At 44.0% G+C, this 143,493-nt stretch overlaps 3 protein-coding genes and 2 non-coding genes across 8 annotated transcripts; 4 read left to right on the top strand and 1 right to left on the bottom strand.

Annotated features, from left to right (window-relative positions):
* Positions 1-7,485: 7,485 nt before the first annotated feature.
* On the top strand, positions 7,486-18,679 carry SLC25A38 (solute carrier family 25 member 38). Of its 4 annotated transcripts, none has more exons than XM_030551215.1 (8): positions 7,486-7,736; positions 8,378-8,454; positions 11,385-11,506; positions 12,319-12,403; positions 13,020-13,199; positions 14,126-14,294; positions 15,031-15,197; positions 17,450-18,674. In XM_030551215.1, exons 2-8 carry the CDS (start codon positions 8,386-8,388, stop codon positions 17,570-17,572), a joined length of 915 nt encoding a protein of 304 aa, XP_030407075.1. In that variant the 5' UTR covers positions 7,486-7,736; positions 8,378-8,385; the 3' UTR covers positions 17,573-18,674. The 4 variants fall into 4 exon arrangements, with proteins under 4 accessions (XP_030407075.1, XP_030407076.1, XP_030407073.1 ...); XM_030551216.1 differs by lacking the exon at positions 7,486-7,736 and adding an exon at positions 7,782-8,005 and having other exon boundaries at positions 17,450-18,679; XM_030551213.1 differs by lacking the exons at positions 7,486-7,736; positions 8,378-8,454 and adding an exon at positions 8,493-9,001 and having other exon boundaries at positions 17,450-18,679.
* A 4,142-nt stretch (positions 18,680-22,821) lies between these two features.
* RPSA (ribosomal protein SA) lies at positions 22,822-35,357 on the top strand. The gene is made up of 7 exons (XM_030551212.1): positions 22,822-22,926; positions 24,938-25,106; positions 31,006-31,124; positions 32,705-32,950; positions 33,977-34,105; positions 34,324-34,507; positions 35,210-35,357. The coding sequence occupies exons 1-7, from the start codon at positions 22,852-22,854 to the stop codon at positions 35,302-35,304; spliced, it is 1,017 nt and encodes a 338-aa protein (XP_030407072.1). The 5' UTR covers positions 22,822-22,851; the 3' UTR covers positions 35,305-35,357.
* Positions 30,767-30,926, top strand: LOC115647308. The gene has a single exon (XR_003999265.1). It is a non-coding gene; the product is annotated as a small nucleolar RNA SNORA62/SNORA6 family (small nucleolar RNA).
* LOC115647307 lies at positions 33,143-33,302 on the top strand. Its single transcript, XR_003999264.1, has one exon. It is a non-coding gene; the product is annotated as a small nucleolar RNA SNORA62/SNORA6 family (small nucleolar RNA).
* A 22,298-nt stretch (positions 35,358-57,655) lies between the features above and the next one.
* On the bottom strand, positions 57,656-122,426 carry TMC2 (transmembrane channel like 2). Its single transcript, XM_030549347.1, has 20 exons — positions 122,381-122,426; positions 122,041-122,088; positions 116,332-116,656; positions 114,123-114,278; positions 112,394-112,484; positions 111,281-111,362; positions 111,038-111,144; positions 104,837-104,935; positions 97,366-97,508; positions 96,040-96,187; positions 92,050-92,238; positions 89,942-90,121; positions 88,454-88,606; positions 84,510-84,638; positions 76,325-76,392; positions 75,090-75,329; positions 72,065-72,190; positions 67,888-67,966; positions 66,604-66,724; positions 57,656-57,955 (listed from the first exon to the last, which is right to left on the bottom strand). Exons 1-20 carry the CDS (start codon positions 122,424-122,426, stop codon positions 57,723-57,725), a joined length of 2,763 nt encoding a protein of 920 aa, XP_030405207.1. The 3' UTR covers positions 57,656-57,722.
* Positions 122,427-143,493: the final 21,067 nt, after the last annotated feature.

Genomic DNA, 143,493 nt, shown 5'->3' with positions numbered 1-143,493 from the left:
ATCAGTATCCGCCGTCGAGTGGCCAGGGCACTTAACAATAGCCAGGGCAGAGGGAAGTAAAACTGCATACAGGAGAACAGTGATATAGGGGCCGTTTTTAATAGGGGTACTGGCAGAGTTAAGGAAACCCCGAGCTTGCCAGAAGGTGCCAAAGTCAGGTACAACCCCAAAAGCATAGCAGGAGTCAATGTAAATGGTGGCGGAGCTTCCCTCTGCCAAAAAGCAGGCACAGGTGAGGGCAATTAATTCAGCAACTTGCGCTGAGTTTACAGAAGGTAAAGGCGCAGCTTCTAGGGTTTCAGAGAGTGACACTACAATGTATCCTGCAAGGAGACGACCTTGGTTGTCTCAAAAACAGGAACCATCAGTAAACAAAACAAGGTCAGAGTTAGGGAGAGGGACATCAAAAAGGTCAGAGCGCAGGACGGTGATAGCAGAGACAATTGCAAGGCAGTCGTGAGGATCACCGTCATTAGACAAGGGAAGGAGAGTGGCAGGATTTAACTGAGAACAGCGCTTTATGGTGATATATGAAGCTGACAGCAGTAGAAGTTCATACCTGGTAAGGCGAGCGGAGGAGAGGTGGCTTATATTGCATTGTAACAGCAGAGTTTCCACAGAGTGAGGGACCATGAGACTAAGAGGGGAGCGAAGGACAAAGGATTCAGACATTTCGACTAGGTGTGCTGCAGCAGCCACAGCATGCAGACAGGGGGGTAGGCCTTGGGTGACAGGGTCTAAAGTGGCAGAGAAATAAGCCACTGGGCGGGCGGTTCTTTCCTCCATGCACCTGAGTGAGAACTCCAAGTGCACATCCAGATTGTTCATGGCAGAAAAGGGTAAAAGGCTTAGAATAGTCTGGCAGCTCTAAAGCGGGGGCAGAAGCCAAACCTTGTTTGAGGGAAACAAAGGCAGAGTCTGCTTCAGGTGGCCATGGCATGGGATTAGGCACAGAGAGTCGAGTGAGTTCCTGGAGAGGTTTTGCAAGGGAGGCATATTGGGGAATCCATTGCCTGCAAAATCCAGCCATGGCCCAAAATTTTCAGACCTGGCGTGGGGAGCAGGGTCGGGGGGAAAACTAAGGATTGCCTGGAGGCGGGTGGGAGAAAGCGTACGGGAACCCTGGGAGAGGAGAAAACCAAGGTATGTGACAGAGGCTTGACAGAGCTGTAGTTTAGAGCGAGAAGCCTTGTGACCTTTGTTTGCTAGGGCAGTAAGGAGCACTAAAGAATCAGTTTTTGAGGCAGATAATGAGGGGGAACAGAGGAGTAGATCATCTACATATTGGAGTGGACCCTGATGGGAAAACAAGGTCAGCTAGGTCTCAGGCTAATGCCTGGGAAAAGTAAGATGGACTTTCCATATACCCCTGAGGGAGCATGGTCCATGTATATTGCTGTCCCTTGTAGGAAAATGCAAAGAGGTACTGGGAGTCAGGGTGAACCAGAACAGAAAAGAAAGCCGAACGCAAATCAACAACAGTAAAATGAGTTGCAGCTGGTGGGACAGAAGCCAGGATCGTTGCTGGGTTTGGGACAACAGGAAAAGCAGGTCTGACAATACGATTAATGGCTCGAAGGTCCTGAACAAATCGCCATGATTTGCCATCAGCTTTTCGAACTGGGAGGATAGGGGTGTTACAGTGACTGGAACAGGGAACAATAATGCCTTGCTCCTGCAGGGCAGTTATGACCGGAGCAATGCCAGCCTCTGCCTCAGGGTTTAAAGGGTACTGAGATAGGCGAGGCAGGGGTTTGGAAGAGTCAACAGCAATGCAGACGGGGTCAGTATTTAAGCGGCCCACCTTAGAGGGATGGGTTAGCCACAGAGAGGATGAGACCTGTGAAATTAGGTGTTCAAGGGACGGGACCAGTGGGCAACAAGGGACCGGAGTGGAAAGGGACGTTTCAGACAGCAGGGAGGCTACAGAATCACTCAGGGAGGACTGGGGAATTTGTAAATAGACCCCATCCGGGGAAGAGTATATAGTGCAGCCAAGCTTACATAACAGATCCCGATCCAAAAGGTTTACCGGAGTGGAATCAGAGAGAAGGAAGGCATGATCTGCAGGAAGGGGACCAACCTGGACCGGTAGAGGCTTTGAAAGGGGATAAGGGGTTGGGACTCCCGTAATGCCCACAGCGGACATAGTTCTTCCGGAGCAGGGAACAGCAGGCAGGTCGGTAATATGAACTGCAGAGAGCAAAGCTCCCATATCAACAAGGAAAAGGAGAGAAAGATCATTGATAGTTAACACACACACACTCACCCGTGGGAGTGAGAGGTAGTAAAGGAGCTAAAATTTCCTGTGGTTCCCCGGTGTCCCATCATTGCTGTGGGGCAAAGTAAGGCTGGGGACTGATTGGCTGTGCTGGCAGGGGGTCTAACTGGTTATTCACAGAGTTACCAGGCCGGCTCGGACATTCATTCTTCCAATGTCCCGGCTGTTTACAGTAATTACAAATATCCCCATAACCTGAAAATCCAGTTCCCTGGCCCCTCGCACGACCATGTCCCCATCCCTGGTATTTTCCCCGTCCCGGTACTGTTTGCCCTGCCCTGAATAATGCTGTATTTGCAAGGCCATTAACTGTTGAACTGATTGTTCTTCCTTTCCTTATAAAGTACGTTGGCAGTGCTCTGCCACTGTTTGCAATTTGTCCATGGTTTCGGTCTCCCACCCAACACTTATTCATTTTAGCATATTGCCAATAGCAGGCAGGAGGCCATTACCAGATGATCCAGACGGGTCTGAACTGGAGATCTCTGGGAATTGTTCCTGAGCTGGGGGCATGGGTGGCCGTCTATTGATTCGACGCAAGGCTGCCAGGCCAATTAATGTGTCTTCTTCATCCTCGTCCCCGGAATTTAGCAAGGGGTTTTCTTCATCTTTTCCCACCCGGAGACAGGAGTATGAAGGGGGGTTTGCTCAGAGAACCGAGTAAAGGGGAGTGCTCGGTCTAGTGGTGGGAGAGGAGGTTTCCAATAAAGCTTTTAACTTATCCAATAAAGCTGCCACGGTCATCTACAAAACGGTCAGGAATCACACGGCCCCAGTGAAGACGGTTGCCATCTCGGTGGAACCTCCAAATTGTCAAAGTTAGAATCAGGACTCACAATTCGTCAGACCACTCTGTTTTATTAGCACAGCGCTCTGCCAATAACACCCAGATAATGTGAGTGGCTATACAAGACCCAGACAGTCTTATTTATACAGATAAAAGAGCGGGAATTAGACAAAGGGACAAAGAAAGCAAAACAGTAAAATTCACCTGGGGAACAGCATGCATATCCTACTTCCTTACTAACTCTTATCGATCTAAGGCTAATACTTCACCAATTGCCCTTAAACGGTGCAATTGTTCTATGTTAATGTCTGTATTCCTGACACCTGGATTGCAGCATTCCAACAATTTTGCTTAAAGGTACAGACAGCATTTCTTTAATCCTTTCTATTTTCACAATATAATTCATTCTACTTTCACATGGTGTATAGCCTGAAAATGTGCCCTAAGTAAACCCAGAAGGCTCAAAAACCAGGAGAAAAAACAAAAGCCCCCAAATGTATATATTTTAAAAATCTCATTATTTTTAAACCAAACTCATGATTTTTGAGGGCATGATTCATAGTTATTGAATGCTTGTGGTTGGCAATACTGATCTTTTTATTAAACTGCTTTTTATACAGCATAAGGTCAAAGTTAGAAGGCTGAGCTCCAGCTAGGAAGATCTGGGAGGACAGGCTGAGAACAGACTAGGACAGAGCGCTCTGGCTACGTGGGAAGACACCAGAGCTAAGTATGGTCTGTAATGTGGAGATGGACTTTATTTTGGGACCCTGAGGACTGTTCAGAACTAGTTCTGGTATTAAACTGGTCTCAGGCGGGATGGTGGTGATACAGTAAATAATTGTTTCAGTTCTCAACTAGCTCTAGCAGGGGGAACCGCTATCCACATTAGAGCCAGTGTGCTGCTCTTAAGGGTCCCTTGTGAGGGGAAAGCAGAAGATAGGTGCTACACAATTGTCTCTGGCCACAAGGGCACACTCAGGAGGCAGCTGACCCTTCGTTTTAAATAACTTTTACATGATACCATTTCATTGTCTCCCCTGGTGTGCTTGTGTGGGGAGGGAGGAATTAACTTGATTAGTCTCATTAGGTTGAGCTGACAAACAGATATTCAGCTTTATTCGTCCCTCCCCCCCCCAAGTAGTCCCATAATACATTCAGTGCTAAATTCTGTCCCAAAACCTGTAAGATCAGGCCCTCTGTTCTCAGTTTACTCAGGAAGCCCAGCTGAAATCAATGGGACTGAAGGCGGGTAAATAGCAGCAAAACTTGGTCTTCAGTCACCATGGTTAGGAAAGATTGTCTGGTCGTTAAGGTACCATACTGGAGATTGGTCACAAGCTCCCAATATCACCTTGAACAAGAACTTAATCTCTTCATGCTTCAGTTCCCCATCTGTAATATGGGTGTGATAGTACTTCATCTCTTCTATCCTTGATCTGTCTTTCCTGTTCAGATTATAAAATATTCAGGGCAGGGACTATCTCAGTATGTATTTGTACACAGCATAACGCAATGAGCTGGGACTTACAGGCACTACTGTCATAAATAAATTATTTCCTCATCTCAAAACATTGTTCTAAAGTTCAATTTTACCGAGTTTACACTTGTAGGAGTCAGAAAGAAATCTCTGATGAGCTGTTTTATTGGAGATGGAAAAGGAGATGACAAGATTTTGTTTTGCATGACCCAGCAGAAGACTCTCTAATGATTAAAACAATGAAGGAAGTCTTTGCAGATATGGCATGGAGTGGCATATTAGGGATTTATTTACTGATATAAATGTGCAGGCTATCTGAGTAAATAGTGCTTCAGAGGTGGCCTGCAAAGGAAACTGTTTGGTCTTCTGCACTTAGCTTGTTTATGAAGTATAAGTGCAGCCTGAAAAATTTCTATATTCAGCTTGTTTTTTACATTAGGAATCCAGATCCTGTCTCCACTGGAAGACTCTGAAGGGTGAAATTCATCTTCTGCAGAAGGCCACATAAGACCTAAGAAGCACATCAGGCCTAAGCTAAACAGGTTTTGTACAAATTTAACTATTTTTGATTAGAGATGTGACTGTGTGTGTGTGTGTGTGTGTGTGTGTGTGTGTGTGTGTGTGTGTGTGTGTGTGTGTGTGTGTGTGTGTAAACTGAATTTGTTAAATTGGTACAAAAATTGTGTGTAGCCCAAGCCCCAAGGGGAGAGGATCCAGGTTGGGGTGACAAGTCACTTACTCTGGAAAGCCATAACTGGCAGGAACTGGCATCATTTTTCTTGCATCCTCACTCAGACCTTCTGCCCAGCCCCGAGGCTGCATCCAACAATTGGGTGACCTGATTATTAACTCTGATCTCTGTGGGGGACTATTTCAACCTAGAAAAGCTATATACCAGGGGTCCCCAACGCGGTGCCTGCGGGCATGCCCGCATCCTGGCTGGCAGTGGAGCTGCCAACAAGCAATGTCATCAAGAGGCGTCACCGCCGAAATGCCGCAGAAATTTGGCTGCATTTTGGCGGGTGCTCCACCGCCACCACGGTCCTTCGTCTCAAGCCCGCCAGATGAAAAGGTTGGGGACCACTGTTATATACCATGCTCCTGAATTGATTGATCAAAAAAACCCTAAACAAATTAAAAAAAAACCTCATTTCCTATTCAATAGCAGTTAAGTCACATTCTACAAATTATATATATAGTCTCTTTAGGATGTTCCTTTTAATTAGTTAGCTTTATTATAGTACTTTCAGAAACTATTTTCTATCATGTTTTGATTTTATTTTCTGTATTATTTCTTATCAAGCACTTTTGTTACAAAATCAAAGAAAATCAGCTCTTTGAGATTTGTATATTTTCCTTCACTTAAAAATAAAATCAAACAACACCTTTCAATAAGTTCTTGTGACATTGTTTGTTTCTTTACCAGCCTTCTAAAGAGCATCTCCTCTTTGTTGTGTTTGTAGAAGTACAGACTTCTTCTTAAAAAACAATTAAAACTTCACTATATAAAACCCAAATAAATCTACAGTTTAGCCTGCTTATCTTCCTACTGCCTTGGAACAACTTATGTAAAGGGAAAATTTCTTCCTAACCCTCAGTGGTAGGAGGTTGATTTATGTCTTGAATCTGGAGGTTTGAGCAAGTTTAACATAGATTTGTTTTCTCTCTCACACACACACACACACACACACACACCTCTATCCAAAAGACGTTATCCCTGATATTCCTTATTTTGTTCCATCATTCTGATTTCTTATGTTAAAGATCAGTGGGGTAGCCGTGTTAGTCACAAAGTTAGTCTGACAAAGTGGGTATTCACCCACAAAAGCTTATGTTCCAATACGTCTGTTAGTCTATAAGGTGCCACAGGACTCTTTGTCCCTATGTTAAAGATGTGACTGAAGCTTCCTTTTGTAGCTAATGTAAAATACTCACATTTCTACAGTGCCTCAACCCCCTTTTCCTCATTAGGTTCTGCACAGAGTTTGCAGAAGCTGTTGCTTAGAAATTTTTCAACTTGTTGGTGTCACTAAGCATAACCCTACGTAACTCGGGAGGGTGGAAGGCCACAAGAGTATGGAGCCTTCCTGGTTTTGGGCCTCAGCAGACAAGAGTCCCTCCATGTTTGAACTTTAATCGACCTAAAAGGCCAGGTGTAACAGCCGTTATCAGTTGCAACAGTTCTAACTGGTCTAAAGCAGAAATAATGAGGCCTGTGCACCTTTAGCAGAAGGACAAGATAACTTGCAGAAGGAAAACTTACTAACGAGCTGCTGCAGCCAAGATTACTTAATGCACCTGCGCTTACGTAATTGCTACAGGGGGAGGAAGGAGGAGGAAGACAAAGAAGTGTGTGTGAGAAAAGAATGCTGCAGCCCGACAGAAGAGGGAGGGGAAACGGGGGATTGCTAGTCAGTGAGAAAAGTTCTCATGGATATAAAGGAACAGACTGCTTGTTTTAGGTGTGCTTGATCTGACTCAATCTCCCTGTACCGCTTTGAGATCTCAAATAAACTTGGTTTGCTTCTCCACCCTGGTGTGTTTATTGGCGCGGCACACCAGGCGACGGACCCCCCCGCTGTTGCTTGGCCTCAGGCAGTTATCTGCCGGCAACAAACTGAAAATTTATCGCAGCAAAAACTGGGGTTGTCTTAAAAACGATTTTTTCCCCAGGAAAATGTAATGTTCAGTTGATTTTTTTTTTTTAGTGTTATGGCAAATTTTGAAACAAAATTAAAACATTTTCTTTTGTTTTGTTAAATTGATTTTTTTTGTCATACTTACTGCAGTACCCAGCATTAACCGGCTGATGTCATCCGAGTGCTGTAGCAGGAGTCACTCCGGCATGGAGCGTGAAACAGGCTTTATCACGCCGGAAGCTGACCGGTTGCCAATACGCAGCTCCGGCTCAGGGATCTTACGTTGATTCAGAGGAGGCTGACATGACAGAGTTGTTATAACGACACTCTCCTGTATGCACCCACACAAGGAAGAGCAAAGTGAGCAACCTGGAAGCACACTGGGGAAAAAGACTAGTAATTTGGTGTTTCCTTGAAAGCAGAGTGCAAACTGTCTGAAGGCTAGCAGCCTGTATGCGGACTACTAACGAAAGCCCAGCCACTACCGTGTTAGGTGTTGTGGAAATGCATATGTAATATCACACAAACGAGGATTCCTGGAGTTTAAAGGTGACTATAGTCATTTGTTTTGTTTTAAAATATGACCTCGGGAAGGCCAGGTAAAGATTGAGAAGGAGCACTTGAGGAGATAAGCGTTTGGGTACCCCTCTGTGGGAAGTATTCTAAAACAAGAAGGATTTACAAGAATTTCAGTACAAAGACTTAAAAAGGCAGACACCTCATGGGGGTGAAACTGCTTAATGAGGGAGGAAATAACCAGATGGGAAAGAAACTGCAAGAGCAGAAAAGGCAGAGAAATCAAGGAACTTTGTGCGTGGGTGTGTGCTAAGTATTCATTTAAATATTAACGAAGAGAGTAAAATAATTCCCATTTTTTCAGGGTAGTTTCTATTTTTCTGGCAAATCCGAAGTGCTTTGTTTTCTTGTGTTGTTCCTGAATTGCAGATGTGCCTTTTTTCTTTAAAAAAAAAATGATAATCACCAAATGTGAATTGAGTTTGGAATTAAGTGGCTCCTCCCAGATGTGAAGAGGATTTACCAAAAATTATGATCACTTAAACGCTCACAACCCTTGTTTGCCTGCTGGCCTCTGTTCAGACCCAGTTCTTTCTTATCTCCAGGAAGGAGAGGGTGGGGGAAACATCTATTTAACTACTTATAAAACATCATCCCCTTATTTCTATGTCCAGCTTCTTAAATGATCCAGAAAACCAGGCCTTCGCTGCTCCAGTCTCAAGATGTAGGAGAGAAGATGGAAACACTAATGGTAATGAAATGGAAAAGGGTGATGGGTGTGGTTTTGTTTGAATGCCACAATCCCTGGAATAGAAAATCTGGAGAAGGGAAGGAACGACAGTGATGTCCTGTCATCCTGAAAAACTCCAGTGTATAATTTGTCCCTTTAAGAGTCAGCTTTGCATGCTTGTGTTGGGTATTGCAGGATTTATCTTACCGGAAGCTAAGCGAGTTCATGTAGATAAATCCAGTCTTTTCAGTTCAGAAGAGATCACATGGGGGTTGTTAAATGGTAGGGCTGCAGTTCGGTATTACAGGTTGAATGGCTTACAGTGGGGAACAGTGCTGAGTGTTTACTGTGTGTAGAGGGTATGCAATATGCAGTGTGATATGTGCAAGGCTGCACCATGACTGGAGCCAGAGAACTTGTGTGTCACATGGTGGAGTGCAGTTGGTGTGCCTGGTACTGGGATGCAATAGGAGAACTGCATGGCATACAGAACGGGGCAGTGCAGAGCAGTAGAGGTTGTATAGCAATGAGTTACAATACCACGGGGACTATATGGTATATAACGGGGGTAAGTCCAATGAAATGTCTTGCTGAGGCTGCATGGCACATGGGGAGGCTTTGAAGCATGCTGACAACGTATTGGGGATTGCAAGGTATAGCATGGATGGGAATGCAGAGTAGGGGAAGGGTGTGCTGTTAATCGAATGTCAGTGTATGGGGAGGATTGTGTGGTACTGCATGATGCACAGGACAGTGCACTAGGAGATCGGGGAGGCTGCACGGTACAGGCTGGAGGGTAACGCAGCACACACAGACGGGTGCGGGGGTGGTGACTGGTGCCAGTGCAGTGCATTGTGGGATTGCAGGAGCAGAGGAGTATGCGGGAGGTTTAAGGATTGTCGCAGCGTGTATGGGGGGGGGTGCGGGGCGCTACAGGCTGCTCTGAGCCGCAGGACAGAACGCAGCCCGGCCCGGAGCGAGCCTGGTATGTCGTAGCGGCCGCCTCTCCCGCTCAGAGCGGGAGGGAAAGAGTTAACAGAACTCTGGGTCCCTCCCCTCCCCTGATTGGCTGGAGCTCTCCTACCGTGATTGGCTGGCTTCAGAGGGGTGCCTCTGACATCACTGCCTTTGCGGGCCGCTGCCGTAAATGTCCGGGCAGGCCCGCAAGTAGCAATGAGGAGAGTGTTTAGTGTGGCGGCGGGCGGAGCCTACGAAATTACCGATGCCCCAGGCCTGCGATCCCAGCCCTTCTCCCAAGCTCAGCAGGGCAGGGCGGGGCCGGGACGTGGATGGGGGACCCCAGACCCCTGCTGTGACCTTCTGTCAGGCCCAGCCGGGCGTGTTCCTGTCCTGGCTAAGCGGAGTGGGTGGCTCAGTACTTAGAGGGGAGAATCCCTCTGCTCTTTCCCGGTGCCTTGTGCTGGGCCAGACAGGGTGTTCAGGGAAACCAGGTTCTTAGGCGACCTCCCAAGTGCACGGGGTGCAGCCTTTTGAGTCTTTTTCTTTTCCCCACAAAAGAGCTCGTAGTTACCATAATGCCTTGGCTAGGCCACTGCCAAGACAGAATGGGGGAAAGCTTATTGTTTATGGCCTGTTCTTCGTTTAATACTCTAATGACGATAATGCTTGGGAAGCCTCACATGGGAGTCCGGTGATATCCATTAGTGAGAGAAAGATGCTCCAGACTAAATATTAGAAGCCACTTGGATATAAAAGACTTATTATTACAGCTAAACACATCCAGAGAAGCTGAGAACATGATCACTAGTCAGGAGGTTCTCTGGTGTGTCTGGGCAGTGTTATGTTAGTAGGATGTGTTCTCTGACGTGGCTCTTGTGCGGAGGGCACAGGAGCTCTTTGTCTCTTGGGAATCATATGAGGTGGTTTTATTTAAAGTAAGCCTGTGGCTTGCTTTGTGGCTTATGTTTAAGTCCTCTTTGGATCAGGAAAGAACCTACCTTAGGAGCAAGATTTGGAGCTGAAGGAGTGGAGTGAGGAGAAAGAGAGGAAAATTAATTAACTCTGCATTTCCACAGTGTCTCGATCTTCTGCTGAGAAGACATTATACTCTGCTTTGAGCACATCCCAACACCCTCCAAGTAACTCCTCACTTTTTAGCATCTGCTTGGTAGAGCAAGATTTATTTTTGGATTTCTCTAGCCTGCTGTGTATTCTATATTTTGCATTGCAGCTGTGTAGATGCTATGATTGAGGTCTATAAATCATGACTGGTGTGGAGAAAGTAAATAAGAACTAGGGGGTCACCAAATAAAATTAATAGGCAACAGGTTTAAAAACAAATAAAAGGAAGTATTTTTTGTCACACAATGCAGTCAGTCTGTGGAACTCTGCCAGAGGATGTTGTGAAGGCCAAGATTATAACAAAGTTTAAAAAAAAAAAAAAACTAAATAAACGCATGGACAATAGGTCCATCAATGTCCGTTAGCCAGGATGGGCAGGGATGGTGTCCATAGCCTCTGTTTGTCAGAAGTTGGGAATGAACGACAGGGAATGGATCACTTTGTAATTACCAGTTCATTCCCTCTGGGGCACCTGGCATTGGCCACTGTCAGAGGACAGGACACTGACCTAAATGGACCTTTGGTCTGACCCTTTATGGCCACTCTTATGTTCTTATGCCAATACATGCTTTTATTCTGTTCTGTTGAGGTCCTTATACTGCACTGTACACAACTGTGAAGAGGAAATCCGTGAAGATAAATTAAAAAGCACTTGTAACACCTTTCACACAGTATTTGTGTATACACTTCAGAGAGGTTTTAGGCAACTATTCCTGCACACTGAATTGCTATTGCTCAGTGTTCATCCACCAAATGCTTCTCCCTGCCTTCAGAAATCACCCACAGAACTAGTGAATACTCATCTCCTGTGCTGTTTCCAGTTAAGTCTTCATATAAGACTTTTTTAAAAGCCAGGACTTCTCTTTCAGATGCATCCAGTGCTAAAGGCCTTTATGTGTGGTTCCATCAGTGGGACCTGCTCCACCCTTCTCTTCCAGCCCCTAGATCTGCTTAAAACCCGGCTGCAGACCCTGCAGCCTTCCGTCAATGGGTAAGGGCTTGAAGCTTCTGCTGTCTGGGGTGCGGTGGGGAGGGGAAGTGGGTTGTCTTGTTTTCTTGCTGGCCAGGCCCTGGAGTTGAGGGCAGGATCTCAGTGTTGCTAACAGCTGGGCAGGCAGAGTAGAAAGAAGAGCTTTATGGAATGGGGTATGTATGTGAGAGGGGAGGTACTTTGAAGGAGCCTACAAAGTGAAAGATGGTAGTGAGACCCTATTCTCACGAGAGCTACTGTAGTGATATTCAGCCATAGCACTGGGAGGTGTATAGCTGAGAGCACTGCATACACTCTTGAAGCAGCTGTCCTAGGTAGGCCCATGTGGTTTCACTGATGCCCACCATGCTCTGGAAAATCTTATATGACTGCTACATACCTTTACCCCATGGGGAACTGGTGTGTCAATATCTAACCAACCTCTTCCTCTTGCCTGATATATTCATCCATGACCCTATCCATTGTTAATCTACAGTCGCTCCGGTGCTGATGAACTATGATGTCACTAATAGTAGACTGTGATATCATAGTTGCTTCCATAGTGGTGATGCTAAGTATGCTGTCAAAATCCATAGATAACCCCAGTGGGAGTGATTGTGGCATTGTAAACCATGCATGGAGGCAGCATTGAATGAACAAGGAAGAACAGGCTGAATAGAGAAAGAGCTTCTAAAGGTGCTATAGCTAATATATGGGTATATCTCTGGAGCGCTCTGGGTGGGTGAGGGAGGACTAGAGTAGCGATGTAGGGTTGGTCCTATTGGGTAACAGCTGTAATATATCTATTAATTCCTTTCTTGTTTTCCTTCTAGGTCAGGTCATGTTGGGATGGTAGCTTTGTTCATTAGGGTTGTTCGCACAGAAAGCCTCCTAGGGCTCTGGAAAGGGGTCTCACCAGTAAGTGATTATCTTAACCCTGACTTTTTCTTACCTAGCATGTGTTAGTAAGTATGGTTTAGAATTTTAAAGGTATTTAAATGTTGCTCTGCTCAGTGTTGCAAGGCTGAAGCAACTTAAATGTCTGTCCTATTGTCAAAAGTGACTTAGGCACTTAAGAGCCTAAGTCTCTCACTGAAGGGCAGTGGGTCTAAGGTTCCTAAGTGCCCAAGTCACTTCTGAAACTGGGAGGTATCTGCCTATGTTACTTAGGCCATGCAACGCCTAGGGGAAGACATGTCTAATAAATACCTATACAGATCTTGGCCTATATATCTGTAATGGCTGGTGCACTGGCCTAAGCCTGTTTCAGTTCCTGAATGTGCATGTAGTTGGGGATGGAGTCTTTGGGTGAAATCTTGGCCCCATTGAAGTCAATAGCAAAACTCTGACTTCAGTGGAGTCATGACTTTGCCCTACACCTCTTCTCCTTTTTTTCAGAGTACCAGTTCTTTCTTTTCAGTGGTCCTCCCTGGGGCCTGAAGCTTCCCAGCCAGTTGAATGCTCCCTTTTATTAGTGTTCTGTAGTGTGTTCTCGCTCCCCACTATTTTCTCTCCATTTTTCACTCTTCTGCAGTCCTTTGCAAGATGCATCCCTGGGGTCGGGATTTACTTCAGCACCTTGTACAAGATGAAGCAGTACTTTCTCTCAGACCGCTCCCCCACAGCCCTAGAGTCTGTCTTTCTGGGTGTTAGTTCCCGTATAGTAGCAGCGGTTTGCATGTTGCCCATAACCGTGGTGAAGACAAGATATGAGGTGAGTGTCACAATTTTCCTACTTCTAAAACTTTCTGATGTGTTGTGTTGTGGTTTCATACCTTCTCCTATAGCACAAAAAATTCATCTGTCTTGAGTATCAGGGGCTGAGAAACTGAGATCCTATATGCTGCTTCTATACTGCGTAAGGTGCTTAAATTCTGCAATGATGGGTATGGTTTGAAACCTAGATGGACTGAAAAATTCTCCATGCTCACACACCTGGGGTAAATAACTTCTTTTATATTTTACTTGCTCAGCAAGAAATAATATTTTTATCATCATCATCATGGCAGGAGTGGGGGAGAGTGGCTGTATCTTGGCTATTAACTCTCTTGCAAGGCTGGTCTGTGATATCTAGTAACTGTATGGTGTATATTTATTTTATATGTGTTAGTTCCATTTCATGGATCTGCCATGCAGAAGTTCAAATTCCCTTCCTCATCTTTTGCATCATTGGTGGGGTTGTTGGGAAGGCACCATGTTTAGCTCTGCGAGGAGACTGGGGTTAAATCTTCCAGCCAGTGGAAGTGGATGGAGTGGGAGAAGTAAATTTGCTATAGAAAAAGCAGCTGATAAAATATCAGTGCTAAAGCGTGTGAGAAGCTCTGTTGCTGATAATGTAGCAAGACAGCTGCTCTCTGGCTCTGCTGTGATGTTACTGGAATAGTTCTTATGTCATCTCGTCTTGTGAATATGCTTAAAAATATACTGTAAGTACAATATGTGATAGGCCTTGGGAAAGGAGAAATCTGGCTGGCTGCCCTTGTGGTGGTGTATTGGAAGCATTTAGGAGTCGGAGGTAAGCGTACACCCCTTCATGTGTAGAGAGGTGATTTCACTTCAAGGCTTGCTCGGTAATGATGTCCCAGCACAAGGGACCTTATATCTGACATGTAGGTAACTGTTTTTGTGTGTTCTCTGCAGAGTGGGAAGTATGGCTATGAGAGTGTGTATGGAGCCTTGAGGAATATCTATCGGACAGAAGGGGCCCGGGGCTTGTTCTGTGGTCTGACTGCAACGCTCCTGCGTGATGCACCCTTTTCCGGCATCTATTTGATGTTCTACACCCAGACCAAAAAAGTTATACCTCAGGGTAATGCTGAATGTGGATGTAATAACAGAGAATGTGGTTCTTCTCACTCCCAGCATCCTTTCCTTTCTGTCTACATGCTTTACTTTGGCCTTTTTCTGATTAAATGGATCCCTTGTAGGGCTAAGGTGGGGCATTAGTGTTCCACCTGTAGAGAACTGGATGCTCACGTTCTGGAGGAGTCTTAAATGAAAATGACCTAGGTCTCACATTGGTGCTCAGGGGACTCGGGTCTGGATTGCACACAGAATGCATCACGCTTCATGGTGAAGTGTTGTTTTGCCTACAAGCAAAGTAGAGACAGATACTTCAGGGATGCAGTTACCAAGCAAATGGTATTGTGAGTTAGGGATGAGGAGTTGGCAGAGCTGTGTGTGGGGAACACTTGCTCATTTTCATGTACATTGTATAGTTCCCCAACACTCCTGCAATCTCTGCTAAGTTGAGACTTGCCTGATTTTGGTGTGAGAGCCTTCTCCTCTGCAGCTTCTGCCCTATAAAACAGCCTTTCTTTAGCTCTGTGTGTCTGTCAAATTCAGTCCCAATGGAAGTGATTTGTTTAGCCAAAATTAGCATTCGTGTGTCTATTTGCTAATCTCCTTTGAAAAGTCTCTTCCTTGGTTATCTACTTTATAATTTGATAACTATTTAGTTTGGATACAGGTTCTAAGAAAGTCACTATCTACAGAACAGTATTGTACTGTATTATGTCTGACTAAGCTGTCTTGTTCCATTCCAGACCAGTTTGATCCAGCACTCACCCCCTTAGTGAACTTCAGCTGTGGAATCTTTGCTGGAATCATGGCTTCATTGGCGACACAGCCTGCTGATGTAATCAAAACCCACATGCAGCTGACACCTGAAAAGTACCGCTGGACAGGGCAGGCCATTGCCTTAATCTTCAAGGTGAGGCTGAGAAGATTGTGTGAATGTAACATCAGTTCTGGTCACTTCACCAGAGATGCAGATTTGATAAAAGGTTCTCCCCTTCATCTCTAAAGCAGACCTTCAAATGAGTTATTACTAGGTATACTGCTGTGAACGCAGTATAGCTTCTGAAATGCTTCCTCTGTTATGCTGTGGGAGATTGAACTTTTCACCTCTCGGTCACTGGTTCACATACAGCCTGGGTCAGTAGTGACTGAAGTTACTCCCATCTGATGACTGGTTGGTAGTCCAACTCCAGTTCCCATGGAGCAGATATCCATATCAGCGTCCAACGTGCTACTGTTGTTTGTTTCTTGTTCCTTCTGAGCGGTATGAAAATTAATGTGCTAGATAACTTCTCCATCACCTGGTTATTCCTGGTGCTCCACCATCCTTTACCTATGTACACAGAATGAATCCCATGGAAAAGCAAACACTTTCTCTAGCTGAGCATGGGGAGTGAGTGAATAAAAAGAGGACAACAGTCATATGCATTTGGATATGTTACATTCACCCCTCACACATAATCTAACTTGTATCCTGAGCCATCGAATGACTAAAGGTTTCACTTCACCTTTCTTCACTCCATGATAGAGCACTTTTACCCTTAGACTGTTGTTAATTGACTGTACTTACTGATTTCACTTCAATTGTGTTAGCAAATAACCTTGCAGGATCTGGTTGTACTCAGTCCAGGGCTGCTGACATCCGTGGCTTATCACTGTAGTACTCCTGTGATTGCCAGACTGAGGCAGGAGGATTTTTGTAATATGCTGCTTTATAAACATGAGCTTCAAGGCTAAATGGGCTATAAAACAATTATCTGTCCTTTGAATAGTAGCAAGAAGTGAATGTACAGATTTATTATCCAAGGAACTGGGTGGGGATGCATGCAGTGGATACCCCAGTGGGGCACTCATCGACCTGTATTTGGCCCCAGAGTTGTATGTCCATTGGATGCTAGCCCAAGATGTGATTCACAACTCCTGTGATGCAATGCTAGGGGTTACACAACATCAAAGTTGGGTTACAGTTGTCCTGACATTGGGTTACCTTGCTGATCAGATGACTCTTGGCTAGACTGTTTCTGTGTTGCAAGTGAGAGCCTGCAAAATCAGAATGTAAGATCTGAGTTGAATTTTGCTGCTCAAGTCCATATCAATCCTCCTCCCTAAAGTTTGGGTCTGTTTAAATCTGGATTTTAGCCACGCTTCTGCTTAGACTCTATTTGCTCCCATTCAGAATTTCTCTTTCTGCTTAATGAATGTAAATCCTAGGCAGAGCTTTAAAAATACTTGTGGACAATTCTCAGGGGTGAAAGTAAAATTGAAAACTTACTGGTATGGGGGCCGGCTCTGCGGGCTCCCCAGGTTCCCCCTGAAAGGACTGGGCCTCTGGCAGAAGGGGTGGGGCTGAGGGTCAGCATCCCCCAGCCAGTCCTTCCACGCTGCCTGGCCCGCGCCGCCTGGGGCTCTAGCGGTGATTTAAAGGGCCCGGGGCTCTGGCTGTCACTCCCACTACTGCAGCAGCGGTCAGAGCCCCGGGCCCTTTTAAATCACCAGCCCAGGGCAGCTGCTCCTTTTGCCCCCTGCCCCTGTTGGCAGTCTGGGGGGCACAAACGGGGCAGTGACAATAAAATGCTGCTGCGGCAGCGCTTTAAGCAGGGTCCTTTGTCATGGCAGCACTTTAACATTGCTGCCCATTTTGCGCTCCCCCGTCGGCAGCCCTGCTGTCAGTGGCAGTGCTTTAAAGTAAGGTGGTAGGGGCTGGTACTGGCGGCCACTTTCCTGTACCACCTTACTTTCACCCCTGGCAATTCTGTAAGTATTAACTGACACAAAATTCTGAAGTGAGGCTGGTGACTATATTAAGTGACCTGAAGTGGTTTTCGTGTCCTTTCCCCCCCCCACCGCCCATGCAGAGGTGGGGCTTTCCCTGCATGCCCTGTGGTTCCCCTCCCTCTTCTTACTGTTCTGTAATTGCCTCACGGTATAGGAGCTGTCCAGTAACTGCTGTTCCTTCATCAGCAGGAGTTGCTGCAGTTGAGTGATGCTAGAGCTCCCTTTCCTGCGGCTGTTGCTCTGGCTGAGTGCTGTGTGAGCATGGATTTCTCAGGCACTAGGGACTAGTACAGAATGTATTTCAGTGCAGCCATGGATTATGCCATCCAGTAGGTGTCTAGGAATTAAATGAAGTGAGACAGCTGATGTTCGTTTTGTCTCCTCCTGCAGGACTATGGACTGGCTGGCTTTTTCCGTGGCGGCGTCCCCCGTGCCCTGCGGCGCACTCTGATGGCAGCGATGGCATGGACTTTATATGAGCAGATGATGGCAAAAATGGGGCTGAAATCCTGAAGGACTTGTAGTGGAGGAGACTAGGCTAAGCCCTTCTCCTGCTCACCTACATCAGCTGATGAGATGTGATTTCCCAGTTCTGCGTGGGTGGATCTTTGTTCCACCATGGTAGAGCGATAACGATTTCTGATCCAGGGGACTAGGCTGCAAAACGTGCCCTCTCTGGCACAAATGCAAGTAGCAGAGAGAAGGTTTTGACCTTGCATCTGCAGAGTAAAGCATCCCAGGAGGACCGTATCATTCAACTTCCTTGGAAGATGGGAGGGTTTCAGTGTCCTACGAACTACATGGTTACGGTAAAGACCGTTGAAAGAAACCCCTTCAGAATAGTCCTATGTGCCCTGAGAAGCCTTTGCACAGAAGCCAGCTGAGGCATTTGGGGAAGAAGTGATTGGACTTGTACTACAGAACTCTACAGCTTTCTACCCTGGTGGCATGGGATCGTAGACTGGGCACACCATGTGCCATCTGACACTCGTCCTGTTATCTGTCAGTGTATTTTGCTTCTGCACCCACGGGGAAGGCATAGAGGAGAATGCTACAAGGGGCACCGTGTAACCATTTGTTTCAGAGTTTGCTTAATGTATTAATACATGTATTAGAGTGAGAAAGGGGGAAATGAAAATGAAAGGAATGCTGGGAAATGCAGTTTTACCATACCTTGCACAGTAGCTTTGATGTTGGATATCATAGCTGGGAACCTAACTGACATCTCTTTTGTGGCTTGCAGCAAAGGCCTTTTCACCTCTTCCCTTGTGCTTTAGATTGTATTTCCCACAGCATGACCTAGTGTCTTGGAAGAAGACATTTTCCACTGGCTTTATTCTTTGTCTGTAGGCATTTGTTATGACTACCATGGCAGGGCAAAAGCACTGACGGCTTGAAATATGACTTAGCTAAGAGATGGAAGGCCAGAAAAAGGACTTGAGAAATGGAGTGTCTTTTTTTTTTTTTTTTTTTTTTAAGAAACTCCATTTGCAGCCTTTCTGTACCAGCTGTTTTCCTGGCACTGTTTAAATTGAGCTGCAGCTTTGGACCATTATCCAGGTTTAACTCCAGTGGATGCAAATGCGTCTGTAATAAAACATATCATGCAAGAAGGTTTTATTCTACACTGTCACTTACATTTGTGGACTAGTAACTCCTTTCACTTTCTTCCCAAGGGAGGGCAGGGAATGTTTTGGCCTTAGTTTCAGTGCCTTTCTTTTTTTAAAGAACACTAGGACACCTAAGAAACGGATGGAAAACACACTCCTCCCTAGTGTGTGGGGTGGGGGAATGAGGCGAGACAGCTCAATTGACTTCCATGGGGACCAGTTCTACTAAAGCAATGAGGACAAAAAGCCTTGTGGGAAACTGCAGGAGAGGCACAGTCAGGTTACGTCTACATGGCAAAACAACAAAAAACCCACCACAGCGAATCTGAGCCCAGTTGAAGTGATGCAGGCTTATGTTCTGGGGCTAAAACTAGCTGTGTAGGCATTTGGGCTTGGTCTCCTGGAGCCTGAGCTCTGAGATGCTCCCTGGGCTATTTTTAGCCCTATAGCATAAGCCTGGGTCAGTAACCTGAGCTCTGAGACTTGGTGCTGCAGGGCTTTTTTTTTTTTTTTTGCTGTGTAGACAGACGGTCTCTTCCTAAGCAGGTGCACCCTAGAAGAATTGCATAGTATTGTTCTAAAAGGAGTTGTTGAGAACTTTCATTATTATTCTCGTAGCTCCAGTCACGGAGCAGGACCTCATTGTGCCAGGTGTTGCATAAACAGAACCAAACTACAGCTCCTGCCCCAAAAAGCTTCCCATCTGTGTATGGAGAGGAGCGCATTTCCCCTTCAGTGCCCCTAGCTTTGAGCACTTGCTTAAGTAAACATCTCCAGTAAACATTTATAGCAAGAAAAACACTTGATTATTTAAGCTGACTGCCCTTGCAGAGAGGAGAGCGCCTACATACTGACTGAAGGGCACACAGAACAGGAGCCTCTACTGCTGGAGGAAGCCTGCTGCTCAGGGGATGCTGCCAAAAACATTAACTCCCTGCTCCAGCTGGTATCTGCCACTCCTGTGAAATCGGTCTCTTAGGAGCATGGCTGGGCCCTTTGCTGACACCTTATCTGCTGAGACATTCATGTTCCAGGATTGGGGAGGGAGGGCTATAGAAGCAGGAGTTATCAGGTGCCTCCTTGGGTAGAGAGGCATGGTTGTCAGCAGGTTTCTCTGGCATGGAATCAGGGCACAGGAGTTGTTCCACTATTGTGCACAGCCTCCCCCTTCCCAACCAAGCTAGCAGATTCTGCTACTACTGAGCTCCACATCTGGCCTGACATAAAGCACGTTCATATTTAAGCTGCTGAAGGGTCTAGCCTTTAGAGGCAACACTAGATGGAATCCCTAACCTGGCAGTCATGGGAGGAGAGGAAGGTAACTGCTCTGTTAATGTTATTCATAGAATCATAGATTATTAGGGTTGGAAGGGACCTCAGGAGATCATCTAGTCCAACCCCCTGCTCAAAGCAGGACCAATCCACAAATGGTCCCCTCAAGGACTGAACTCACAATCCTGGGTTTAGCAGGCCAATGCTCAAACCACGGCCTCCATAGGAAACCAACTGCAGACCCCCTTTGCCAGGCTTCCTATGGAAATTAACAATCCCCAGGCACTTTTCAAAGAGAATGTGTGAAAGAGTTTGGGGCATTTTTAGACACTACTCAGGGTCCTGCATAGTCATTCATACCAATGCCAAGGAGGGTGGGGGGAGGCAAAATGCTCCCCTTAGGATGGATATTCACTGTGCACAGGTGGAAATGACTACACAAGTGCAAGGCCCCCAGAGTGCTAGGTGGTGAACAAGCTGAACAAAAAAGTCCCTGCCACAAAGAACATCCAATCTAGTGCCTCTGGGTTTGAGCACAAGATGCAAGGCAGCACAGGAATCTGGACGTTGAGCTCAGTTTAAAAAATAAAGTTCTGATGCCCCAAGCTGTGTGTAACCTGCTAAGCAGAGAACAGTTACTGCATGGGTTTATACCATCACTCCCCTTCTTCAACCTCTCTTACAGAACTGAAGTCTGAAATGTACTGTACAAACCCCAGTTCTGGCTCCTTATGCTTTGAAAGCTAATCTAACTTCATGGATTAGAAGCTCCGCAGCTGTTGTTTTTTGTGGGGTGTAGAACTGAAGCTCTTTGGGGAAGGAATGATAGTCAGCCATTTCTTTCCAGTGTGCATGTGTATGTGGAGGAGGAGGTATTAAAATGGAACCTGCATAAGGTGAAATTGTTTTTTGTAAATCTGATTTTACTACAAATGTATATTTTGTAAGTGAAATTACCAGGAGAAACCTGTAGATCTTAAAAGCATGAACATGTGCCACTATGTGCCACTATGGCATAAAAGTCCGCAGCCTTCTACTCTTCATGATTCAATTCCCATGTGTACTACACAGAGCCCCACTGATTCTACAGTCTGTCTATGTTAGGCCCTTAAAAGTAACTCCAGCCCTACTTATGGTGACCAGATGTCCTGATTTTATAGGGACAGTCCTGATTTTGGGGTCTTTTATATAGGCTCCTACTACTCCAACCCCTGTCCCAATTTTTCACATTTGCTGTCTGGTTACCCTAGCCCTACCTTTTCATCTCCACAAACATGGTCTACCAGCCTGGCTCTGCTAGTGCTGTCACAAAAGGAAGAGATTTTTGCAGGGCTCAGCATCAGCCGTGGATCAGAAGGCTCATGGGGTGGAGTCAACAGTTGGGCTCTTATCTGCTACACACAGCTGCTGCTTGATAAGGTTCAAAACCCTTGCCTAATGTAGAAATAGATTAGAGAAAAAGTGGCAGGTCAAGGTAATTCTGAAGCACAAAGTCACCTTCAGGCTATGGAAAGATCATTCTGATGTCCCTGGCCTCAGGCTGCGTGCATCTAAAACCAACACCTGTGATAGGAGGGCTAAAGAGAAGGAAAACATCTAACTGGCACAGTGAAAGCAAGGCTGTTGCAGGTTTCAATAGTACTCTGTGCTCACTGTGGGAATTATAAAACCAATATTGCTATACTGCCCTAAAGGCTGCTTGTCAGTACAAGCATTGTAAGACGGATCCCAGTCTTGAAGAGTTTACAATCAAAAACAGAAAACACAGAATAGGAGCAGGGAAAAAAGGCAGTAATATCTTAAACTCTCCCCCAATTGCTGTAATATATTTTTGCCCATTGTCTCATTGTGTCCTCATTTTTATATATATGGGGGGTTTTAGGTCTTAAGTGCTTCAAATCAGGGCCTTTCCTTTTGTGTATTGTACAATGCCTATATCTAGTTTTATAAATCCCTTAATATCAGAACATTATACTTAATACTGCTGTGAAGATTATGAAAGGATTTGTACATTACTATGGAATAACCTCTGGTTACACAAAATTATACATCTCTACCCGCATACACACCACAGGTAGTAGGTATTGCACAGAGCTGTGAGGCCACTTGAACTCCAGAGTCTCAGTTTCCCTAGCCAATCCGTTAGTTGAACCTGGAAAGTAAACTGTGACATAAAAGCAGGCCTACCATATCCTACAAACAGCAATTTACATATGTAAGAGAGCTGCCACCAGCTGGTAAGACAGTGCTTATTATATATTAAGAATTCTAAGGACAACAGCGAGACATAAACGACCCATTAACCGCTTTGAGGTAGCAACAGTGGTGGATTAGCCACTGGGCCTTGCGCCCCCCCCAACCAGCCGTGGGTGCAGTTGCATCATGTTTCCAAGCTCTTCTCTGCAACCAGGAGGGCTGGGACCCTTGTATGCGGTGTGAAAGCCGAGGTCTAGGCAGAATAAAGGACTCCAGCAGCTGGGGCTGGAACCCAAACACCAGCGGGTGGGGCGTGCGGATAACATGGTGGGAACTGGCAGCGGGGTGTGTGGGTGCGGGGGAGGATTTACACTAGAGGAGAGAGGGCCACGTGATTTCTCTAGGGCCCCATCCCAGGCCCTGGCTCTCCCCTGCCCCCAGAGCTCTCCTATAGCTTAGCGCGCCGTGCACGCCGGCCTCCCAGCCCAGCCCAGCCCCAGCCGTATTAGGCCGGGGACCCCCAGCACTCGCCGCTCTGCTGCCACCTGCCGGCTGCTGCCCAGCACAGGCCCTGCGGCTGAGGTCCATTCCCACGTGACTCTTGCTAAGTTCCCCCGAGCCTTCCTCCCGCCCCGTAGGAACCAGGTGACCTTCAACCCTTTGGCTCACTTCCGACTACGTCGCTGCCGCTGATTGGCCGACAGGATTATATAAATGGACGTCACTGCACGCGGCCTCCCTCTTTCGCTCTCTGAGCCTGGCGTGGTCTCCATACGGCGTTGTCACCGGGTGAGTCTTGCGGGGCCGGAGCCGGCCTGGGGGACCCTCCGCGCGGGGGGTGGGGAGCGGGTTTCGGGACCGGGCGGGAGGGTCGTTTAGCGTCGGGACCGGCTCTGGGGCTCTCCCCGCGAGCTCGCACGGGCCGCCTCGGCCAATCCAGGGCCTTCCGCGAGCCCCGCCGGCCGCGCGGCTCCCGCCAAAAGCTGCGCCCCCCTCCTCCTCCAGCTGGCAAGTGGCAATGTGGGGTTGGGCGTCGCTGTTTGAGGAAGCGGCGGCGGCGTGGTGCGCAGAGCCGCTGCGTGCCCCGTGCTGTGCGCGGGTGGGATCGGGGGGTCGAGGTGGCGGGGGTGGGGGAGCGGCTGGGGCTCGGGCTCGTTTAGGGTTAGCTCAACTGTACTGCCCATAACTTAAGCAAAAGCCACACGAGTCACCGATGGCAGAACGGGGAGGTTGTTTCTTTGGCATCCTTTTAACTACGGGTTTTCAGTCGCACCTTGCTTAGATTGCACCCCCACCCTAGGGATTGTCATGGACATGCAGGGTTGGAAGGGACCTCAAGAAGTCCCGCCCTGTAGTGTGCCTGGACCAAGTTAATCTAGATTCCTGTTGTTCTCAACACATATTTTGGTGGCCCCAGAACGTGGACACCAACTCTTGCTAGTGGCTGCTCTTGACAATTTTTCTTAAAATACTTGTGTTTCCTAAAGTTAATTATGTCCATGCATATGTGCAGTTCATAGTTATTTATTTATGTGGGGCTTTTTGCAAACACAATAAAAATAATGTACTATTTCCTTACTGAGCCCAAACAGAATAGAAATACAAATGAAGTGCTTTGCATATTCTCATCTTTTTTGCTTTTTTTTGCTTTTATGGTTGTGTGTTTTTAGTAGGGCTGTCAAGCAATTAAAAAAATAATCACAATTAATTGCACTGTTAATAAGAATACCATTTATTTAAATCTCTTTGGCTGGTTCTATATTTTCAAATATATTCGTTTCAGTTGCAACACAGAATACAAAGTGTAGAGTGCTCGCTTTATTTTATTTTTGATTACATGTAATTTGCAGTCTGAAAAATGAGTATTTTTCAATTCAGCTCATACAAGTACTGTAGTGCAATCTCTTTATCCTGAAAATTGAACTTACAACTGTAAAATTATGTACAAAAAGCTGCATTCAGAAATAAAACACTGTAAAAGTTGAGAGCCTGTGAGTCCACTCAGTCTTATTTTTCAGCCAATTGCTAAGACAAATGAGTTTGTTTATATTTGGAAGAGGTAATGTTGCCTGCTTTTTAATTACAATATCAGCCTGAAATTGAGAACAGGTGTTCTCATGGCATGTTTGTAGCTGGCATTGCAAGATCTTTACCTGCCAGATGAGGCATATGAATGTTTAGCATTTCATGCCTAGACTACCATTCCAGAGGACATGCTTCCACATTGATGATGCTTGTTAAAAAAAAAAATGCTTTAATTAAATGTGTGACTGAACTTCTTGAGAGAGAATTGTATGTCCTCTGCTGTGTTTTACCCACAATGTTTAAATGTTGGAGTGTTCTTTTAAGACTTCCAAAAGCATGTGCCACAGTTATGTAACACAAAAATCCACAGATGTGACTTGTACTTTCACGATATATTGTACTGCAGTACTTGTATGAGGTGAATTGAAAAATATCATTTTTACAGTGTACATATTTCTAAACAATATACACCTTGACTTCAGTTAAACACAATACAGTATATAAAAATGTAGAACATACAAAATATTTAATACATTTAAATTGGTATTCTCTTGTTTAATGGTGCGATTAATTGAGAATCCTACTTTTTAGACTAGTTAGCTGCAAGAAAAGCTCCTGGTGACTGCATGTGAGATACACTGATCTAGACCTCCTAATATGTTTGTACAAACTGTTCTTAAAAACCTCCAGTGACTAGGATTCCCCTATGTTCTGTTACTTCACACAATTACTTCTGAGTAAGTCTGTGGTAGAATGAACTGATTTGTTGTTCCAGGTTCCCTGCCGTTACTTTAAAAGGGGAACTTTCACAATGTCCGGAGGTCTCGATGTCCTGCAGATGAAGGAGGAGGATGTCCTCAAATTCCTTGCTGCAGGAACCCACTTGGGAGGCACCAATCTAGACTTTCAAATGGAACAGTATATCTACAAAAGGAAAAGTGATGGTAAGTACTTTGGCAGTGCTTTAGGGCTTAAAATGGATATTTAGTAGCAGCAACTGGCAATGATGTTTAACATGGTTACATAAGAGAGACTGTACTGGGTCAGACAAGGTCCAACTAGCCCAGTATCCTGTGTTCTGACTGGCCAATTCCAGCTGCTTCAGGGGGAATGAACAGAACAGGTAACCAAGTGATCCATCCTGTCACCAGTTCACAGCTAAGTATTGGTCTTGAAAAATGAAGTCAGCAGAGTTGGGCTCTGTATCTTCTTCTGCAACATTGAGTACCTAGAGCAGGGATGGGCAAATCACGGCCTGTGGGTCACATCTGGCCTGTGAGATCATTTAATCCATTCCTCAGCTCCTGCCGGAAAGCGGGCTCAGGTTTTGCCCCACTCCAGCTGAGGAGTGGGGTTGGAGGCTTACCCCACTCCGTGCGGCTCCTAGGAAGCAGCTAGCATGACCCCCTTCTGGCTCCTAGTATATGGAGGTGCGGCCAGCTGACTCTGTGCTGCCCTGTCCACAGATGCTGCCCACACAGCTCCCATTGGCTGCGGTTCCCAGACAATGAGAGCTGCAGGGGTGGTGCCTGCAGACATGGCAGTGTGCGGAACTACCTGGCTGCGCCTCGGAGCCGGAGGGTGGATATGCTTCCAGGAGCTGCTTGCAGTGAGTGTGTTCCAGAGCCTGCATCTCTGCGCCCCAATGCCCTGCCACAGCCCTTATCCCCTTCCCATCCTCCAAACCCCTCAATCCGAGCCCAGAACTCCCTCTTGTTTCCCAAGCTCTTCAGTCACACCCCAGAGCCTGCGCCCTCAGTCGGAGCACTCATTCTCTATGCCTCAATAGCCTGCCCCATTCCTGAGCCCCCTCCTGCCCTCTGAACCCATTGGTCCCAGCCTGGAGCCCTCCTAAACCCCTGAGCCTGCACCCCAACCCAGGGCCCCTCCTTCACCCTGAACTCCTCATTTCTGGCCCCACCCCAGAGCTTGCACCCTCAGCCCTGACCCCCATCCCACTTGTGAACATTCATGGCCCGCCATACAATTTCCATATCCGGATGTGGCCCTCGGGCCAAAAAGTTTGTCCACCCTGGGCAAGTATATTTCAATCAGTATATTTGACTGAAAGTTAACCTGCAAAGTGTCTTAAAACTTGGGTTTGTACCTTTTCTGGTTTATGATGCACATAAACTTTCCCAAATCTTTATTTCCTGCTTATAGTTTTACCTTAGAAATCTAGTCTAACCTGATAATGCTGGAAGGTCTTAAGGATGTTTAACAAAGGTGTCCTTTAGCCAAAATGCTAATTAATGCCAGAGTTAAATGGATGATATGGAGTTACTGTTTCTGTTAGCATGTCCCTTCTAAGGGCTTGGCTACACTGGAGAGTTGCAGCGCTGGTGAGGGGGTACAGCGCTGCAACTCAGGACGTGGCCACACTTGCAAAGCACAGCCAGTGCTGCAACTCCCTGGTGGCAGCGCTGGCTGTACACCCGGTCGTGCCTCAGGTGCAGCGATTCCAGCGCTGGTCAGCAAGTGTGGACCTCACCAGCGCTTTTATTGGCCTCTGGGGTATAAGGAGGTATCCCAGCATACCTTTTAAGCCTCTCTGGTAATCCTTCACACTCCACTGCCCTGGGCTCAGCTCACCCCCCCCTTTATATGCCCTGGGAATTTTAAAAATCCTCTTCCTGTTTGCTCAGCCAGCTGTGGAGTGCAATCAATCAATCAATCAGTGACCATGCCTCCATGCCCCAAACGAGCCCCAGCATGGAACAGTTCCGAGTTGCAGGACCTCATCAGTGTTTGGGGTGAGGAAGCTGTGCAAGCACGTGTGCTCCAGCTGGAGAAATTATGATACCTATGGGCAGATATCAAAGTCCTTGCTGATAAGGAGCCATGAACGGGACGCGTTGCAGTGCAGGGTAAAAATTAAGGAGCTGCTCAATGCTTATTCCAAAGCCTGTGAGGGAAATCGCCGCTCAGGAGCTGCCCCCACGACCTGCCGTTTTTACAAGGAGCTGGATGCAATACTTGGGTGTGACCCCACTGCCAATCCGAGGGGCACGATGGAGAGTTCAGAGCATGGAGAAGTGGGGGAGGGTGTAGAGGAAGCCGAGAGTGAAGCTACTGGGGTGGAGGGAGACATCCCGGAGTCCCAGGAGGCATGCAGCCAGGAGCTCTTCTCAAGCCAGGAGGAGGCTAGCCAGTCGCAGCAGTGGGAAGTTGCTGGTGAAGAAGCAGAGGAGCGTGCTTGGGGTAAGCAGATTTAATGTTTTGGGAGAGGATGGTTTGCGTTATGGCTGCCTGCATGCATGCCTAAACGTGGAATAGCCCATGGATTTGCTCTATCACGTCTCTGTAATCTGCCTCAGTAATCTCTTGAAAAGTTGCAGCCAGAGCGTGGGCAATGTGCTTTCGCAAGTTTATAGGGAGAGCCACCGTGGTCCTTCTCCCAGTCAGGCTAACTCGTCCGATCCACTGTGCAGTGAGGGGTGGGGGGACCATGGCTGCACACAGGCAAGCTGCATAGGAGCCAGGGCGGAATCCACATTGCTGTAGAAGACCCTCCCTCTCTTGCCAGGTAACATGCAGCAGTGATATGTCTGGCAGTAGGAAACCCTGTTGATAATGTAGGGATACTACTCAGTGCAGGGCACCAGGTTCGCGGCACCCCCCGCCCCCCAAGCAGGTCGCCAGCTCCGCGTTCCGCCCCCTCGGCAGCTTCCTGTTCCCTACTATCCCCTGTGCAGGCCACCAGCTCCCTCCTCTACCCAGTGCAGATAAACCCCAGTGAGCCATCAGTCAGTTCCCCTTCCCAGGTGAAGTCGGGGCAGAAACACTCACCCCATTGCTCATCATGCCTTTGCTTCCGTGGCCTCTCCGTGCTATGTTAGGTATGTGGGAATGATGCTACAAAAAGTCTAAACTCCTTCACTGTGTGATAATAAACAGTGTAGCCTCTGTGTATTACATGTTTCTCTCTGTTTTTTTTAGTGACCTTGACTAATGCAGCCGGATCAACGGACTCCCGTCGGTTGCAGAACTTGAGAAAAAATCCACGAAAATCAGAAGAAGAATTGATCAAAGCAGTTATGAATCACTACACCAGAGAAAGTAGGAAGACGCAGGAATGGAGAGAGAAAATTCATGAGTGGAGGCAAACACAAAGCAGGAGAAAGGAATTGGCTACCAAAAAAACCTTGAAGCGGCTGATAAGCCTCCTGGCTCGCCAAACTGACTCTTTGGAGTCTCTCGTAGCCATGCAGGCAGATCTGTACCGTGGTAACCCCCACCCCTCCCAAAGCCCTCTTTCTTGTTCCCCGGTATTTGCACAAAACACCTTTCTCCAGCGGCCTATTTCTTACTACCCCCAGCTGCCCCCAACACCTGTACGATCACCTACCAGCCCTGATAACTACAATCCTTACCCTGTGCACTCCACCCCCGTTACTCTGCAGCATAGTAATCCTGAAGTGCAGCAGACATTGAACAGCAATCCAAACAGGACATATTCAAACCTCTGAATGTACAGTCCACCACCCTACCCCCCCGCCCTTTTATGTACTGTATTTTGAATAAAGGATTTTATGGCTTTTACAATAGTTTTTATTATTGCAGAAAGTGGTAAATACTGTACCCCAAGGTAGAAAGGAGCACAGCAAAGGCACCAAACATTACTGTTGGCTCTCAGCATCAAATTGCTCCCTTAAGGCATCCCTAATTCTTGAAGCCCTTTGCTGGGCCTCTCTAGTAGCCCTGCTCTCTGGCTGTGCAAATTCAGCCTCTAGGCGTCGAACCTCGGAGGTCCATTCCTCACTGAATCTTTCACCCTTCCCTTCACAAATATTATGGAGGGTACAGCACACGGCTATAACAGCAGAGATGCTGCTTCCCCCAAATCTAGCTTCCCATAAAGACAATGCCAGTGGGCTTTCAAACGGCCAAAAGCACACTCCACAGTCATTCTGCACCGGCTCAGCCTGTAGTTGAACTGGTCCTTGCTCCTGTCAAGCTTCCCTGTATATGGTTTCATGAGCCAAGGCATTAAGGGGTAAGCGGGGTCTCCAAGGATCACAGTGGGCATTTCGACGTCCCCTACTGTGATCTTGCGGTCTGGGGAAAAAAGTTCCGGCCATCAGCTTCCTGAACAGGGCACTGTTCCGAAAGATGCGTGCATCATGCACCTTTCCAGGCCATCCTGAGTAAATGTCAGTGAAACGCCCACGGTGATCCACAAGTGCTTGGAGAACCACAGAGAAATACCCCTTGCGATTAATGTACTCTGACGCCAGGTGGGGGGGGTGACAGAATAGGAATATGCATCCCATCTATTGCCCCTCCACAGTTAGGGAAACCCATTTGTGCAAAGCCATCCACAATGTCCTGCACGTTCCCCAGAGTCACGGTTCTTCTTAGCAGGGTGCGATTAATGGCTGTGCAAACTTGCATCAGCACCATTACAGTGGTGGACTTTCCCACTCCAAACTGGTTCGCCACCGATCGGTAGCTGTCTGGAGTTGCCAGTTTCCAGATTGGAATAGCCACCCGCTTCTCCACTGGCAGGGCAGCTCTCAATCTCGTGTCCCTGCGCCGCAGGGTAGGGGCGAGCTCCTCACACAGTCCCATGAAAGTGGCTTTTCTCATCCAAAAGTTCTGCAGCCACTGCTCGTCATCCCAGACTTGCAGGACGATGTGATCCCACCACTGAGTGCTGGTTTCCCGAGCCCAAAGGAACCGTTCCACGGTGCTGAGCACGTCTGTTACTGCCACAAGCAATCGAGTGTCTTGAGTGTCAGATGATTCAATATCATCGTCTGACTCCTCACTGTCACTTTGCAGCTGAAGGAATAGCTCCACTGCCATGTGTGATGCGCTGGCAACGTTCATCAGCAAGGTCCTCAGCAGCTCGGGCTCCATTTGTAACAGAAATCGCGCTGCAGACTCACAATGCCGCCAAACTGCTCGGAATGTGTAGCAAAGCACCACGGGGCGTTGGAACAGGAAGCGGAAAGACCCGCACCCTTCCGTCCCCTTCCCACAAGCCACAGCGCCAAAATGGGACGAGGTGCTCTGTGGGATAGCTGCCCACAATGCAGCACTCCCAACAGTGCTGCAAATGTGGCCACACTGCAGCGCTGGCCCTACACAGCTGTACGAACACAGCTGTAACTACCAGTGCTGCAGAACTGTAAGTGTAGCCATGGCCTAAGTTATTCAGCTTTTATGTTCTAGGTAGGTATGTTGTCAAAGTTCCAGGCCTCCACCTATACCTCAAAAAGGGCAAGTAAAGACCCAGGTGTAGTTTTTTCTCTTGCAAATCACAAACCAATAGAATTTACTAAGTATCTTTTTTCCTTACTGTATTATCTCTTAACACAAGGATGTGCAGGAATGGCTTGAATAAAGCTGGTCAAAAATAGGGGGGAAAGTGTTGTACAGGATTTTTAAATTTGTAACTGGTTTTTGAAAATCAAATTTGAGTTTTTGTCAGTTTTCCCCCCGGCTATAGTGTAGATCCAAAAATGCTTTCTTTGTCAAATTGTTAAATCAATGACAGAACTGAAATTCAGAACATTTCTACAGCTCTGGGTTTGAATAACACAATTGTTTTGTGCAAATGTGGTGGTCTATTGTTTTATTTTCCTCGTTATAAGTCTTGACTGCACACTGTTAAAGCTCAGAGATTAGGCCAGTTTCTGACCAATGACCTCTTGAGTGTCGGAAGTGTGCTACAGTGAATTGCATGGCAGGATGTTCGCTAACACCAGGAGAGGTGTTCCCTCTGTGACTGGAGTTTGATAGTATTCGCTGCCACATGCCAATCTAGTTAACACAAAAGTGCAGCTCCAATGACAGCTTATACTTGTTGGTTATTGTGGATGCTGATGTTAACATTAGGTATTTACATCATCAATCTGAAGAGGACTTGGGAGAAGCTTCTGTTGGCAGCCCGTGCCATCGTTGCCATTGAAAACCCAGCTGATGTGAGTGTCATCTCTTCCAGGAATACTGGACAGGTATGGACCTTATTCATGGGGCGCAAGGCCTGCTTTTGTAGAGTTGTGCTCACTGAGCATGTGTTGCATACAGGGCTGTGAGGCTAGGTAAATGGAAGCAGGTGACCTGAGAAGAAATGCTTATTTTGGACATAGACTCTTTGCATTTGGGGTTTGGGAAAGTATCCATTTTCAGCAAATTTCACACATACACAGAAGCTTCAGATCTGTGTGTTCTGCAGACACAAGTTGAATAGTTCATAGTGTGCTGTTCTGTTCCTTTAGAGCAAGTGTCTTGGATGTGAGGGCTAGGCGATGGTAATTAAGGTAATGACAGATTAGTGACTAAATCAGTTGTGTTAGGTGGGTTCTCATGCATTCTAATTATGCACATTTCTCTTTCTTCATTTCTTGTAATCTGGAAAACCTGCTCCTGCATTATACATCCCTTTTGGAGGCGTGCTATTGCAGCTGTCACTTTTCCCAAGTCCCTTGGGAATCAGTCAGCATTGCACCTTAGTAGGTGGTGGTGCTGAATGAGATGGTGTCTCTGGGTATCCTGCATTGCAGTGCTTTCACGTTCCATTTTAATAATAAACTCTTTATAAGACCTACTTTCATTCTCCAAATCCAGAGATGCTGCCATAAAAGCAGTTATGATACAACAGGGAATTTACCTTTCAAATTAAGTCCAGCCTAGCCACTGTTAGCTTTTGCATCTCTGCACTGGTAGAGATGGGCCAAAGAGTGGCTTCAAATTCATAGGGCCATGATAGGTAGGTCTTGTATAGGTCTAAGATGTAAGCAGAGGACCTTCAGGTTATGAATGGATTTTGTTGTATACTTCAACTGTTAAAACTTGGAGCTGACTCTAGTTTCTTGCCAATGACCTCCCAAGTGCCAAAAGTGCTACAGTGGAGCAGCATGGCAGGATGTTTGCTAAAACTCCGTGACTGGAGTCTGATGGCAATAACTGCCACATCCCAGCCTAACTGAGAAATCTGATGGGCTTAAAGAATTTTTCAGTATATTAGATTTGGTGATATATTCTTGAGACATTGACACAGGTAAATTTAACTGTTTTTCACCTGTGATTAAAGTTTTGTTGCAGCTAGATATGGGAAGTTGAAATACTGTATAGAAATTTGGGGAGAAATATTTTGCTGCTCTTTTTTCCATTTCCTTACACTCTCACCCTGTATTTGTTACAAGAGGATCAGTGTAAATACAGAAGCTAGGTAAATAGTAAAGCGTGACATTTAAGAGCAGAGTTAAGACCTCTGAGGAGTCTCATATGGTTAGGATTAGGAAGTAGTCCCATGTTTTCCACAGTCCTGGGCTAGCTGCTTATTTATTTCACTGACAGATGGGGCTTTACTCCATTTCAGTCTTGCAGAGCTGGGAATAATTGTGAATGTGACTACAGTTCCATTCTGTTTCATGCCAGAGCTGAATTGTCAGAGGAGTTCAGTCAGACAATAGAAAGTGAAATAGAAAGAGGGTCATTCAAAAATACATATCCTTTTTGATTGCAACAGTACCATGAAAGAGAGTGTTGATCCAGCTGTATAATCCTGGTTTTGTTTTTACTACCCTGATAGCGTGCTGTTCTGAAGTTTGCTGCTGCCACTGGCTCTACACCAATTGCTGGACGTTTCACCCCTGGTACCTTCACAAATCAGATTCAGGCTGCTTTCCGTGAGCCACGCCTTTTGGTGGTTACAGATCCCCGAGCTGATCATCAGCCATTGACTGAGGCATCTTACGTTAACATCCCAACCATTGCGCTGTGCAACACAGACTCCCCGCTGCGCTATGTGGATATTGCTATCCCATGCAATAATAAGGTAATTGCTCTAGTATTCAGCGCTTCTCCCTTTGGCACTCACTCTAGATCCACGGTATGGAAACCTTAGTATGTACTCAAAACCCTTTCTGCAGAGAAGGGCTAGAAAGTATTGGCATATCTAATTTGGTAAGAACCAGTTAAAGTCTTTGGCATGGTGTGGCAGGGATAGATGGTTTGAAGGAGGGATTGAACTGCACACTGTTAGAGCTTGGAGCTGAGGTCAGTTTCTGGCCAATGAACTCTCAAGTGTAGGATGTGTGCCACAGTAACCATGGCAGGATTTTTCGCTAACACCACAAGGGCCTTTGTGGTCCAATGAGTGGAGTTTGATAGTGATTCTTGCGACATTTCTTAAAAGTGAAAGATAAAAGTAAAGCAGCAAGACGAGTCTTCCAACTGATGAAACGGCTCTGGAACACATTTGTGCTTCTCTGGAACTACCTCAGTGGTGAGGCTTAAGGGGGCAGGAGCCTAGGATGTTGATTAGACCCTTACCTCTGAAATTTGTTCATACTCAAGTCAAAACATTCAGAATATGCTGTAAATTTTTTGTCTATTTGGTCAATTTTTCCTAGCTGTGTCAGTTCGGTTACCCCATAAACATACTACTCATACCTGTATTTTTAAAATCCTGATGCTTATAGGGTGCCTGTGGGGTTTGACCCTCATAAGCCAAGAGGAAGACACTCTCACTGAGCCACGTACAGTACACCCGGGTGTTAGTGACTGACCCATACTAATGTCTGCGATAATTAGTACAACTGTTTGTTTCTACATTCATGTGGTCTTTTCACCGTTGATCTGAAAAGTGAGCAGTGCCCAAAAGAGTTGCCTTTATCTTTCAAGGACCCTCAGGAAGGGTTTGAGGGAAAAATAAGCGTTAGTCAGTTCCAAGAGCTTGTACTTTTAAGAGGTTTGGACTTGGTGTGTACATTTTGTGCTCTTTTATAGATTTCAGCTATGGCATATCCTTTTTTTAAGGACTGGTTTTGAACCAAAGGTTAGACACCAGTTTGTGTTTCAGGGGGCCCATTCAGTGGGTCTGATGTGGTGGATGCTCGCCCGTGAGGTCCTGCGTATGCGTGGCACCATCTCCCGTGAACACCCATGGGAGGTCATGCCTGACCTCTACTTCTACAGAGATCCTGAGGAGGTAAAAACTTCTGGATTGGGTTGGGAGTGTGCATGTACGGGAGGGTATAGAAACAACCTTGCAGGTCACTTGAGGGAAGTTTTATCTGTAATACAATCACTAAAATAGTTAGAACCTCACTTTAACCTCAGTTTTAAATGGTCTTCAAGCAGTGCAAGTTAGCTAATATAGGAATGTACTCCCTCCCTCTGAGATTCTCACAATCTTGTGTCTGATAGATTGAAAAGGAGGAGCAGGCTGCTGCTGAGAAGGCAGTTACCAAGGAGGAGTTCCAGGGTGAATGGACAGCCCCAGCACCTGAATTCACCGCTGCTGCTGCTGCTCCTGCTCCTCAGCCTGAGGTTGCAGATTGGTCTGAGGGGGTGCAGGTACCATCTGTGCCAATCCAACCATTCCCAACTGGTGAGTTTTTGAGAAGTTCTTATGTGGGGGATTTTTTTAAAGACCTGACTTGGTGATAGTCAGTGGTATGAAACTTTCATGTGCATGAGTGAATTTCCTCAGATTTGTATTAGTTTATAGTGCAGTTCCATAGTATTTGCCAAACCTTTCCTGCAGATGTCCTCTGGGTAGCATGACTGAGTATTCAGAAGTATTTTTTATATTCATCTTGGAAACTTGTATAGAGTTCCCTGTCTTTAGAGCCTAAGGATATGTCTACACTGCACAGTTGTGTCTGAAACTTTTCTTATGGGTGCGTAAAAACCCCCTCACAAGACAGAAGTTTTGCCAATGCAAGCGACAGTGTGAATGCAGCTTTGTCAGCAGGAGTGCTCTCCTACCAACAGCTTATGCTGCTCATGGAGCTGGAAGTATTTTGTCGGCAAAAGTGCTGAGAAAATACTGCAAAGAGCATTCACACACAGACTCTTAGCGAGTGTCTGCATAGTGTAGACAAGCCCTTAACTTTTAGATCGGTGCTTCGTAGTGGTCACACATTGTTTTCCAATGGGATACATGAACTGTCTACCACACTTTTGTTTCCATAAGTGTTCTTGCCTATTTAAATGCATGATTAGATATGCATGTGAAACTAGTTAATAGGTGCACAGGATGTGAGTACAATTGCTGTAGAAGTTCCTGATAATCACTTTATTATTTCAGAGGATTGGAGTGCCCAGCCTGCCACTGAAGACTGGTCTGCAGCTCCCACAGCACAGGCCACTGAGTGGGTTGGGACTGCCACTGAATGGTCTTAACTTCAATACAAGTACAGTGAAAGAAGTAAATAAAAGATTTTTCTTACACTTTGCATTTCTGGTCCTCCTTTCTGGTATATTTATATTTTCTGAAATCTCAATTTACTTTCCAGTTAGTTTCTTTAGACATAAGCAAACTTGACAGGGCACTTGCCAAGATTTGGGATGCCCAAGATGTAACCTATAATTTTCACTTTGTAAAGTCTTATTTGTGCTTTTCAGAAACAAATGCTTTATAGAGCTTTTTCTGGTCAGAAAAGTATTAGTGCATGGGGAATGTTGTATATAACTGGTGTTGAAATAGCTACTCCCTTGACATGTTAGAGGATGAGGTCTTCTGCACCTTGATCACCTGTTTTATGGTGAGACTGAAGACTTTCTGTAATAAATGATGGGCATTTTGGACTGTTTGTACCATAGGTTAAAACATACTGTTGGAAAGGTGCCCAGAAATTATGGAGATGTTTCAGACACTAAGTCCACTTTAAAAGGCAGCAATTGAGATCTTCCACTTGAGGAATCATCCTCTCATGAATTATTTTGTGTACATCTAGGGTAACTTTTTATGAAAACTTCACTGCCTTACAGGGGAATACTTAATGCAAATTGACTATTATACAATGCAAATTGAGCATTTCTATCCCATGAGCAATCTTCATCTTCAATATGGGAATATGTATATGGACTTACAGCATGAGCCACAGAACTGCTTCAGGCCTGAGCTGCCATCTGCAGAGTTTTGCCACGAGTGCCATAGGGGCCACTCAAGGGAAAGCCAGGGAGTATAAAGAAATCTTGAGGCCTGAAGCACTCCCAGATTCTTCATGGCAAGAGAAGCCAAGCCGTGAGACCCCTTTTTCCCCAAAGGGGAAGAGGGACAGAAGAACTCCATACAAAGCAGTTTTTCCCTAATTCACTCCTAGGGTGATATTAAGGGTCTTCAGACCTTCCAGGACAACAGCTTGGGGAAGAGTAAAGACTTGCTTCCAGGCCCCTCACATAAGATCTCCAGCAACTGTCAGTTCAAGTGTCCCTTTCTGATCTCTATAGATCACCATGAAGCAGAGACCCACAGTACAGGAAGTCTCATAACCAGTAGCTTGTTATACATAGGCAAAAAATGCAGCTGTGAAAGGAAATAGAGAAGTCAGAATACTTAGAAGGACAAAGGGAGAAGTTCAATCATGTTAATTGGCTTTGGTTCCATTACAGGTAACTGGCTATGATAAAATACTAGCCAACAAGTAAATATGTTTGGGCACTGATTTGATTTTCCTTTAGGCTGGTGTAAGTGACTAATCGATCTGTAAAACAAGCAATATAGAGAAGCAATTTCCTGCTAAGTTGAATACTTTCAAGAGGCAATTTACAGGGCTGGGGAGCCATGAGTTAATAGTGGAAGTAAACCAGTTTTATAGTCTCTAGATTATTTTTGAGTCAGAGTAAGGAGTGAAGACAGAAGTTCACTGGCTGTCCGTACTGAAAGCCTATATTCACGTTTAACCGGCCATAGCATCTAAACTCCATAGCTGATAGGATGGAGGCTGTTGAATCCCAGACAGATGGAAAACTGAAGTGATACAAAAATAAGTCAGTGTGCGTTTATCTCCCAACATATAGGAGATAAACTATATCACTATAGCACTAAAGGGATATATCCATGCATGTTGCACAAACTACCACCTTGGACCACTTCCTGAATGCATCCATGAATCTCATTAGTTGCATATTAAAATTATGCTGGGAGTTAGATATTTAAGGCCTGATGCTGAGGAGAGCTGAAAATTGTATCTGAACACACAAACTGGGAAGAGCTTGTGCCCCTTTGTTATACATCTACATGCCCAACAGAGAGAAATATTCCTGAAACAAGTGTAGGTTTTAACTTAAGTAGCATTCAGTTTTCTCACATTTTACCATTATTCAAATTGCTTGTTTCCCACTATCTCAGATTATATTTGTGTGGGCATTGATCCAAGCCGTGTGGTGTATCTTAAGCCTAATCTTAAGGAGAAGTAGTGGGAATGGGTATAGAAGGATGGTTTGAGTGAATCTGAAAGGGCTGAAGATCAACTTTTAAGCTGGTGACTCTACCAGCTGTTTAATTTCACATATAACCATTTTATAAGAAAAAGACTAGCAAGAGTACAGAAAAAATCGATGCAGAGTTCTTGTCTAATGGATGTAAAGCTGTTTATATGGAGCTGTGCTGCTGCTGCTTTTAGGTGTTGTGATAAACCAATGAGTGTCTTCGATGTTTAGAATGGATTATGCCCTAGAGCCCAACAGGCTTGTGAGGTTACAGTGCATGATTTGATGTATGGAATTCTGTCAAGCCAAGCACCAGTGTTATCAACAATGTTCAAGATATGAAGACCTCCAGGAAGCTGTCACTTGGCAGTCCTCAACAATATCATGGTTTGTTGCTCCCAACATTGACATAGCAGACTGCCCCTAAAATGCCACCACAATTCTGCTACAGCACAATGTCTGGGATGAAACCAGTTCAGAAGGCTCCATTGCCTTTATCTTAAATCAAACCGGAGCTGACAGTGAGAATTTGTCCCTTTCTCTGTGGACCATGGAGCTCATCACATGTCCTCTACTGTAAATCCCTCACCTGGTACTTTTGATGGTAATGGGATGTAACGCTTAGTATGAAGTAGTTCTAAGTACATTGAAATTTTACATATATGCAGTTGCACTTTTAAAAAAATCAACTGATTGGGGGGGAAGATGCATGTTCAAATCTCTGCAGCTTGGGAGGATTTTTGATCCCTATCAGCTAGATCAAGGCTCCCCTACTTCTGTGTCAGAGGCCCTCTACTGTAGGAAAATTACATGTAAAGTAACATTAAGCACATTTCCTTTTCATTTTAATTTAAACAATTGTAATAGAATCCCTACTGCTGTTCACTCAAAGAAATTCAAAGTCTTTGAAACAAGATGGTGCTACTAAAACTTTTAAAAATTAAAGTTGAGAGCAAAATATTCAAAGGGAGAGTGCCTTATTAATATACAATCTATAAAACTGAATAAACATATTCAATATTCATTGATTTTAAAACTTTGCATGGTTTCATTTTTAATGTACAATATGAATGTGCTATGTAAGTAAAGATACCTCTATTCTCTACTAATTAGAAAATCAAATATTGTAAATAAAAATAACACTAAGGCTATGAGTACTCATCTGATCCAGTAAATATCTTCTCCCTGAGTGCATCCTTCTTATTTTTTGAAAATTAAATATCCATGTCAGATTAAAATACTTCTGGCCATTTTATATTGTAAATGGTGGACCATGTATATTGCTCTAGGCCAGGACCGGCACTGGTATTTTTAGCGCCCTAGGCACATGGCCATTTTGCTGCCCTGCACGCTGGTCCCGTGGTTCCAGAGGAGCTGCCTGCAGAGGATCCCCTGGTCTGTGGTTCTGGTGGAGCTGCTGCAGTCGTGCCTGCGGGAGGTCCACCGGAGCAGCGGACCCTCCGCAGGCACTACTGTGGCAGGTCAACCGGAGCTGCCTGCTGCGCCCCACCCCCCCCCCCCGGCAAAATGCCACCCTCCAATAATCCTGGTGCCCTAGGTGATTGCCTAGGCCGCCTAAATGGAAGCGCCGGCCCTGCTCTAGGTTATCTTGACGTGAAACACACTATTGTACTTTGGGAGTTTTAAACATGGCATTACATTTTCTAAATTTTCTATACGCCGGCATATACAGCTCAAGTTATTTATAGAGCTTTTACTTAGGCCACGTCCAGACTACCCGCCATATCGGCGGGTTAAAATCGATTGCTCAGGGATCGATATATTGCGTCTAATCTAGACGCGATATATCGATCCCCAAGCGCGCTTATATCGATTCCGGAACTCCATCAACCCCAACGGAGTTCCGGAATCGACACAGAGCCGCGAACATCGATCCCGCGCGGTGTGGACGGGTGAGTAATCTGATCTTAGATATTTGACTTCAGCTACATTATTCACGTAGCTGAAGTTGTGTATCTAAGATCGATTTCCCCCCCCACCCCCAGTGTGGCCCAGCCCTTAGATTACATGAATCAGTTGGAGTTAGAGATTTGATTGGAGAATGCAGTTGTGCCTGTGGCCTACCTACAGTTGGGGAACCCCAGAGCTGGATTATTTTCCCTGATTAGTTATTTCCCTACCTACTGTGTGGTGCTGTTGCACTTAGTCTTAGGAGTCCAGCAGCACAGCACAGTGAAAAACAAGTGCTTTACAAGGCAATACCAAGGGGGAAGAAACTGCTATTCCACTGATTCAGTCAGTGGCAGATTTAGAGTTTGTGTGCAGCTTCATTTTCCACCCCATAACGTGCCCCCTTCCCCCCCTTGGGACCCAGCCAAGAAAAAGAACACATCTTCCCCCCCTTCTGCCTCCATTTTCCCCATTCATTCTGTTATAGAAAGTAAATGAAAATAAAGTGAGGTACTCTGCTTGGGGTAGGGAGTTGAGGTGTGTGAGGGCAAGCGGTGCAAGCTCTGGGCTAGATCATGGGGGCAACCCAGCTCTCAAAGTGACCAGCACACATGCCCCTGCCCCAGGGAAGCGGGGGGGTCTCTGTGCTGCTGCCTGCAGGCATGGCCCTCACAGCTCCCGATGGCTCCAGTTCCCAGCAGATGGGAGCTGCAGAGTCAGTGCTTGGTTCAGGGACAACATGTGGAGCCATCCCCCCCCCCGGGGGCCATGGTCAGGGTCAGCCAGCCTTAGTGCTGTGGTGCTGCTGGCATGTCTGTGCACCCCTGGGGGGAATGAGGGCAGTAGGTCTCCATGCACTGCCTGGGGCAGAGGCAGCACATGGATCCACCTCTCCCCACCAGGGGCACACAGAGATGTGCCAGCAGCTGGCCACTTCTGGGAGTGTGTGGGGCCCCTGGCCATGGAATGCAGGCATCCTGCCTGCCTAAGCTCTGCTGCATTGCTGGCTGGGACTCAGGGGCAGGTTGTCAGATGAGATTTGTCCTGCATTTTGGGGGCACCCCTGTCACCACACTGTTTCATAGTAAGTCTGCCTCTAGGTTCAGTAAGGGCCTGATAAGACTCCCCTTCTCCAGGAGACTATCACCCATCCTCAAACCTGCCATTCTCCAAGCAGTACTGAAGAAACCATCATTAGTACCTCCTGTATAACTGCTAGCTAAGCAAGCTATTTTGAGAAGCTGGAAAGACAGGCTTCAGTCCCAACTTGTCAGCCTTCTAGCCTCTTTCAGTCAGGGTTAGAACATGGTATAGACAGCACTTGGCTCTGACAGCTGACTTGTCTGCAGGCTAGAGTACATCAGTAATCATCCTAATGGACTTGTGTCACATTTTATACTATTGACTTTCATATAATCTTGTCTTACCTCCAAGAGATTGAAAAGAAACACTGAAATATTTCAGCTCTTTTGCTGAAAACCCAGAGCGTTGCTTTGGGCAACTGTTTCTCCACCTCAAACACTCTCACTTCACAATGTTCAGTCCTCTCCTCATCTTAACATCTCTGAAACCATTGGGAAAGCTGGTGAGAATATGGCATAAAGTGCCATCAGTAAGTAGATTTCACCTAGCCCTGCATCTTTATCAAATGTAAATAGTACCATCTCCCAGCAGAACCCTCATCCTGATAAGAGGCATCTCAGTGGATACTGTGATTTATTTAACTGCAGATGCTACTCTGGCGAGACACATTTTGAATATTAAACTTTCTGAATGTTCTGCTGTAAAATGTACATTGTTTTATTTCCATTATAGAGGACACGTGGGTGGTCATTGGCCTTATAAGCTGAAGAGAACCTTTGACACTTCCATTCCTAATTTAAGACACCCTTGGTTCTCTCTAATTTCTGGGAGAAAGTGGAACCCACAAAGGGTTGATAACAAGAACGGCAGCTTTGTTTCAAGCATTCCCAGATTCAGTTCTCAGGTTCCTTGTAGCTATAGTACTCACAAGCTGAGGTGGAAAGTCCTTGAAGCAGAAGGCCTCATTTCCATCAGGTTGAGCACAGTGGTTCGCTACCTGGATTGATTGGCACCACCTGTCTGCCTTGCATTTCAGGCCCCGTTGTTTACTCTTCTCTGGTTCCTCCAAGAGAGCTGCTTTGGGCCCTGTTTGAAAACAAATACTTTTTCTTGTTGACTCAGTTTTCCCCCCCTTTAATTTAGCTCCTTCCTTGTACTTTCTAGTCTCAGCTTCCCCAGCACAATCGCTGCTTTTTTTTTTTTTTTTTTGGTTTTCCCTCTCCCAGTCTGACTGTCTACCTTCTTTTGTCCTCTTTTGCCTTGGGTGATCAGAACAATTTCCCTCCTTCGGAAGCTTATACTTCCCTCAGCTTGCCCTACTGGTGTTACAAAAAAACAGGAGTTTTTAGATGTTGACTGTGGCTCTTACTGAATCATAGAAATGTAGGGCTGGGAGGAACCTTGAGAAGTCATCTAGTCCATTCCCCAATGCTGAGACAGGACCCCTAGACCAGGGACTCTCAACCTTTTTCTTTCTGAGCCCCTCCCCCCCAACATGCTATAAAACCTCCATGGCTCACCTGTGTCACAACAACTGATTTTCTGCATATTAAATCCAGGGCCAGTGTTAGGGAGTAGCAAGGAGGGCAATTGCCTGGGGCCCCATGCTATGCTCAGGCTGCAGCCCCATGCAGTGGGACTTTGGCTTTCTGCCCTGCGCCCCAGTGAGTCTGATGCTGGCCTTGCTTGATGGACCCCTTGAAACCTGCTCACAGCCCCCCAGGGGGCCCTGAACCCCTGGTTCAGAACCAGTGCCCTAGACCATCCCTGTATTTATCTAACCTATTCTTAAAACCCTCCAATGATGGGGTTTCCACAAACCTTGTTAACTTATTGCAGTAGTTATCAAACCATATAGTTAGAAAGCTCATCCTGCTGACTGCCCCCAGATGTGTCACCCCTCTCCTTTGTATCAATGGAGGGGAAGGAGATCATTGTTCCCTTTGTAAATTAAGGGAGAGCATTAGTCAGGACTGTAGGCTCCTTTTTGGCCTGCTTGTCCACTCATAAGACACAGGCCCTTTAGGCTCCTTTCCACTGTAACTAATGGGAAGGAAAGATGAAAATGACTGGTTGTGAGTGAAAGAGAAGGGAGGGAGTGAAATACTTGGGAAATAAGAGATGAAAAAACCAGAGATGTTGCTGTAACAGGTTCTGACTTTTCATTCTGGAAGGGGAGGGGATATCAGGGGACACAGGAAGGTGGCTTCATTGGGGCAGAATAAGGAGCAGCATCTTTTCCACCTTGCAGCTGCCAAAATCCTCTTTTGTATAGTGCTTTCTGGTTTTTCCCCAGAAACTCAGATGACCACAGTCTGCAGTTAAGCTTTAATTTAGGCCTTACCATCTACAAGTAAACAGCCTTCATTCACAGTGCAGTTAGGGTTTAGTCCTCCCTGCAGGTTCCTTTAAAGCCTCCCCTACCCCTCCCTTTTTTTTTTTTTTTTTTTTCCTGTGTGTTTGGGTGCAGCCATTTACCTCTCTGCAGGTGCTATAGACTGGGTGTAGTTCCCTTAGGTGTGGCTTTTCTCTCCATTGGGAAGAGAGCTGGCAGGTAGAAGTTAGGAGTGGAATGTTTTGCTGGCTCCAGAAATGTTCTTTTCTCCATCTAACTTGGCTCCTGGTAGCCCTAGAACTGATGTACTAGTTTGCTATCCTAATATAGCTACAGGGGGTGGTGATTCTCTAGCTTGTGAGCTAAAGATTCCTTGTTTAGACATTGTAGGCAGCCAAATATGCTCCACCAGCTCATTTTGGGAGTCTGCTATCTCCAGCAACCAGTACTGCCAATCCCAAGTGTTCAAAAACCAGGAATTGGGCCTCAAAAGATCATGAGATTTTTTTTTTTTTTAAATAGAATACATTTTGGATCTAGTTTTAGTTTTCTGGGGTTTTTTTGAGCCTTCAAGTCAAGACACATTGTTAAGCTTTTCTCTGCAGCTATCAAAGTTACACACTTCTTTTTTTTCAGATTAAAACAGAGATTCTCACCTAATCACGTGAGCTTGGGCTGGGCCTTTAAGAAAAAAAATCAAATATCATGAGACACAATATAATTGTGAGAATTTGCAGCTGTGCTACAGTTCTATAGAGTGGGTGCACTGGGATTCAGTCCCTGTGAGACTACACTGTGTGGTGAGGGTTAGCTCTCTGGATGATTGTTGTACCTTAGAATCTGGTGACAGCAGACAGCATAACTCATGCAGGAGAGGAAGGGCCCACCAGTGATAGGTAAGTAGTAGGTCTTTGCATCCGTTTTAATGTATATTTTATTTTAAAATTTCAGATGTTTTATTGTTATGTTTGAGGAATAGTTGATTGGCCTTCTTTATAGCGTTCACTTTTATCTCCCTTTATAGGGCTGAATACTACCAAGGAGAAATCCTGTTACTACAGATAAATTAGGAAGGGTTCTTCATGTGTATGCGTAACACAGCATGATGAACTAATGCTAGTTTGGGACAAGAATGCTACTTTGTTGAAGTCTTGGTTTAGGGGTTGTTTCTGGGGCTGATGATTGGGGGCTGTTCCACAGTGAAGGAAAGCAAATCTCTGACTACTGGGGAAAGGTGGAGTCCCTGCTTTGGGCAGAAGGGTACCTGTTCCCTAAAGGTACTGTAGTCACACTCAGGGCTGCCTGAGGGGTTGGGGGACAAGTGGAGCAATTTGCCCGGGCCCTGCAGGGGCCCCCACGAGAGTATAGTATTCTCTAGTATTGCAACTTTTTTTTATAGAAGGGGCCCCTGAAGTTGCTTTGCCCCAGGCCCCCTGAATCCTCTGGGCAGCCCTGGACACACTGGGACAGAGGGAAAAATCTAGCGACCAGGAGTGGTAATTGCAGGGAACTGATGATGATAATACCTCTTTTAGCTCCTCTTGCTCTTTTCTAAACCAACTAGTTCCATGGCCTGTTAGTCTCTCCTTATCTGGACTCCCCTGCTCTGTACAATATCTCAGATTGGTTCTGTTGCCCTTTTCCACTCCTCTCCTACCCTGCTCTGTCTTTCTGAGATATGGTGGCCAAAAATGAACTTGGCATTTAAGATGCAGAATGATTTATGATGTATTTTCTGCATTGTACTCTCCTTAATATAGCCTAATACTCAATTCTCTCCCCAATGCACGCTCTCAGCTTAGGAACCATTCAGATTTTAAAGGGTATGGTACCTTCCTGAAGACTGCTTTATCATCATCATTAGTTAAGGCTTAGTGACTCCTGAGAGCTGATGGAAGAGTGCCATGTTTAAGTACTTGCCTATAACTGACATATTAAAAATGCGAATGGGATGTGATTTATCACTCATGGGTTCCCTGGAGCTGGCAAAAGTGGGAGTCCTTGATATATGGTGCTTTTTTCACTAAAAACGCTAAAGGGACAAAAAGATTTCTCATCACAGTGGGATTTGGGATAAGGTTGCCCATGTGTCACGAGCCAGAAAGCCCATTGTAAAACAAAGAAGGGTCCAGTCGGTTTCTCAGTTTTCACACACGGTCTCCTGTCAGTAAAAGCTGGTTTTCAGCATGGAGCCTTCATCAGAGCTTTCTGAATTGGCACTGCCAGGTGAAGGCCGAAATGCTGTGTTTGGCAGTCAGTGCCATACCTGTGGAGGCCTAGCAGGGCGAGTGCTGGACTGGGACTTAGCGAGACCTGGGTTCTATTTTCAGAGCTTCTATTGGCCTGTTGTGGGCAAGCCACTCACCTTCTGTCCCTCAGTTTACCCCTCTGTAAATTAGGGATAATGATGCTAACTTCCTTTGTAAAACCCTTTGAGATCTACTGATGAAAAGCCATATAAGAGCTATATATATATTTTTTTCTGTATTGTGAGGGGAGTGTATTTGAGGAATGTGTCCAAGACTATTCTTTGAAAAAATCACTTCTCTGGTACTCTTTCCCCCCCTTTCCATTTGTTTCTTTCTATTCTCTCTCTTTCTCTTCCTATGAGGTCCTGTAGCAGGCCTTCCTGCTGTAGCTCTCCAGACTCTAGGGAGCTGATGTAGTTGTCCTCACTCGTTTTGTACCCCAGACACTGCTCCTATAGGAGAAGGAAAACCTGCCACACCAGTGAAGTCCCTCAAACATAGGAGACAGGAATCCAGGGCTTTAAAATGTTGCTTTAAAAAGTTCTCCCTACACCCAGGTTCTTTATAGACCCTGAATGAGCTCAGCTTCTTTGCTCTCAACGGCCTCTGTATGCTAATTATCAACAGCTCCATACATGTGTCCAGCTGTCTCCTGATTTCAGCACTGGGAGGGGGTTCTTACAGTGTGTGAGCTCAGAGTATCTGAGCAAGATCTCTAGCTAAGCAGAAGTACCTGGGATGATTGTCAGGGGCAGGGACCATGTAGATGGGGTGGTGGCAGAAGGGCAGTTTGTCCCAGGCCTGTCATTTGAGAGGGCCCCCAAACTGAGTGGTGGTGTAAGCTGGCACAAAGGAGTTGCAGCACCTGGTTTGGCCTGAACACTTCTTTATTGTGATAGTTGGTGGCCAGGCCAAATATGAGTGAGTGGCAGGATGACCCGGTATGCAGGATTGCAACTCTACTCAGGCTTGGCCTGGTAGTCCCTCCATCCCCAGCCAGGCCAAATTTGAGTGATTGGTGCTATGACCTCCCCACCATTCCAGGTTGCAACTCCTGGAACCAGTCCCAGCTCCACAGCCCCCTACCCTGCCAGGACATGAGCCACCACCGTGGGGAGAGCTTTCTAACACCCCCCACTTTTTTGGCCTCCCCTCAGTGGGGAGTGGGGGGGAGCACCTCCATAACCTTTGTGAGGCTCTGTCTGCAGCCTAGAAAGGAGCCATGCAACATGCGAACAGTTTCTGTTCCTCCTGAGTACAGTAGACGGTCTCCTTAGAGATGTGTTCAGTTTCAGCCCGATAACTCGGTAGCTGGTGAATAGCCCTCCCTGCCAGCTCTCATTAGAAATACAATGTAAGCCCTTTCTTGTCCTTGACAGCCTCTTTAATATGTGTAGGGGGGAGGAGGGGGAAACTCATTTATTTTAAATATGTTTTGTTTTAAAAGGCTGCAGTTGTAAACATCTTATTTTCAGCTCTAAGGGTGAGGCCCAAATTGCCTTCGGAAATAGATATTATTGTGCTATCTGTAGATGGTTTGCGAAGACAGATGTCTTAGTGCTGGCTCTCTTCCAGCTACAATTAACTCATGGAAGAGACCGATTCTAAACACATTTAGTAAATGAGCCATGACTAAGAGGAGCAGAGACTGCAGTGGGTCAGGCTGGGTCTATATTTGGAAGCTAGATATTCAAGCAACATCCACTTGCTGCAGGAAGCTGTGCTTGTGGCTTAGTTCTGCATTGATTCAGAAGGAGGAGTACCTGCTGCAAACATCCCAGCATAGTGCAAGGGCACTGGTTCCCAGACATTAACAACCTGTGAATCCCTTTCACTAAAATGTCAAGTCTCATGAACCCCCTCCTTTACTTGAGTATAAATTATAAAAGCAGTGATCTTGGAAATATGTCATAAAACAACTTTTATGGTTATACTTTATCATTACAGTATTTTTATTATATTTTGAAAACACCAACACTCTTCCCAGATCTCGCTTTTGTACCTTGTATCACTTTGAATACACCTATATAAGACAAGGCTCCTGTGTTTCTTCAAGGAGCATCAGATATGAAACAGCATGAAGGTATTTAAGAAGCCAACTCAAAGAGCTCCTCCTACACAGGCATTCAGGTCTTGAGCAGTCCAGGCAAACAACGCACATTACAACAAAGCCTAAACTTGTTCTTCATAATAATTTTAAAAACAATACAAGCTGCCTATTTAATTTTAAAAACAGCAAAAAATATCCACCTCCCTTTCCATTTCTTATAAGGAGTCTTGAAGTTTAAATCTCCTCAGTGTGATAGATATGCTTGCTTTGATCTGCTTAGCTCTTGGAAGTCCAGGGGCCCTGGGCTGCTGGCCTTGTGCTGCCCAGGATCCCCAGGGACAGCTCTGTCTGCCATTAAGGATTTTTTTCCTGAGAACCTGCTGTAACATTTCGTGAACCCCCAGGGGTTAATGAACCCCAGTTTGGGAACCACTGTACTAGGTGACACTGTGATGCTGGTGAAGGTTGTTTTTAGGGAGAAATGTAAAATTGGAGGGCCTGTCTCTGAGAATTCTTTAAAGATGCTGTGGTACTTTCTGTTAGAGTTGTGGGGTTAACTCTTCTGTCCTGGCAAAATTCGAGACTGGGTAACTTTATTCTCCCTACGTGAAATTCCCCTGCATTTCCAGTTCAGTGTGGCTTTCTTTTTCTGGTCTGAAGTACATTGTAATGGTGCTTCATGGTGGTATGCAACTGCTGTGTTACACCCCAGAAGTGGCATTGTTTGGCTTACCTTTAAACTTTGATTCTGTGATGGAAGAGAAACTCTTCAGTAGTTCTTTATAGTAAATATTGTAAAAAGTGTGAATAGGGTAGGGAGATATAAACTTCTGAAATTAAGTCCTAGTTAATGTGGGGCTCCCCCAGAAAGGAGTAGAACATTTGTTTTGCCCTCTTTGCTTAGCATCTTAATTAGGATTAAGGCAGCACACAGAAGCATTGAGCACGAGTGCCCTTTAACAGCTTTCCATCACTGCACTATGGTACAGGCACCGATCCTCCAAGTCTTTACTCTTGCAGACGGTCCCATGGACTCCACTGGTTCTACCCAGGTAAGTGTTTCAGGATCAGGCCCTTATATAGTACGCAGTGGAGGGAAATGGAGACTAGCAGTCATCCCCCAAGCAGCCTATAAGATCCCCTGCTTATGGTCAAGCATTTTCTCAGGCACTCCATGGAGGATGCCCTGTAATTCATCTCTAACTCCTTCCCAAAGGCGTAACAGCATTCCCTCCAAAGAGGAGAAGCACCTGCATTGAGCCAGCACTAAAATATGGCAATATGATTTATACACTCTATTCAGAAGGGCATGGTTTCCTCTGGCCTTCCCATCACCCATTCATCTGAACAGAACTTTGTACTCTTTCTCCCTCCTAGGTGATACTGGGGTATCTGTGACTCTCCACTTGTAAAAGCATAACCAGTTAAATCCATTGATTAACATGGGTGGGGGGCTTTGCTGAAATGCTTTGTGTGGCTATTGTAAGTACACGTGGAAATATTGTCTAGTAGTGGTTAAAGTATGAGCTAGTGATGGGAGCACTGCCAAATCATTCCCAGCTCTGTTTCAGGCTTGCTTGGTGATCTTGGGAAAGCTGCTTAACCTCTGCTTTTGTTTCCTAATCTGTAAAAGTAGTCTGATTAAATCAGTAAGAATTTTGCTTGAGTAAGGACTGGGCTGGCCCACTTGGTCTTGAATTTCAGTTCTCACTGCTTTGCATTATTTTTTTACCAGATAAACCGTCATGTTTAACATATAGTACTGTATATGGTCCACCTGGAAATCCTGTGCACCATTTCTAAATGTTCCTAAGACAAGCTATCAGATGTGGCTTCTTATGAGCATTGTTCAGTGGAAAGGACGGTGCTTCTAAACTCCTCTGATTGAATTATCTGTATAATCTATGAGGTTTGAACAACACCAAAGCAAATACATGTGGTCCCAAACACTGGCATTCTGCCAAGATGCTGGTCTAAAGATTCAGTATATGTAGCTTAATTCAGATCTGCCTGCCAGCTAGAAGTCAATTGCAATCTGTAGGGCACTGCAGACCGTGCTATTGTCAAGACATTGCTAACAGCTAACCTTTCGCTGATCAATAATCATGTTTCACAACAGTAATGTACATTGTTTATGTTCAGCAGTTGAAGCATACTTCCTTAGTGCTGTATACTATGGTGCCTGTGTCCTATCTCTGAATGCTGATCATCCCAGAAGGAGAGAGAATGATGATAGCCCCAGTCTGTGTTTAAATGCCAGCAGCTCATTCTTATCCCATGCTCTCTTCATCAGCACAATAGTGCACATTGGCTTATTAAAAAACACTCTACTTTGTTGCTCTGAGACTTGAGGGCACCAAATCTTTTTATGTCCCCAAGACACTACTGTGAGATCTTTCTATTTTTAATTCAAACTGCTCTTGTTTTCAGAATTCTGCTCAGGTAAGTTTCTTGTCCTGAAATGTATTTGGCTTATATTGTGTAAGATTCATCCTCAAACAAGTTGATTCATTTATTTATTCTTATTGATTATTTGCATTATGGTAGCACCCACAGGTTTCAACCAAGATCAGAGACCCATTGTGCTAGGCTCCTTATATGCACTTGAAGTAAGAGACAGTTAATGCCCCAAAGAAAGAATTTTGTCCTCTTTTCTTTTATAAAATTACCCTTGTTGCCTGATCTTCCACCTATGTGGCCACTAGTAACTGGCAGAAAGGATCTAATGCTAAATCAGTTTAGAAAAATTCTACTTGTCTATCCACCCAGGTGAGAAATATCTCTTCCCTCCGCCACCACCTCCATGGGTAAGTTGTATGTTAAGTTTTTCATTATTACTATCAATCATACCAAAGGTTGGTGACTAGAGTTGTGGGGTGATTTTTCTAAGGTGCTGAGCATCTGCAGCTCCTCTCAGAAAATCATGACTGTATTGCAAGGCTGCTTTAAAAGATCCTAATTTATACATGCATAACTTGAAATCAGAAGGGACAGCCTTCCTCTACCTTCATGGCTCTTCATTTACTTTCAGATTTCCTCTCTTTTTTTTCTTTTTGTGAGCGTAGCCTGTTTAAAAATGTGTGTGCTGCAGTATTAGAGCATAACACCAGTTGATTGCCATATGTGAGACATTCTTACACATCATGACCAGTAGAGGGCAGTGGTACAAACACTATCTTCGCACAAGGAATGCATGTATTTTATTAGAACTGGTGGGAAATAGACTTTTTTTTTTCTTTTTTGAAAAATTTCTATCATCTTTCATCAGAAAACTGACATATTTCCTGACCAACGCTAATACATTAAAGGATAAATACATTAAAGATTGTGAAGTGTTTTGAGATTTATTAATGAAAAGCAAAATATAAGATCCAGGTATTTATTTTATTAGATACCTGCATGATTCATGCAGTTAAATAATCTTAAGGTGCAGTGTCTATAGAAGATACAATTTAGTAAAAATGCAAACATGTTTTGGTGTAGCACCTTTTACTGGAATATCCTCGTTTGTAGCCCTCAGAAGTAAGATTTCCATTCTTTTTTTTGAGAACTCTGCTTCCCCCACTCCCAAAAAAGATGTGTTCAAGCAATATGATCAGTGTATTTTTTTTCTGTCCAATATTTTAATATAAACATCCCAAGAGCTACAACATGTCTGTGTCTGTATTGCTGTATTAGTGCAATCTCCTTTCTCTTTTATATTCAGGTAGCATTTACATTGTTTATGAAGTTTGGGTATATCAGTGTGCTCCATTTACTGTATAAAATGTTTTATTATAAAAGCAGTTGCTCTCTGACTGGATGTTTATGGCCCCTAGTATATACTTTATGAATCAGTTATATAGCCCTTCATATATTGAAGACCATAAACATCTACTTAGACAGTGAATTATTTACTATACATACCATAAAAATAACCCCTCATCCATGAAGTGCTCCTTAATTAGAACAATGACGTGTTTGTGTAAAGGTATTAATAAACAGCATTGCTTTGTGGGGAAAACATGCCTATTTAACATGCTTCAGAAGCAGTCATTTCCCAATAAAATGTGCTAATAGCCTACTCAGCCCTACTGCATTTTAATTAAGGTCTAGCTATCACTTATTTCGTTGCACTTTCAGCATACCTGATCTTTGGTGCTTGGTTATTTTTCACCAACCTAAAACAGGCCAGATGGTGGAGCTGTCTAGCCAAATCTGTATCTTTTTCCTTTTTAGTTCAGCTCAGTTGCTTTCCACCCACCCCTGCTATCTACCTGAAGAGATCTAATTTAGCATTGGCATCTTCTTTGAGCACTGTTCTGTTGATACCTAGCTCCTTTGAAAAACCCACTCTAACCGTTACTCCTTCTGGGGCTGCTTCAAGCCTCCAAAAGTTGTCACGGTTTGTAACCCCTGTATCCTGCAGCTATTTCCTAGTAAGTTCCTCCTCCTCCCCCTGCCCATACCAAAAAATATAACTATTACAGGCCCAGTTCAAGTCTTTCCAACAATCTCTCTCTCAAGCCCTATAATTGACTTTCAGACGTGTATTGAATTCCAGCCTGCTATGCTTACCACTCATTTCCCAGGGAAAGCATTTCATTATTAATAATAATAATTCATATTATAATAATGCATAAGACCCCAAACAGGGATTGAGGTCCCATTGTGCCAGGCCCTTACAAACATATACTGAAAGAGTTTGCAAGCTAGGTCAAACTTGCTGCTGCTTGACTAGATGAAAAGTGACTCTCTTTTCATTCCCAGTTATTACCTTTTTAACCTGTAGTGTTTAATACCTAAATCTCTTGCCTTCCTGTCATCCATAATCAATTTCCCCTTGCCAACCCCATCCTTCAATTGTTCTTTTTCAATTTCCTCACAGGACCTCAGCATTAGGGCTTTTGTCATCATGACACCTTTATTTTCAGTAATTTCTGAGGTCTCTCATCTACTGGCTTATATTTAATGCTGTAAAGCATCTAGGGTTACAGCTTGTATACAAGTAAAATATAAACTGTTCTATAAAAATAGAAAAATAATTCTCGAGGGCCCCTTGAATGTAACGATAAAGAGATTTCTGTCTCCATTAAGCACAGAGGCTTTAGGCCACTCCCCACAGTTTGAAAACAATCGCCTCTTGCCAGGAGCCAGGGGATCTAAAGCTGATGGGTTCTGCTCAGCCCACTCAGGCCCCTGACTCTGCACTGTGGGAGCTGGGGTGCTGGCTGGCTGCCCAGCAGCGCTCCCTGTCTTGATCCCTGAGCCAGGCCACCTCTGCAGGGCAGGGCACCCCTTAGGCAAGGGAGCTGGCACAGCTCTGAGCTGCGACCCTGATGTGCTCTTGCCTTTTCCGTGAGGCACTTGTTGCCCCTGTGGAACAGCAGCAGAGCCATGAGCACCAGGACAGTGGCAAGTGAGCGCCTTGGGAGCATCTCATGGCAGCAAGGCTCCGCGGGCAGGGGCCAGCTCCAGGGAGCCTCGCCAGTTGGTGACGGGCTCCTTCAGGGAAGAGGCAAGAGCATGTTGGGGCACAGTTCAGAGCTGTGCCACGCGCCCTGCTTGAAGAGCCCCCAATCATGCAGAGGCGGCCTGGTTCAGGGCGCAGGGTAGGGAGAGCTACCAGGCAGCCAACCAGCACTCCGTCTCCCACAGCGCAGAGAGCCAGGGGCATGTGTGTGATATATAATATATATATATAATATATATATATGTTACATACGCATGTGCGCACACACACACACTTTCATAAATAAAGATCTAAATGTGTATGAAATTAAACACATTTGAGCCCAAGAAGGGATTGAGGGAGAAAGTTTAAATGAGTTAAAGAAAGAAGAGTATTTTTTCCTTTTCTTCTTCTCTGACTGATCATTACCTTCCCCAATTTGTATTTGTCCGCTCACATAAAATATTTCCAGAAGTTTCTGAAATGTGTCAGATCATTGTTCAGGTGCTAGATCAGCACCTCAAAAGAAGCAGTTTCTTCCATGTACTGGACCCAATCTCTTATTTTGGTGGAGTCAGATCATGCTACCTACAACAACCTCTCTGCATGAGACCTAATGCAATCCATTTTTTTTTTTTTGGCTGAACATGGCATATCATCTTATGGGGAATCTTGGCTACAAGTGATGCATAATGTGACTGCACACAGTGGACAGCACAAAGGTTTTAGAGGAAACCTTCACCACCATTTCATCTTATTCTAATTGGCAGAAAGAAGAGTAGGGAGAAAGTTGATTCATGAGACTGAAAACTAATGGGGATAAGAGGAGATCTGTAAAGAAATAAAACCCTACAGATATTAGGGCATTATAGGGCACAGGGTTGGGTTGACATGTTTTATTTACAGTACATCTGTTTAATTTAAATATTTCAGACCACATTATTGGAAGAGGCTGAATAGCAGAGATTAGAGTGAGATCTAGAAAGACTTGAGTCATGTGGCTCTGCCTTTTGACTAAGAAATAGTGAATGTTGTTAAATGTGGAATAACGAGTTGGGGCCTATAGATGAAAACAGGGTAACATATAAACCAGTGACAAAAGAAAAGGTGGACGTAGTTAGAGAGAATTTCCTGAAGCTTTCAGTCCAGAGACCTGCCAGCATTGCAGGATGCTCTGCCAGGGGAATGCAGCATGAATCAAAGCCATGGATGCTAGCACTCTTTCAAGCACTGTTTCAACCACCCATTGACCGCTCTTTCTCATGCCAGTCACTATTCAGAAGGAATAGAGTTGCTCTGAAGGAACAGAGTCTAGAAATTCAGTGAAGTTGACTGTGAAGGTCCAAGTTTGACCTGCATCAGTGGTAGCAGAGCATAAGACTCCACTTGATTTATTGTCGTCCACAGGACAAATGCTGTGCCAGCAACACTGGAGTATCTCTTGTGCATAGCCTCATATATTCTGTCTGTGTGTCTCACTCGAGTACATTTATTTATTCCTCCTCCTCCTGATCTTCCACTTACACTGCCAGCAGTGAGTTCCATTTTATTGGGGCAGTTTCTGACCCAGGCAGAAATACATTTTTCTTTTAATAAGCAAAGCAGCTAATCTCTCTCTCTCCCACCGAAAAGCGGCATGTTGCTCTCTAGAATGTGATAGCATGTTCATCCCAATGCAGATTCAGCTGAACAAGGCTAGTCTCAAGCTCAAAGATTTTGTGACCGGCTAGCTCACCATGGGGAAATCTTGATAAGGAAAGGAAGTGGCATGGACACCAGGGTCTTGATTTAAAGCCCACTTAAGTATATGGAGGAAATTTTTTTTTTCTTTTTTCTAAGGTTCAGGCAAATTCCTTCCCCCGGCACTTTTCTCCGAGTGCTGGAAATAGGACGTATTAAGAGAAGGCGTGAACTCCCGAGTGTTCAGCCCAGTTCTGCAGACCTTAGCACTTCAACTAAGGTTTGAATAACCATCCCAATGTCTGAGTACTTTTCTGAGGCAGGCCACTAACCCTTTTAATAAGAGCAGTTACAAAGCATTTCATCATTTTCAAAGCACCTGATTCACATTAACTAATTAATTTTTTTGAGGTTTGCCCATCACTAATTGATCAATATCTTTAGCTCAGAGCCTCAAGGCTGTACGGGATGCATTAGCTGTTCAGTGACTGCAGCAAACGCAAGCAGTCTCTTAATCTGATTCTAAACTGGGCCATTTATTTCATCTCCCCATTTGGAAAGGCCTTTTAAAAATAACCAAGTTTATTGAACAAAAAATAATTTATTTTTAAATCTACTTGCCATTTATGTAAATGTCACTTTGAGGTTAAACAACAAATAATTAGATCCTTCTGCAGAGTTTGGATTAGTCCCCATTTTTATATTCTGAGTGATGGCAATAAATGCTTGACTAAGAATCAACACTGATTCCTATCCCCTGCCTTGGTATTTTGTTGAAAAAGCAAATCCATCCCAAGCCTCCCCTGAAGCTCACTCTATGCAGAAAAAAAGCTCAGTGGTCTGTGTCCAGATAGTTCCCACTGCATCTCACTTTCCCAACCAATTAGGAAAACTTTCAGCATTTGAATTTTGCATGTTCATTTTTGCCAACAGCTCTCAATGCTGACTTTGGAAAAACAAACAAACATCAAAACTTCTTGGCATTTTTCTCCTCCTTGTCCCTTGCTTCCAGCCTTCCTTTAATCAGTCTACTGAACTACCAAACCTCTGGGTGCAGTGGGGTTGGGGTTGCACTGCAGAAAATGCTTGTTTCCTAGCTGAACGAGAGTGACCACTCGCATTCCAAGGAAATAAAAGGGCAACTGTGTGACAAAGTTGATTTTTCAAGGGACATTTGTCTGTGTGATTTTTTTATTCATGGTAAAAATTGAGTGAGAATTCAAACATTTAGTATCATCTAGTGTACTTTGCTGAAATATGGGACAAAGTGAATTCTCTGACCATTAACATGGGATATTAGGCTCAAAATAAAGGATTTTGTTTAAATATGGATGAGATGCACATTAACGTGTGTGTGTGTGTGCACACGCATACAATCGATATTACATTTGTGATTGGTGCTGTGATATGAAGACCCCACTTCTCCAAAGCAGACAAGCATAATGGGAGAATATAGAAGTAACCTCCCACTTGCCATATTTTGGAATTGCTTTGGAGGAAAGGTAATCTAAAATATTTATTCAAAACAGTGAACCAAATTCATCCCTCGCCATCCCATCCTCAATCTTTCAATCTTCCTTATACGTCAAAGGGGGCTTCTACTAAAGGGGGATTGAGACATTAATCCATCTCTTTCCCTTTGTGGGTCACCTGTACTGAGAGTTGATAATACCCAAGAGGAACTCAGGTTTTGGACTGAAAATCAGGCTAACAAATCACCCCTAAACATCCTAATTCGGATTAGATGGGCTGATTGCATGTCTGCTAAATACATCTTGAAAAATGTGACCGATTCCTCCTATGGACTTTGGTGGAAACAGGATTAGGTCCATAAGGTTCAGAATTCAGTTTTGTTTTGTTCTTAACTGGGTCATATGTGAGAGTTTTAGATGCATTTAGATGTTTATGATTGAGCCTTTTTTCTTCTGACTAAAGAGCACAGTGGCAGCTGCAACAGGCATTTTCTTTTGGCTCTATTCTGCACTTTGCCAATTGGGTATCTCTGCAGAATTTGTGCAGTAGGAAAGGCTCACCATGCTGCTTTGCGATTGGTGGTGTTGTGACAATGGGGCGAGAGAAGATTTTTTAATCAACACTATATCAGAGCAACTTGTTTCAAAAAGCACCGAGTGAGTTAGAGATACGATTTTCAGCAAGCAGCCTCCCAGTTCCTAGGGAAAGACACAATGCTGTTGGGAGACTGTAATCTGTCCGCCATCACGATGTATTTGGGGATGGCAAAACTTACTCACTTGCTTTTTGCTACTCTTTGCCTTAGATAATCAGCATTTCTGAAAAATAATGGATTTGTTATTCCATCAGGAGACTGTCCCTGCCCATGGAGCAAGACTGCCAGAAGATGCTCCCCAAGGCACTCGCTTGCCACTGCACTGGTGGTCCTGGCTCTGCTGCTGTTCCTCGGACTAGAGGCAATACATGGGGCGGTCACCTGCCTCCCCACTATCAAGAGTTACTCATTGTCTCTGGGCTAAGGAGCAGTAGCAGAGCCAGGACGAGAGAGTGCAGGTGGATGCCTTTAAGCCTGAGCCTCTCTGCTGATTCAAGTGTAAAACTTGCAGCAAGAAATTGAGGATTCTATTGTTACTCAGAAACATGGGTTTACTTTCTACAGGATTTAAACAACAATGCACAGAGCGCCCTCTTTGCACAGCTAAACTGCCTGAATCGCAGGCTGGGATGGGATTCTGTAAGCCCAGTGGCAGCACAGCAAGCATGCAAGTAGATGATGATGACCCAGAAAGGTCTGATATAAAAACCACCAAATCTAGGGAACTCCTAGCTTCTAGTTCTGGTGGATCATGGTCTAGCTGACCCCAAAATGGCCAAGGGCATTTCTGATTAAACAAAAAATAAAGCTATTTTTGAAACAGGCCAGGACATTTCCAGTCTCCCAAACATCTTGGGCTAGCCCACCTCTTCTTTTCCTCCATGTGAGAAGTGAACCTGCCCATTTGCAATTGCAAATTGCAAGCACAGAGTGTGAGGAGACTGTGAAAGCGGAGCAGACAGGGAACGGTAGTGGTGGGAAATAGGGTGTAAATTGAGCAGAGAGCTGGAAGGGTAAAAACCAAAAGGAGTAGAGAGTGGAGCAGGGAGAGGAGGGGTAGGGGGTGGAAGATGGGGAGAAACTGTACTGGAAGAAATACTGTACACAGGACACCCTCTTGCACCAATCTGACTTTTGCAAGATTCTTCTTTCCCTACCATGGACTTCTCTATAGTTAGAAAGACATTGTTCTTTTTTTGTTTCAGAACTGAACCGCTCTAGGGGAGGGGAATTTTGATTTAAATAACTAGGGGAGAAGTTAAAACTCCTACTTGGTCTACAAAATGAAAGTCTTTCAAGAGACTAGCAAATATCAGACACCAAAAGATGTACTCACAATGCAGGTGATATTGGCCCTGAGGATAGGTACCATCCACACAAGAATTATCAGTACTATCACTGCCTCATGTGCTGCCTGATTAATTAAATAAAGCTGTTTAGAGACAGGGCCAACATTCAACGATCAGTGTGCAATAATTTCTTAAGACTAGAATTGTTTGAATAACAAAGAATTGTTTGAATGCCTGATATAATGGAAATAAACAATACACCTATAGCCAAACAAAACTACGTGAGATGTTTTAATGCGGCTGCCCCCTGCCCATTACAGGGTACGGTCCCGGCTGGTAAGCTCCGGGTTTTGATCGTCTATGGTGAGATGCCCTTAAACTAGGCCTCGGCGGTCGTGTTATCACTACGCAAGGCGGCGGCACCAGTATTTCTCCTCGCCCAGAGCTGGTGAGGTTGCTGTTTCTTGTCGTACTTCCTTCTTTCCCTGCAGGGCTGTTTCTTCTAGTAGAGTTCAATTTGTTCTCTTGTACCAGGAAAAAATAAATAAATTAAAAACACAAGCCAAGGTGATTAAAATTATTTCATTTAAAGCAAACACTCCTTCCTCACCTCCCTCCATTGTTGCTCCTGTCATCACCCTATTTATACACAATAAACCTATCTGTATGCACTTGTGATCCTGTAGAATTCTACACTGAGAAACCCAAAGTACAAATGTTAGCACCTGTATTCTGGCCAAGATCCAGTTTAGGTACCTACTCCTGTCTGCCTAAGTTCCCTTTGCAGTTTTATTTTGACAGTTATAAAAGGCAATAGTTCCAGTGTCCTTACTTCATCAAAAAAATACATCTCTACCTTTGTGCTTATTATGCATTTGTAATATTGGTTTTTATTATATATTTTCATTAACATCCACAATGTGCAAGGTACTTTCCTAACCTAAATAAAGGCACAATCTCTACTCTAAGGAAGGATGTATCACAAACTGATTGAGAAATTTCAAATTCAGTAGGACGGATGGGGGCAATATCCAAGAGATGCTAATGTGTTTAACTATAACCACCAGCTAAAATTAAAATGATCAATAGCATCAACCTTCTTTATGCACTGTCGCTCCATTCAGTTTCATCAAGAGTTACTCAGCGTGGCATAAGGCCTCTTTTTAGCAGTTTTAAAAAATGATTCCACTTCAAATTCTTGATACTCCCTAGCCCAGAATTCACTGTTGTTGTCTCTTCCCCCACCAACCCCCGAATATTCTCAAGGCAATTTCACATGACATGATAAATAGAGATTGGGCCTGAATCAAAACCCTCGATCCAAACTCTCAAAAATATTGGGCAACTGCAGATCAAAGCGTTGTGATTTGGGGCCCAACCTCTGTATTAAGACTCATTTGTACTTCTCCAGAATGAGCTGTGTTATGGCATGTGTAGGAATAGCTAGCTGTATGCATAGGCTTAAGGAAGGCTTAGCTTGCTCTGCTGGCACACCTCCAGGCAGTATGATGGAGATATGCTCTAATTCAATGACTTCCTATCGTCTGTGTTATACAGGAGATCAGACTACATGGTCACAGTGGTCCCTTCTGGCCTTACAATCTATATGTTAAGTCCTCAATAAGTAATATTGCATTCAATGATTCTATTCCATAGAAGTAATTATTTTTGCCAACAACCCACATTTAGAAACATTTCTCACTCATCCAGATTTGATTCCTAATTCTGCTTTTTCTCCCCAGTCTGAGACGAGCTGGGATTGCTGTGGAGTCAACAAACTGCCACCCAATGGAAACATCTTGTATCGGTAGCATCTCAATAATAATTTCCCTTTGAGAAGCTGTGTTGAAAGGATTCCTTTCCAGTTCTCCCCAGGCTCTGGGCTAAGGTGAGGGATTCCAAGACCTTGCCTAAGGCTTTCTCTACACTACCACTTTTGTTGGGAAAACTTGTGTTGGTCATGGGTGTGAAAAAACACACCCCGGCCAACATAAGTTTCACCGGCAAAAGTGCTGGTATGGACAGTGCTATGCTGGTAAAAGAGCCTCTCCTGCTGACATAGTTACCACCGCTCATAGGGGGTGGTTTAATTATGCTGACAGGAGAGTTCTCTCCCACCAGCATAGAGTGGCTACCTGGGAGACCTTTCAGCGGCACAGCTGTGCTGCTGTAAGGTCCCTATTGTAGACATAGCCTAAGGTTGCACAGGATATGCCTATTAAAAATAAACTTCTTTATTCTCCCAGTATTGCAGGGAAACGTAGTCAGACAAAAAAGACGGTTACTCACCTTTGTAACTGTTGTTCTTCGAGATGTGTTGCTCATATCCATTCCAGTTAGGTGTGCACGCTGCGCGTGCACATTCGTCGGAAAACTTTTACCCTAGCAACTCAGTGGGCCGGCAGGTCGCCCCCTAGAGTGGCGCCATCATGGCGCTTGATATATACCCCTGCCGGCCCACCCGCTCCTCAGTTCCTTCTTGCCGGCTACTCCGACAGTGGGGAAGGAGGGCGGGTGTGGAATGGATATGAGCAACACATCTCGAAGAACAACAGTTACAAAGGTGAGTAACCGTCTTTTCTTCTTCGAGTGATTGCTCATATCCATTCCAGTTAGGTGAATCCCAAGCCTTACGTAGGCGGTGGGGTCGGAGTGAAATGTGGCAGAATGAAAACTGCTGAGCCAGAGGCTACAGCCTCTCTTGACTGTTGAACCAGGGCATACTGCGAAGCAAAGGTATGGACCGAGGACCAATGGAGCTGCGCGACAGATCTCGTGGGTAGGAACACGAGCCAGCAAGGCGGCAGATGAAGCCTGAGCCCTGGTAGAGTGTACGATGATGTGGCTTGGGGAAATATGAGCCAAATCATAACAAGTGCAGATGTACGCCATCACCCAAGATGAGATCCTCTGAGAGGAAAACAAGCAAGCCCTCCCTTTGGCCCGCTACCGTGACAGAGCTGGGGCACCTTACGCAATGGTTCTGTCAGAGCAATATAAATGCGAGCACTCCACAGATGTTCAAGGAGTGCAATGGTTGTGCCCATTGCGTTGAGCTGTAGGTAACATGAAAGGCCGAAACCACCTTAGGGAGGAAAGCCGGGTGCGGTCATAACTGCACCTTGTCTCTGTGAAACCTAGTGTACGGCGGAACCACCGTAAGAGCTCTGAGCTCGGAGACCCGTCTGGCTGACGTAACAGCTACGAGGGAAGATGTCGTCCAAGACAAGTATAGCAGAGGGCCAGTCGTGGACGGCTCGACTGGGGGAGACATAAGTCTGGTTAAAACTAGGTTGAGGTCCCAGGTTGGGGCTGGGCGGCGCACCCGAGGGTGCAAGCGCTCCAAGCCCTTGAGGGACCTCGAACCCATAGAGTGTGAGAACACGGAACGTCCACCTTAGCCTGGCTGAAAGGTAGAGATGGCTGCTGAGTGTATCCTCAGCGATGATACCGCCAGGTCCTGTCGCTGAAGGCCAGAGGCAGGCCAAATAGAGGGGATCGAGACCTCAGCAGGAGCAAGATCGAGCGTATTGCAGCTGTAGAAGAACGCTTCCACCTGGCCCGGTACGTTGACCAGGTGGAAGGCTTCCTGTCACCCCGGCTCAGTTACGCAGCAGCCACACCGTGAGGCGAAGAGGCTGCAGGTCCGAGTGACGAAGCCTGTCGTTGCCCTGAGTGATGAGGTCTGGGTGGGGTGGCAGGGTAACTGGGTCTGTTATTGACAGGCCGAGCAACGTGGTATATCAGTGCTGCCTGGACCACTCTGGAGTGATCATGATGATGCGCGCTCTGCCCCTGCGGAGTTTGAGCAGGACCTAATGAACCAGTGGGAACAGTGGGAAGGCATAACGAAGTTGGCCTTTCCCCGGCACCAGGAATGCGTCCAAGATCGATCCTGAGGAGAGACCTTGGAAGGAGCAGAACATCTGGCATTTTCTGCTCTCACGGTGAGCGAACAGGTCTATGTGAGGAAACATCTCCACTTCTGGAAAGCAGAACGCCTCACAAGGGGCAGAGTGATCAGTCGTAAGACAGGAAAGACCTGCTGAGTCAAAGCGCCAAGACATTCCGAACGCCTGGGAGAAAGGACGTCACCAGCTCCATCGAGTGGGCCATGCAAAAGTCCCGGAAATGGATGGCCTCCTGACAAAAGGGGGGAGGAGGACCATGTCCCTCCCTGGATATTCATGAAGCACATGGCCATTGTGTTGGCTGTAAACACCGAGATACAACGGCCTCGCAGCTGCCGCTGAAACCCCTGGCACGCCAGGCGGACTACTCTCATTTTTGGGGCATTGATGTGGAATGCCAGCCCCCGAGAAGACCAAAGGCCTTAAGCTCAGAGGTGACTACCATGACCATCGGCTCCCTGTCCGGGTGGTACGCCGAGGTGAGCCGGACTTGGAGAGGACGGAGGCGGAGCTTGGCGTGTTTGGTTACAAACTTGCGGGCAACCATGGACTCAGGAGACTGAGACAAGTACGAGCCGAGGTCGTTGGGAAAGCCTGCAGACCTCAGATGATTGTTGCCATCGCCTAAAACCGCAGTTGTGATAAGCAGGCTCCGGCTAGGTAGGAGACCAGGATAGCCCCTAGGAAGTCCAACCTCTGCGTGGGAACCAGAGTGGATTGCTCTATAGTAATCATCAGGCCTTGACCTGTGAATAAGACCGTGACGATGCCCACGCGCTGAGTGGTTTGTGTCTCAGAGTCTCCTCGGATAAGCGAATCATCCAGATACGGAAAAACGCATATCTGACATCAGCGAAGGTAGGCGGCGACTATGGCCGTAAACCAGAAGTACTGACAGTTGGCTAGAAAGCGGAGGTATCTCCTGTGCGGAGGGAAGATGGCGTTGTGAAAGTACGCGTCCTTCATATCCAGGGTGGCATAGTAGCCCCCAGGAGGCAAGGATGGAATAATGGTTCCCAGGGATACCGTGCGGAACTTCAACCTTATCCTAAACCGGTTGAGTCCGTGCAGGACTAGGAAGGTCTGAGACCTGCGTTCGAGTGGGGGACTAGGGCATAATGGGGGTAAAACCCCTTGCCCCTTTCGTCCGCTGAAGGGGGACAGGGCTGGAACAAATTAGAGGTGGTACCTATGCTCCACCGTGTGCAGGACCCAGCGATCTGTAATTAACTGGGGCCACGCCAGGAGAAAGCGGGATTGGGATCCCGGCCTGTGACTGGTACACCGCCCTCAGGCGCACCTTGGAAGGTTCGTCTTTGGTCCCAGTGGTAATTGCGAGGGACCTTGACCTTGGCTCTTTAGGGGTCCTGACGTTCGTCTGCGACCACCTTGGCCTCGCCGTTTGCCAAAGTCCTGTCTCTGGCTAGGCACAGAGTATGGCAGCTGGGGACAGAAAAGGCCTGCGCTTGGTTACTGGCATATGCATGCTGAGAGAGTGCATTAGGACCCTATTGTCCATCAGGCTTCGCAGCCTGGGGCTGTCTTTGCCGCGAAGAGGCCTGTACCAACAAAGGGTAAATCCTGAATGGCATACTGCAGCTCTGGCCGGAGGTTTGAAACCTGAAGCCATGAGATGCACCTCATGGCGACACCAAAGGCCAGAGTCCTGGCTGCAGAGTCTGCTGCATCCAACGAGGCCTGGAGGCACGCTCTGGGTACCTTTTTCCCCCCGTCCTCCAAGACGGCAGCGAACTCTTGGCGGGAGTTTTGAGGGAGAAACTCCATAAACTAAACTACCTTCACCCAGGTGCTACAATTATCGCAGCTAAGCAAGGCTTGTTGCTTTGCTACCCAGAGCTGCAGGGCCTCTGCAGAGTACACCTGGCGGCCAAGCAGGTTCATTCGCCAAGCCTCTTTCGGTTTCGGGGCTGGCGCCCGCTGGCCATCATATCAGAATCGTGGTCCTGAGCATAAGATCTGCGCATGTGAGATGACACGGAGGCGTGTCTGGATGGCCATGGAGGTACTAAAAGAAGGCACAGGCAGAGTCTCTGACTCTATCGGACCTTGCCCAACTCGGCACCGGGGACCGGCACCGGGATGCGCACCGGTACCTGGAACGAGATCCAGACCCGCAACCAGAACGGTGCCGGGAGGTCGACCGAGATCTCGAGGCTCGGGGAGAGGCTACAGGAGTCAAGGTACCTGTCGTGGTGCCGGGAGTCGGAACGGTGCCGATAGCGGGTCGGCAAACGGGATACCGACCGGTGCAGCAAGTGCGACTAGTACCGATGAGGAAAACAGCACCGGGACTGTAAGTGGTGTTGGGCATGCCGACAGGACCTGGAGTGTCTGCGGGACCGTGATCATGAACGGTGCCGCTCTGCTGTGCTGACAGAGGACGGTCACATGAAGAGACTGTATTACCCGCACCGGCGGTGCCGAGGTCAGGCAGCATCGACTCTGTCATGGCAATGAGATCCCTCGCCGCTGGTAATGTCTCCAGCGTGGAGGGAACAGCAGGCTCAACCACAGTGCATACTGGGGAGCTGTCAGGCACCGGATTCGACGGCCCTCGTGGGACCGGGATCGACGGTACCGAGGTCGTCAGAGCTTCGGTAGGTGTCGGTGCCGGGCGATCCGAGTTAGATGAGCTGTCTGGCTACGGTGCCGTCGGCACGGAAGCAGCAGGAGCAATAAGCTCAACCACGGCGCGTGCCGGGGAGCCGTCAGGCACCGGATTCGACGGCCCTTGTGGGACTGGAATCGATGGTGCCGACGTTGTCGGTGCCTCCGAGGTGTTGGTGCCGGGCAATCCGACTTAGACGAGCTCTCCGGCTGCGGTGCCGTTGGCACGGAAGCAGCAGGAGCAGTAGCTCAACCACGGCGCGTGCCGGGGAGCCGTCCGGCACCGGATTCTATGGCCCTTGTGGGACCGGGATCGACGGTGCCGACGTCGTCGGTGCCGCAGCAGGTGTCGGTGCCGGGCGATCCGACTTAGACGAGCCCTCTGGCTGCGGTGCCGTTGGCACGGAAGCAGCAGGAGCAGTAGCTCAACCACGGCGCGTGCCGGGGAGCCGTCAGGCACCGGATTCTACGGCCCTTGTGGGACCGGGATCGACGGTGCCGACGTCGTCGGTGCCTCAGCAGGTGTCGGTGCCGGGCGATCCGACTTAGACGAGCTCTCTGGCTGCAGTGCAGTTGGCACGGAAGCAGCAGGAGCAGTAAGCTCTACCACGGCGCGTGCCGGGGAGCTGTCAGGCACCGGATTCAATGGCCCTGGGGGACTGGAATCGACGGTACCGATGTCGTCGGTGCCTCTGCAGGTGCCGGTGCCGGGCGATCCGACTTAGACGAGCTCTCTGGCTGTGATGCAGGTGGCACGGAAGCAGCAGGAGCAGGGGGCTCAACCACGGCGCGTGCCGGGGAGCCGTCAGGCACCAGCAGAAATCGTAGGCTTTCTCGACCTCGGAGGAAGGGAGCGGTGCCGAGTCGACTTCGGTGCCGGCGACGGCCGGTGCCGAAAGGCCGTGGCAGTACCGGCGAGGTCCGGTGCCGAGGAGGCGCTTCTGCCAGCCGCTTGATCATCGCTCGGCACCCAAGGTGGAGGGGTAAGTGAAAGTCCCGCTCCTTTTTGTTCTCGGCTTAAAAGCCTTGCAAATGGGGCACTTAGCTGTCAAGTGTGATTCCCTGAGGCACTTCAAACAGGAGCCGTGTGGATCTCCCTTCGGCATCGGCTTCTGGCAGGCCGAGCCCATTTTAAAACCCGGTGAGCCGTGCATGGGCTCCGGCACCAGGTTCATGGAAGGGGCTACTTCCTGAACCCCGCTAACAATTACTAAACTAACTATGTTAGCAAAGAAAAACGTATAAGTATACAAATATATATATAAAAGGATTATAACTGCATAACTATATACGAGAACTACGAGTAGCTAGGGAAGTGGAGGTCAGCTAAGCCGCGCTCCACTGTTCCAACGACCGACACGGGCGGTAAGAAGGAACTGAGGAGCGGGTGGGCCGGCAGGGGTATATATCAAGCGCCATGATGGCGCCACTCTAGGGGGCGACCTGCCGGCCCACTGAGTTGCTAGGGTAAAAGTTTTCCGACGAATGTGCACGCGCGGCACGCACACCTAACTGGAATGGATATGAGCAATCACTCGAAGAAGAATCTGCCCTTAGTTATGCTCATCCAAGCCCCTGGCACTAGTGTGTCTGAGGACAGAATTCAGCTCAATTTCTTTATGTTCAAAGCCATTCCATGGTAAAAATTGTGACTGCTGGCAACTTCCAGCAATATCCGGGACAAACCTCATTGAATTAAGTTTAAGTATTTTAGGAGTCCATTGTATTAAAAGTTACATTTCTATGTGGCGTTGCAGGGTTGTATGAGCCTGGCTAATGTAAACCTTGGGGAAATGTTAGGGACAATCTGTGTGAAGTGGATTTCCTAGGAAGTAATGGTGAGGAGAGGATTGCAGCCTCCCACCAACAGGAGCGCCGGCAACCTTTTTGGTGCCATAGGTGGCAGAAGGTCCCACCCCCAAAATGGTGCCCCTGACAGATGCGTCGGCAGGTCCTGCCCCTGAAATACTGCCGACGACCGCAGCAGCCGGATGTTCGGTCGCCATTCCCCAAATGTCAGTGCCCAAGGCGACCACCTAGGTTGCCTAATGGGTTGCACCGGCCCTGCCCACCAACTATCTCAGCCTTTGCAGCTTTACTTCCAGGTGTGACATTTTGTCTGCTGATCACTTGTTACAGAGGGACAGTTCAAAGACACAAACTAGATTCTCCAGGCCCCAACAGACCGAGGAAGGACTTTTGAATCAATAGCCTGAGTTTAAACTAACAGAGGGCCGTCCCCAATCCTTGGGGAAGTGCTGGAAGGATTAATGGAGATTGTGGGGGGAGGGAGGCGATTTCTTGTAAGATGGTTTTTGATGTTTTCTCTGTAACACACCTACCTCTGCAATGCTTCTACCTTGCTTAGAAAAAGCAGTGTGATAGTTACGCTATCAGTCTCTGAAGAGAAAGCAAGCAAGTCTGCTTAGGCAGTTTGTTTTTTGCTGGGAATAACACAGTGCAGGTAGGGAACCATTCATCTTGGAGATACCTGGTCACAAGGGGAGAGAGATGCATGTCTATCTTGAGAGCGATAGCAGCCAGGGGAGCCTGAGAGTGGGTGTGGACCACTGAAGAGAAATATAGGTGTAGCTGCGCTGAACTGTGACAAAAATCTCTCTAATATGTTTTACCTTCTATTGATTTGGGCTGACTCGCACTCTTTGCACCTGGAACCAGCAAGTTGTCTAAGTCTTGCATTGCAGAACTAGTAGTAGCTTTATTGTTCCTCTTGTTTTTCTCCTCGTCACGTTGCTGCACAAATTAAAACTGTTAGATTTCATTTGCAGTTGGAGACGTTATTTGTGAATAGTTGCTTAGTGTCATGCGTTTCCTGTGGTGGGAGTTACCTATGCATGAAGAGTGACATCATTTGATGAGGTCTCTGTCTCTCTGAGTAGCAATGCCTTCTCTTTCATGGCCCCTTCTGTACTCATTCATGATCACTTGTCCCACTATGGAGTTGATTTGTGTAGCTTTAAGGAGCTCATGTGCCTCTAAAGGCTACATACAGTGTATCTAAGGTTTGGTCCATATCATATTTGAGAAATTGTATAGACACACATAGCTTGTATTTTAAGCCCTGGGCAGAGTTGAAGTTGACATTTAGCCTTAATTTCTGGAGGCTGCTGATTCCTGAGTGCTCATACTTTCACCCTTAATGTTACATCAATCCCTGGGGGTATTTCATGGAATGTACTTTATGTGGCATCAATTTTTATTCTTCTTCTGACTAAGAGCCTGTGTTGTACCAATAAAATGGCAGATACAGCCTCGTGCAGGGCTAGACTCTCATTCTGGGTCTCAAGAGACCTGGGTGGGTTCTATTCCTAGCTCTGCTCCTGGCCCGCTGGGTTACCATGGGCAAGTCACTTCACTGCTCTGTACTTTAGTTTGCCTTTCTGTAACATGGTGCTAAGGATACTGACCTCCTCTGTAAAGTGCTTGGAGAGCAACAGGTCAAAGGTGCTCTGTAAGGAAGACCTAGGTGTCCCTGTTCTTGTTAGCAAGTCTGTTTGCTTTGTAATTTTTATAAAACCTACATGTTACATTGGTAGCACTTTATCTACTGGCGAATCTTGGCCTCCTTTGGGCATTCACTATACAAACATTAATCACACTGAATTATTTGGGCATTGAATTTATTATGTGGGTATGATATGCAGTTCTGGGGAAATTTCATTGTAATTTTAGCATGAGTTAATATCCACTTATTAGGAAGCATTACTGAAAAGTATCGTAATGAGCTACTGAACACTGTCAAAGTGAAATGTGCAATAAAGAAAATTCACTTTTTTTATCATGCAGTTCCATAACATGGTTTGAAATGAAAAGCTATTTAAAAATAATATTCTAGGTCAAAATGCAAGTGCCGTGGTATTTTAGAAACATCCGTACCGGATAAATCACCTACATACCATTTGCATTTTCTTCTTCAGTTCTGTGTTAGCACGCTGGTATGCTTCAGCCACAGCATTCAGATAGTAGATGGCTAGGCTACAAATATAAAAAGAAGATATTATATTGACAGGATAGGGAGGTAAGCAGAGAACTCCTCCAGCTACTGCATGTGCATGCATCAAGGGATGTGCTCAGATGAAAAAAAACACTGAAGATTTTTTTCAAAGGAGCTGAATTACATGGAGAACCTCCCAAATAAGCAATGCTGCATCAGGTTTGCTGCATTTGACGTGTTGCTTGCCAATTTTGGAAAATATAAGAGTTGTGTTAGAACTGGGGTGTGGGTCTGATGCAAAGCACAAGTAGCAGGACCAATGGGAACAGCTGCAATATCTGTGAACTGGTAGAATGCTCATGGTCAAGTCACTGCTGTGTGTTTGTGGTTGGGTGGGAGGGAGGAGGAGGCATTTACTAGATACTGTATCACTAGTTAAAAACCTTTAAAGTTATCCTTGGCTACAAACAGGATTTGGGGTGGCACAAAGGCTAACTCACTGGCAACACCCTAAGTCTCAAAAACCCTTCCTCCCTCTTCTACCTTCCACAAATGACCTTCAGTCTGTTTCTCCCCAACTCACTCCATCATCCCGTTCCCTGCCACTGCACTCAGATGAGAGTTAAACTGGAGACTGTTATATAAATTGCCTCTTCCCCCAGGCAATAAAGGAAGTCTCCCTGTCCCAGACTGCGTGGGTTCCAAAAGCTGGCAGCTCTGTTTGCAAACTTATTGTGCAAAAGTGATGGTGGGCCAGTGAAAATTTCAGTATCATCTTCCCAGTCATCTCGTGATAAAGACCAACCCCCAAAGGCTACATTTAAAGAGCCAAAGGACTCTCTGGTGTAGCTCTGCTAAGCTCAAGAGAGTCACACTAGGGATGAACACACACTAGGGTCTGTTTTGAGCAGTCATTACTTTCACAGCAGCTCCACATACACTGTAATAGAGAACAACAGGGTGCTGATGTCTATTGTGGATATTTGTATGGCTTCTTTCACTGTAGTACTCGAGCACCTCACAGTCTTTAACATATTTTGACTCACAACATCCCTGTGAGCTAGGGCAGTGCTGTTATCCCCATTTTACAGATGGGGAATGGAGACACACAAAGGCTAAGTGACTTACCCAAAGTCACATAGGAAGTCTGTGGCAAAGCAGGGAATTGAGCCAAGCTCTTCCAAGTTGAGGCTAGCCACTGAAGAGTCTTGCCTCTTCTACAAGGCACTGCTCCAGTCCACAGCCTGCAACTGAACTCTTACTCATAGGCACAGGTTGGGAAACCATGTAAACTAGAGCCAGTTCTGAGTGCAGTCATGGCCTTTGGGCTTGATTCTTTCTCTCACAAAGAGGACAACCCCCCCGCCCACGATAAAATAAAATAAAGGTAGGAGCCACACTAGAGGGAATCAAAAGCCAAAGGGATCAGAGGAGAGGTACGGCAGTGGCAGGCACCCTTTCTCTCACAGAGAGGTACATATTTAAAAACATGCTTAAGTGTCTGGGACTGTCTCACCCCCACTGCCGCCAGCCAGCCAGTAATATTTTGGTAGTCAAAAATGTCTCCTCCTGCTTTTGTAGAATGATTTTATTCCTTTAAAATCCAAACATCATCTGCTCAGTGACTCCAAACCACTCCTGGAAAAGCACCATCAATTTGCTGCTACTGCTTTAAAAAAAATTCTAGTATATATCAAGTAATATTGGAATAGCTAAGCTTAATGACAGTTCATAATTTGACTGCGTAGCTATGGCTCAGATTCAGTGAGCTGGAAACCAAGTTAGAAGGCTTTTTGTAGGGTAGATTTAAAAAGAGTGAATCCAAACACTGCTAGACAGGGCAAGTCTGTTGACTAGTTTATTTTGAAGCCTTTTTTTTTATATACTTCCTGGGTGGGTGAGAGAATAATGTGTATATAAAAGGTCAGTCTGGAAAGAACATACTTAAGTTTGCAGAGCTCTCTCCTACATAATTAAGACAAACCTCCATCTACTCTATATTAGTGATGCAGCATTTTGGGAAATGAATTTTTCCTTGTGCTCATGGAAACATCTTTTGGTTATCTGTAAGCAGATAATAGTTTCGTATCTACACAATTGAATTTTCTGATTAACCTAGGTCTTTTTTTTTTTTTTTTAAATCTGTTGCTTTTGGTTCTAAGACCCTCCATGCATGTCTGGTTTTGACCTAACTGCACTTCATTGCCTGAAGGAACCATGTTTTTGGAAAAAACATCACTGGAATCTGCTCTTTTAGAGCCCTTGTGGTCTCCACTGGCTCTGTTTTCTCTGTCCCTTATTCGCCAGATCTTTGAGTTACTCTGAGTAAATCAATTTTCCTTTCTGCAGATTCCAGTTTCCTTTTCAGTCTGTGGCATCCCTTCATTAATAACAGTAATCATCTTCAAATCTTGGAACTTGTCCCCATTTAACAAGTGAATCAATAGATGTGAACTTGGTTAAGTTTTTGTCCCATCAGGGCATTAATACATTCCCATGCTATTTGTGGCATTTTGTCAGCCTGTGTTCCCTCTCTCATATTTGTTGCAGTTATTCTGGATTTGCACCAGTTCCTCACTGCACCTTATGGCTCTGAGTGAAATTACAGTGTGCATTTTAGGACTGATCTGCTCATACAGCTTTTGATCTTCACTTAAGGGGACTTGATGGAGGGAAGGAGAGGCAGGAGAATACCATGAAAAAGGGTGGGTGGAGTAGGCTCTCTGAGAAGCTGCATCTTACACATCATCCTGTGATTTGTCCCCCAGTTGATTTTTGTGACAACATAAGTAACTTGCACTAGGTGTGTGTGGATTGCTCTCCCAGGCTAGTGGTTGGTCCACATTAGAGGTTTGAGTCTGCTCCTGCTTTCCATAAGGGTGTGAGTTCTTTAACTCCAGCAGTAAAGGTCAGAATTTTCAGCTTTGTAGGTCCTAAGTTCAAATCCTACTATGGGCCAAGTGAGGGTTGGTTACCTATCCATAAACCTTGTTTATACAAAATAGCTTCCTCCAGAAAAATGAGGCAACTAGAAGTAGAGAGGAAAAAAAGACAAAACAATTTCACTTAAAGTGTAATATTTAGAATGTACTCTCTGGCAATTGAGACAGAGTGTAAATGAATTGGAGACATCTAAAATTGTCCACTCTCCTCTCACAATTCCCCCTCCTTTTCCGGAAACAAACGAATTCAGTTCTTAGAAAGGGAGAGCACATTTTGTGTGTGGCTGCCCTGCAACTAAAACCAAGCTAATATAAATTTATGATTCACCAGCCACTATTTGCAGAGGTTATTTTTTGTATTAAGGCTGCACTGCAGGTTGCCTTATCTGCTGCATTTAGGATGAAGAGATACAGTATCTTTCAGAGCTAAGTGAAATGCTGGCAGCTGCATTTTCTCTTTTTAATTTTGTTATATGTTGCAGCAGGCTCAATGTAAGGGACTGGCCCCAGTTTGGACCTATCTTACTGTATGTACAATAGCAGGGGTGGTAGTAGCAGCTAATGGATTATAAGGAGGGAGGCAGGAAATCAGGAACTATGAATGATTCAAAGCTACCTAATTATTCCTGAGAAAGAAATGGATGAAACATAAAACCAAGGCTGTGGCCACTTGCAGTCATTAATTATGGCACAATCAACGGCAGTGGTAGTTTTAGCTATGTAGATGCTTGTTCACACTAGCTTCTGAACAACTTTCTGATGGTAGCTGTTATGTCTCTGAAAATCTGATAAATTGAAAGGCACAGTTGGCTTTTCTGACACGTTAATTGGCTCAAAAAAACACCCAAGCAATAAAGCAATAAAAAATAGTCAAGTTAAAGCAGTGAGAGGGGTTCTTAGTTCCAAGCTACTTCATTCCTAAATACCAACTGCAGCCAACTCCAGCTGCTTTCAAGCAGCAAATCTTTTGAACTCTGCCATGCAGAATGTTCCAGACATTAAAAATGTAGAAACCACAAATAATTACAATGGTTCTTAAAGTTACATGTGCTAATCACAGCTGTGACTTTTAATCACTGCTGATCTAGGCTATCTAGTTGCAATCTAGAGGGAAAAGGCTGAGTATCTCATTTAAAACCTCATGATCTCTCAAGTCTCCTTTCCCTCCAAACCTGTATTATTGCAAATCTAACTTACACCATAAGCAGAACTGCAGGTATAATCAGGCCTGGATTTGCCACATAACTGAAGATCTTGGCTATAAAAAGTGGAAAATCCTGCTTGATGGTCTCTTGGATGACATCATACATTCTTTTCTTTCCACTGGAAAGATAAAACGACCAATTACACATTGTAGCTGGTTACTGAAAGCCACAGTACTGCCTTGTTAAACAACTTTAAAATATTTTTATAAAGAACAATAAAACTCTTTCATTGTCTGTCAACGTGTTGTTTGCTACTGAGACTTTAGATATTTACTGTTGAAGTGACTTCCTTACAAATATCTTTCAGCCTAGCCACTCTTTCTTGAGTTCTAATTACCTGTTTTTAATGGTATTGATTGTGTGAATGACCTCTACAAAGGTAACTTGCTTCAACCACTAATATATATGTATATGTTACCTTTCCAAGTTACTTCGTGAGCTCTACTTATTTATTTCCCTTGAATCCACACACATCCTACAGACTTAAAAAAAAAAACAAAAAAAACCCCTGAGATTTGTGACTTTCATATCACATTGAAGATGGTCTTTTTGTTGTGGGGATAGCCCTGCTTATGTAAATCAATGCTTTAACTAATAAGCCAACTTCAAGAAGAGCTAAGTAAGATGGAAATTAGCAAGCTGTGATGATCAGTTAATAGGAAGCCCACTGAAGGAGTAATTTTAAACTAGACTGAATAAAGCATTAGAGAATCTGCTGTGTGCAAATGAGATAATCATACACAGGAAAAAGGATGGGTTACCTAAGCTAGGAGGTTTCTTCATAGCATTCAACACTTATGATTCTGCAGATCAGTGTTGGATTCAAATAGTGACCATTTCTGTGGGTCATATTAGCCCTACTCATAATCCTTAGACTCACTGTATTCTTGGTTATTTAAGAGCTAAAATAATTATTCTGGACTCCAATTTGGAAGAAGTCACAGTCCATCCTCATGACAAGGGTCAACAGAGACACAGAGACTGAACCACAACTTCACCCATCTGCATTAGTCAAGTATGCTACATTACTAGCCAAATCCTCAACATTATGGTGAGAGCTGTGCTGAGAGGGTTGAACAAGGCAGATACAAGTGGATTTTCAGAGAGGCTTCAAGGTTTGAAATAATTCTTTAATGCTTCAGACAATGCTTGGGGATTGTTGTGAATTGAATTATTGACTTTGAAAATCTCCTATGGTTCAGGTACACCACTCACATCTGTCTATGTACAGATTCTGTCTTTGAGAGTAGTGCATGACTGTGTGCAAGTACCGTAGTTGATGATATTAGGCTTTTTACTTTCATGTGTCCACTCAGTGGGAGGACTCCCCCACTTGGCTGCTCATGGGGCATGACAAATGTTTTCTACTTTGGGCAGCAAAACACCAAGGGCCAGCCCTGCGTGTGACTGTCATGTCTGTGAAAGGTGTTGGCTCAGTGGCTCTGGAGATTGAAGGACTTGTGGTTTATAAACCAGGTACAACATGAGGAATGCACTGTGCCTGCACTGTTCCACTAACATAAATCAGCCTAGGAAATAGAAAGCCCACTTCAGGGGGGTGGGTGGAGGAAAAAGGGAGAAAGTCGTTCGGTCATCTCTCCTGAGTCTGCCAAAAAGTTTCCAGATAGTCTGGTAGCTTTTGTGATCTAGAGCCCTGCTGTGGGAGGAGATTTCTAACTCATTTCAAAAGTTATCAGAGGGTAACAAGTCACAGTTGCTGGTTTCCTGTGCTAGACTGAACTGGCAACTTGAACACGAAAGCTTCTGTATCTCCTCACTATTTCCCCTGAGCCACCTAGTAGCTGATGATATGCAAGTTACATAATAATGGGTGTTTGTGTACGTGAGGGCAGGATTGAGAACACAGGGCTGGATATTCTGATGTACTTTTAAAGGGCAAGATAATTAAATCCTGCTAGTCTGGTCTGTGAATTAAGAAAATCTTGGTATTTCCTCTCATTCTCCAGCTCTCCACAGATTTCTGCTGACATTCTCCATTAGCAATTGAAGAAGCTAAGACAGTGCAACTAAAGAAATAATTTGTTCCAATCTGGCTCCTTGCTGAGTCAGGCTCAGTGTGCACCAGGAAATAATGTTACTAAATTAAATCCAAGCTCATGGGCATATTAATCCAGTCCCTGGAACACTCTGTGTGGTGCTGGTTTGGAAACACAGGGAGAAACTCCATTAATAAAGTAGCAACAGAGAAGCTCAGAACAATCTGGTTTCTATTATTCCTCAACCAAATACAAAAATGATCACATGTTGCGGTAGCTATTGACTACAGGGAAGCCCTTGAAAGATGGCGTTTAGGACTCCTCTTGTTTGCATAACATTGAAATGTGTGTCCAGTACCTTTTATTCTAGGACAGAGATCAGCAACCTTTCAGAAGTGGTGCGCCGAGTCTTCATTTATTCACTCTAATTTAAGGTTTCGCACACCAGTAATACATTTTAACATTTTTAGAAGGTCTCTTTCTATAAGTCTAAAATATATAACTAAACTATTGTATGTAAAATAAATAAGGTTTTTTAAATGTTTTAGAAGATTCATTTAAAATTAAATTAAAATGCAGAGTCCCCCAGACCGGTGGCCAGGACCCGGGCAGTGTGAGTGCCACTGAAAATCAGCTCGAGTGCCGCCTTCGGCACTACCCCTACCCCTGTTCTAGGGCATCATATTCAGACACATGGATATGCTCCAAAATCCTCTGTTGGTTCCCATTACACTTTTTTAGGAGGATCGACAGGAATAGGTGTCAGGGGGTTTATGGGATACTTTGGTTTTGGAGATGGCAGGAAACTCGGTGAATTCACCTATCTAGGAGTAGGTTGTTCGCCCTAGATGACTGTTTGCAACTCAGTATTGGTCATGATGCACTGGTGTATGTTCTAAAGAAGAATGTAACTAGACCAGAATAAAAGTATTATACAGTCCTTGTTGGGCAACATGCCTTACTTATTACACTATTTTTTGCATAAAAGCAGAAGAATTCAGGCTTGTCATTATTTCATACCTGAATGGTCCACAGTCAAAGGAAGGAGGGAGGGACATTATGGTGTAGGCCACTGGCAGTAGGCTTAGGAACAGGATCAACAGCAAGAGTCCCATATAAAAATTATTGGATTTGGATGCTTTGAACACGCGTTCATGAGGGACATTGCTACTCATAACTGCCCAGCACTGAAAATACATGGAGGTTAGTAAGCGCAGCACGTTTATACCAACCAGTCCAGGTGCATAAAAGGATCCCATCCTAAAAAAAAAACAAGAGAGAGAGAGCACTATTTACCTAGATTAGGGTTCTACTTCAGGATCAGCAAACACTTTAGCATAGGTGACAGGTATACATGGAAATGATTCCAGCTAGGTTAGATTATGCTGCTCTCATATCCCTTCCACCCCCCACTTGCAGAAAATGACCACTCCTGAAAGAGCATCTACCCTCTGCTGGCATATGCATAGAGACATGAGTGCATCAGAATCTAACCTTTCATTTAAAACAAAGCTTCTAGCCTTCATGGCTGGGAAAGAAAAACATGAAAATGTGAACTGAGTATAACTGATAGAGAGACATCTGCCTAAATCTGCAGACTGCCTCCAGCAGAGGGGCAGTAGTAACCACTAGAGCCAGCTATTTATCGCCAGAGTAGACAAGGTTCCTCGGCTGCTGCTTTGAGGGGACACCTGCCACTGCTCCCAACACTGTGAAGGCAGAAGGAGGCCACTGCTTGGTGATGGCTGTGCGGGTCCCCATGTTGGGTTGTGCCCTGGCCCCCGGTTGCCTTATTCCAGCCCAAGCTCCACCCAATTGATGCATCTGTTAATGGTCAAACTTGTACCATCTGGTAACATGCTCAAAGCCTGCAGATCTCCTTCCCCAACAGAAATATCAGAATAGGTTATCGTGTCATCCTTAAGAGATCTATAATCTGGGGGAAAGGTTAATTTTTATCATCCAAAATAATCCTATAAAAGGAGTAGATCAGGGTCTGCAGTAGGAATTTTCATTTAAAATCAGCCAAATATTTGTTTGTGAAGGTGAGGAATGAGCTGGGTTTTTTTGTTTTGTTTTTAATAGCAAGGAACAGAAGTCAAACTACTTCAAAACAAACAAACAACTCATGCAAATCAGTCCATCCAGTTTGGAAAGTCTAGCTGCATTACCAGTCTCTTGAATTCTTAGTGCTGTTAAGGATTTTTCCATTCCAAGGGTCTTGGGAGGTGGTGGGGGAAGCAAAGATATCTTACCAGATCATTCCTTGATTGAAGATCAAGCCCAACACGTTACCACTAATATCAAATTCTGCATAGGAGGGCTGTATGAAACGAGAGGGGGAAATAATTTATACATAAATTATCTGCTGTTGCTTAAGTTCTAGTGTGTTAGGGGATTCCAAATAGAGCCCAGATTGCCTGTCTATTGAGTAGGTAGCCTGTGCAGCTATGACAACAAAGGGGAAGTTATGCACTGTAGGCCACCTCTCCTCTCCCCTCTTGCTGAAAGCTGGAAAGGCCTCTGGTGGTGGTTACCAAGTGTTTGGAGTTACTTTGCTCTTGTTTTGAATCTTTGAATAATACAGTCAGCTATGAGGAAAAGGTCTACAGTGTGCAGGTTTATTTTACTTCTCCAGCTGCTGTATCTGCCCACTGGCCCAGTTACATCTTGGCAAGATGTTTAATGTTTGAGTGGTTATAACAAGGTTGAGAGTGAAAAATACCCTGACTACAACCACTTGCTTAGATTTCCCAGAAGCAGCCTGTGAGGTGGGGGTTGGGGGGTGCAAGGGCAGAGAGAGGGGTAATTCTGAGAGGACTTGTGGCTTGTCCAATATGTGGTGTCATTTTGTACTGAACTACCTAAATACCAAAGTTGTCTGCAGTGGCAGTGTAGCTATGTTGGTCACAGGATCTGAGAGACGCAAGGTGGGTAGGTAATATCTTTTAGACCAACTTCTTTGGCAAAAGAGTAAAGCTTTCAAGCTCAGCTGAGCTCTTCTTCAGGTCTTTCACAAATAGAAGTTGGTCCAATAGAAGATATTACGCCTCATCTATCCTGTTTCTCTAAATACCAAAGGGCAGAATTGCCTTGTGTGAATCCGAGTTTCTTGAACTTGTGGGAGCTGACAGTGCTAAAGTATTAGTATAGTATAGATACGTATTTGATCTACCAGATGGTGACATTCATCTCCAAGGGGAGATGGTGAAAGCCTGTTGCCTGGGATATTAAAAACTGGACAGAAGAAACAATAGAGTAATATGTTCCAGGGTACAATTCTGCCCTGGATTCAGAAAAAGGGTGGTGGTAAAACAGACCAGACAAGCTAAAAGGTCTTTTCTCTCTCTAATGGTTGTGATTCTGTAAATTTGTGTGTGAGAGAGAGATTTTTATCTATTAAAATGCTGCAGGCAGGTCAAGCATGATGCATAATTTTGTTTTGTTCTGTAGAAATAATGCTCCCCTGAGAGAACGGCATCTTGTTTTTGTGAGACGGCCAAGGGAACAGTAGTCCTACAACAAAGTGTCCTTAAAAATGCTCAGTATGATGCCATATCTAACTACAGAGTTTTGACAATACAAGTTATGTTGACATACAGCTGCGGCAGTTCGTACACTACTTGTGTGAGTGCATACATGGCTCCTTGCGTTGGTGCAGCGTGTACTCACCAGCAGTGCTTGTGTCGATACACAGTGCGGTGTACCCTGATAGGTATCCAAGTGTGCAACTTGCCACTGTTCATTTCACTGTGTTCTGGGCAATTTTGGCAATACATAGTGGGACAGAAATAATTCACTCAGTGGCGACTGGGAGCGAGGGGTCAACTTCCAACAATGCAATGTTCTCTATCCCATAATATCATTTCTGTCCCATAATTTTCATGCCTATTTTAAACTCCCCATGGACCTGCACAGTGCTTGTGAGCCCTAAAACCTCTGCACTTAATGGAAAGCAGAAATCTTGGGAGGCACATGTCATGCCCACACCCCCCAACATTGCAAATATGATTGCTCACCCTGGGCACTAAAATATCTAGTTACACCTCTGATCTTCTGAAGAATGATACATTTCCCAGACTTTCATCTGGTAACACAGGTTGGGCTAGGATGCTTAACTCTCAGTCAACCCCAACCTCTCAGTTGAATATTAAGTTTCATTGAATTTGACAACAAAAGGAGGAGCATGTGAGCAACAGCAGATTCTTTTTGGACTTCATATTCAGCTCCTGTGTTTCAGGGAGTTGTTGTTTGAATGTATGGATAAATGATCTTGTTTTAGCAGTGTGCAACTGTACTGTACACAAGGCACGAAGAATTACTTGATGGTCTTCCTCCTCTTTGCTGTCCTCCAGAGACAGACTGCTTTGGGGTACACAGCTTGAGAAGGAGATAGTCTTTTAGCCATCTGATGACAACTCATGTCTAAGGGGGCATCTCATCCTATGGTTTCCACCAAACAGAACCTGGTTGGCTCTGTTAGCATTGCATAAACTCGGCACAAAATAGGACTGGTAAGGTACTCATGGAAATGAAATAAGCCAACATGTACCAATAAGAAGGAAGAACCTGTATTTTTATTTGCATTATAAGACTTCCTTTTAATCATAGTGAAATATCTCTCAATGGCTATGGCTAAAAAATGAGAAGTAGAAGCTCCTAGGGCAATGGACATACTCTCTTCCCTAGGAAACCAAATTGTGTAGGACAGACTCAAAATTCTCTTTCCAGATATAAGAATGTTTTCTTTGTGAACTATTCCAGCTAATAGATCACAAAGAGTTAGATTGACGATTTTAAAAAAACAACCACCACCCAAGTATACATGGTTGTGAGATTAGTTATTTTTCTACCGAGCTCTCAATACCATCAAGTTCTTGTAGGCTAGACCACTACGTATGAACCGAAATACAATATTTGTTAAGTCTCTATGCCCAGTTGGCTTTTCTCTTAGAATATATTTTCCTGTATAATTATAATGTAGCACTATCAGAGAATTAGCCTCTTCATTTCCTTGAGAGGTAAAATTACATGCTTCCATCTTTACTCATCAGGCCCATTCAAACAGTTAATCCTCTGTCATACAACAGTTGCATGGTATTTTCTTAGTCAATAGTTTGGGGCCAGCACTTCAAAAGTCCATTAGCATCCCTCCCTAGGTGAGGAGATACTTCTGTCTGTGTCACAGTAGGCTGGGGGGTGAGTGAATGGAGATGGAGGAGGCTGTCAAAATGGAAGTAGGTTGCACCCTTGGTTTCATATTATACTTATTGTTAGGTTAGTTTGTCATCAACGAAAGGCAGGTGGGACGGCCTATTCCTCTAACAAAGGAGGAATATAGACAGTAGAGCATCTGGGCCATTGCAAAGTAGCCCAGAACCCCTCTTAAACCATCTGTCTTCCACTGCAGTTGTGCCTTTTAATTTCCCCACAGGCCCTCTGCATTAAGGTGTTAGTCATCGTGACACCTCTAGTTTCAGCAATTTCTGAGGTCTCTCATCTACTGGCTTGTATTTAACACTGTAAAACAGCTAGGGTTACAGCTTTTATGCAAGTAAAATATAAACTGTTCTATAAAAACAGACAAATAATTCTCTAGGGCCCCTTGAATGTAATGATAAAACAGAGTTCTGCCTTCCATTAAGCACAGAGGCTTTAGGGTAGACCCCACCGTTCGAAAACACCCTAGCTCCTGGCAGGAGGTGATCAGAAGCTGGTGGGAGTTGCCCAGGCTGCTCGGGTGCCTGACTCTCTGCTCTGTGGAAGCCGAGGTGCTTGCTGGCTGCCTGGCAGCCCTCCCTACCCTGCTCTCTGAGCTGGGCCATCTCTGCACTGCTGGGCATTCTCCAGGCAGGGTGGGTGGTACAGGTCTGAGCTGTGCCCCTGATGCCTTCTTGCCTCTCCCTAAAGGAGCCAGCTCCTGCTTGCAGAGCCCAACTGCAATGAGATACTTCCCATGGCACTTGGTCACCGCTGCGGAGCAGCAGCAGAGCCATGAACACCAGGGCAGCAGCGAGCAAGCACCTTGGGGAGTATCTCTTGGCAGTCGGGCTCTGCAGGTAGGAGATGTCACCAGCCGGTGCCAGGCTCCTTCAGGGAAGAAGCAAGAGGAAGTCAGAGGTGCAGCTCGGAGCTGCCTGGGGAGTGACCGGCTATGCAAAGGCAACCCGGCTCAGGGAGCAGAGTAGGGAGGGCTGCCAGGCAGCACCCCAGCTCCCACAGCAGAGAGCCAGGGTGCCCAAGTGGGGTGAGCAGCTCCTACAAGCTTCCAATCTCCCTGGCTCCTGGCAGGAGGCGATTGGTTTTCAAACTGTGGGGTATGCCCCCTCCCAGGTGAGGTGCACCCCATAATTTAAAAACCTCTATGTTGAATGGAAGGTAGAAATCTGGGGTGTGGGGGAGGTGACCCCATGTACTCTCCGCCCCCCCACGCCACTCATTTTTTCTGCTCCTGCATCTTTGTGTGCTGATCGCTCTCCCCTAGTTACAGCTCTGCAAAACATGATTAAGGCCACAATATTTAGAAATGTCCACTGTCCTGTCCAACTCAAGGAACCACGTATGCAAACACACAAGTGATCTGCTAACTGCAGTGAATGTATGCTGACGTAACTTGTGTTGGCAAAACTTTGCAGTATAGACATGTCCTTAGTTTATTTGACAGTGTTTTGTGAAGTCAGGGTTTTCAAATGTGGCAAAACTGAATCTGTTTTTGTTTTTGGAAAACTCAGAATGGTTCAGATCAGAGTTTTGTTTACTCAAATGCTCAAAGTTTTGGAGAGGATGGGCATTGGATACCTTTTTTCTGATTTTTGGACCATTTGCAATTTAATTGTACCTTAAAACCAGTGTGACTTCTTGCTTCAGTGAAATAGTTGTAACCTTCATAGCCTGTTTTTTTTTTTCATAGTTGATTTTAGCTGTAGGCACTTTAAAATTAATAGATTTAATGAAAGGCATATTCCACAATCCATGACAGAAAAAATGTGAATATAAATACACTGGTGTCAACCTATGAATATACTTGAGTTATATAGGTGATTACCATTGTATTCCTCTTGGTTAGATAAACCTCTTTTGAATAGTAATAAGGGTAGCAATATTGTTAAAAACAGGCTTTCTTGTAAGAACTTTGGCACTTCTTGGTTACAGTAAGCTTCAAACCCATGAAGTAGCCATTCTTGTGAGGCCATAGCATTTTAGGACCCAGACAAAACCAGGACATTGGAAGGGCTGTGTAAAGAAATGAAAACTAACTAAATATAGGCCAAATTTTGTTGTACTTCAGAAAGACTTGTTTGAAGTTGCTTGCGTATTTGGGGGATATGAAAAGAAGTGCCTTTGCTTTATCCAAATTCTTTCAAACTTTTCTGTCAGGGAGCTGCAGTGACCTGTTTGCCATGATTTCAAACTCCTGGGCCAGATTGTGTCTGGCACTGCACAGAGGTCAGGGTGGGAAGGGCAGTATGAAAAAGCACCCACCATTCTTTGTTGCCCCTATGCAAGGGCCAGGAACAATCCCAGTCCAAGAACCAGTGGATTCTAGCATCATAGGGCTCAAGAAACTCCCAAAGGCATGAGACAGGAGGAGGAGTACAAAAACAGGGTCACGGCCCTGCCCTCCTTCTGCACCCGGCAGTGGAGCTAGCATGGCATGAGGGACCGAGTGCTAAGGGTTGTAGCGGGAGCCATGATTGCAAAACACAGTGCCTCCTTTAGGGGTGGTTGCTTAAAACCACAATTTTGCCCTTGGTAAACAAGGGCATTGTATTGCTCCTGCTGAACTTAATGGGAATGGGATTAGACCCCAACCCCCTGAAGGTTCACTTGCTTTAGCTTGTTAAGCATGGTAAGCTTGTGATGAATTCTGAATGCAGTTTGTTTCTGGGTTACAAAACCATTCTGTAGCATGACTGTGTCAAGGGCCAGAGACAAAGAAAGTAGGGAGCATATAATGAACCCTGAGGCAGCACTTTTAAGTGTCACTGAGAGATGGTGAATAGATGTAAAATAAGCCATTTTTTTCTATTTATTAAAAAGTGCCTGAAAGATGTAAGAGGTGTACTTCATAGCTTTCCTGGAGGATGTCCTGGTGTTTGTGAAATGAGCTGTGAGGGGATGAAAGGGAACCAATCCCTTGGTATTCATTTGGCAATCAGAGCTCAATGACTGAGGCCATGTCTACATCTAAAATTTTGCAGCGCTGGTTGTTACAGCTGTATTAGTACAGCTGTATAGGGCCAGCGCTGCAGAGTGGCCATACTTACAGCAACCAGCGCTGCAAGTGGTGTTAGATGTGGCCACACTGCAGCGCTGTTGGGCGGCTTCAAGGGGGGTTCGGGGAACGCGAGAGCAAACCGGGAAAGGAGACCAACTTCGCCGCGGTTTGCTCTCGCGTTCCCCGAACCACCCAGCAAACCGCAGGGAAGGAGACCTGCTTGCTCGGGGAACGCGATAGCAAACCGGGGAAGGAGACCAGCTTCGCCGCGGTTTGCTCTCGCGTTCCCGGAACCACCCAGCAAACCTCAGGGAAGGAGACCTGCTTGCTCGGGGTTCGGGGAACGCGAGAGCAAGCTGGGGAAGGAGACCAGTTTGATTACCAGAGGCTTCCTCGGTGATGCTGGGATACCTGCTTATTCCACGGATGTCAAGAAAAGCGCTGGTAAGTGTCTATACTTGATCACCAGCGCTGGATCCTCTACACCCGAGACAAAACGGGAGTACGGCCAGCGCTGCAAACAAGGAGTTGCAGCGCTGGTGGTGCCCTGCAGATGTGTACACCTCCTAAGTTGCAGCGCTGTAACTCCCTCACCAGCGCTGCAACTTTCTGATGTAGACAAGCCCTGAGAAGTTACTCACCACTAACTGGTAAGTTTGAGAGAGTTGCCTTGGCATATTCACAGGGGTAGGAAGCAATGCTAAGCTTCAAGAACATTCCGGAAAGCACTGTTTGTGGGGCTATGTTCGAGTGTACCCTTACCTCCTGTGCACCCCTTCATGCCTAGAGGCAGCATTGCGGGCAGTCCACTTTCTTGGCCCCACAATGGCCTCTCTCTGTCTGGGTCTTCCATGGCCTAGCTTTCTAGCCAGGTTACTTAAAAGTTCAGATCCCTTCCAGGATAACAAAAGATCCAACTGTAAATTCAAAATAAATCCCCAAACTAATAACTTCTTCTGCCCCTCTCAGGCCACTCTACACTCTTCTGCTTTGCCCCTACTCCTGGGCCCTACATAGTTTCTTGTAGGCTGCTCCTTCCCCAGCAGGATTCCCCATATTGCCTCTCTTCCCCTGGGATCACAGGACCCTAACCTGGTCCCTGTGGATCTCGTCCAGATTCCACAGGGCTTTCCCAGGGAAAGAACCCTCTTTATTCCTCTCTCATGAGTCTTATCCCTCTGATCTGAGTTCAGTTCTGTTTAAATTATCCTCTGCAGCTGAGGTCAGTCATTCTGATTAAGCTCCGTCACATCCAGCTGGGATCACTAGTTACCCCTAAGTTGCTAGACCATGGTCAAGGTTGAGTCCAGCTAGCAAACCTCTGACAGGCAAAATGAGCACACTCTTGCAGCACCAAAAAATGTATAAGCTGAGCTTATAAAAGCACATGCAGCCCTAACTGCTTCAGTTCCTTTCTTTCTGTGGCTAGCTATAAGTGGGGAGACTTCCTCTCAGTGCAAAGAGATTCTGGATTGTACATTTTCTTAACCTCAGAGTTCCTTTGTTAGTGGTTGGTTGTTTTTTGCTTCTATAGTTTAGGTAAATCCATGCCGTGACACAGTTTTTAAACTGGTCTCTGGGTTACCTATTGGAGTGGTTCACCATGGCTGATGTAGTTTCCAAGGGTCTAAGTAAGGATGGATATAAGTGGTGAGTATTATGCTCCTCCACGTTGCCTGAGATGAATTCTTGCACCTACTTTTTATTCAGCCTGGAAGAAACTGCATGTGTACATACAGCAGAAGGAACACTACATTCAAGGGCAAATAATATTGCATAGGATTCATACTGTTACTAAGATATCCTGCCTCATCCATAGTGGACACTATCAATAGTGAGGTCCTGGGGCTTGAGAAGGGGACCTAAATGGGGAGGACTTGAAAGTTCAGCTAAGTGAATTTCAATCAGCAAGTGAACACACAATTGATTCCTTGTGAAGTCAATTGCATGGTTTAGTTCACGAATACCAAAATGGACTGAATCTTGCAGGGTTCAGTCAGTCCTGATCTTAGTAGGATTAGAGCAGGGTGGTTTTGTTTGTTTTGTTTTTTAAGGTGAGCTGTATTGACCTGCAGAGAAATGTTGCATGGACACACATCATGAATTAAAATATCAAATTAGATTGTAATAAGGCTTAATGCATTTTAAAAAACTCTAATATAAAATGTAAATAAATGGCTAAAAATTGCTCATATCCTTTCAGCTTTAAGGCATTGACTTACAAATCCAGCCTCAAGGTCCCAGCACCAGCAGTAGTTCACAAATCTGACAAAGCAAGCACGAATAAAATCTCCCACCAGGATGATTACATAGGTCACCAGAATATCAGACACAGTGAGTCTTACAAATTCCTGCAATTGAATACAAGGAAAGAGAAATTAGCTACTGTAATTTAAGTGGTGCATGATAAGACTGTATCCTGCCTTCATCTGTTTCTCTCCAGGAGGGACCTTTAAACAGAATAGAAGTTGGGTCTTTTCCTTGTCTTCTGACTTTTGGTAATGCTCACAGTCTGTGTGCTTCAAGAAGCACAAGCTGTATTACAGCCACCAACTATCAATTGCTGGTTGGCCTTCTTGGTCTAGTTTTGATTATTTAGGTCTAATTTCAGTTGTTTTGTTCTCATTATGGTTGTTTGGTTTTAGAGTGCAGATGCTGGGCACTGTTGGTGGGATGTGATATACAGGAGGTCATACTAAGGCCGGAAGGGACCACCAGATCATCTAAATTCTAAGGCTTCCGTATGTATTGTTTGCAGTGTTGTTGTAACTGTGTTTGGCCCAGGATATGAGAGAGAGAAGTTGGGTGAGGTACACCTCTACCCCAATATATCACGAATTCAGATACAACGCAGTAAAGCAGCGCTCCGGGGGGCAGGGCTGTGCACTCCGGTGGATAAAAACGAGTTTGATATAACGTGGTAAGATTTTTTGGCTCCCGAGGACAGCGTTATATGGAGGTAGAGGTATATTATCTTTGTAGTGGGACAACTTCTGCTGGTGAAGGATACAAACTTTCGAGGTCCCCAGAGCCTCTTTTAGAAGTCTGGGAAAGCCAATCAGATTGTCAGAGCTAAATACAAGGTGGTACTGATTGTTAAACATAAGGAGTTAACGCACACTGCAAGAAACCACTCAAAATGAAGTGGGCAGGTAACATCTCTGCAGTTGTAGCACAAAGGAGAGTTAGTGGGTTACAGATTGTTGTAATGAGACATAAAATCAGGGTCTCTATCGAGTCCATGATTTTTTTTTGTGTCTAGCAGAGTTTTTTTTTTATGAATTTGGGCTCCCTAGCTCATTTTTTGAAAGTGTTGTGCAGGTTTCCTTTGAGGATGAGGACTGAGAGGTCCAGTATAGAGTGATTGTTTTGTGAAAAGTGTTCACCCACAGGTGATGTCTTGCATTTATTTATCTGTGTGAGTTCATTTGAGAGCATAGTGATTGTCTCATTTCCCCTGCATAGTTGTTGGGGCATTTGATGCACTGGATGAGGTACACTGTATATTATGATAGGCTTGTGTAGGACCCAGGGATCTTGAAAAGTGTGTTGTGGGGGGTGGGTATTGATCATCATAGCAATGGAAATATGTCTGCAGATTTTGCATGTGGTGTTATGGCAGGGGCTAGTGGCACTTTGAGTTGGTGGGGCCTGGTCTGTGGAGAGCTTGCTTCAGATGAAGAAGTTGGGGGGTTGTTTTGAAGACCAGAAAAAGGAGTTCAGAAAAGATTTCTTTCAGGATGTGGTCCCCATCAAGTATGGGTTGTAATTGTTTGATACCTTGTATGGGCTCCAGTGTGGGGTGGTGGTTGACAACGAGGGATGTGTGGTCTGTGGCTTTTTTGCTGTATTGAAGCAGGTTCTGTGGGGAATTAGAGTGGTCTGTTCCATGATGTGATTTACTTCTCTGGTGTACTGTCCTTGTTTCAGTGAAGGTGGTTTTAAGCCAATAGAAGTTGGTTCAATAAAAGATACTGCCTCACCCACCTTGTCTCCCTTATACATTGTGATCCCAGGAAATAGGAGCAGGTCCAGTGCTAATCTAAAACATACGCATGCTGAGGTGGTTATTTCTGATTTATCACATAGCTTTCTGCAAACGTGCTCACAGAAAGCTCTGAATTTAATGAGGCTTACCCCATAAACTGTTCTGTTATGAATTTCATTTCTCAAAACAAATTGTGCTAAAACTACTTCTTTACAATTTGTTGGTTGATTTCAGAGCCTCCCACATATTGCACTATAGCTACTCTTTATATTAGATACTGGGTGAAAGGTGAAACATAGTGAATAATATTAAATTAGAAGCTACTCTTTAATGTATGACCAAACTGATAATACAGTCTATGTCACCAATTGCAATAGCTTCCAGTTTTGGTTGCTCAATGTTTCTGGAAACCAGCCTTCTTGAAAGTATCTCAAGTTGGATACTTGGTGGCCGCTTCTGAAAATTTTGCCCCAAATGTTGAGAGCAAAACATTGAGTTGGGAACTGAGCCAGGAATAGAGCCTGGGTCTCATGACAGCCCATGCTCTGCCCACAAGATCAACCTCCTTTCATAGAGCTTCATCTGTGAGAGGAGGAATGCCTGTAATTTCTTCTGTCAGTGGTAGCTTGAGTGCTTCCATAAGCTCTGAGGAGGTATTTGGCTCTTTGCATGCCCCTATGCTGTACATCAGTGCTGGTGCTACTGCATGGAAGTTTTTTAAAGCACCTCACATTGCAGACCTGCACAACATGCAGCCCACGGCCGCAGGGGAGGGAGGCGGGCTGAGGAGGCGATTGGGTGGGCAGTGGCGAGGGGGCAGGTGAGCCGGCAGCCGACCCCAACTCACCTCCGCTCCATGCGAGGAGGGCCACCTTCACCGCAGCAGGTAACCTGGGGGCGCACAGGGGAACCGCTCCCCACCCCAGATCACCTCCGCCTCCGTCTCCCTGGGCCTGAGCGTGAAGCCACCGCTTGCTTCTCAGCCCTCCCAGGCTTCCTGCGTGAATAGCTGATTTGCGGGAAGCAGGGGGGCTGTGAGCTTGGCCTGACCTGGTGCTCCCGGCACTGCGCGGCAACAGCATGGCCTGGCTCCAGCCGAGCGGTGCAGCTGTAGTGCCGCCAGCCACCTCCAGGCAGCGCAGTAAGGGGGCAGGGAGCAGGGGGGTTGGATAGGGGTTGGGGCGGTCAGAGGGTGGGGAACAGGGGGGTTAAATGGGGGCAGGGGTCCCTGGGAGGCCGCCAGGAAGGAGGGGGAGGGTGGATGGGGTGGCGGGGGGCAGTCAGGGGCAAGGGTTCCAGGGGCAGTTGGATGAGGCAGGGGGCCATCAGGAATGAGAGGACAGGTTGGATGGGGCAGCGGGGGGCAGTCAGGAGACAAGGAAGGGGGGTGGATGGGGCAGGGATCCTGGGGGGAGTGTCAAGGAACGTGGGGGGTTGGATGGGTCAGGAGTCCCAGGGGGGCAGGGGCAGGCCACAACTCCTTTGTGAGGTGAGGAGGGGACCAGTTGTTAAGATTTTGGCATCTCATCACTAGCCAGGGAAGGGTGGAGGGCTGAGGAGGCGAGCGGATGCGCAGTGTCGGGGGCTGAGAAGGCGAGCAGGGGGGCAGGCGAACCGGGGAGGGTGGGTGGCTGAGGCGGCGAGTGGGAGGTGGGGGGCTGAGGTGGCGAGCTACGAGTCGGTGGCTGATCTGTTCTATTGATCTGGTCTGGCTCCCATCCCCTCTCCGAGAGTTGCAGCTGTCTGGAGGTGCTGCCTTCCATACCTTCATCAGTCATACCTTATTCATTCAACAGGGCAACTGATTACAAAGTGAGGGGAAGATCTTATTCTACTTCTAGCAAAAAGACATTTTTCTTTTACCTTAATTATACTACCTTAGGGGCCTGCTATAACATATTACCAAAGTTCAATACCGCTGTTTTGGCGGGGCGGTGCTGGGGAAGGAGGGTTCGTTACTGCGGGGAGGGTTCGATGGGGCCAGGGAAGAGGGGTTCGGCCCTCAGCTGTTTTCTTTGGAGTAATATGGCCCTCACCACTTTACGAGTTGTGCAGGCCTGCCATATTGGTCATTTGGGCAGAAAACTTCAAAGACTGGTAAAATTAAAAACAACGAAAAAAGACTCCGCTAAGAAACTTCTATATATTATCATAGCCGAGGTCCTCAAAACTGCTTACGATGCCCACAGTTGTCTCCCAGCAAGGAACTCTAGGCACATCTGCGGGATCAATAGGAGGTGGAGTAACCGCACTGTCATTCATTGCAGATGAGTTATAGTAGCTAAGCAGGGTCCAGTGTGTGAAGTTCTTTATCACTACTTCTTCAGTCAGCTAAAACAGAAGAGACATGTGCAGCTGAAAATCTCTAGTGTTGGGCCTAAACCAATACACCAGATCAGAGCATACCTACATGTAGGGCAAATTCAGGCTCCAGCCCAAATCCAGATAGATTAAAAACTGTACATCTTGGGCCTATCTACTGTGGCTACCACCATGATATGTAGGTGCCATCTTTAATGTAAATAGTGACCTACAACAAATGTAGCCTCTGGGTTCCAACACTAGCAGTAGCTCACAAAGCAAACAATAATAGCATCTGGGGTTATCTATGTAGAAACCTAGTGTGCAGCAAGCCAAGCTGTGAATTTACAGCACACTAGCCTGCCATGCACTAATTGGCTGTGTGGACCCTGCTACTGCACACACAATTTTGTAGTGCATTTGAAACGAGAGTACTAGATGAGTCCTAGGGAACACATTCTATTTCCCTTTTTATCAGGACGCATAGCAGTTTGATGATTGATAAGAGATGGTTCCAGTTTCCCCTGCCATATAGAACCACTGCAGCTCAGGATATAACTAATCTTGTTCAGCATAATTGAAAAGTTCATTCTAGGGCTTAAGTGGTGCCTAGGCCTTGTGTTTTGCTGTGGAAAGATAGATTTTTGCCTTCACTGAAAGCACTTGTTTAAACAGGTCATGTGTGAATGGAGAAAGCTGGAAATAAGGTTTGAATGAATAAAAAGTTGCCTTTGCAGAGCCTGCTGCTGGCAGTGCTCATATTGGGCCTGATTCTGATCCCCTTGCTCATGCTAATTAGTACTTTACTCCATGGGCAGCTCTCTAGTTGTGAACAGGATTTCTTCTGTGGTAAGATTGTATGCAAGGTGAGTAAAGGCATTAGAATCTGGCCACTGTTAACAGAAAAATTGCACTGTTGTGGATGTTTTTCACAAGGATTCAGAGGGAGTCTGATTTTTTACATTTATGATTACTCACTTTATCATTTTCAGGGCAGAATAAACATTCCAGATTCACTTTATTATTCTCAATTTAAAGTGCTTTTCAGTGGATCATTTTTAGACACTTTTCCCCCTCTATGCTCTTTATCAGCCAGCAACACTGTAATAGGAAAACTTTAAAGATAGATATAAAAATTATAACTGAGGTGGTGTATTAGTAGAAACTGCAAACAGTGTCAGATAAAAATATTCAAATTGTTCTAATCTTCAGCAATTACAGAAGACAATCCCTCTGTTTACATATATACCTTTTATATACATATGAATGGGGAAAAATCAGTAATATCCTATTGTAAGGGAGCCTTTTGTTCATGTTAGCTATAAGAATTCTAGAACATATGAGTTTCATTGGAGTGCTGCTTACCTTTTCATTGACATCGTCCATTAGGGCCAATAAAAAGGTATAGAGGTTCCCGAGAAACAGAGCAAAGATACGTCCTAGCTGCCATTTCAATCCAATGCGAGGATGATACTCCTCTAAGGCAGCAATGGTTTCAAACAGTGGAGGACAAAATATTCCTAGCAAGGACATAACAATTTCAACCTGCCAAAGGAGGATACTACTGTTAATAACAACAATAATGTTATTTTCAGCACTTATCAAAATAAGTCTTACAGTATTTCATATATCAAGGCCACTTCACTTCCTATGAAGAGGAAGCTGACATCTCTTTCAGAGTCTGCAATTTTCCATTAATGCAGGTCAGGAAATGTATTAACATATATAGTGCTGAAACAGTTATGCTATATGGTAGCATGTCACCATATTAGTCCCTGCTCCTTATTAACAAAGTCCAATTACAGTAATAAGGTTTAAACAGTGACATATCTGCACAATTCAGCAGCTGCAGGCAGTTAGTCAGCAAGTGATTGGAGCTTTTGATGGACTTATGAAGGACTTTTGAGCTGAAATGACTTCAATTCCTGGCATATCTAATTTCTTTACCTCCTACAGTCCCAGAATCTGAATAACCTGGGATGACTTGTGTATTTTGCCAGGACACTTATGTTGTTATGTTGGATGAGGTCAACAGAAGATGCTCCTGTGACCCCAGTCCTGTGAGGAGCTTACTTAACCACACTCCCTTTTTACTTTAAGGAGAGCTGAGGCCTTTCAGAATGAGGTCCAATGGTCCTATTTTATTGTAGCAAGAATATCAGCTTGTGCATAAAATTTTTTTTAAAAAAAAATGAGTGTCGCCTTCACAATTTTAAGAATGTTGCTGACTAGGATGGAACCATATCTGGAACTCAGTTTTCTTATGAAAACAGCAGTGACACGCAAATTTTGCCCTTGATCACACACATGTACAACACCCACTGAGTTTAAGAAGAGTTGCATTTGTGTAGTCCCTGACAGAATATACAGGTTTTTCTATTACCTACTTTAAAGGAAACACTGGCCAGAAGTTGGGCATCAAGAATGTCTCTTTTTTTCTTTTGGGAAAAATGCCATGAGATCTTAAAATATCATCAGAAAAGCCTCAGAGGTTACAGCTGGTTAAAATTTTTCTGAGGGAACATTTCTGTTGGAAAATGCTGATTCGACTAAATTGAAATGTTTTTTGCAGGAATGTATCAATTTTGTCAAAATTCTCACAGGAAATGATCTCAACATTTAGTTTGGACTTCATCATTTCAACTTTTATATATTATAACAAAAGCTGAAATGAAGTTGAAATGAAACATTTTGATAAGGTCACAACACATTCAGGAATACTTCATTCTGTGAAAAATTCCAGGATTTCAACTTTTTGCCTTCAAATTTAACAAAACCAAATATCAAAATTTCCACATTTCCCATGAGGTGGAGATTCTATTTTTCACCAGATCTATTAGCAATGGCCAGAAGGGATCTTTGTTTAACTTTTTATCTGAAGGGAGGGCACCTCTAACAGTCAAGGGACCCTTCTAGTACAATACTGCATCTCAATTCCCAGTGTGAGACTTGGAGTAAAATTTTCCAAAGCACCTAAGTCACATAAGCCCCTTTGAAAATGAACAGGACTTAGTTACTTAAGTCACTTCAGTTGTATCTACACTGGGGGTGAGGGGAGAGAACAACCTTGTGGCAGAAAGTATCAGCGCCTGGGTCAACTGGCTCAGGCCTGTATGGCTCAGGCTGTGGAGCTAAAACATAGCAGTGTAGACACTCCCGCTTGAGCTGGAATCTGAGCTCTGAAATCCAGCAAGGTGTGTAGCTCTCAGTGCCTGGGCTCCATCCGAAGCAGGAATGTCTACATAGCTATTTTTTTGTCCTGTACCACAAGCCCAAGATCCAAAACTCTGAGACTCACTCCCCCCGCCCTGTGTTAGATGTATACTTTGGTGCTTTTGAACGTTTTAACCTTAATCCTGATGTGTGACTTGAACCCACAATCTTTTGTTTTAGCAGATATCTTCATGCTAACAATTACACTTCTTTCCAAGGAAAGTCAGTATTACAGAAAATCAGAAACAAACTCTTCTTACCTCATTTCTTTCATACCAGCCAATGTTTTGCATTTTTGAAAAAGTCTGGGACCGTTTAACCACAAAATAAATGAGGTAGCCACTTCCACACAAGCAACATATGATAAGCACGTTAGCCAGAACCCGAAGGAATCTTCTCAGATGAATGTTCTCATCCTTGTTACTTTCTTGCTCATCCACAATAGACTCCTTTATAAGTAGATACATTTAAAGAATTGTGGCAGATACATAGATTCATTGAGTTTAAAACCAGAAGGGACCATTAGATCATTTACTTTGACTTCCTGTCTATAACAGGCTATAGAATTTTATCCAGTTACCCCATGCTGTTATTGAGGAGGATGCCTTGTGTTTGACTAAAGCACATTTCCCAGAAAGGCATCCCATCTTCATTTGAAGACATCATGAGATGGAGAATTCACTTCCCTGGGAAGTTTGTTACAATATTCCAGTAGTTAATACCCTTACTGTTAAATATTTATGCCTTCATCTTCCAGCCATTGGTTCTCATTATGCCTTTCTCTGCTAGATTAAAGAACAGTTTAGTACCCTTTTCTCCCCATAAAGGTACTCACAACCTGTAATCAAGCCACTTCTCAATCTTATTTTTGAGAGCTATGACTGTGAAATCATGGCTTTTTGGACATCTAATAAACTCTTTTTAAAGAATGCCTAATTTTCATTCATATTTTTATGTTTAAAGATTTCCAGTCAATTTTCCTCAGCTTTGGGAAGAATTTGGACTTTTTGAAGCATATATTTCTGGTTGGGTTGCCTGGATCGAATGTAATCAGATCATGATTAGTAGTCTCTAGGCAACCACCAACTTCCACTCCAAGAATGAAATTGTCTTTTTGTGTCATAGTGAGGTCCATAATTAAGTTTCTTCTCGTTGGGTACAATACTACTTGCACTGGAAAATTTTCTATACATATATTTTTTAGAAACTCTAATGTTATACTACTGGTTACATGGAACCTTCACCATACGTCTCCCATAACACAATTTTTCTTTTCACACATTATAGCTGGGTGTTCAGGAGTAACTCATCCTGTTCTCTACTTTGATTTGGTGGTCCGTAACAGACCCTCACCAGTACCCCCTCCTGTTCTTTGTTAGTTAGCATATTAATCCAAATGCATTCAAGATCCTGCCCTTCTGAGTTATCAGCTAAAAAGGGATCATTAATGTAGAGTGCCACCCAATTTTACCTACTCTGATCTTCCTAAACAGATTGTAACCAGTGATTTTAACATTCCAATTATATCAAATTTCTTCTCATCAGTGAGAATTCCAATTCCTCTTGCTTGTTGCCTAGACTCCTAGCATTGGTATCTAAGCAACTGAAAAATATCTTTCCTTCAGATTCTTTGTCACATAAGTTCAGTTTGTTCTCCACAAATCTGAGTTTGAGTTTGTACCACATTTGCCTTCTTAGCACCCTCCGCTTGCCTTATCAGACCACTTGTGGAATTTGCACTTTCAAAACCAGGGAGATTTCTGTCCAAGATGTTTGCTTAGATTATAGCTGAGTAAAGCCATTCTTTCAAAGCATTACAAGGGATTTTCCCCACACTTGATCTTTTTTTAAAAGCCGCTTACCCCAACTTGATGTTGCATTTTTCTGAATTGTTAGGATCCTAAATCTTCTCTACTTACCTGCTTATCCATACAATAAAGGAAATAGTCCAGGCTTTTCAGGACTGAGCCAAAAGAAATTAAATACCCCCCCCCCCACTACTTGGCAGCCTGAGCCAGTAATTTTCTCTGGAGAGTGCCCAAAAGTTTTACCAGCTTCAAGAATGAACTTTTCAACAGCAAATATTAAAATAAAGAAGACTAAAATGACTAATGCAAGCACTCCAGATGCTGTTTGTCTACTGTTAGACATTATAAGCCCTAAATCTAATACACCTTTAAAACTGGCTTTTCTGTTGTAGCAAAGATCCTTCCGTTTTTATCTATGCTTGATGCACGTCACCTCCTTCCTTTTCAAAGGTCTTACTTTGAGTGTGAGTAATGCAGAGGATTAAGTTCAAGAAATTCAAGGACTTTGATGTAGGATTCAGCTCAAGAATTTGTATCTTAGGAAATTGAATATAATCTTTAATTACTGATTTCTCCTTCCACAATGATCTATGCAGTTGGTTTTCTCAGTGTGTAAAACCATTTCAGGTGTGCTGATACCTAAACTGCTCTTTGCTCCTCTCAAGAATTCTAGAAATGTTTTACCCAATCCATTTTATATTGGGCTCTTCTATGCACAGAGTTCATCTTAGCCGGTTGACTTTTATTGAAACTTTGTTACATGGAAAAAAATGGCTTTTTGACCAAAATGTTAATGGAAATTTTCCATAACTCCAAAGCTGAATTTTTTGAGGGGTAACAATGTACAGTTAAAAATTGATCTTTTTGGTTTGGTTTTCAGTAAAAGTGTTCAGTGTTTGCTTTTCAAAACCAAAAATGCTTAGCAATGCCTGATGTTTTAAAATAGAAAATGGTTCTGAAAAATTGACAACTTTTTTCCATTTTTGGCTTCTGGATTTTTATTGAAAAACCAAAACTTTTCATGGGATATTAATTTTTTTTCCCTGCATATAACTGGCATTTTTCAACAAGCTCTACAGTGGATCTTCTCAATAATTGCTTTCTCCATAACAATTTTCTTCAGAATTTATACAGTGTGGGCCAACCTTTGTTCTCAACTAGACCAGTATAAATTCACAATGACTCCATTAACATCAGTAGAGTTATTGTGATTCACACCAGTATAACTGAATCCAAATTTGGCTGGTATTGCGTAACATGATAGCAAAGACCCAAATGGAAATGTACACAAACTCCTTGTCTGTCTCCTTTTCCATAAACATGTAATAAGCTAAACAAAGAATTTTTGCCAAATCCCCTTCATTCAAGTTAGCTTGTATACTGGCAGATTATATTATATTAGAAATAAAACCAAACACAACCTCTATACTGGAATTAGAGCTGGGCTCCAAACCAGATCCTTGGATCTGAATCCCATTGTATTTAGGAAAGTTCATACTAATGCATCATGGCTAGGGCTAATCTCTCTAGTGAGCTCTGTGATAGAGTATCAGGGCTTAGTACTTCATGTGGATGTGCAGCACAATTCTACAGACTCTTTGGCAGCCAGAGCAGCTGGGTTTCCTTTTAACTCAAGATAAGACCTTTGATTTGAGGTGAGAGAGCAAGGAAGAGAGACAAGAAGCTCTGTAGGCAAAAGCCCTGGGGATAAGCATAGGTGCTGGAACTAGGGGATGCTGCTGCACCCCCGGCTTAAAGTGACTTTGATCATATGCAGGGTTTGCAGTTTGGTTCAATGGCTCTCACTACTCTCACTGTACAAATTGTTCCAGCACCACTGGGGATAACCAGCCTATGAAGGAGCCTGGATTAAGTTCAATATAGAACTGTTTATAAGCAAAATCCTATTTCTTAAACTGAGTCTCCAAGGCAGCAAACTAAAGCAGATGTCAGCAAGAGCATGAGTTTGGGCAAGAATCTATCATGTGCATGCTGTGTTGGGAAGGAGTGAAGGATCCCATATTGTTGTTGAACTTCGGGGAAATTAGCATCTGAAACCAAACTTCTCAGCTCCTGCATCTCCAACTGAAACACAGGAGAGGGCATATAGGAAAGATCAAGCTCCACAAGAGTATCTCTGCCCCTTGCCATTGAAAACCACTCACTTATTCCTCACTGATATTCCCTACTCCATTCTCCAGAGGAAAGTAGAACAGCAATAGCCTTCCAAACCCTAAATATGGAGATCTGTTAAGCACAGAACATAGGAACTTAGAATCACCATGGTTAATCATTTTGTCCCAGGGGGCACCTTGGGATGTTACATAGGTATCCAGGTTATTGTCTAATTTTTCCCTTAAAAATTCTGCTAAGGTGGATTCTAGTAGCATCTCCAGAGGCAGGGAACTCCTGTAGAGAAACTGTATGCCATTTGGATATTACCTTGAAGCTGGTTGCAATAGATGCAAATTTGTTGTCTGCGGTCTCTGGATTGCCAATGAGGTAATCCCAGCTAGTGAACATTTTCCAGCTGAAAGTGAAATTGTTGTCATCCCCATCTCCTGTGTTTTCGTTGGCATTTTTGGCCATCCTGTGCGATGACACAAATGGCAATGTGTTTACTTGCAGTATATTATTCAGCCACTAGATGACCCTGTGTGCTATATAGAAATTCAGACAAGTTGTGATTCCTGGTAAATAAGGAAAACAAAGCTGGGACTCAAGTTATGTGGCAGTATCTGCTTTGTCTGGTTGTAGCTGTTTTCTTTAAATAAATACCTCTGGTTTAAGGAGGGCTGAGTCCATATAACATGATGCAGTTCCACTATTCATTACAAAATGATAGCCATATTGGAGGATTTTTAATAACAGTAACGTCAATGAAATTTAGGAGGATTCATAAATGGACCAGGAGAGGAATTATTTGTATAGTGTCTAGCAAACAGGGTTCTGGTTCATGCCTAAGCACTATGACAATACAAATAAATATCACGCTTATCATCAAACTATGTGCTATTTTGCATGCTATTTAGATTAAGAAAAACACATTTCTGGTGCTGTCAGATATACTAGCTACAACATGATGTTCCAGAAAGATTTCAATGGTTACACAATGCTAGAGTAGAGTAATATTATAAATGTACAGCACATCTGAGTGTCTGGATACATTTCTGTGCCTCATTCCAACAAAAGACTCAAGATTGTGTGTGCACTGAATAGCAACGTGCCTGTTTCAATAAACATAAAAATCCATTTGGCTTACACTTTCCTATGGGGAGCAAGAGTAGTCTTGTGATTAACTCACATGATGTGGAGTCAGCAAAAAGTCTGTTCAAAAGCAGGAATAGAACTTCTTTCTGTGTGACCACAGGCAAGTCACTTAACTCTGTGCCTGTAATTCTCCATCAGTGAAATGAGGTCAACAACATCTATCTCCAGTGTTTTGAGAGGCTAAATTAAATCTTTGAGATCCTTGACTAGAAGTTGATTAGTGCAAAGTCCTCACAGCTCCTATTGGCATCAATGTGCGGTTTTGGGAGTGCAAGGAATGCAAGAGTAGGCTCTTTGGTGAAGTAGGCCCTAAAAGTCTTCTGAAATTGTCACATGGATTCTAATCACCTGGGAACTGGACTGAAAGTGCCATGCCATGTCCCTAAATCTGCTATTTTAACAATGATAAGTGGAGGAGAATGGTGAAATGCAATGGAGATTAGTTTGAATTTCAGAGAAAGAGGGGGAAAAACACTAAAACCAAAGAACTATACTTACGATCTTATAACCACCATCAGGCTGTAGCCAAATACACTAACTCCAACCATGAAGTATGCCATCGGTAGCCTGTATTTCAACCAGCCGATTGTCCGTTGATTGTTGTAGTAGCCATAAAAAAGAGCAGAATATTTGATATAACCCTAAAAAATAAAACAAAAAAAATCTCACCAATAAGTTTGATTCCTTGTCTGTTATGTGCATTTCTCTTACAAGAATGTTTTGCAAGTTAAAATAGAGTCCATTTAACAATGAAGTATTTTAGTTCTACATTTTTGAGTTAATCTTGGCTTTTTAGCAACTAACTTCTGAAACACCATTGCACTGCTATCCTTATCAAATGCCTGTGATACACACACTCTGCCCTTCTACTAACTAGAAGAACCTGTCAAGGTGAGTGGAAGCAAGTCAAAGGGGGAATTTTGAGGTCTGAGCTGAACCTGTCTACCACTGAGGCTGCTCTGCATGGTGCATGCTGCCCATGTCTGCAGGCACCACAGGCTCCCCTCCTCCCCCCACAACTCTCATTGGCCAATGGGAACTCCGGAGCTGGTGCAGGAGGAGGGGGGACAGCACACAGAGATTCCCTGAATGCCTCTCGCCTGGGGGACACATTGGCAAGCTGGGGCTTGTGGTTCCAACCCCGGGGTGGGGAGAGGGGGCGCTGAGGCTTGGGGACTAGTGTCTGCCCATGGCATGGAGATTTGCCGGGCCAGATAAAAAGAAGCAGCGAGTAGCATCTGGCCTGCATGGCCCCCCTTAGTCTGAGGCCCTGGGCTGCAGCCCCTAAGGCCCCTGCATTAATCCAGCCCTGCCTGGCTACAACATTCTGGAAAGCTCCCATCTGTGCTTCTGATCAGGACTTCAGAATAACTAAAACAATATCCTAGGCTGTACACTAGACCCAGTTTAATCAGTTCTTTGTAAAATCCCCAGCTCGGCTGGCTGCATTCAGTAAAAGTTGTTAGTTATGCATGTGTTTATTAATGGGAGATTTCTAGTAATCCAAGCCACAACATGGGCTGCACAGTCAGGGCCAGCTCCAGGGGTTTTGCCGCCCCAAGCAGCCAAAAGAAAAAAAACGCCGCGATCGTGATCTGCGGCAATTCAGTGGGAGGTCCTTCGCTCTGAGTGGGAGCGAGGGACCCTCCACCAAATTGCTGCCGAATACCTGGATGTGCCACCCCTCTCCAGAGTGGCCGTCCCAAGCATCTGCTTGCTAAGCTGGTGCCTGCAGCCGGCCCTGTGCACAGTTATTTCTGCATGATTTCTAGCAGGTGGTGGGAACACTGCAAATCTGAGTATAATGCCATAGGTACAGCATGACCTTTTGCATGTCTCTGTCATTACTGAGGAGCTGTTGAGAGCAGAGCAGCAACACAGCAGCTGGTATGGCAGCAACACAGTCCTTTGGAAATTGTAGCAGATTATATTGTGTCTGGTGGGGAGGAGTCAAGTAAAAAGCCTTGTAAAATATAGAGAGGACCATTCTGGAGTTCATTAGTGCAGAGTGAAACTCAAGCCTGAAAATAACCTTCCTACTGTTTTAGCTTTCTGGTCCCTGGTCAAAAATTGTACAGAACATCACATCGCATGTTATTTTTTATTTTCCTTCTGTGATACATGTAGTAGTATGTCTAAATTAGATCTATTCTTTTCTGCTGATGTCATCCATTATGTAACCCACTTGCTGCCAAGTATTCACTTATTTGTTACTGTGTTGAAAAATATTTTTCTGTTAGAAATCTACTTTACAGGGATTGGTGATGTTGGTGCTTTTTCTCTTCATTTTAAATTTACTCTAGGTTTTTTTCCCCATTGCACCACACACATGGTGCACACTGTAGTAATTAAAGGATGAGTCTCTGTGGATGTTAGTCACAGCAGCATAGTGTGGACATGTGCCAAGCAAAAGGCAAAAATTTGGAAGCTAAATGTAGATCTGCTCTTTGTCCTAGCATGGTCACATATGGCCCCATCTCAGAACAAATTTCCTTAGTTATGTGCAGAACCTACAGGCATTCAAATACAAATACCAGCTGCAGGTCAGCAAAAAATTACCCTTTGTTTTGTGGTGGTGGTTTTTTTTCCCTAACAAGACAGACTAAAGATTGCTGCTACCTTCCTTTTTTAATTTTTAAAGATTCACTGCTCATTCTACACAAACCTACTCAGATTACTGATAATTAGCATTGAGCTTCAGTAAATTTTAAATGCTGGCAAGTGGGCTTAGGGAGTCGGGAGAGTAAGTCTCTAAAACTCCAGTAAGATCCTCAATTAAAAATGAGTGTGACTATCACAGCTGTATCAGGTTGCTCAAAACAGACATTTGAAGACCTGCTGACAGATTGGATTAATTTACCTGACTTTTAGCATTAGTGGTTTTTAGAAAACTTGAATGATGATGATCTTTCTGGAAGTACCACCTTCAACAGTAGTTCTCAGCAGCATCGGCTAGTATCTCAAAAACACTTCCAGAAATACCATCTTTTATTGTCTGATCTCAGGAGAGGGAAAATAACACTGTGGGGCACCGACTATCCAATAAATTCTTGGACTGTATTGCAGACAAATTTTTATTTCAGAAGGTTGAAAAAGCTACTGGGGGGAAGCTGTTCTAGACTTGATTTTAACAAATAGGGAGGAACTTGTTGAGAATTTGAAAGTGGAAGGCAGCTTGGGTAAAAGTGATCATGAAATCATAGAGTTCACAATTCTAAGGAACGGTAGAAGGGAGTACAGCGAAATAGAGACAATGGATTTCAGGAAGGCGGATTTTGGTAAGCTCAGAGAGCTGATAAGTATGGGAATCAAGACTGAGGGGAAAGAACAACTGAGGAGAGTTGGCAGTTTTTCAAAGGGACACTATTAAGGGCCCAAAAGTAAGCTATTCCACTGGGTAGGAAAGATAGAAAATGTGGCAAAAGACCACCGTGGCTTAACCATGAGATCTTGCATGATCTAAAAAATAAAAAGGAGTCATATAAAAAATGGAAACTAGAACAAATTACAAAGGATGAATATAGCCAAACAACACGGGAATGAAGGGGCAAGATTAGAAAGGCAAGGCACAAAATGAGCTCAAACTAGCTACAGGAATAGAGGGGAACAAGATGACTTTTTATGAATACATTAGAAGCAAGAGGAAGACCCAGGACAGCCCACTGCTCAGTGAGGAGGGAGAAACAGTAACAGGAAACTTGGAAATGGCAGGGATGCTTAATGACTTCTGTGTTTCGGTCTTCACCGAGAAGTCTGAAGGAATGCCAAACATGGTGAATGCTAATAGAAGGGGGTAGGTTTAGAAGATAAAATAAAAAAGAACAAGTTTAAAAATCACTTAGAAAAGTTAGATGCCTGCAAGTCACCAGGGCCTGATGAAACGCATGCTAGAATACTCAAGGAGCTAATAGAAGAGGTATCTGAGCCTCTAGCTATTATATTTTGGAAAATCATGGGAGACAGGAGAGATTCCAGAAGACTGGAAAAGGGCAAATATAGTGCCCATCTACAAAAAGGGAAATAAAAACAACCTAGGAAACTATAGACCACTTAGTTTAATTTCTGTGCCAGGGAAAATAATGGAGCAAGTAATTAAGAAAATCATCTGCAAACACTTGGAAGGTGATAAGGTAACAGGGAATAGCCAGCTTGGATTTATAAAGAACAAATCATGTCAAACCAATCTGATAGCTTTCTGTGATAGGATAACGATCCTTGTGGATAAGGGAGAAGCAGTGGATGTGGTATACCTAGACTTTAGTAAGGTAATACGGTCTCGCATGATATTCTTATCAATAAACTAGGCATATACAACTTAGATGGGGCTACTATAAGGTGGGTGCATAACTGGCTGGATAACCGTACTCAGAGAGTAGTTATTAATGGTTCCCAATCCTGCTGGAAAGATATAACAAGTGGGGTTCCGCAGGGTTCTGTTTTGGGAACGGCTCTGTTCAATATCTTCATCAATGACTTAGATATTGGCTTATTAAGTTTGCAGATGATACCAAACTGGGAGGGATTGCAACTGCTTTGGAGGATAGGGTCATAATTCAAAATGATCTGGAGAAATTGGAGAAATGGTCTGAGGTAAACAGGATGAAGTTTAATAAAGACAAATGCAAAGTGCTCCACTTAGGAAGGAACAATCAGTTTCACACATACAGAATGGGAAGAGACTGTCTAGGAAGAAGTACAGCAGAAAGGGATCTAAGGGTTATAATGGACCACAAGCTAAATATGAGTCAACAGTGTGATGTGGTTGCAAAAAAAGCAAACATGATTCTGGGATGCATTAACAGTGTGTTGTGAGCAAGACACGAGAAGTCATTCTTCCGCTCTACTCTGTGCTCGGTAGGCCTCTACTGGAGTATTGTGTCCAGTTCTGGGCACCACATTTCAAGAAAGATGTGGAGAAATTGGAGAGGGTCCAGAGAAGAGCAACAAGAATGATTAAAGGTCTAGAGAACATGACCTATGAAGGAAGGTTGAAAGAATTGGGTTAGTTTGGAAAAGAGAAGACTGAGAGGGACATGATAGCAGTTTTCAGGTATCTAAGGGTGTCATAAGGAGGAGAGAGAAAACTTGTTCACCTTAGCTTCTAAGGGTAGAACAAGAAGCAATGGGCTTAAACTGCAGCAAGGGAGGTTTAGGTTGGACATTAGGAAAAAGTTCCGTCAGGGTGCTTAAACATTGGAATAAACTGCCTAGGGAGGTTGTGGAATCTCCATCTCTGGAGCTATTTAAGAGTAGGTTTGTCATAAACAGATAAGAAAAGTTAATAGCACAGAAGTACTTTATATCTCTTTGACTGTAAAGGGTTAACAAGTTCAGTAAGCCTGGCTGTCACCTGACCAGAGGACCAATCAGAGGACAGGATATTTTCAAATCTTGAGGGAGGGAAGTTTTTGTGCTGTGCTGTTAGTTTTGGTGGTTGTTCACTCTGGGGGCTCAGAGGGATCAGACGTGCAACCAGGTTTCTCTCCAATCTCTCCAATACAGGCTCTTATAAGTTCAGACTAGTGAGTAATAGGTAGGTAAAGCGAGTTAGGCTTATGGTTGTTCTCTTATTTTGCAAATGTGTATTTGGTTGGAAGAAGTTCAAATGTGTATTTGGCTGAAAGGAGTTCAAATTGGTATTTTGCTGAAAAGATTTTAATTTGTACTTGTATACTTAGGCTGGGAGAGTATTCCCAGTGTCTATAGCTGAAAGACCCTGTATCTATTCCATTTTAAATTTACAAAGATAATTTTTACTGTTTTTTTCTCTTTAATTAAAAGTTTCTTGTTTAAGACCCTGATTGTTTTTTTTATTCTGGTGAGACCCCAGGGGACTGGGTCTGGATTCACCAGGGAATTGGTGGGGAGAAAGGATTACTTTCTCTCTCAGGAAGAGTCTGGGAGGGGGAAAGAGAAGGAGGGAGGAAGGTGAATTGTCTTCTCTGTTTTGTGATTCAAGGAGTTTGAATCACAGTGATCTTCCAGGGTAACCCAGGGAGGGGAAGCCTGGGAAAGGCAACGGTGGGGGGAAGGGTTTACTTTCCTTGTGTTAAGATCCAGAGGGACTGGATCTTGGGGGTCCCCAGGCAAGGTTTTGGGGGGACCAGAGTGTACCAGGCACTGGAATTCCTGGTTGGTGGCAGCGCTACGGGTACTAAGCTGGTAATTGAGCTTAGAGGAATTCATGCTGGTACGCCATCTTCTGGACGCTAAGGTTCTGAGTGGGGAATTGTACCATGACAAGGTTAGATAAATGTCTATCAGGGATGGTCTAGACAGTATTTGGTCCTGCCATGAGGGCAGGGGACTGGACTCGATGACCTCTCGAGGTGCCTTCCAATCTTAGAGTCTATGAATCATACATAAAGAACCTATTCACCCTCCTGCTAGTTTTCTCTGAGGACTGATTTAGTAGCTTGAAGGTTTCCTAAAGGCACATAAGCATGTTGGCCTAAATTTTCAAGTGGAACTACTGATTTTTTTTTGAGCACCTCAATTTTTGGCTGCCCAACTTCAAACTCCTTTCAAGGGGCCTGATTTTCAGAGAATGGGGGCTCAGCAATTTCTGAAAACTGAATCCTTCAAGGTGTCTCAAGTTGGGCACCAAAAAGCAAAAAGGCATTGTTTCACTAGACACACTTGGAAATTTAGGATAATGGCTATTTCATTTCCTAGTTTGCTCCACTTTGTCTATTCAGCAAACTCCTATAGCGCTTGCCACTTTACTTCTGATAAGTGGCAAAAGCACCTCACCAACCTTCTTCTGGCCCCTCATTTCATGACTAACTTTCTCCATTTATTGCCATTTATGTGAAGATGCTTTCTGCTTAGACATACCTGAGTTTTAGAGCTAGTGCACAAATGAGTTTGACATTCTGGCCCCAATGGGAAAACCTGAGCTGTTATAGGAAGTGGTGCTGGTAACTAAGCAGAACTCTTCCCTCTGAATCAATACTAAACCTATGCACTAATGATTCTTGTTAATACAGAAGTTATTAATTTTTTTCAGGATGAAAGTTACTATACATATATAAGATGATGATGGTGATTATGTGATAATTGGTCTATATTGACTTGCAGCCAGTGCAGCAGAGATGTAATTATTAAGCTGTCCTTATTTTTCCAAAATCTTTCCTTGCCAGTAAGTCTAGGTCGCTTGTGTGAACCTACGTCAGAAGTGCTAAAAGTCACTACTATCTGATGATTTATTCGGTGGCATATGAGAAATGGTTGCTTTCACTCCACTTATTAGTGGATAGTTATCCTCGCTACAAAATTATTATTGCAAATCAAACTACTAGGCCTGCCTGTTGTAATTCTAATAGAAGAAGCCAAAGATTGAGATATATAGAACTTCAGTCTATACACACACACACACACACACGGTATGGAGAGAATAGGTATCTGAATCTGATTTCACTTCTCCCAGTGAAGGACTGATGTATTTCCATTGACTTCAGTGGATTTATATATGTTTTATCTTATTGTAAAACGAGAATTAAATCTACAACTTGAACAGCCACATGCTCTGTAATTGTGCACGTGCACCCATTTTTGAATAAAAAAAGCAGCAGCTTTTTCCTGCAGAACCAACAATTGCATATATATGTGCAGTATGTGCATTCCAAACACATTTGTGTATGGAAATCTGCTAAACCCATATGCAAACAAATGCGTGCACACAATAGATTTTGACCCAAAATGTTCTGGGGCTTGATCCAAAGCCTATTGATGTCAATGGGAGTCATTTCATGTCCTTGTCTGGGGAGAAGCGTGTGTGTGTGTGTGTGTGTGTGTGTGTGTGTGTGTGTGTGTGTGTAAACCATAAAATAATGATTTAGTCAACATCTTGTACCAAATTAATCTCTGTAAACCAAGCAATTTCAATGGAGTTACATCAGGGATGAATTTTGTTCCCATACATATTAACACATCTTATCTACTTTGGAAGCGAATGTACAATACATACCTCAAAATCCCAAAGGACAGAAAAATCCATAGCAGTAGCTTGTTCAGCTCTGGGTACAGTTTTTCTAGGTATACTTCCATATGGGATTCCCATCAAGATCTAGGTGAGGTTTATGAAGACATGTTTATAGTATAGCAGAGTGTATATCACCTTTCATTTCTCCATTAATTAAATATTTTCCTTGTAATAAGATACAACAGGAAAAAGGGAGGTTTTTAAAATGTGGAACAAATTCACAAACAGGATTATTTAGAAAAAGTTACAGAACTCCGATTGCAAGTAGTAACTCAACCTGAAATAGCACATGCACATTTAATGATCCCCATAAGCTTCCTAATGCTTCCCAGGACTATCAAAAGTGCAGAAAAATCTGGTGTTTCATGGTGTGTGTGTGTGTGTGTGTGTATATATATACTGTAGATTATGGCTCTGATTCACCATATTGGTTTAACATTAGCTTAACTTTGGGCATTTGACTAGTGCCACTAAGTCAAGTTAACTGAGCTTAAGTGCTTTGCTGAATGGGGATTTGACTTCGTAAGAGAGTTTTTTCTGCTGTCTTGTTATAATGACTTGCTGCAAATTGCTCTGAGAATTTGGGAGATTTTAGAATGACTTCTACTACAATTTAAAAAATAGTAGTAAAAAGAGAGACTCTCTCGAGCGGTAGGTTGAAGTTTTACTGGCCCTGATGTTGCTAGTTCTTGTGGGAAGGGTAGAAACTTCCTGATCTGGAATCAACTGTGAATGACATGAGTGAAGACGGTGAACACTTTCACAAGAATGCCTAGAGACAAAGAGTGAAGTCCTAGTCCTGCTGACGTCAATGAGAGTTTTGCCGTTGATTTCACTGGGGCCAGGATTTCATCTAAGAGCCTGATTGTGATCTCAAACTGGTGTAAATGAGGAGTAACTCCTAGAACTAGACCAGCAAAAAAGTCATGTGAGATGAGAATTGGGCCCTATATTGTTTAACCACCACCTTTTACTGCTACTACTTTGATGTTCATATACAACATATCTCATAAACTCCATAAAATTGTGATTGTAGTTGTGATGGGTACATTGTTAAAAATGAAGAAAAAACCCAAATCAAATCACCACCACCCCTAAATAAAAGAGGAAAGTCTTAAAAAGGGCTGTGAGATGGATTTGGAGACAATAGCAAGTAAGGTCTATTCTCCAGGAATAAACACAGGATGGAGGAATCTAAATTAACTTGCAACCAATTAATGTCTTCTCTGGACCAATTTCTGTTCTTGCTTACACCGACATAAGTCCAGAGCAATTCCAATTATTTTAATGGAGTTACTTCAGTGTGTGAGAGAGCAGAATTTGCCCTCCCCTTCTGTCTTCCCTTTTCCTCTTAGTAATCTAGTGGTGATGCTGCAGCTAAAATGTTTTTCTATGTAACCTGAACTAGACTCATTGAATAAGAGCCATTTTCTGCCATGCAGATGGGGCTCATGGGTAATCAAATGCTCGTGGGTAGTCAAAAGCTGATCTGAGTATGTGCAGGATTCCAGATACTCCTTTGTTCAGAGATGCTGATGTTGCTGGCACATCCCTATACGTGAACACTGGTAACCAGGAGTTGGTTTAGGGCTACTGTGAAAATGGCTTAATGCTTTATGAACATACAAAATATGAAATGCAGCAACTAAGAATGGGATGGTTAAACTTCTTGCCCTTTTTTTTTTAAATTGTTTTCATCTGTTACTAAACTGGTGATGTGAAGTGCAACCTGAGGATAGATGGTTTCTTGTTGCTCGGGTATATTTGGTGTAATTCAGCTCTCTCTTCTGTGCTGTAAATCAGGAAAACTGCTTGATCTGGGTCTTTAGTGCTCCAGAATTCCAGAACTGCCTTCCTTAGATCCTGATGATTGAATGGAAGGAATGGCAATGTTTGGGGGCAAGGGGATGCTATAGATCCGTTCATCTAACCTTTCTCTCTTGGTGCCCCTTTAAAAGGGTTTGTTTAAGGTTGGCCCTGATCTAAAATAAAATAGTTCTATTATGTAGTTGTGGACTGGCACAAAAATCAATTTGTTAGTGGAGGATGAAGCAGAGCATTGCTGGGGTTGGGCCTGGACTGGCAAAGATATCGATGTTTTTATGGTCGTATTTTCAAAATGCTCAGCATTGGCCTAACTCTATTCCCAGTGACGTCAGAGTTGAGACTAATGATGAGCGCTTCATAGGATCCTCCCAATAGCATAAATTGTACTTTTTAGAATAATTTTTTTCTTCTCCATGTCAGAGCACCATCTGAAAACATTCAAGAGTCTGGCTAAATACTGCCTGGGAAATGGAAGCTGCTAGAGAGAGAAGCATGTCTGCACAGCAACAACTTCAATTTAAATTTCACTTATTTGGATAGAAGGCTCCTTTGCCCTGAACTTCTGGGTTATATCTCTCTAATGCAACAAAGGGATTCATTTTATCAGTTGATGCAGTATTCTCCCCTCAAGAGAAGCCAAGATCAGCTGAGGGGTATTTATTCATGCTTACAGATAGGCTTTTTATTTATACAGTGCTTGAGTTATGAAATAATCTCAATGTTAAGCAGTTGTAAATGGCAGGGGTCAGGAGGGCAGCTGGCATCAGGAAGGTGACATGAGAACAGAATAATGCCATGGCATCTCCCAATAGCATTGTGCAGGGTAGGACCTGCAGCAAGACCAGGATTTATCTAAATTGATTGACAACACTTTAATTTAAGGATTGTCTATGAAGGAGTCATAAAAAGTTAATATATTTATAAGTAGGCTATGGCCAGTGCACAGCAAAGTCTAAATGCCCCATAAATAGTTTAGAATACATTTGCAGCATGAAGCAGACAGAACACATCAATAGCTTCTAATGCATTTGTTTTGCAAGAGTTGTATACTTAGTTTTAAAGCTATTTATAATTAAATGGTTATTGCCCAGCCCCTGTATACATTGTAACAGTTTAATGCACCATGAATAAAATACATACTGTGTAGACAAAACAGGCACAACTACTTCATCATACGGAAATGTACAATTCATAAACAGAGTGTTAAGGGTTAATGTCTCTTATACCTGTAAAGGGTTACAAGCAGGAAACTGGACACCTGACCAGAAGACCAATCAGAAGACAAGATACTTTTAAATTCGGGAGGAGGGAAGTTTGGGTGTGAGTTCTTTGTTCTTTGTTCTTCTCTCAGAGGGTCTGAGAGAGACCAGACATTACTACAGGCTCTCTAAGTTTCTTTTCATATAGTAAGTAAAACAGGTGGTTTAGGCTTTTTAATTGTTTTACACTATTTGCATTTGGGGATCTGGCTGGTTAACTTTTATATGTGTAGTTGCTGGGATTATTTTGATTTGTATTGGTACTGGTGGGAAAGTCTCTTTCTGATGTCTGTAAGCTATAAGATCCTGTAATATTTACATCTTGAAGTTACAGAGATAATTCTTTACTTTTTCCTTTCTTTTATTAAAAGATTTCTTCTTAGATAACCTGATTGTTTTTTTCTCTGTTTCCCTTGTTTTGTTTCAGGGGATTGGGATAACTCACCAGGACGGGTGGGGGGGAGACGGGACGGGGAGAGACAGAATCTCTCTTTGTTTTCCTTGAATCTGTTTGTCTCTTTGTGGAAGGGAAGGGAGATGCTTCCCTGTATGGTGATTTAAGAAGTTGGATCAGTATCTCTCAGGATAGCTCAGAGAGGGAAATTCTGAGAGGGGGAAAGGTGGAGAGAATGGTTTATTTCTCCTTGTTTTAAGAATCCAAGGGATCTGGGTTCTTGGGGTCCCCAGGGAAGGTTGGGGAGGTCAGAGTGCCCCAAAACACTATATTTTTGGGTGGTGGCAGCCTATCAGATCTAAGCTGGTAATTAAGCTTAGGGAAATTCATGCTAGTATCTCATTCCTGGACTCTAAATTTCAGATTTGAGAAAGAATGCTAGGACAACATTGTAACAGTTTAATGCACCATGAATAAAATACATACCGTATAGACAAAACAGGTACAACTACTTCATCATACGGAAATGTACAATTCATAAAGAAAGAAAATACATTTGTATTGTTCACTTCTGAAGGTTATGCCTTTCTGTGCTCGGAGGATACTTTCAATCTGAATGGTTTTTATTTTATATAAAACAAACAACAAAATTAAAGAAGGGGAAAAAAGTGCAATCTCTATCAGAAGATCACACACTGTCTTTCCTCTGTAATAATCTGCATTGAACAAGAACATCTGGCAGTCTTGATGGATAGCAGAGCCCTTAAAGACACAGCACACAGAAACTGAGCCATAGTATTATATAGCTAAATACACACATCTATTTTTAAAAGGGTCATAGCTAAGTATTTCCACCATACTCTTCTTTGGCCAAGCCTCTTCCAATAACAATGGAAAAGAGTAACAAGAAAAAGCCTCTCTCATGAAGAAACAACTGGCTGATTTAAGATGTGGAAAACAGGGGTATTTTGGAAACCAACAATTATTGGTTGTTAGAGGATTTGGCAAATCTTATTTATTTTATGCATCCTCTTAATTTGGAAGAACCTGAGAAACTATGCAAAACTTACCATTACTAGTCAGGCAGCCATGTCAAATTAACACCAGTAAGAACATTAGCACCAGTAAGAACTTTTAAACCACATCATTAAGTATTTTGTACATACCTTTTATAACTCCCTAATAGGCAATCATGTAATTAAATATTACCAGTATATTACCTTTACTGTGATTTTTACAAGAATGTCAGGGTTAAGAAATGTATTTGACAGTATCATATTGTCACTATGGTTTTCTTAATTACTTTTGGAAATGTACACCCAGGATTTCTTAGAGATATGATGGCCGATACTTGAAGCCAATAGAATTCCTGAATTCTGTTTTTCACTCTGCCCAAAATTTTCAGCAATATGAGCCTAAAGTTAGGCTTCCAAATCCATATTTAGTTGCTTAAGGATGGGAGTTTTCAAAGGGTATTCATCCCACACTTGCCCTGAAAGGGTTAATGCAGACTGAGAAGAGGCTAATTAACCCAACAGTCATAGCTGAGGGGAATCCAGTGGCTAAGCAATCCCCTGATTGAATGAGGAAGCCCAGCTGAGGAGGAATGAGCTGGGCTGGGACTATAAAGGCAGGAAATTGGAAGCAAAAAAGGGGTGGCTGGGAAAGCCTGTGGTCACTCCCTGGGAGAAGGGCGGTACAGTTGGGCTGGCAAACCCAGGGTGGTGGGGAGAGTCAGGAAGGTAGCAGAGGGGTCAGGGAAAGGCAGTAAGGTTGAAAGGAGGCCTTGACTGCTGGCTAGAGGGTCGCTGAACTAGAACCCAGAGTAGAGGGTGGGCCCAGTTTCCCCTTCCAGCCACTGAGGGAGTGGCATGAAAAAGCAGTGAATGGGAAGGCTGCCTAAGCCTGTTTGTGGGAAGAGACTTTCCAACCCCAGAAGGGGAAACATTTGGTGACCTGGCTGAAGGGTCAAGTCACAAAGAGGCAGCAGCTTGTGGAGTGAGAGAGGGGGCTGCTGACCCAAAAAGAGAGACTGAGAAACAACATGCAACCACAGGAAGAGATGAGGAACTCATGAGCTGTTCCCCAGAATAACCAGGAGGAGGCACCATCCTGGCAGTGAGTGGAGCACCCCATCAGAGCACTTTAAGTGATTATGGGGCATTGACTTCAGTGGGAATTATGCTCTTAAGTCTATTAAGATGCTTTTGAAAATCTCTTCCATGGGTGATAAATAAAGATTTAGGGACATAGTCACAAAACCCAACATTTTCAAAAATAGGAGCCTAACTTGCTACTATAAATCCAAATAGGCACATAAGGTGTATCTCTTACCATATTTTAACTAAGGCTAAGTAAAACTGAAGTTTATTCTGCCATTCCAGGAAGACAGAGCATCATGAAGTGACATTATCCACAGATCTATCAGTAAGACAGCCCAAGGTCTCTGTGCCTATCTGAGCAGTATCTTGCTCCTAATGAATGTAAAAATGAGAATGATGCAGAAGATAAGAAACTGATCAAGAGTTAAGATAAGCATGATGACATGACTGGATGTGACATTACCAGATGCAATAACACTGGGAGTAACAAAGTACAATTGGAAATAACAAGTAACAACATGCAATCAATCTAATTTTGACATTTACTGTGGAGAAGATACTATTTGCATGAACATAAATGCAGGATTGGGGCCTAAGATCTTACCTCTGGAATTATAACCAGTCCAAATATTAAACCAAAAAGGACCAGATTTACTCCGTACATCCATCGCAGAAATATGAAATAAGAAGCTACTGAGGAACCAAAGTGACCTTAAACAAAAAGAGGCATTGGTTAGTACAATGGGTGGGGTAAGATTCTCTGTGACCAAGAGATTATTTGAAGTAACACAAAACAGTACAACAACAGATTTAGTCATGTCTCAATCTAAATAGAAGTTGCACTTACTTTCCACTTCTTTTATCTTCATTTCCCAAGGAATACACTGTGTCTTAAAATTGTCAAAGTCTCTCTTAAATTTCACCCATTTCTGAAATAAGAAAACAGTGTTGTAAATAGGGCTATAATGTTAGGCTGGTCATGGAGAGGCATCTGGGATTGCTTTCTCTAAGGAGTTCCTAAAGTTAGTGCTTAGATGAGTTATTAAAAATTGGTGACAAACTTTAAAGCCAGAGGTGAGCCTGAACCAAATTCTGGAGTTTTCAGTCTGGGTCTGACCTTTTTTACTTCTGTAACGGTCCACATCAAAACCCTGAATCCAAATGCTTCCAAACTCAGGTGTTCAAATTCAGGTCCTGAATCCTAACTTTCTTAGGTTTCTGTGGGATCAGAGTTAGTGTTGGGATTTAACCCATTGATAGAGAGAGAGAGGTTGAAGCTGCAAACCAAGATCTGTGTGTGAGGCTTTGGTTTGGGTCCATTCCTATTTAAAAGGAGGATTCATCTGAAAAATAGCAAACCTGTTTCTTTTCTCACTGGCTAAACTGTCACTGACGTCAATGGGAACAGGACATGATCAATTTAAAAAAAAAAAAAAAGAATCTCAAATCTGTGGAATCTCCATGAAAGCAATAACTTAATTACTGACTTCAGTCTTGCAATGAGAAGTCACAATTCTCCATGGTCATTTTCCCATACAGTGGTCCAATTTGTAAACTAGTGCAATTCCACTGAAGCGAATGGTACTATGGCTGGATTTGGCTGTGTCTCCAATCCTTAGTGCAATTAATACTTTAACCTGTCAGAGACCACACCCAGAGACCCTCATTCTGCCCTGATTTTACATGCTCTGCAACCTCCTGTACTGTAGGGAGGCTGCATGCAGTTTAAGTTGGGGCAGAATTTGACTCATAACCTGCATATCATCATACACATGAATTTGGTTAGGAACCATGAAAAATGCAGCCATTCAGTGAATTAAAATACATACAGGGGAGTGTTATTTCAGCTTCTGTAATGGTGGCTATTTTGCCCAATGTGAGTTTATTGCTTGTAGCCAAAAATACACTGTATTAGTGACCAAGCATCCACTCTTCTTTTTGTCATTACGGTAGCACTTACCTTTACCATCATCATCTTGTATGCATAGAATTTTTTTCCTTTTCCCTTTCCCAGTGCTCCTTCAAACTTCTCTACAAAAGCTTGTGCCTCCCTAATTCAAAAATACAAAGGTGATCGTATTTACATTAAAATATTGAAAGAATCTTCCCCAAGATGGCACTGGGTGCAGAGAATGTTGTATAGTCACTTTTAATTTCTTTGAATTGTGCTGTTATCAAAGGGAGGAGGACAGTGAGAGTCAGGTGACCTGGATTGTATTCCTAGCTCTGTCAAACATTTCTGGTGTGAAATGTTTTTGTTCCAAAACCCCCCAAACTTAATATCCCTGTTTGAGTTTCCTCATACATAGACCTAAGGTCACTAGTTCCCTTTCCAACAGCATTAATATTCTGGGTCTTCCTTCCCTATCAATGGGAGAAGTCTGATTCTTCCTCCTATACTTTCTTAACAGTGCAGCTGTCAGGAAGGAAGGAAAGATGATCTTGTAGTTAATGCATATGCCTGGGAGGTGGGAGATCTAGGTTCTGTTCTTGAGTTTCTTAATGTGTAATCTTGGGCCAGTCACTTGTAGATATGTTTCAAAACTTGGATGTCTAAAGAGAGGCTCCAAAATTGTATTTAGGTACCCATGTTTGAAAATGTTGACTTTATTTTCTTTGTGCTCTAATTTCCTCATCTGTAAAATGGGATTAATACTTACCAACACTACAGCAGCTGTGCTTAAGTCCCAATTAACTAATTGTAAAGCATTCTGAGATCATTGGATAGACTAGTATTATTATGTACTCCAACGTATTCATTAAATATTCTTGCACAGCCAAGATAATGGAGCAGTTTAAGTAAATTAGAGTGGGTATATGTAACACCCCCACCTTTCCTGCAAGTGCTGCGCTTCAGAGAGCTGAAGTCCCCTTCCCCTAAAGAACCTAGGTCAGGAGAGGAAAAGGGAAGGACAAGGCTGCTATAACTACTCTGTGGGAATCAAACTGTATGCTGCTGATGTGAGAGGGGCCAGGTGTCTGAGGGTCAGACTGGCTCTTCTGAGTGAAAGAAAGAAGCAGACAAGGGGAGATGCCACAGCTACTGCCTACTTTGCCAACATGGGTGGCTGGCGCTGTGAATAGCCTCTAGGCAAACACAAGACAGTGAACCCATTTCTCACCCTACAGTGGGTTCATGGCACTTTTTGCAAGGTTATTGTGAGGAGTGAAATCTGCATTGCTCACAGTGTGGGATGGTAGGCAATGTTATCTTGGCTGTAAACAATACTGTATTTTTTCCAAGTCACCTGCAAGCAGTAATGCTCCAGGAAGTGTAAAGTAAGATGGAGACAAGCTGCTCTGATTGCTATATAACAGTAGGCATGAATAAGCAAAGAAGGGCACAGAGTTAGCTTTAACAAGGAGTCTGAAAGTCATTCTCTGCCTTTAAATAAAAGGGCAGAATGATCCCAGCCTAGGTATCAGTTGAACAGATTTTGCTCATCATCTGTTCTCTAGTTACAGAGACTGACAACAGAGTCCTGCCTCTAAGCGCTTCTCATTTAAACCAAATCATGCTGGCTAAGTTCCATTGGTTGTTTTTCCAAGGCTGGGTTCTTGGGATGATGATAGCAGCAGCAAACTGTAATTCTAAAATGTTATGTGCATCAACAAGTATTAAACACACACTCTAGCTTCAGTGGTTCCTATTGTGAAAACTATTAATAGCTGGGAATGCACTGAGCTACCTGAGCAATGCTAATTTCTTCACCATACGCCAAGGTTTGTTCCTCATGGTAGATATTAGTTTTTTCTTTTCCTCTACCTGTTCCTTTAGCCTCGTCAGTTCTTCCTCTGACAGAGATTCTTCATCAGATGAGTTGGAAGCAGATGAGGAAGAAGAGCTAGAACGACAGTAGAGTAAAATTGGGAAAAAAATTAAACAATGTAATAAAATGTAGTTGTATATAGCACCTCATATACTTCAGGGATTATAAAGCACTCTGCAGACCACTGAGTTAGATATAGGCAGTATTCAGTAACTGAACAAAAAAATTGAGCAGTCATTATGTTCTCTGCAATAATAGAGAGAACTTTGTATGCCATAACATGTTGGGGGGTGTGGGAAGGAATGTTGATCAGGACTAGATCTAGTTGGGAATTGTTTGAAATGTACATTTTTTTTTAATTATTTTTCAGAAAATGCTGATTCAAAACTATCAGGAAAGGATTGGTTTTGACAAATTGCCTGTTTTAAAAAAATGTATATTTTTAAATATTTTGAAATGGCTGAAATGTCACATTTTTTCCAAACAAGGAGTTCCATTTTTTGGTTCAAAACATCTTTTCATTTTGAAATCTAAGTTAATTTATGGTAAATTTTTAAATAAACATTTTTTAAAAGAAAGCTAGAAATTGAAATCAATCACTTTGAAATGATCAAAACAAAAGATTTTGAATTATCTGATCCAAATTTGGTTTTGATTTTTGGTTCATTTGAAATTTTTGACTTTGTCCCATGCATTATGGGAAATTTTTTAAAATCTGAAATTTTCATGGGAAAAACTCTACCTAGGACTCTGATTTATTTGTCTCTTTGAAAAATTCTCCAGGATCTTTAACTTCAATCTTGATATTTACTAGTAAGTTCAGATGATATTTTCCCTACTCAGAGCTGTGCTTCAATGTCAACACTGCATGTGATGAACCTAAACCAAGGGAGGAAACTTGAACGTACACCTTTCTGGCTCAAATGTGACAGTGCTATCAACTAAATTGACACAGTGATGAGGTAGTCAAAATGATCCAGTTTCTTTAAGATGCTTAAGTCAAGGAGAAGATTTTGGGCAAATGCTTCAGGTTACAGAATACCAGATGAAAGACATTGCCTGCCACATTTCAATTATAAAAATAGTCACCTTCACCCAGGACACAAGTCTTCTCAGAAGGGTGGCCTAGGAGGAGATGTGTGTGCTTTATATAAACACCAGACCCAGATCAGTCCCAGACCAGCTCCTCAGCTGTGTATCAGCATAGCTCCAGTCACTTCAGTGGAGTTGTGCTGATTTACACCAGCTGAGAATCTGGCATATACATCTTATCTTGGCCCTCACTTATAAAAGGCTCAATTCTGGAGCCTTGATGTTGAGTTGTCCTATTGACGCTCCTTGCCTAAGCACTGCTCAAAGGAAGTGTTGCAAAAATTAGACCTTAAATGAATTGTTTTATTGTCACCTAACCTAAGTTTTTCACTGGCATCACATGAGTTGACTTCACATCAGCTGACACTAACAAACACTTAGTGGAAACAGGTGTCATTCTGGGGATTTAACCATAACTCCAATTCAGTCTTGTGGATCTTTTCTTGTTCGTATTGTTGTAAAGTGACTCAACCATCTTCATAAGTATCATGTGACCTGTTTGACAGCCACTGAGGTTCTTACAGCTAACCAGATAAGATCACTGTGAGAAATATGATAGCCAGGTGACACAGCAAATAAAAAGTCTGGGTGAAGAAGAAAAAGATTAGAACAAAAGAGAATTAACAGGGGAATAGTCTGGAAAACCTAAGAGATCCATTCTAACCTTTTAGGATTATCATGTGTTCAGCCAAAGGAAGGTGCCCTATTCTGGCTTACTTTCAGTTGTCTTCCTTAAAAGGACTCTTTCTAGCTCCAATACTTGGACATTAGGAATCCATTACATACTTAAATCTATGATCATATTTGGGGTAGAAGGAGATTCTGAAAAGAATCTAGCTTGCATTTTAACCAGAAAACTAACTCTATTGTTTCTCAGGGTTAAATTTTTGTTACAAGTAACAATAGACTGTAATATGTTCTTTTAGTAACCTGCACCAATATGCCACAGGTTCATGAACCTGCTACCCAGGAAGCTGACATTCAACAAAAATGAGATTCCACTATGTAGGTTTCTGGCTGGGGATTGTTAAAGTACCTCTCTGCTGGGTTTTTCTTCTGTTTCTTATCCTGCTCCTTCCCTTTCTTTGTTTGCTTTTCTTTATTCTCTGCTTCCTTTTGGTTTTTGCTAGCTTTTTTATTTCTCTTTTTCTTCCCGCTTGCTGCTTCCCCTGCTTCACTTTCCCCATCACTGTCATTCATTTTGTGACTTTTCTTCTTAGTAGTTCTTTTTTGCCTTGGGGCTTCAATTTCAAGTTCAACTTCTTCCCCATTCTTATTTTGCTTTTTCCTTTCATGTCCACTTGACTTGATAGCTTCCTTGGAGTGCTGCTTTCTGGTTGCCTTTCCCCCCTCTTCAGCCCCTGCAATTGATAAAAACAAGTATTTCTGGAAACATTCTATGTTGGTGCAATAAAGGTTTGCCCTTTATCCAAAAAGTACAGACAGAATGTCTAATCCAAACACTACTGGGGTCAGAACAAGCTAACGTTGACCTCCAAAGACTTTGGATAAGAAACAGGCTGAGAATTGCATTTAAGCATCGGACATGTGCACACAGTGTTCACTGATGATCGTGAAACTCATGTTTGTGCATCAATGGATCCTAGGAGCTGAAAGCTAGAAATCATTTCCAGACCCTGTTCTTACAGAATTAGTGGGAGAGCAGTGGGGGCAAAAAAACTAACTGACTTCAAGACAGAGCTTAATACGTGTAGGGAAGGGATGGTATGATAAGGCTGCCTACAATGGCATGTAGCTGATCTGTGACTGCTAGCAGCAGATATCTCCAGCCACTGGAGATGGGGCACTAGATGGGGAGGTCTCTGAGTTACCACAGATAATTCTTTCCCAGGTGTCTTGCTGGTAGGTCTTTCCCACATGCTCAGGGTCTAAATGATTGCCATATTGGGGGGTCAGGAAGGAATTTTTCCCTGGGTCAGATTGGCAGAGACCCTGGTTTCCCCCCCCCTTCCTCTGCAGCAAGGGGCACAGGTCCCTTGCAGGTTTAAACTAGTGTAAATGGTAGATTCTCTGTAACTGGAAGTCTTGAAATCTTGATTTGAGGACTTCAGTAACTCAGCCAGAGGTTGGGGACTATTACAGGAGTGGGTGGGAGAGATTCTGTGGCCTGCAGCATACAGGAAGTCAGACTACATGATCATGATGGTCTCTTCTGACCTTAGTCAGAGTATCATAGAATCATAGAATATCAGGGTTGGAAGGGACTTCAAGAGGTCATCTAGTCTAACCCCCTGCTCAAAGCAGGACCATTCCCCAACTAAATCATCCCAGGTCCCAGACAGGGCTTCATCAAGCCTGACCTTAAAAACCTCTAAGGAAGGAGATTCCACCACCTCCCTAGATAACCCATTCCAGTGCTTCACCACCCTCCTAGTGAAAAAGTTTTTTCTAATATCCAGCCTAAACCTCCCTCACTGCAACTTGAGACCATTACTTCTTGTTCTGTCTGTCATGGTATAATTCTCTGAACCTTAGCGTCCAAAAGATGGGGTACCAGCATGAATTCCTCTAAGCTCTAAGCTCAATTACCAGCTTAGTACCCGTAGTGCTGCCACCAACCAGGAATTCCAGTGCCTGGTACACTCTGGTCCCCCCAAAACCTTGCCCGGGGACCCCCAAGACCCAGTCCCTCTGGATCTTAACACAGGGAAAGTAAACCCTTTCCCTCACCGTTGCCTCTCCCAGGCTTCCCCTCCCTGGGTTACCCTGGAAGATCACTGTGATTCAAACTCCTTGAATCTTAAAACAGAGAGGAAAATTCACCTTCCCCCCTCCTTCTCTCTTCCCCTCCCAGATTCTCCCTGAGAGAGACAGTAATCCTAACACAGAGAGAAATTAGCCTCTCTCTACCCCTTCCCTCCTTTCTCCCCACCAATTCCCTGGTGAATCCAGACCCAGTCCCCTGGGGTCTCACCAGAATAAAAAAACAATCAGGTTCTTAAACAAGAAAAGCTTTTAATTAAAGAAGGAAAAACAATAAAAATTATCTTTGTAAATTTAAGACGGAATAGGTACAGGGTCTTTCAGCTGTAGACACTGGGAACACCCTCCCAGCCTAAGTATACAAGTACAAATTAAAATCTTTTCAGCAAAATACCAATTTAAACTCCTCCCAGCCAAATACACATTTGCAAATAAAGAAAAACAGCCATAAGCCTAACTTGCTTTATCTACCTAGTACTTACTATTCTGAACTTATAAGAGCCTGTATCGGAGAGATTGGAGAGAAACCTGGTTGCACATCTGGTCCCTCTGAGCCCCCAGAGTGAACAACAGCCAAAATCTAACAGCACACACAAAAACTTCCCTCCTTCAAGATTTGAAAGTATCCTGTCCCCTGATTGGTTCTCTGGTCAGGTGACAGCCAGGCTCACTGAACTTAACCCTTTACAGGCAAAAAAAATGAAGTACTTCTGTTCTATTAACTCTTACTTATCTGTTTATGACACTGTCATTTGGTACCACTGAGAACAGTCTAGATCCATCCTCTTTGGAATCCCCTTTCAGGTAGTTGAAAGCAGCTATCAAATCCCGCCTCATTCTTCTCTTCTGCAGACTAAACAATCCCAGCTCACTCAGCCTCTCCTCATAAGTCATGTGCTCCAGCCTCCTAATCATTTTTGTTGCCTTCTGCTGGACTCTCTTCAATTTTTCCACATCCTTCTTGTAGTGCAGGGCCCAAAACTGGACACCATACTCCAGATGCGGCCTAATCAATGTCAAATAGAGTGGAATGATCACATCCCTCGATCTGCTGGCAGTGCCCCTACCTATACAGCCCAAAATGCCGTTCGCCTTCATGGCAACAAGAGCACACTGTTGACTCATATCCAGCTTCTCATCCACTGTAACCCCTAGGTCCTTTGGCTGGGCAGCAGTTCTGCAGAACTGGGTCCCAAGTCTGTAGCAGTGCATGGGATTCTTCTGTCCTAAGTGCAGGACTCTGCACTTGTCCTTTTTGAACTTCATGAGACTTCTTTTGGCCCAATCCTCCAATTTGTCTAGGTCCCTCTGTATCCTGTCCCTACTCTCCAGCGTATCTAGCACTCTTCCCAGTTTTGTCTGCAAACTTGCTGAGGGTGCAGTCCACACCATCCTCTAGATTATTAATGAAGATATTGAACAAAACCGCCCTCAGGACTGACCCTTGGGGCACTCCTCTTGATACCAGCTGCTAACTAGACATGAAGGCATTGATCACTACCCATTGAGCCTGACAATCTAGCCAGCTTTCTATCCACCTTATAGACATTTAAATATATGCCAGAATTGTAAAAGCAAATTGTTTAATTTACTCTACTTTTCTTTAAAAAATTGCATTGTTAGCCAACACCTAAGTTATAGATGCCCCCCTCCCCCCACACACATTAATAGATATTATGTGCATGGTTCTAATATTGTATATGTTATGTTAAATATGAGTGCTGGGCCATTATGCTAACTGACTTGTATCATGTTCTTCCAATAATTCTGTTCATTCATGCCAAGTATCCCACAACACTTTGCAAAGCTGAACTTAGATTTCATATTTGCCAAAGCTATTAAACTCAAGATACATTCATTCCATGTCCTGGTGCAGTTAAGGAGTGCGTTCATCACCCTATCCCTTGGAATATGGGTTCCAAAACAGAAAATGAGACAGGTTCATCATGGTACAAAAAAACAAGGTAAAAGCTGATTGGTGAATTTTGGTCTTGTGAGGTTGTTTACAAACTAAAAAGTGCTTTATAATTCACACAATATATGTGACTGGTCTTGAAGGCATATTTCTATGTAAGGTGGAGTGCATGCAGTGAGAATTGCTTCTCGGAACCATTGGTAACATTAACTCTTTCTTTCTTTTCTGTATTGTACTGCTCTGTTTCTAGACAATAAGTTGGCTAGGCTTGGTGATTTGATCTCTAGAACATTTTTAATATCGAATTTCAAGTGCGGTGAGCCAATTGGCTATACTTTAGACAACAGCATGTTAATTTAGTGCGCATGAAAGTGGCTTGATTCTTAGCTGTGGAGACTGAAGTCTCATGTCAGTGCAGAACAAATGCAATATAGGCAGTAGAAGTTTCTCCATGTTCTGCCTTAAATAAGCTGTAATCATTACCTGGAGGGGAATGATCTAGGGAGGAAAACGTAGACCAGTCTCTATGCACATTCATTTTCTTGTTCATGTTGTCAACATAGACACTAATTTGTGACAGTTGTGATGTGGATATTAGAGCTGATCAAAAAATTATTTTGCAAAAAAGAAAAAATATAATTTCAAAGTTTTTTTTATCCATTTCACAGCGTTTGAAAGGGAACATTTTATTTCTTTTTTAATATTGTGACATATCTTCCCCAAAATGTTGTTAATTTTCTTCCTCCAGCCCCTTTTTATCTCCCAGTGGCAAAAAGAAGATTAAAACAAACACTCCCTAAGGCTTCATTCACTTTCATTTTTGCTTTCTGCCACTAATTTTCAAAATGTCTCCAACTATGGAAATGTTACACAGTGGCAAAAGAAAAATGAAAAGTCTGTAACTCTGCCTCTCTAGAATGTCTCCAGAGGTGGAAACATTCTGAAAAGTTAGAGTAGCAGAAGGGAAAATGGAGGAGGGGAGGGGAAGGAGGGAGAGGAAGAAAAGACAAAGTGGTAAAACAAAACCCTACAGATCACCTGTTTTGCTGCTTTCAGCGGTGCGCATGCAAACATAAAAATAAAAAAACTAGTGGGGAGAAAGGGTAAAAAACAGAGTTCAAAATATTGACATTTTTGGTTTAGTTGGAAAAACTGGGAAATTGTGAAACTACCAAATATTCTTTTAAAGGCTTCTTGCTTCTAATGGAAAAAAATCAACCAGCTCTAGTGGGTTCCCTGGTCCACTGGAAACTAGACTGAGACCATCACTTGATTTCACAGAGACCATCAGATGATTATTTTTAGTTACTATTTACCTAAGGTGGATTTGAACTGTGCTCTAGAGGGTCTGTCTATCACCATAAACCATCCACTAACCCAGCAATCCTAGCCCTTAGCAATGTCTCTTTATTTACTGTATTTGTAAGGGTATTGTTTTAAATTTTAAATCTGGTCTATGGCTTTTCCTGATTTTTCCCATGAGTGCTAGTTTGTCCTAAATCTATCTTGGCTTTACCTCTCTCCTCATGTAGTGTATGTAACAAAGTCTCACCCTTACTGTAATGACAAGAATTACATAAAAAGCAGTGAAAGGTGACAGTTTCTAGATGTTTGCATTATCCTATACTTTCACTCGCATCATACCACACATGGAACACAGCACTGCCTGCTTTACTGTGGCAGACCAAGGAAAGCTTCACTCTGGGTCCCACCCCTTCTCAGGGACATGGAGAGAAGGGGACAGCCAGGTTTAGGAGCATTCTCCTGCACAACATCCTCCTCCTCATCGTCATAGTCCATTACCCAGGTAGGAAATCTAACTATGCATAGTGGAGAGACAACATGGGTGAGGTTATCTTTTTATTGGACCAATTTCTGTTGGTGAGAGAGAAGCTTTCACTCCACTAAAAGATATTACATCACCCATCTTGTCTCATTAATATCCTGGGACCAACAGGGCTACCACAACACTGAATATAACCATACATTCCTCATTAGACTATTACCACTGTGTAGCAAGTCAAATCACAAAATAAAACTTTGGAGAAAAAAGATCTCTCATTATGTATTTCCAAATAAGACAGCAACTATTATTCTCCACTCTACCTTCGCTCTCGGAGTCACTTTCCACTTGTCCATCAATCTCCATTCCAACTGCAAGACAAAGCATGTTAAATAATTGAATTTGTTGTTTTACGCCTGTAGTTCTTAAGTACTGGCTGAAGACCGCAGAGTGCCCTCTTTAATTATATGCTACTGTATTTTATGCTATGAAGTCCTTAATATTTCTTAGCTCTTTGCAAGTGAATTAATAAAAGTTCCCAACACAAAAGAATATCAACTGTATTGACACACACAAAGTGGAGCCCGAAGACACATTTTTACAAATATTTGGTAAAACTGGTACAATATTTCAAAACTGAAATGGTTGGTTGTTCATACTAACCATCTTCCATGATGACCTGTAATGCACATTTCTTTTTCCTCCCCATGGTTTTTTTTTTTTTTTTTTTTGCCACAAACACTGTAGCCCTAGTGCTGTGAACACACCAATTATCAGTAGGTTATTTTCTCTCTTTCAGTGCCCAATTATTTGTCTCCATGCTGCTGCACAGTAAAGTGAGCAGTCCATGAAGCTGTATCTAGTTCACTTTGACATCATTTGCATGCTAGACAGCAATTTCAAGGTCTGAACTTGGGGGAAAGGGAGACACACACTCTGCAACAATCCAATCCAAACACTTTCTGCTCCGATCCTTTTTCGGTGTGGAAAACACCTGTCAGCATTACATTACATCACATTATTTAAACATGAAGGAAAACCCTTTGATGGATACTCAGCAGTATCCTATGAAATGCAGACACAAGTCATGTCCATTTTTGACCTAAGCATGTACATTAAAGCTTTGGGAGTACCTAGTTGCAAACTGCAATATCTTTCTCACCTGCATTGATTTATGTAACCCTATTTATAAGGGCAAAACATCAAATGGCCATCTTAACCCTGTCAATGCTTTGCCTCTCAAGTACACATCTTTAGGTCCCCTATTGTCTTCCATGTACATTCCTACAGAGGACATGTAGTCTAATAAATGATGCACAGAACTGGGCGTTAGAGCAGTGGGGCTCCACTCATGCCTCTCAGAGCTATTGTTCCAGGCTCTCTGCAAGTTCTCCTTTGTTACCTCAAAAATGTGAACCTAGTGTCTTCTTCCCAACCACAACAACTAGAGACTTAACTTTTTTAAATGAAAGTTGAGATTCTGGAGAACAAGATGGTGCCTGTATCGGTGTCTACCAGCTATTTTCAAGCACTGGTCCCACATATACTCCTTTGGGTGCATCACTGGTTCTGCCTCATGGTGGTGTTCTTGTCCATTGAGGTATAGCTGTTAGAGCAGAGTCATATGACCACTTCACTGTTGGGTTAAGCATTAAGATTTCCACCTAATCACATAGCCAGTAACTGATCATTCATTCATTGGTCTAAAATATAGCTGCAGGCTAAAGCCCTGTTTTGGCACAGTCACAGCTAATTATATAATTTTCAAAAGTGCCTTACAATACATGGCGTGGGAGGTTCACTAGAAATGCAATTTGATTTGATGTCTTCAGGACTTGTCTGTATAACCGTTTCCTCAGAAAAAGTCTGTTCGAAAGGGCTGTCTTTCATAGAAGCAGCAATTCAAGGGCTCACTCTCTTGCCCTTAGATGGCCCCTGCTGCTTTTCTCTCTCTCTCTCTCTCTCTCTCTCTCTCTCTCTCTCTCTTTCTGTGTGCACTTACCATCTCCAGCCATTAAGCCAAAGACGTGCAAATGTATTAAACTACTAAGTTGGGTAATTCCACAGCCTCATGCTGTGAGGAGGAAAGAGGCTTAGCCTAGGTGCATGTCATCTGATGATTTTATAAACTGAAATAATACCAGAATCCAATTCACATCAATAGTAATCATACATTAGAAATGGCAGTCTTGTCCTCCTCAAACTAGTGATCATCATATATTGCAGTATCTGCCTCATTAAACTTGTTAGCGTGGGTGTCGGAAGGCATATGCAATGGCACACAATTATTTTTTTTATCAAAGGGATTTATTAATAGCTATCTGAGTGATTACCCCTCAGTCTTGCAGCCCTTTCAGATTAATCACGTTCCCTTCCATGATTTTGTCTGTCACAATGGCCCTTTCACCTGATCTTCTACTTTGTTTGTTTTAGCAGCGTTAGATCAGATTTGCATGAACAAAATAATCATGTCCTGATCAGCATTATCCTCCTCGAAAATTAGAGCAAGCTTTTTTTCTAAGGCTGAAATGCAGGGGCCAGAGCATGATAAAAATGGAAGAGTTCTGTCCCTTTTGGGGAATGAGCACAATTTTTAATCCTCTAGGAGCATTGCTGGTTTTGTTCTCTATGAGGCTGTTGATTAACACACACAAGCTCTCAGTCCAGCTGCACCTGCTGGGTTAGTGATCACACTGCATGTAATATGACATTAGCCATGAGAGATTAGTGCTATGCTACAGATTGGTTTGTGTGTGTGTGTGTGTGTGTGTGTGTCTGTGTGTGTGTGTGTGTGTGTAAACTGTAACTGCACCTCTGCCTGAGAATCTGACGCATCTCCAGGGTTGCCTGGAGAAAATCCATGACTGCTTCACATACAAAAATCACTTGACAGACTACTTGATATCCAGGGGCTCCCTCTTGCTAGTTCTTAGGTATTACAGCTCTCTCTTTCCTGATAGAGCGACGGGGAGGTTGTATGAGCAGCTCCACAGTATGCACATGGATGCAAAGGCATCACAAGGTTAGCAGTCAAAGATCTTGAGACAGGAAGGATTAATTTATTTTTGCAGTATGAAGTGGCATGAATCAGGGAAAGAAAGGTCTGGCACACTGCGTACCAGGACTCATTTTACCACAGTGTGCATGCATTACAGAATCCTAGAGTAGAGAACAGATCACAAAATATTCTATGTATATTTGACATGGATTTATATACTTGTATGTGGCGGCTTATTTACTAGACAAATGTAAAATAACGAGGATTTAAATCCTCTATTTTTCTTAGTGTATGGGGTTGGTTTCCCTAAGAGGATAAAATATATCTTGCATACTTTATTTCTTCCTTAGAATTATGGGCTGGGAAATGAAAGGATTGTTCTTTTACCCCTAAGTTTGCTCCACACGGGATATAAAATTAGTAATGCGTAATTGTGAACCTAAGCAATTATTTATGTAAATGTCAGACTTGTGAATGGTGCATGAACATTTCATAGAACTCTAATTTTTCTGCTTGATATTACTTAGGTGTCTCTTTTTTGATGACTAATAGTGTTTAACATGTGATATTATAGTTTTAATATACTGGGACATTAGACTTTGCACCCACATCCAAGTTTTTAAATTAAAAACAGTTCTGAAGAAAGCGTAACTGGATCCTGGAAGCACATGTAACATGCCTCTTAATATTTAATATGAGAGTATTTTCTTTCTTTCTGTCTGGTAAACAAAGAGCTTTAGCTAATTAATCCCTGTATTATATTTATTCAATAGTCATCTCATTCATAAGTGATCTGTGCTTGAGAAGGTTTCCCAATAATACTTGATTTGGGTGTACTATTATTCTGGTGAGGCACTGAAGTTGTAAAATGCAAAAGCAAGCATTAATGCCATGTTAAGTTTGAGAAATCAACTCTCCAAAGTCCAGACACTTCAAAAGTTAGAAATGCTTCCTCAACATTAACTCAGCCGTACTGCACATGCAAATCAATTATGTCCATCTCCAAACACATATATATTTAATAATATTCAATAATAGATTACGGTTTATGTGGAACAAGGGAAACCATTTTCAGCTGTTTCCCTTGTTACACATAAACCATGATGTATTATTGAATATCTATTAAATAAATATACATGTGTTTGGAGATAGACATAATCATGTATTGTGACAAAGTTCCTCCTCTACCTTGGTGGGTTCTGCGCTTATTGGCAGATTTGCTCACCTCAGTGATCTTCCCCACAGTCTGGATCAACTCCTCTTGTGTCTGATCAGGAGTTGGGAGGTTTGGGGGGAACCTGGGCCCGTTCTCTACTCCAGGTTCCAGCCCAGGGACCTGTGGATTGCAGCTGTCTATAGTGCCTCCTGTAACAGCTGCATGACAGTTACAACTCCCTGGGCTACTTCCCCATGGCCTCCTCCAAACACCTTCTTTATCCTCACCACAGGACCTTCCTCCTGGTGTCTGATAACGCTTGTACTCTGTAATCCTCCAGCAGCACAGCCTCTCACTCTCAGCTCCTTGTGCCTCTTGCTCCCAGCTCCTCTCACACACGTCCACACCTCTGGCTCCTCCTCACCTGACTGGAGTGAGCTCCTTTTTAAACCCAGGTGCCCTGATTAGCCTGCCTTGATTGGCTGCAGGTGATCTAATCAGCCTGTCTGCCTTAATTGGTTGTAGCAGGTTCCTGATAACTCTAGTGCAGCCCCTGCTCTGGTCACTCAGAGAACAGAAAACTACTCATCCAGTGACCAGTATATTTGCCCTCTACCAGACTCCTGTACCCTACTGGTTTGGGTCTGTCACAGTATCCAAATGTCCCTGAACTTTATTTGGATAAAATGAGATTTAGATTTGATCAGGACCTGTTTGGATTTTGCAAAACAGCTCTTGACTGAGTCTTGCAAAACCAGCCTTGGGGTGCATGTGAGTGTGCACATGTACAGACATTCACAGTGGTCATCACCAAAAAGTCATTATTTGCCAGCTTTGCATACAGCAATGGCTGATATGCTGTTATATTTCTCTATACTTAGAATTAGAAATGACCCTGAAATTATCTCAGAAACAACAGTATAGTAACTCTGAGTAAATGCTGACTTTTTTTATGCCATTCATTGTATACGTGGAGGTAGAGAGTTACATTAAGTTAGTGGAATATGACAAAGAAATTTCTGAGCTCTTAGCACTTTCCTTTTGGAGACCTGAATCATTGCCTATTAACAATTGACTTGCATTGGGGGGAGCAGGAGGCTTTGTAGCAAGGGTATACTCAAAATTTTGTTATAAATGATATATGTTGTTTGTACATTGTGGCATTAAATTACCTCTATGGATTGCACAGTGAGTTCCACTGAAAGGATTAAGAGTGGCAATTATAGCTTTTTAAAAATGCTGCATTCTGAATAACAGCTGAGTTTCAAATCCCCACTTACTTGTGCCATATGTCTCTGTGGAAACAAGCTAGTCACAAAATTCTAGGACTGATGAGAAGGGTCAGAGAACAGACGACAAGGGAAGCCATCAAATACTTCCTTTCTCTTCTGTTAACCTTTTCTGTTGTTGTTGTTCCTGTCACTAGCTCATCTCATCCAGAGAGCAGCTGACAACCTCCTAGGAATGAAAACAATAAAAGGAAAGTGAGCTCCAGTATAATCTATTACTGTCTATTTTATTTGAATAACAATTACAGTTAGAAAGATGTCAATACAGATAGTCTGGCAGAATTCAAACGAAAAAGAAACAGGGGGATATATGCATGCACTGGAATAGTAGTAGGTGGAAGAAATAAATCATTTGTTAAGTGTAACCTGACGAAATTATACAAAACCCCATTTTATTACATGCAGAAGGCTGTGATAGTTATTTCTTTTTTTAAAAAAAACACTTTTATTGTTAATATTGCTCTCTGTGTGAAATGACATAACTACATGAAGAGATGCCCTTAGATTTCACTTCACATCCATTTGGAAGATGTTAGCCTCCTTAGCCTCCTGATTCAGAGCAAACTTAGGTACGTGTTTAAACTCATGAATAAGAGCTGTCCTGAATCAGCATGGGCTTAAGTGTACAATGTAAATGCTCTCCAGAATTAGGACTTAAATAAATAGAAGTAGTGGTCTGGATATATTGGATGGGGAAGAGATTTTGTGCTTTATTGAGCTGCAAAGCATGCTCCATTTTTGGTCTGTGGTGCCGTGCCATAGTTAATTAACTGGAGTTGGTACAAAGATATCCATTCTCAGCCTGATATTGACACCCATCCATCCATCCATCACTACCACTCTCCCTGCTAACTTTGTAAGAAGCTCCTTTTTTGGCCTAAAGTTTCCCTTATCTCCCTTTTTGAAGAATTTATAAACTCTGCTGATGAAGCCCCAAAGTACCAGGAGGGAGAGAGAGAATAAAGGAATGATGAAAACCATTCAGACTGCTCCCCCGATCTCCTAGTAAATGGAAAGAAACCCCTATGTGAGGGACTTCACTGTAGACAATCTCTATGTGGGAAACTGTATTCATGATATATGAAAAGTCAGACTCATGTGGAAAGGTTTTTGTGTAGAACGTTTTCCATGTGAGGAATTTACATGTAGAAAACATAATATGCAGAAATCTTTTGTGTAGAAAACTTACATAGAAACACCTGAATTAGACACTTTCTTTTTTCCTGTGTGAGAACATCCCATTAGAAAGCATCCTACTGGAGGAATTCTTATACTGGGGCTCCTCCTTAATTTGCATAAGATCTCTTGGGGAATGAAGGAAACCTCCGGTGCTAAGGCTCCTTGAATCTCCCAGGAGAGAGTTTGTTATGTTCTGTTAACTCCTGGGAGGTGCTCAGATAGGCTGAAGATGGATGCTGTAGTAGGGACAGAGCAAGAGCTCCATTTCACCTCCTTCCTGAGCTTTCCTGGAATAGCAGCTGAAACCCACTGCCCCAGTTCTCCCAGGAAGTGAAGAGCCCTGCTGCTATATTTCCCTACTTTCTCCTGGGGAAGGAAGAGGAAGCTGGCTGCTCTTGCCTCATGTAAGTATGCCACTGCATTTTTTTTAAATATGAAAATGAACAGTTCTTTTCTTCATTTTTCTCTAAAGCTTTCCCCCCCAGGAAAATTAATACTTCTACATAGCAAGGCATAGGGCAGGCTTACTGACCGGGGGAATGGTGGGGATAAGGGGTTCAAAAGAAGCGCATGCTGCACCTCTGCCAAGAACAGCTCTGCAGCTGTGCTCTCCCAGGTCTCCTGAAGGCATAATGCCTGCCTGAGACTCTGGTGTAAACTGTTAAAGCTTTATTGACTTCAGTGGGGATATTGCAACTTACACTAGCTGGGGATCTGCCTCAAGAATTCTAGAAGCTCCTGCTGGAGCAGGGTGCTATCAATCTACCTCATCTGTAGGCTGTGACTTGATGCAAAGGAGTCCATGACAGAGAGAGAGAGAGAGAGCATTCGTAAGGATATATGTAATGCTGTCATAAACAGATGGTTAAGGATTAATTCCTCTTTTACCTGTAAAGGGTTAGAAAGTTCACCTAGCCTAGCTAACACCTGACCAGAGGAACCAATGGGGGAACAAGATGTTTCAAAAGGAAGGAGGGAAGTTTTTCCTTTGTTTAGAGTTTCAGTTTCAGCCAGAGTGAAAAAGATCAAGGAATCAGCCTCTTATCAGGGTAGTAAGTTTTAGAAAGGAATAAATAGGTTTATGTTTATTTCTTTGTAACCTGTCTTTTATGCAATTAGAGGTAGAATCAAATTGGGTATTTGGGTATTTTTTTGTGTAACTAAATTTTTGCCCGGGGAACATCCTCTGTGTTTTGAATCTGTTGTCTGTGAGAGTATCTGGTATGCTGATCTCTCCCAGAGGGTTTTCTTTTACCTTTCTTTTCTTTAATTAAAAGCCTTTTTCTTAATACCTGATTGATTTTTCCTTGTTTTTAGATCCAAGGGGATTGGATCTGGACTCACCAGGAACTGGTGGGGGAAAGGAGGGGGGATGTTTAATTTCTCCTTGTTTTAAGATCCAAGGGGTTTGGATCTGTGTTCACCAGGGAATTGGTGAAGTCCCTCAAAACTACCCAGGGAAAAAAAGTAGTGCTTGGGGGATGGTGGCAGCGATACCAGATCTAAGCTAGTAATTAAGCTTAGAAGTGTCCATGCAGGTCCCCACATCTGTACCCTAAAGTTCAGAGTGGGGAAGGAACCTTGACATGGTCAGCAGCAGTGAGGGATTTTTTAGGAATCAAAAGCCAGATTTTTTTTTTCCTCCTTTGAGATGCTGGGGAAGCAGTGAAGGAGAGAGAAAGGTTTTTCTAACAAGGCTTTGTTAGAAAGGATTCCAGCTGGGTTTAGCTGGAGGGTAATTAACAGTTTGCAAAAGACAAGTTACAAACCAGTTTTTCTGGTTTCTTCTAATTCTGAGAAGTCCAGTTAAAAGCTGTGGGTTTGTTTGTTTTTTTTTTTACCTCTCAAACCAAGATAGCTCAAGCAGAGCAGGGAAACATGTCAAGCAAGGGGAAAGAAAACATACTGCAGGAGCTGGAATTAGCCAAACTCCGGGCTGAGGAGAACCAAAAGGAACATGACAGACAGATGGCCAGAGATGAGGCTGCCCACAAAGGAGCTGAGGCTGCCCACAAAAGAGCTATGGAGGAGAAACAAAAAGAGATGGAAGCGAGAGAAAGAGAAGAGAAAGCCAAAGAGGCTGACCACCAGAGGGCTATGGAGATCCAGAGGGAGGCCCACAAGCATGTCCTGGAATTAGCAAGGGCTAAGCAGGAGTTAACAGCCAACCCTAACAACCCTTCTCCAAGTACTGTTTCCCATCCCAGAAAATTCCCTACCTACAAGGCAGGTGATGATACTGAGGCCTTCTTAGAAAATTTCAAAAGGGCCTGCCATGGGTCCAGCATCCCTACAGACCAGTACATGATAGAGCTGAGGCCACAGCTCAGTGGACCCTTAGCAGAGATGGCGGCTGAAATTCCTAAGGAACACATGAACGATTATAAACTTTTTCAAACCAAGGTCAGAATCAGAATGGGGCTAACACCTGAGCATGCCCATCGGCAGTTCAGAGCCCTAAGGTGGAAACCAGATGTGTCATTTACCTGACATGCCTATCACATTGGAAAGAATTGGGATGCCTGGATATCAGGAGCAAGTGCTGAATCTCTAGAAGAGCTGTCCTTCCTAATGCAAATGGAGCAGTTCTTAGAGGGTGTTCCTAAGGAAATAGAAAGGTACGTCCTAGATGGGAAGCCCAAAACTGTAACCGAGGCTGGGGAAATTGGAGCCAAATGGGTGGAAGTGGCAGAAAAGAAAAAAACTACTAGCAATTGGAGCGAATATCAGAGGGGGCAAACTGAAACCAAACCTTATCACCAGAGACAAACCAAGGCCCCACCTACAACCCAAGGAAAGCCAAGACACCTTATTGTCCCACCTCACCAGTCTCTAGCACCCCACCTCGGCCCAGTGACCAGTCAGCTGGGTGATGTTTTAAATGTTATGAACTGGGACATATAAAGGCCCACTGCCCCAAGAACCCCAATCGATTACAGTTCATTACACCACAATCACACCAAAGATCCCCAGGCCCAGATGCCTCTCAAATATCCTCGGAGAGAAGGAAAACCTTGAGAGTGGGTGGAAAGAAGGTTATCGCGTGGAGAGATACTGGGGCACAAGTGTCAGCTATCCACCAGTCCTTAGTGGACCCCAAATTCATCAACCCAGAAGCCCAACTGACAATTCACCCATTCATCTCAAAATCTTTAAACTTGCCTACAGCTGAATTGCCTGTCCAGTACAAAGGCTGGTCAGGAATGTGGACGTTTGCAGTCTAGGACAAGGATCCTATCCCCATGCTACTGGGGGAAGACTTGGCCCACCATGTGAAGCTGGCCAAGAGGGTGGGAATGGTCACACGCAGCCAGGCCAAGAAAGCTTCCACACCCATCCCTGTTCCTGAGCCGTCCACCAGGACCCCATGTGTGGTACCAGAGACCCAGACAGAGGTGGTGGAACCAGATCTTCTACCCATGAATGCTACAGCCATAGTGAATCCAGTCCCAGAACCGGAACTCAAAAAGCAACCAGCACCAGAACAGTTGCTAGCACTGACTCTAGCACTTGCAAACCCATCTACAACTCCAACGCCAGAGGGCACCAGCGGGCCTGAACTGGCAGAACCAGCAGACAACCCTATCCAAGAGGCTCAACCAGAGCCTGAAATATCACCTAGTGCACCAGTGGAAAGCGGTTCACAATCAACGAAAACAACCCCATCACCTGCATCGCTTCCCGAGGGACCAAGCCCAAGTCCATAGTCTAAGGAGGAACTGATGTCTCCAGCTTCAAATGAACAGTTCCAGGCTGAGCAGGAAGCAGATGACAGCCTTCAGAAAGCTTGGGTGGTGGCACGGAGCACCCAACCGCCTCTCAGCTCTTCTAACCAATCCCGGTTTGTTGTAGAACAAGGACTTCTATACAAGGAGACTCTTTCTGGTGGACACCAGGAAGACTGGCATCTTCAAAGATAGTTGGTTGTTCCAACTAAGTACTGGGTAAAGCTCTTGAGCTTATCCCATGATCATCCCAGTGGTCATTCCAGGGTGAACAGAACCAAGGACCAGTTGGGGAAGTCTTTCCACTAGGAGGGAAGGGGCAAGGACATTGCTAATTATGTCCAGTCTTGTGAGGTGTGCCAATGAGTGGGAAAGCCCCAAGACCAGGTCAAAGCCCCTCTCCAACCACTCCCCGTAATTGAGGTCCATTTCAGAGAGTAGCTGTGAATATTCTGGGTCCTTTCCCAAAAAGGACCCCCAAATGAAAGCAGTGCATACTGACTTTCATGGATTTTGCTACCCGATGGCCGGAAGCAGTAGCTCTAAGCAACACCAGGGCTAAAAGTGTGTGCCAGGCCTTAGCAGACATTTTTGCCAGGGTAGGTTGGCCCTCCGACATCCTTATAGAATCGGGAACTAATTTCCTGGCAGGGACCATGAAAAACCTGTGGGAAGCTCATGGGGTGAATCACTTGGTTGCCACCCCTTACCACCATCAAACCAATGGCCTGGTGGAGAGGTTTAATGGAACTTTGGGGGCCATGATATGTAAATTTGTAAATGAACACTCCAATGATTAGGACCTAATGTTGCAGCAGTTGCTTTTTGCCTACAGGGCTGTACCACATCCCAGTTTAGGGTTTTTCACCTTTCAAACTTGTGTATGGTCATGAGGTTAAGGGGCCATTACAGTTGGTGAAGCAGCAATGGGAGGGGTTTACGCCTTCTCCAGGAACTAACATTCTAGACTTTGTAAGGAACCTACAAAGCACCGTCCGACACTCTTTAGCCCTTGCTAAGGAAAACCTAAAGGATGCTCCGGAAGAGCAAAAGGCCTGGTATGATAAACATACCAGAGAGCGTTCCTTCAAAGTAGGGGACCAAGCTATGGTCTTGAAGGCACACAGGCCCATAAGATAGAAGTGTCATGGGAAGGGCCATTCACAGTCCAAGAGCGCCTGGGGGCTGTTTACTATCTCATAGCATTCCCCACTTCCACCTTAAAGCCTTAAGTGTACTATGTTAATTCTCTAAAGCCCTTTTATTCCAGAGAATTAAAGGTTTGTCAGTTTACAGCTCAGGGAGGAGATGACGCTGAGTGGCCTGAAGGTGTCTACTATGAAGGAAAAGGTAACGGTGGCATGGAAGAGGTAAACTTCTCCACAACCCTGGAACGTCTGCAGCGGCAACAGATCAAGGAGCTGTGCACTAGCTTCGCACCAGTGTCCTCAGCCACCCTAGGATGGACTGAATGGGCATACCACTCCATTAACACAGGTAATGCTCACCCAATTTGAACCCCACCCTACCGGGTGTCTCCTCATGCCCAAGCTGCTATAGAAAGAGAGATCCAAAACATGCTACAGTTGGGTATAATCCGCCCCTCTAATAGTGCATGGGCATCTCCCGTGGTTCTAGTTCCCAAACCAGATGGGGAAATACACTTTTGCATGGAATACCGTAAGCTAAATGCTGTAACTTGTCCTGACAACTATCCAATGTCATGCACCGATGAGCTATTGGAGAAATTGGGATGTGCCCAGTTCATTTCTACATTAGACTTAACCAAGGGGTACTGGCAAGTACTGCTAGATGAACCTGCCAAGGAAAGGTCAGCCTTCATCACTCATGCAGGGGTGTATGAATTTAATGTGCTTCCCTTCGGGCTGCGAAATGCACCTGCCACCTTCCAAAGACTTGTAGATGGTCTCCTAGCAGGATTGGGAGAATCTGCAGTTGCCTACCTCGATGATGTGGCCATTTTTTCTGATTCATGGGCAGAACACCTGGAGCACCTGGAAAAAGTCTTTGAGCGCATCAGGCAGGCAGGACTAACTGTTAAGGCTAAAAAGTGTCAAATAGGCCAAAACAGAGTGACTTACCTTGAACACCAGGTGGGTCAAGGAACGATAAATCCCCTACAGGCCAAGGTGAATGCTATCCAAAAGTGGCCTATCCCAAAGTCAAAGAAACAGGTCCAATCCTTCTTAGGCTTGGCCGGATATTACAGGCAATTTATACCACATTACAGCCAAATCACTGCCCCACTAACAGACCTGACCAGAAAGACACAGGCAAATGCAGTTAAGTGGACTGATGAGTGTTAGAAGACCTTTACCCAGCTTAAGGCAACACTCATTCTGACCCTGTGCTCAGGGCCCCAGACTTTGACAAACCATTCCTAGTAACCACAGATGCATCTGAGCACGGTGTAGGAGCAGTTTTAATGCAGGAAGGACCGGATCAAGAATTTCATCCTGTCATGTTTCTCAGCAAGAAACTGTCTGAGAGGAAAAGCCACTGGTCAATCAGTGAAAAAGAATGCTACGCCATTGTGTATGCCCTGGAAAAGCTACGTCCATAAGTTTGGGGATGGCGTTTCCAGCTACAAACCGACCATGCTGCGCTAAAGTGGCTTCATACTGCCAAGGGAAACAACAAAAAACTTCTTCGATGGAGTTTAGCTCTGCAAGATTTTGATTTTGAAATTCAACACATTTCAGGAGCTTCTAACAAAGTAGCTGATGCACTTTCCCGTGAAAGTTTCACGGAGTTAATTGGTTAAATTGTCCTTGGAATGTGAAAAATCTTGTAGTTTTACATAATTAGTAGTATATGTAAGGGTGCATGTGTTTTATTAATCTGTTTATTCTAAAGTTCTAGGAAGAAATCACCGCCAGTGTGGTTCCACACTGTCTGAGATTTGGGGGGCGTGTCATAAACAGATGGCTAAGGATTAATGCCTCTTTTACCTGTAAAGGGTTAGAAAGTTCACCTAGCCTAGCTAACACCTGACCAGAGGAACCAATGGGGGAACAAGATGTTTCAAAAGGAAGGAGGGAAGTTTTTCCTTTGTTTAGAGTTTCAGTTTCAGCCAGAGTGAAAAAGATCAAGGAATCAGCCTCTTATCAGGGTAGTAAGTTTTAGAAAGGAATAAATAGGTTTATGTTTATTTCTTTGTAACCTGTCTTTTATGCAATTAGAGGTAGAATCAAATTGGGTATTTGGGTATTTTTTTGTGTAACTAAATTTTTGCCCGGGGAACATCCTCTGTGTTTTGAATCTGTTGTCTGTGAGAGTATCTGGTATGCTGATCTCTCCCAGAGGGTTTTCTTTTACCTTTCTTTTCTTTAATTAAAAGCCTTTTTCTTAATACCTGATTGATTTTTCCTTGTTTTTAGATCCAAGGGGATTGGATCTGGACTCACCAGGAACTGGTGGGGGAAAGGAGGGGGGATGTTTAATTTCTCCTTGTTTTAAGATCCAAGGGGTTTGGATCTGTGTTCACCAGGGAATTGGTGAAGTCCCTCAAAACTACCCAGGGAAAAAAAGTAGTGCTTGGGGGATGGTGGCAGCGATACCAGATCTAAGCTAGTAATTAAGCTTAGAAGTGTCCATGCAGGTCCTCACATCTGTACCCTAAAGTTCAGAGAGGGGAAGGAACCTTGACAAATGCACATGTTTTCTCTGGGATTACAGGGATCTCTGGCACATATTTGTTGGGATTCCCTTTTGAGACCTCTTTCCACTTGGCCTTCAAAAACTCCGTTGGCCTCCAGATATCATCACTTATTTATCTTTATTTGGCAGACAGCAAAGCTATACTGAATTGATCAGACTAAAACGCAGGGGGTGGGTATAGAGCGTGCCACATATCCAAAGTTGCGCAAGAAACCTCTTCCTTTATATACACTTACACATTACGTTGCATTTGCTATACACTGCATTGCACATTTGGGGATTGGCTTGGTTACTTTGTAGGACAAATCCCTGTACAACATGCTCTGTACATGCCCTGTTCATGTATAACCTAATCTTTACACTCCACTTTGGGAAGATGATAGAGAGAAGGCTGCCTGGCTACTGTACCTATTTCACAGAGAGAGGACTTCAGCTTCAGCCTTCAGGGCTGTCAATCTGTCGCAAGCCTTTAACTCGCATGTGGAGTAGGCCTAAGATACAGAAAGGGGAGGAATGTGATAGACTCTAAAATGATACTGGTATAGAACAAAAACGAGTGTATTTCTAGCACTTTATGTGGCTGGGTCTGGTCAATGCTAACTATATAGTGAACCCTCTAATAATGCAATAAGGGTTCCCTCTTGTGGCAGTAAATTTACATAGCATGTTACTCAATTTGGAAAGATTTGTCATGTGTTCTGAGATCTGAGGCTCTCTTTTTAAAGGAATGTGGTTTTTTTTTAAGTGCAAAAGATATATTTATTTCTCCCCATAATCTCTCCCCACTTGCTGCATCACTTCTAACTTACTGATGGGGGGGTATTTCAATAGCAATTGATTCCGAAATAAGGTAGACCAAAGTAAGGGAGAAATAAGGGAGACCAAAGATGGTGTTACCTACTTAGAACATTAATTTAGAAACAAAAGTTTGCTGTTCATGCTCAACATAATCTCTGTGAAGCGCCTAGAGAAGTTGAGGATCGGAGTCAGGGATATTTTGAATGTTTGTGAAGGACCACTATTTAAGTGCTAAAACTCACACGCAACCCTCTAGTTGCTACAGTGATTTCAGACCTCTAGCTTATTTGGAACCTTGTTCTTTGAATGTATTTTTTTCAATGCAGCTAGGAACTACGCTCAGACCTCAGCATAAGCAGCTGGGTTCCACCTCACCTACAGGGAACAGCTGTGAGCTGCTGAAAGATTTTTCTCCACCCCTTTTTTTTTTGTTAGTTTTGAAACTAACAAAGCTTGAGGGTACTCCAAGGAATAATCCCGCTGCCTGAGATAATTGGGAATGGGAAGGTGGGCCAGTCATTCTGTTCTGTAGCTAAGGCCCAAAAATACTATGACCAGTTCTGATAGTACTGGTTAAATGCAGCCACCACAAAGGTGGAGAGTAGGAGTAAATGGAGTATAGTGCACGGAACAACAGGGGGCAGTCTGGGGAAAATGTTGGGCAAAGAGACACAAAATCTCTTCACAAATTACCACAGGAAAGATCCAATCAGAGCAGACAGTACCTTATTTTTTAAGATTTCATCTTAAATCAGCCCTGCCAGGATTTGAACCCCTGGCCCTTGGAAGTCTAAATATATAAAACCTGAAACAACTACACCCTCCCTTCTTTACTCTGTTTCTTAACTTCTAATATGATTTTGTTCCTTAAAGCTAGCTTGTTCTTTCAGGAAAAGTGTAATCTTTGCAAAACAACAGAAACGCTGCTGTTTTGCAGGAGTAAAATGGCAGTGACTCAAAGGCCCTATCTACGCTAGGACATGCTCTGAAAATTTTCCACACAGCTGAATACTAGATAAAGTCTAGTGTTAGCAACATGGGAAGCCCTAGTGTAGACATACTGTCAGGTGCCACTAGCATTATTAACACTTAGACCTCCTCTAAGCAGGGCTAAATGATAGTGTTAAAATTGCTGCTGTGGTTGGTGCACCATTCGCACCAGGGATCCCACTGTTGCTAGTACTGGGGGAACTGAGCTGGTGTTAGCAATGGCAGGGCATTCGTAGATAATTTCCTTAGTGTACACGAGGCCAAAGAAATGACTCTGAAGGGAATTTCATCTAATGCTCTTACTTCTCTTTGTTTATCTTCACCATTCAAAATGTGCTTTCCTGCTGTTTTCTTTTTTGCTACCCATCCATTCTCAGCCCATTAGTTCTAAACAAGCCTCTCGTCTTCCATAATCCATCCTCTCACACCTATTATTTCCGTTAGAGTCTGGCAGTTCCTCAAGTGCCTAGTGTTTTGTACGTAGCACTTTGGGTTCTATTGATTATTATAAACCTATTTATTCATCCTTTAAAGCAGTGTTATTTTCACCCTGCTTATTTTAAGGAATTACAAAATTCATCAGTAATAGCAGAGTCTGCACAACACAAAATGGCAGAACTGGGAAACAATCTCTGGCTTTTTTCCCCTCCATTACTAAAACATGCACTAGCAGGAATCTGAAACCTGCCCAAGACAGTGAATGTTTCATTTTGGCTACTGATGAGGTAATTCTGGCAACTGGCACACTTCCCATTCCCCAGCCTTAGAGAGATTTTTGCATTCCATTGTGTTAGTTTCTTCAGATTAATTAGCCAACTCTGCCAGGGACCAGAAACCTCAGGCTAACTGTCAGTGTATTGGTGCTCCAGAGACAACTTTTTGTTGGCAATTACTCTATATCCCTTCTACCCCAAAACTGACATTGGGAGTGGAACTAGGGGATGCTGATCCTCCCACAGGGGGAGCAGCACATAACCAGCATGGACTGTGCTCTCACCCTGTCTCTGATGGAGTGTCTGACACATGGCCAGTTGGGGAATGTTGTGTGACTGTGGAAGCCCAGTCAGGCCATGTAAGGCTAGTTGAGGGCAGTTGGACTTAAATCAACAAAGAAATCAAGCCTCTAAACAGTGCACCCTCTGATAGGAAAGTGGCTTGTCTTCCTGTTGACATTGGGTTAGGGATAGCCAGCACTACACCCTCCAGTTAGATTCAGTACCATGGTGATTAACTCATGGACAATTCCCAGACAGAGTGAGGCAAAATTAATCAGACAATCTTTATTATTTATTCATCTCTTACTGAGCCAATTCACTTTTAAAACACACATCTCTGCTCAACATATGTTATAGAACTATGGCACCACCAATTCTCTGACTCCCTGTTTCCACCCATTATTGTCAGAGACACAGCATAAACCAGGCCAGATTAAGGCATTCTGGGGCTCTAGGCCTACCACAACAAGGGGGCTCCCATGGCCCTGCCCCTCATTTGGAGTGGCAAGTGCCACCCACGCAACAACTGTCTGCTGGAAAACCCCCAACCATTGCACTTATTTGGGCAGACTAAGGCTCCCTTCCTCACTGGACAGGTAGAGTAGCAGCAGCAGAAGGGCTAGGGCACCTCACCCCAGAGTGGAGCAGGTGGGTGGAGGTGTCTTGGAGTTAAGAACACAGAGAAGCATACAGCATTTCCCCCTTTCTGTACTATTGTTTCAGGCTGTCTGCAGACTCAGGAAGATGTTACTGAATTGGTTACATTCAGGTCACTTTTTCAAGCTTTTCCTAAGGGGGCAAAACTTTTTCTCTGTGTGTGCAAACCAAAGCTGAGACCCTGATGTAATCACATGACTCCAGAGTTCCTCAATATGGGTCTGTAGCGAGGTGGTGTGGCTCCCCTTCCCCTCCGGGAGGGTCGAGCCCTGCCAGACGCCGGAAGGGGCGGGGCCACAGGGCACTGGACCCGCCCCTCAGAGGGTCAGGAGGCAACCCGGAAGTATAAAAGCCGACCGGCGGCGCTCAGTGGAAGCCCAGCCGCCGTCAGGAGCAGACCTGCCAGAGGGTGCTCGTGACTGGGAGGCTGCTGAGGCCCAGGGTGGTTGCCCGGACTGGCCGTAGCTTCCCCGCGCCCGCTACAACGAGGAGCTGCCGGAGCCTCCCTGCACCCGCTACGACGAGGAGCTGCCGGGGCTTCCCCGCGCCCATTACGAGGAGGGACTGCCGGAGTCGCCCATTCCCTGCTGTTACCTCGAGGAACCCCCGGAGCAGGTCTGGCCAGACTTCCCAGAGGTACTGCCAGACCTACTACCCAGCCCCAGCTGGGAGGGGCCCATGCTACTGGACTTCCCAGAGGCTGACGCCACCGGTCAGGTAGGCCCAGAGGGGGAGATTGGAAGTGGCCTGGGGGCAGCTGACTTTAGTCAGGCTGCAAGTGTACTGGAACCCATGTCAGTGTGTTTCGGGCAGGATCCCCACTGACCGTTGGCAGTGATAGCTGCTACTAGGGCCCCGGGCTGGAACGCAGTGGAGTGGGAGGGCCTGCATTCCCCCTGCCACCCTCTGAAGGGTGGCAGACTCCCCCTCCACCTGGCCTGAGGAGGCCACTCTACAACTCTGTGTTTGGTGCCCCGCCCGAACCAAGGGCTGGGCCCTCTTTAACTGTACCAGTGCTCGGTCCTGCCCCAAAGGATCTGAGCAGCTTGAACTATTGCTTGCTCAGCCCTGAACCAAGAGGGCCTGAGCCTCTCTACAACTGTGTGTTTGGTGCCCCGCCCGACCGAAGGGCTGGGCCCCCTTTAACTGTGCCACTGCTCGGTCCTGCATCAAGGGGCTTGAGCCACCTGAGTCTCGGGCGAGACGGCCCTCAGTCCCGGGACTGAAAGCCTGAGACCTTGAGCTAACTTCCTGTTTATTCTGCCCTGCAGCAGAAAGCCGGAGTCCCCAGCGACTGTGCAGCATCGCCTGGCCCTGACAAAAAGGGCAGACTGGGACAGTGTGTAGCGAGGCCGGTGTGGCTCCCCTCCCCCTCCAGGAGGGTCGAGCCCCGGCCGGGCACGTTTACATGGTTTATAGTGCTTATGTCTTAATCAAGCCCTGACTAATTGATTGAAATGTAGTTTTATCATTTAGAATAGGCCCTAAGCAAAGAATATCCTTGACTGCTGCCCCATAGGATAACTGCTGATGGTTCCTTGCCCCGCTAGACCATTCTCTTCTGGCATATGCAGTTGTTTGCACACACATTGAGAGGTTGGGTGAGGCCCTTTTAAAATATAGGGATAGTTAGAATTTAATATGTAAGTACATGAAATATTAATACTAATTTTCATTGCAAGAACACTTAGTGAGTTTTTTTTATCTCAAGCTATATTTCTCCTGCCTCTCACCCCAACTGCATCTTGCCTCCATTGTGTTTAACAAAATACAGGCAAGGCCTGCATTCTATTTCAGCATCAAGCGAGAGAGGAGATGATATTCCTGCTGAATGATGAAATATATAAAAACAATCCCTTTTCTTGAGAGACCCCATTTGCTCAATGAATTTGTACGGAGGCCACAATGGGAATGGAGTGAGTAGGAAAAGCCCCATTGTCTTTGTCTCCTGATTGAGCTACATACACAGCAAGAAATCACTACTGAAAGCTGCAAATGCGGGATTTTTAGGGGGAAGGAAGCCAAACAGAGGCACTGAAGCTGTGAACTGAAGTCAGTAATGCAGCATAGCCATCAAATGATAAAAATACAACAAAGAAGGGGAGAGTACAGTCCATGAGCAGAAAGTTTGGCCCTAGTTCAGCAAAGTATTTAGGCACAGGCTTAAGGTTAGGCATATGCTTAACTTTAAGCGATTGAGTAGCTCAATTGATTTCAGTGAGGCTATTAAAATACTTAAAGTTAGGCATGGGCTTAAGTATCTTGCTGACTCAGGGCCCAATGGAACACTTGGTGACAGGTGACAAACCAGAAATGAATTTAGCACTAACTCCATTGCAGTCCTGGGGTTAATTTAGCCCAGAGAGATTGGAGGGCAACGTTGTAAATTGCCTCTAAACTTTGGTTTCCTTTGTCATCATCCCTTCCCTTTACTTCATTAAATGTGCGAATACTGAGCTGTGATATCAGATCTCAAGACAAAAGACTAGCATGTCTGCTTGCCTGAGCACTCTTCCAAGATTGTTTGATACGCATAGAAATGATGTGCAGTTAATACAGTTCAGTGGGAATTTTGCTGCTGTGATTCAGCAGCAGATCAAATATCTATGAAATGTCCAAAGGAAAATCTTTCTCTGACAGGCTATGCATTGACCTGCTTTTGAGCAGTCATTTCATTCTGTGCATATGAACCAAAAATGCCTGCGGAGATTTTATGATAAGAGAGAGACCAATTTTCACAACTCTTGAGGGGTGCTGCTGTCTGTGGATGTGACTAGATTATGAAAAGCCCTCACTCTATATGGACGTTATGCAGGGAAGCTGAATATCTTACTGTGTTCATTATCCTTTGATTCTTTTTTTCAATAAAAAAAGCTTTCATTTATAGGCCCAAGAATAGTTTACTAGTATTAATAATTAGTTCTTGTATAGCATAGTTTACTAGTATTAATAATTAGTTCTTGTATAGCATCTTTTGTTAAAAAACCACAAATCATGTACACAGTAAGCATTGCAATGCCCCTGAGGAGATATGCAGTAAATATTAGCCCTATCATGCCGACAAAGTGGGTGCTCCAAAAGGTCTGTTAGTCTATAAGGTGCCACAGGACTCTTTGCTGATATTAGCCCTATGTTATAAATATTCTGAAGTGTAGAGACACTGACTTGCCCAAAGATCACACAGTGAATAGGTGACAGAGCTGATAGAACTAGGGCCAGCTCCAGCGTTTTTGCCACCCCAAGTGGTGGGGGTGGGGGGGAGGGAAGAGAAAAAAAAAAGCTGCAATTGATGGCACTTTGGTGGCAGCTCCACCACTGCTGCTTCATTCTTCGGCAGCAATTCAGCGGCAGGTCCTTCCCTCCGAGAGGGACCGAGGAACCCGCCGCCAAAGACCTGGATGTGCCACCCTAAGAACCTGCTTGCTGCGCTGGTGTCTGGAGCTGGCCCTGGATAGAAATCAGGAATCTAGCCCCCAAATTCTTCGCTCTACCTGTAGAATGCACTGGATCATAGGGGAAATTAATAGATTTGATCATTTCCCTTGCATATTAATTTCAACAAATCATACTGGAATGCATGTGTGTATAATTAATGAAATATTCACGTTGCACAGGTAAAAATAAAAAAGTAATAATAATCAGGAAATGCAAAAGTGAAAGTTCATCAGGATTATCTTGATTGTATTGCATAGCCTGTTTTTTTATTTTAAAAATATAAACAGTACTATATTACACTGCACATTTTAATCAAAAATGCAGGAATACAGAAATACGACATGCACAGCAGCTGATTTTATATCACTCTTGGAACTCTTGCATTCCCTGACTTTTTGTGATTTTTGTTTAAATGTATAATCTAGACACCATATTAACCTATTTTTAAAATTTAATTACAGTTTTTGGGGAGAGGGAGGGGTATCTGTATTGTGAATGTGGTTGAGGTAATACAGAGAAGGTGAAATCCTGCTTGTAGTTGTCAGGGTTGGATGGGAACTAAAGTAGGGATTTCCTGTTTCTGTTTTTTGTTGATGGCATATGCACATATGGTTTACAACAGTTTGTGGGACTATATGTGTATGTGTGTATTGACGTCCAACATTTAATAGTGAGATATGTTATAGTTTATACAATTTTTTTACTCTCAGTGAATGAAAAATAGCTACCAAAAATATTAATCTTCAGGCAGAAACCAAGCATTGGCTTCCAGTCTGAGCTATAGACAATGGATACTGCCATGCCTCTGCTATGCTAGAGCTTTGCAAACTTTGTGACTGGAAAGTAGTAAACTCAGAAGTTTTGCTTTTTGTG

Source organism: Gopherus evgoodei, chromosome 2, assembly GCF_007399415.2.
Source record: "Gopherus evgoodei ecotype Sinaloan lineage chromosome 2, rGopEvg1_v1.p, whole genome shotgun sequence".
NCBI classification, from domain to species: Eukaryota; Metazoa; Chordata; order Testudines; family Testudinidae; genus Gopherus; species Gopherus evgoodei.
Note: the sequence above shows the minus strand (reverse complement) of the source record. Positions and strands in the feature narration are given on the sequence as shown.

Excerpts from the sequence above, each read along its gene's own strand:
- SLC25A38 (XM_030551213.1), top strand. The coding sequence starts at position 8,831 with ATGACTGGAGCCAGAGAACTTGTGTGTCACATGGTGGAGTGCAGTTGG. Across the intron at positions 9,002-11,384 it reads CTATATGGTATATAACGGGG|ATGCATCCAGTGCTAAAGGC; the intron begins GTAAGTCCAATG and ends CTTCTCTTTCAG. Across the intron at positions 13,200-14,125 it reads TGGTGAAGACAAGATATGAG|AGTGGGAAGTATGGCTATGA; the intron begins GTGAGTGTCACA and ends TGTTCTCTGCAG.
- RPSA (XM_030551212.1), top strand. The coding sequence starts at position 22,852 with ATGGACGTCACTGCACGCGGCCTCCCTCTTTCGCTCTCTGAGCCTGGC. Across the intron at positions 31,125-32,704 it reads CTTCCAGGAATACTGGACAG|CGTGCTGTTCTGAAGTTTGC; the intron begins GTATGGACCTTA and ends CTACCCTGATAG. Across the intron at positions 34,106-34,323 it reads TCTACAGAGATCCTGAGGAG|ATTGAAAAGGAGGAGCAGGC; the intron begins GTAAAAACTTCT and ends TGTGTCTGATAG.
- TMC2 (XM_030549347.1), bottom strand. The coding sequence starts at position 122,426 with ATGGGGAGGAAAAAGAAATGTGCATTACAGGTCATCATGGAAGATG. Across the intron at positions 84,639-88,453 it reads GGGAGACAACTGTGGGCATC|GAATTTGTAAGACTCACTGT; the intron begins GTAAGCAGTTTT and ends ATTCAATTGCAG. Across the intron at positions 67,967-72,064 it reads CCTGCAGTTCTGCTTATGGT|CCTAGCCATCTACTATCTGA; the intron begins GTAAGTTAGATT and ends TTATATTTGTAG.